Source organism: Lutjanus erythropterus, chromosome 5 (assembly GCF_056507025.1).
Source record: "Lutjanus erythropterus isolate fLutEry1 chromosome 5, fLutEry1.hap2, whole genome shotgun sequence".
Lineage (NCBI taxonomy): Eukaryota > Metazoa > Chordata > Actinopteri > Lutjaniformes > Lutjanidae > Lutjanus > Lutjanus erythropterus.
The window spans coordinates 26,483,662-26,592,247 of record NC_139321.1 but is presented as its reverse complement, the minus strand read 5'-3'; the positions used below and the strand labels follow the sequence as shown (position 1 = coordinate 26,592,247).

The window sequence follows — 108,586 nt, the reverse complement described above, 5'->3', positions numbered from 1 at the left end:
GGGTTTTAGAAGATGTGTGATTGCTCATGGTGACCACAAAGATTCTATCTATCTTCTATCTAAAGTGATGCAAACCCAGGTTCTACGATGGTCAGTTAAAATGGCTATGATCTACAGTGTCAAAGGCTGCACTTTGGTCTAAAAGAATTAAAAATGTGCTCTCTCCCTTGTCGGCTGCTAAAAGATGTCATTGGTTACCTTGAGGAGGGCTGTTTCTGTACTGTGTAAAGCTCTAAATCCTGACTGAAATTTCTCAAACAGATTGTTATGACATAAGCTGTAAAAGCTGAGTTGAACAGCAGACTTTTTCTGAAACTTTTAATAAAAACTTAAGTTTAGAAATTGGCCTAAAATTGTTAAAAACAGATGGATCAAGGTTTGGTTTCTTTAAAAGAGGCTGGACCACCGCATGTTTAAAAGAAGAGGGAAAAATGACTTTTGCTAAAGAGTTGTTAATAATCAATAAAATACTGGGATCAAGTGAGTATAAAACCTCTATCTAATTTGATGGGAATGAGATCAAGATGCAGTTGGTTTGATATGGGAGAAAATTGTAAATTTCAATTTACAAAATTGGTAAAATAACTACAAATGTAACTACTGGCATGTAAAACATGGTCTGGGGGGTTGATTTTTTGCCTTATGTCCTTGGCTCTGTAAGTAAATTTAAAATCTCTTCACACGTCTTGCGAGGCATCAGTAAAATGACAGGGGGAAGGGGTGGTGATCGAGTCTACAGCCTTAAATGAAATTCTGTGATTGTACTGATTTGCTAAAATTAGGTTTAAGAAAAAGGATGCTCTTGCTTCTTTAATTGCTTTTTGATAATTCTTCATTGCATCTTTCCATATTTTGTAAAATACATATTAACCTGTTTTCTTCTTTTTTCTTTCTTTTTTCCTACAGTCTTTTTTTCAGTTCAAAGATGGATTCTTTGAACCAGGGCTGTGGTGAACTCTTGTTAAGGGCAACAGAGTCCAGAGCAGTGTGGCAGGTTTGATTAAAAAGGGAGACCGGCTCCTCTGTGTTCAAATTTGGATTAAAAGCAGTTAAAGAAGCAGTATTAAAAAGCTCAGAAACTGACCGGCAGACATCGAGTTAAAAACATGACAGTGGTAAATTGTGATTAAAAAGAAGTTTGGATGAAATTACATTATATAAAATTGCTTTATGGTCCCACACACAGATATCCTTAACCTCAAAGCTGTCAGGACTGAGACTGTGATGAATAACTAAATCAAGCATGTGACCTTTTGAGTATGTGGGTTCTTGCACAGTCTGAATGAGATTAAATGACTCAAGAATGTCCATAAAATCAGTGACAAATGACTGAGAAGGGCAGCATACATGTATGTTAAAATCACCTAAAATAAGAATTTTGTCAAACTTTGATATAGATAGAAACTTGGAAAACTCTTGAATAAAAAGATTGTTTGCCCTGGGCGGTCTGTATATTATTGAAACTAGCACTATTGAAAAATCAAGGTGTTTAAAAACCTTTCTGTAGATAACGGAGTCTCAAAGTGATAAAATCATGACATAAATATGATTTACTGTTTAAAGATCTAATGTTTAAAAGGCCAAAATGTACAGGATTAAAATTAGGGGTTGAAGGGTTGCTGAGGAACTAGAATTAAGTTGTTTGTATCGGCAGCAGAAGAATGTGATGGTGGGTATAAGGGTAGGAATGGCTGTCCTGTTTGTGGGAGCTGAGTGAGGTGCAGAGGTGAGGATAGATGTTGGTGTTGACATGTTCTGCTTGGTGAGAGTGTGATAAGGGGAGGGTCTGGAGGGGGCGCTGTGATGAGTAGCACAGTGTTGATTTGTAGGGGAGAGTTCCGGTGTAAACACGGGAGGTTCTGCACAGCATGCTGTAGGTTAGCCGACAACATTCGGCCTCCCCGACTGTCGGGGTGGATCCCATCTCTGTGAAAAAGTGAGAAGCCGTCTCAGAACAAAATAATATTGTCAATAAAACCCATGTTGTGCTTCCTGCTGCCATCCTGGAGCCAGTGTGAAGGCTGAGAAGTCGGCTAAAACGACTGGCTCCGCGGCCAAGAGTCGATATTGGCCCTGAAGTAACAACAGTCTTTCCAGTCTTTTAAGGCTTTGAAGGGGAGGTTAAAGTTGTTTTTGGTGCACTCTGACTCCCGGCAGGCTGTGTCGATTGTCCTCACACACACCACAACTCTGTTTATAGAGTTCGGCAGAGTGTTGTGTCCAGAGTGGTCTGTGTGGGCAGACAGGTGTGCACAGATGAGGAGGCCCGGGGAAGGGTGGCCGCAGAGTGCAACACTACCTGGGGCACCAAGGAGGTGGATGATCGGGCCACTGGGACAGCAAGAGCGGACAACTGCATATATGAAATCTGCTTTGACTGGGCAGTAGCTAAGAAAACAAATTCTTCAATCATCTCATCCCTTTTTCGGAGCTCAGACCTCAACCTCTGAATATCGTCCTTTGACTGTAAGTAGGCCAGTTTTCTGTCCACACACAACCATAATGGCTTCCTGTTAGACCAAACAAATGTTAGCCATAAACTCGTAGATATGTCAAGGTTTAGGATTTTTCTGCCCTCCTCTGGCTACTTATCACTATTGAAGGTGTAATCTTCAGCTAATATTATATAAAGAGCCAGATGTTTTTCTCAGAAGTTGGTGGAGCCCAAACAGAGCTAACAGCTGCATCATATTGGATTTACATTCTTCTGGTGACCTGCTGATGGTGCTTTTCCAGTGTAAACAAAAAACTTCTAACTTTTGTTTGCCATACTTCATGTAGGGGCAACTAAAGCTGACTGTTTGGGTATTTCTATCTGTTCTAACAAAAATCAGAAAATACAGTTATACTATTTCTGACTCTTACACTGACATGTGTTATTTCTTTTTTTTTACTTAAATTTCTATAAAGGTAAGGAAAAGTTTTGAGTAAGTATAAAGCAACCCATTCAAATAATGTAAATGTAATTTTAAATAATTTAAAAAATAATGTTTATATTTCCCACTAAGGTTTGTTCTGAGAAGTCTGACCAAGTCAAGCCATGGGACAACGGGACGCCCTCTGGGGAAATAAAAGTAATTTACACTAACTGGATGCTTGCAGTGATCACTGATGGTGTGACCAGATTTTCTGACAGTTTAAGTATCTGTCAAGAGTCTGTTGATGTCAACTTTTCCAAAAGACCATAATGGTTTGTTGAGTTATGTAAAATTTATACCCACAGCTCTTAGTAAAGTTGTTCTTTAAACACACAAGCCGACTTGTGCAACTATTTCTCACACAGCCGCAGGACTTCTGTAAACCAAAACACCAAAGTTAACACAAGGCTCATTCACACGGACTGACAGGCATGAACATTTTCTTGGTCATGAAACTGAATACATAGAGTGCTTTTGTCGAGAGTTTAGTTAAATGTTATCGTTTTAAGAAAGCATTGTAATTCCTTGTATGCAGGTAGGTATAATTAATGAAGTGACAAGTCAAACAGAAAAAGGCAAACAAAAAAAGCCTGTTTTTTGGGAATGGTACAGCATCTTTCTGAGAACTTAACATGCTCCCTATTTTAGTAGAAACAACTTCATTTTAAGTGTTTTGTGATCCACTAAACCACTGGTTTATAGAACTCTTATACACAGAGTGAATAAATCAAAACTCGCCATACTGTCCGTCACAATCACTTTTTATTCAGCCTGTACAGAAGCTTTTATTCTCTGCTTTCTTGGTCCTGCAGTAATGAGGCGCCAGGCGGAGCAAAGTGTGGCCTCTGTTTCAGGATATTGAATTTCCTCTTCCATCAGCAGGGACCTTTTCCCTCATAGTTTTTCGTCCCTTCTTTGTAGAATGAATGAGACTGTAACATAACACAATATGAGCCGACATTTGCTACTGAAACACATTTCAGACCACATATGAAAGTGTCATTAAACTATATTTGGCTTTAAAAGTTTGCAATGATAGCTCATGCTTTGACAAGATTTGCTGCACATGTGTACTGACGTATTTCAATACGTATGTGTGTGTATTTACAAAAAACAAAAATAAAACAAAACATGTTAGGCCCATTAATAATTTAAACATGAAAACAAATGCTTTGTCATTGAATATCTTACCTCATGCCAGCAGAAGAGTCAGATCCACTCACCAAACTGTGAAAAAAACAAAAGCCTGTATTATTTATGTGCTGAGTTTTTAGCATTCTAAATAAAAAATGTTATTGTACTTCAGTGTTACCTTCACTGGTGAGGCTTGACAACCAGTTTGGGTCCTGAGTTTCACCTACCTCTTTATGTATACTTTATTTTCCTGAGAGAGCTGCACCTCATAGTTGAGTTACATAAAACTGAGCTTTTCAGTGTCAGTCTCTCAAATCATGCAGGGTGTCTGTAATATATCTCAGTATGGAGGTTTGACTACATGGTAAATATTCTGAGTCACTGTTTTGTTTATATTGGCAGGTATGGATTAAGACAGAGGTTTTTAAAGTGGGGGTCAGGCCTCCCCGGGGGGGAGAGAGACAAAGGAGACTCGGAGACGTGTAACCTCACAAAATACAGTTTTGGCCATATCTCAAGAATTCATGCACTGACACAAATACTAGATAGGATACTTAAAGCGTTACTTACATTTGACTAGATTACATTTGACTTACATGTAGCTGAATTACAAAATAAATGTAACTGTAATCCTTTACAGTCACTGCAAAAAAATATGTAATTAAATTACAGTTACTAATCAAAATGTTACTCGAAAAGGGGTTACATCAAAATATTCTTATGGAGTTGCCTGGCAGAGATCTGCAGTCTGCAGTTGTGACCTCTTTTAGTTTGATTTGTTTTGATAACGATGGGTTACTCATGGCTAAATGCATAATGCACTACAAACCACAATGAAATATTTTAGTGGTAGCCTATATGTAGCCTATAACTTGAATTGATATCTAAGCCTTTCATCTGCATATTTGTAGCCAATAAGAATGTCTGATTGCAAACAGGGCTGTGAAAACCACGGCATACAGCTGAAAAGAAACTCTATAGTAGTGAAAACTGATCAGAGCAGAGTTGAGAGTAATTTAGACTGAAGATTTGAAGAAACCGAAACCCCATTCGACTGAATGATACTGCATAAAACATCAACAGCTAAAAAGTAACTTTAACACTTCACTCCAAAATAAAAAAAAACTCCTCTTACCTGTAGTGCTATCTATATATCTAGATAGTTTTGGTGTGAGTTGCAGAGTTTTGGAGATATTGAAGATATTAGATGTTGACTTTTTCAATATACTGATACTAAATGGGACTACCTGGTTAATCCAATAGATACCACTGCAGAGAGAAAATGGTTCCTACATGAAACTGCTCACAACAAGGAATCTTGTGGATTATTCTGAGTAACCGGATCATGATTTCTGAATGAATTCTGCTAAGAGGCCCTCCTAGCTGACCCATGAACCATGTAAACCATTTGCCACACAATCACACCTGACAGCCCAGTGCTCCCACCACAATCCTCCCTCCTTTAAAACTGTTTGCCCCATCTGTCGCTCTAAAAGTACGTTGATCTTATTCTTAGATGTCTGTAAAATCATGTGATCATGTCAAAAACCCGGGTGTCATTTTAGACGCTGATCTTAACTTCCAGCACACCTCTAATATCTTTAAGACTGACCTGTATCACCTGAGAAATATATCAAAAGTTAGATGCTTTTTGTCTCATTCAGACTCTGAAAAGCTGGTTCATGCTCATTTACTGGCAAAGCAGATATTAAATCAACTCCAGCTAATTCAGAATGCAGCAGCCAGAGTTTTAACAAAAACTAAAAGGTCTGACTACATAACTCCTATTTTATCTTCTCTTCACTGGCTTCCAGTAAAACAAAGATATTAAAGTACTTCTTGTTGTTTTTAAACTTTTTAATGGTTTAGCTCCTTCCTATGTTGTTGACATGCTCACTGAGTACACACCAAATAAAATAAAGGTCTCCTCACTGTACCTAAAATCAGCTCTAAATCAGCTTATGGTGCTTTCAGTCATTCTGGTCCTACTCTGTAATTCTCTTCCACATGAACTACGGTCTGATACAACAGTCTTCTCTTTTAAAAGCAAACTAAAAACAAATCTTTTTTGCAAACTTTTAGTTAGGTTTTTAAGTGTAATTTTACTTGTTTAAGAATTAGTATTATTATTGTTATCTTCCCTTTTAAGAATAATGATAATAATAATACCTTCTTATTTTGTTGTTTTTATCATGTTTTGCTTGTTTTTATATATGTAATACTTTGTTATCTGATATGTTATTTTATGTTTGTCATGTATGATGTATCTTGAAGCACTTTGAGTTTACGCTTGTCGTATGAAATGTGCTATATAACTAAAGTTGACTTGACTTAGATCTTATTCTTTAACCGACAAACGGGGGAGGGAGGACTGTAGTGGAAGCACTTGGGTGTGACTGTGTGGCAAGACAGCTGTGATTTCCCTCTCTATTTCCCCCATGACATTTTTCATACAGTGCAGGTAATACCACTTTGGAGAAATAATTGCACGAAGGGATCATATATTTCTTGTCCAGTGTTTTGACCATGTTTCTGAAGCCTTTGTTGCCCATAGTATTTATTGGACACATGTCTTTGGCCAAATAAAATGCTATTACATCTGTTCTTTCAGTGTGTCTGTGGGAGGTGGATGGATACGGGGTCGCCCAGTGTAGGGTTGTTGTTTTGGTTGTCTGGGTTGGTGCTGGACCCGGATGGGGATCTAATGGAGTAGCGTTAGCTTTGGCCTTCATGCATTCATCGTATTTGTGTTTGTGGTGTTTTTTTCAAGTGGCTGAATAAGTTAGTTGTGCTGCCCTGCGGCGCAGACACAACTCTGTGGCACTCTTTGCAAATGATTTCTTTTTGGTCAAAATCCAAAACACCTCCAGACAACGGATGTTGATCCCTTTCAAGGCACTAGCTCCTCACCTCCAGATGCTGCTATACTGTCACCTTCTGCTCCCGACATTACGTTTCACTCTCACATCAGTCCACTGTTGAATAACTTGAGGCTGCTGCTGCAGGGTGCGCTCGCGCAGCTTAATGAAGCCCTAACCTTTCGTTCGCCCCCTGGTGGTTGGCTGACTATTGGTTGAGAAAGAGCTTGATTTGATATGCAGCAGAGCCCACATTTTAAATGTTAATATCACTGACGATCATGTTAATTTAATCGTGGCAGCTAAAATCGTGATCGTGATTAAAATTCAATTAATTGTGCAGCCCTACCCAGATCTGCAAAAAATCTCAAACCTTAAAAGGATCAAAAAATGAAATTTCAGTCATTATCTAGACACCCTCAAGGTCAGGTTTCATTTTTTTTGTCCACAAAACACTGCGTTGCAGAATCTCCCAAACAATGGATGTGACAAGTGTTTTGTTGACTAACAAAATAAACTGGACTCTCAGTCAGCATGAGGGTGAGTAGGTAATGGCTGAATTTTCATTTTGGGTGAACTATCCCTTTACTAATGATCACCGCAACGGGTTTTGGGAGGGTGTGACCATGGTGTCGCATGCATTTTTGATGCCTCGCCATGAAGCATGAGATGGCTCAGCCAGCTCCTCCTGTGTCCGGCTCACGTCTGACGGGCGCCCGACTTCACCACGATGGTTGCGGCTTGGCCGGCAACTCCTGTATTCGGCTGACACCTTGCCGCAGCAGGTTTTTTGGAGGGTGTGGCCATGGCGTGGTGTGCATTTTTTTATGACTTGCCATGAAGCGTGAGATTGCTTGGCCAGCGCCTCCTGTGTCCCGGCTGGCGTCTGACAGGCGCCTGACCTCAAGGTTTTTGGGAGGGCGTGGCCATGGCTTGGTGTGCATTTTTTATGCCTCGCCATGAAACACGAAATGGCTATAACTTTAGTATAAATGATCCGATCTGCACCAACCTTAACATGTTTAATTACAGTCCCATCCTGAACACATCTATGGGACAATATTCCGCAATAGTAATAGCGCCACCTACTGGCAACAGGAGTGTTATATTTTGGACTTTGACGTGTTCCTCCAACCAGGTTGACCATACCCAACTCAGATCTGGTCAGAAAGGTTTTTAAGACCATGATAATGATGTATTGTGAAAATCTTGACGTATTGTCAAATGGTGCTGCCATGACAGCACGGCAAAGGTTCATGTTTCGCCAAAACACAGGAAGTTGCATTAACATCAGTTTACTTGGTCGAATCTGCCTGAAAGTTTACATGTTAAATAGTAGTCCAGGTCTGAACATATGATATGAGTCACTGTGGCCATCGCGGCTCGGCCGACGCCTCCTGCATCTGGCTGGAGTCTGACAGGTGCCTAACCTCACCGCAAAGGTTGTGGCTCCTGTGTATGGCTGGCATCTGCTGGGTGCCCGACCTCATATCGACATGAAATTTTGATGTTTCGCTGTGACAAATGAAATTGTTATAACTTTAACATAAATGGTGCAATCTGTACCAAACTTCAGATAACAGTCCCGCCCTGAACGCATCTACATGAAGAATTTCCGCAACAGTGATAGCGCCACTTACTAGCAACAGGAAATGTTATGTTTGGGATATTGTCATAGCGCCACCTAGTGGAGACAGGCAGCAATATTAAAATCCTTCCTGCAGTGTCCAGAGTGTATGAAAATTCAGCACCTCATAGACCAGTTAGTGTCTGGTGACATGGTCAGGGTTGCTGCAGACCCTGATGGGTACGGGGGTGCGAGGGCCCGTACAATGCTGCTTGCAGCTTTAATCTTATTTTTTTAATTAAAAAAAAAAAAAAAAAAAAGAATTCAATGAACCGAATAACTAACACCTCATCGAATAATGAAAGAATAATTATATTATATTATATTTATTCATTTATTTATTCACACTTTAAATAATTATTCATTGTTTCCCTATAAATTACTTTTTTACTGCATATTTTGTAATTAATTTATTTTTATATAATGTAATTTATTTATTTATTTATTTATTTTTTTTTTTTCCATATTTTTTCTCCATTGCTTTTGCTTGAATAAACGCAGGACACGTGTGTGCAGGAACTGACGATATTCAGTCAGTCTGGGCAGGAAGGCTTACCCACCTCATATTATTTCATTATTTGACAGATTTTTTTTCTATAGCACTTCTGTGACACCTTAATGCACACCGGTGATGCACAATATAAAATAAATCATGACATAATGTAAAATATTAACCACTTATTTTTGTTTTTCACTGTTTGCAAGAGTCTCTTTTAGACACATGAAGGCGCCATTTCCAAACACACGGAGGGAGAGGCTCGGTGTTTTGATGGAGATCAGTACAGAAACCTGACAAGTTGTTAATGGCTGCTGTTGTAAACCTCTCACTTAAAGTAAGATACAACACTCCAGGGACGACTCTCTAACATTAACTCCACATTCTGTCGGGTGTTTGTGGTTTTATTTAGTGAGGCAGGTACAGGAAGGAGGGCCAGGACGCAAAACTAGATTTATAGCTCTTAATCAGCTCGCAATCTTAACTGACATTTCTAATAGACGCGTCAGTCTTCCTGCCGACAGAGAAATCTTAACACAGATCTAGTCTTTGTGAATTCCCTTAAAAGCCGACATGGGACTAGTATTTGAGCTTCGCATCCTCACATTTCCATTACGCACAGGAGAGCGCTCACATGCCTCCTGAACGAGCCCTCCTGACAGAATGGAGCAGCGCGCAGGAAGAGCCGCGGTGACTCATGAGGACCACACAGAGGACGGCGGCCAAACACGAGCTCCTGGCATCTTCATCACCTCACAAATTAACTTCTTCAGTTTCCCTGCGTGGGTCAAGCCTGTTACTACTTAAATAAGGATCATGTCGTGGTTCGCGTCTTGCTCCTGCTGTTCCACCACAGTCGGTGGAGGAGTGTGGCTTCGTCCCTCAAAAAGTTCAGGACTCCCTCCGGTGAAATCCTTTTGAATTTTCTGGTCTATGAATAATTTTTTGGAGTGGTCCCACCATGGAAACCACTGCACCCTGAGGGGACATGGATCTAGAGGTGAAGGATGCGAACGGGTCGAACTGTTTGTCCCGGAATGAAAGCAACCGCGGGGGACTGAGCGCGTCTTCTTCCTCTGGAGTGTCCACTGCGCTGGCCAGCGTGCTGATCTTCACCATCGTGGTGGACGTCCTGGGCAATGTCCTCGTCATCCTGTCCGTGTACAGGAACAAAAAGCTCAGGAATGCAGGTGAGAGAAAAGGTGTTGATTTTAGAGTAAACGCAAAGATATAATCAGGGGCGTATCGAGAGGAATATTCATGGGGTAGCAAGAGGGGGCATGGACACTTTAATGCTTGTCAAGATTATATAAATGCAGATTTAATTTCACTTCACATATCAGTATTTGATTGGGAAAGCCCCCAAAAGAGAAATATGTAATACATTTACTGCAAAAATCATAAATGATCATGATCTGTCATCTTCTCCTCTAACAACAGCATTACAGCCTGGATGTTCTCCTTTGAAATTTCTATTCCTGCTAACTTGTGTTTTCATTTTCCCATTTATGTTAATTAGAGTTGATTAATTAATGCCAAATGTTCATCAAATGACTAAGTGTGTGTTTCTGAGTGGTAAGAAACCTTTAATAATTTTTTAGGAGTGGATTTTTATATCAGTTATGGGAGACAGATACTGACCTCCAACTCCAGAGAGAATATTTTAAGAGCAGTGGGCTTTTGTTTTCAGGATAATGGCTTTACATTGACGGTCAACTGACAGTTATAACAACTGATCAGCTTACAGTGTAGTGTGGTCTAATTATGGTTTTATACTCTTCTTGCCCTCCTGCAGCCTGCCTGAGCTTCCTCGACTCTCAGAGGAGGTTGTGGGGGGAAACAACTTGCTGCAACCGTAGATTAAATAGAATTTCAACCTGTTTATTATACAGCATGTGGCTCCAACTCACTATTTGGACTATAGCGCTTATTTTAGAAACTTTTACTTTAGAAATATCTAAAGGTAGTGTCAGAAATTAATGAATTGTTTGTTTGTATAAGGCATGATATGCAACACTTTCCATAAGAAAGGTATAGAGTCATAAACATAATCCCTTTCAATCATCATTTATGACCCACTAGAAGTGTGTGATCATGTCTGTGTCTGCAGAGACCCTGCCCTCTGCCTGTAGTTCCTTTTTTTTCTCTTTATTTTGCTGTGCAACCTAAAACGATGGCATTTGACGTCCTGGTGTCTTTCTGGTACGTTCACGAATAGCTTGGACAAAACCTACTGATTCTACTTTTAAATTATGTGAAGTATGTCTAAATTAGGAACAATTAAAAACTCAAAATGGAGCTGGGATTTTTTTTATTTCATCAAAATTAATGTGAAAAAAATTGTTTCATTATCAGTCTGTTTAAAATGCCTCTAAATCCACAGGAAAAGTGTTTGTCAATGACCCTCAGTATGTGGGACGCCCTGCTCTCTTCATTCATGGCTCTAATTATGTAATATCGCATGTAGCGTGTGACCTCTGTGTTGTGACAATCAGGCTGCTATCTAAAGTGAGCCTCCAGTCCCACTGTGATGGAGCCTCCACAGCCTTGCCTGTCTGCCTTCATATCTCTTCATAAATAATAACACCCTCCATCCTTCCCTCCATCTGACTCTATCCTTGGTTCACCATCCCAGATAAATCACATCCCTCCGTACATCAGGCGGGATCTGTAGTGTCCCATGAGCAGCCAAGGTGAGACACGCTGCTGGTGTATAGCTCCTGTGTCCTTTTGTACAGAGTTTAATGTTGAGCACAACCTCATATTTTGGTGTCTTACATTTCAAGTGTCCTGGCAGCAGCAGTGTGAAGGTGAAGAAGGTGGTCAGTTTAATACCATTTTTCTTTGTGGGCAAATATGCCATCATCATTCAGTTGTCCCTTTTACTTTCTAGTTTGTAATTGTCTTAAGTGGCCCTATGTCAGCTCCTGTCATAACCAGTACTTTGTACTATTTTTGAAAAAATAGTCTGTCACTTCAATTCTCTCAATGAACTAAGGGACTGTAGGAAAACTATTACAAGTGGAGGGCGGTGAGAAAAGTGTGAGGGTATTGTCATTTTTCTTTTTATTAAGGACAGGCTGGTCTGACTTATAGGGGAGACCAGGGAAGGGTATTTTATTATTTTTTCCAACCCCAGATGTATAATTTATTTTAGTCATCCACTGCTATATAGTTAGTTACATAAATAGTTACGTCAAAACAGTTATATCAAAAAGAAGTGAGCTTTTATGTGCATAACCATATTTTTCCCATCACAATCAATAAGTGTGACTAATGTAATGAAAAAACTACATTGTTTGTGGTGGTGAAGGTTCATAGAACATCTGATGTGGTCCACATTTAAACACAAGAATCAGGAAGCGGTTCCAACAATTTATTGCATACAAGGCAAGTTAAATGGTAAACGTTTGGATGGATGATGATGGATGATTTTTTCTATACAAAGAAATATAATTGATCTGAACAATAATTATAATAATAATAATAATAATAATAATAATAATAATAATAATAATAATAGTAATAATAATGACATATTTTTTACTTACTGCATTACTCCCTAGACTAATATTAAAATGAACATAGAATTCTAGTATAATAAAACAAAAGAATTACTTTCAGACATGCCATATCAATAAACCAAATTAAGTGTTATAAAGGTTAAATGTCCATAATAAACTCTTCAGCAGAGTGGTCTACTCAGGATTCGCAAGATGATGATGCGGGTGTAATGACTTGTTATTTACGAGTAAAGCAAATAATATCAGGTTTAAGAAACACAGAAAACATCTTTTTAGAGCTGCAATGATAAGTGAAATAATTGGTTAGCCCATTGAAGGAAAATTAGTTGCCAACTATTTTGATAATCAATAAATCATTTCAGTCATTTCTCAAGCAAAAGTGTCAAACATTTGCTGATTCCAGCTTCTTAAATGTGAGAATCTGTGGCTTTCTTTACCATTCATGACAATAAATGAAGAGTTTTGGACAAAATAAGCAATTTAGAGACATCACTGTGGGCTTTGTGAAATTGTGATCAGCATTTTTCTGATTTTCTTCACATCATAGATTAAACAATTAATCGTGAAATTAATCAGAAAGACTAATCGGAAATTGAAAATATTTGTTAGTTTCATCTCTACACTTTTTGATTATTAGTGATTGATTCCATGCAGAGAATCATTTTTAAAAGCTCCTTTTAACTTCTAATGTGCACATCAGTGGATATTATAAAAATAGTCCAGTTATGTATCGAAGCATTGTAGGTGAGCTCAGTACAGGAACATCAGACAATATCACAGTAGACACTACAGTGCAACAGACAGTATTCACAGATTACCACAGACATCAGAAGCATTTGCTGTCTACTGTTAGCAGGGGCAGGACCAGACAGACAGACAGGGTTCAGATTTGACTTTGAGTGGCAAAGTTGCAGCCTCAGCTAATACCAAAGAAGCCTGTGTGGCGTTCACCTCGGCAGGCGATGATCACCCCCCTGCATCAAGCATGTGCGACTGTGCCCTTATGCATACACGTTTTTGTTTTTGTAAATAGCATACATGAAATATAAGTAACATCTCATTATCAATCCTGTGCTGTAAAATGGTGAATAAATTAAATTAACTTGAAACAGAAAACAATGCACCTTCAAAAATACCCATCAAACAAGTTTGAACTAAGGCCCCGCCTCTGACTGGACAGCTAGCCAGTCCTGCTTTAGGATAACGGGGTGGTGGCGCTTACACTCTTAACTGTTATTGTTACTTTCAATGCTAACTGCGTCAGCTGAGAAATTTATGTCTTGTTAACTTGTGGTGTACCACAGATAAACCTTTAAATGGTTTCAAAGTAAAATAAGCAGTTAACACACACAGTTGCCTCTTGTATCAATCTAACACTGTTATATTATGTTGAGACACCAGGGGGGAGGGGTGTTGCTCTTCTTTCCAGCAGCGTGTCCAAAGTAAATATTGATGATGCTGGGGAGGAGCTTGTTTTTTTAAGAAGTAAAACATAAGGTTCCACCCCCAACTCCAGCCCTCCCCTTCCCACGAGTAATTTTCGTACGATCCCTGAACAAATGCAATTATCAGTCATATCTTGGGTTGTAAATTGTGCGTGTTGGTGTCCATTTCCGTCTATAAAAACTGATAATATCTGAATAGTTAGAGTCTGTTTCTTGTCTGGCATGGAAAAACTAGAGAAGTGACAAAAAAATAGAAAAAAACATCAAAGAACCAGTCACAGGACCGTCTGAGCAGTAAATATACATTGGCGCCCTACAGTGTCTATGAAAGAGGAAGCAGTCCTGGAAAACAGAATGCATATTTTATTCTCCAGCCACAAGAACAATAAAACATATTTTGCTTTACTTACATGATCAAACCTCGTGATTCGTTTTTTCAGAAAGAACTGAACACAACACTGAGATGTGTTAGGCTGAAAACGTAAAAAAAGAGCCACAAAACTGTAAGTATGATGTTGTGGTGCTTTGAGCTGGAGATGATGGATTTTGCACCTTTATACCGAGCAGGTCTATGGTTAAAAGAAAAGTCAGGGAAGCCTTCTGCTGATGCAAAAGACTAAACTCAGTGATCACAACATGATGCTAATGAGAACATTCAAATCAAGCAGGGGGATTAGGTCAGCGAGCGTTTGGAATAATGAGCTTTTAATTACAATTTCAAATATATTGCGTAACACACTCAATGTATTTGTGCGTACGACCGCCAAATGCAGTTTGGCTTGAAGTTTAGGAGCCCGAATAATAATTTGATTATCCAGTCTGAAAAAATGCCACACTCGACTGGTCCCAAACAAGAGTGCAGGAGTAAATGGCCTGTTCAGAAGTCTTCTCCATGCTGCCCGACCACAGACACTGCACTGATTACAGACCTCGTGTCACTGTTCTCCGACTCTAATTGGACTGACTGACAGGTCCAGTCACACGAGAGTCTTCATTCACCAGCGTCATGGTGTCCCGTCAGGCAGCATGTGTCAGTAGAAACCTGAAACTCCAGCAGAAGCTGTAGCTATCTTCTTTTTTTTTCAAGTGTCCTTAAGTGACTGAAACTTACTGCTGTTAGCCTATCATCAATCTCCTCTCTGTTCTTAACAAGCTATTTATAGTTTCAGCTCACTTCGTATGAATGTTTAATTGAACAGAGTTTCCAAAAGGAAAAGCATGGACACAGCTGAAGAACAGCAAACAGCTGTGGAGGATCTGTCTGCCAGAAAGACCAGTTTCTGTGATAGATGGCTGCTTTGTGAAGGGGTGATAGGTGCTGTATAATATAATAACATCCCTTGGGTTCACAAACTGACTGGTGAGTGATATACTCAGGTATGATTTATAATCTATTGTGGGTAAAGACTACCCTCAGCACACTAATAAAATATAACAAGCTGCACTTGTTAGAAATAATATGCTCTTTACTGGACAGTATTACCCCCTTATTACTTTATTAGAAGGTAATTGGAAACAAATTACAATAGAACTGTATTGTAAACTTAAGTGTATTATTTCCTACTGTTAGATCCTTATTAGACTTTATAATACTGAAAAAAGAGAATTGTTGGACCGTCCCCAAATTAATAAAACATATTCAAATCAAGTTAACACAATTGCTTTAAGTCAGATGTACATAATAATCTGATTGTTTCCAATTTTCCAGCTCAGTTATTTGCTTTACCCAAAAGTAAAATAATACACCTCAACAACCTAACAACTTTCAAGTATTTTTTAATAATATCCTTAATGTGTTATTTCATTTTGTTAAATATAGTGAATACAAGTGCTAACGCCTGACTTAACAACAACTTGTCATGTTCAGTGAGTTTGTGGAAACTTAAAAGACACAGTTTAACCAATTCAGTTTGACATTTTATATCTGACTAAATATAATTTGTCTTGCATGAGGCTAATCTTCTTTCTGAGTCATTAAGAGAAAATGGTGGCTCAGCTGCGGGGGGAAAATCTGGGGAAAAAAAGTAGATGTCATGATGTCAGACGCATAGAGACAGAGAAACCTAACTGACGCTTTTACTGAAATATGAATAGCAGGTTAAGGGAATGGGATGTAATTTCAAGTTGTTAAATAATAATATAAAACAGACTATCATCAGTAAAGCAGAAAACTGAATGAGTCTCATTCAAAACATTACATTACTTCATCCATAACTGAAATACACTTTTACAGTATCAACAGTGATTGGGACACATTACAACAGAAGTGTATTGTAAACTAACGCGTATTATTTCCCATTGTTGTACCCTTAATAGACTTCATTAGATGACAATTAGGGACCAATTACAACAGAAGTGTAACTGTACTGAGATACACCTTCTGTGTCTGGTCCCAGAGAAGTACTTTTGTTGTTCTAAAGTACCCTTTAAAAAAGTCTAATGAGGGTCTAACAGTGGGAAGTAATACATTTTAGTTCACAGTACATTTCTGTTGTAATGTGGCCATAATGACCTTCTAATACAGTCTAATGAGGGTTTAATACTGTCTAACAAAGAACATATCTTTTCCAGTGTTTGTCTAATTTGATATAAAGTATGGCTTGTTATGTCTTATCAGTGTGCGGTAAAATAAAATGCGACCTATATTTTTGTGGAATCCAGGCAGAAAACATCGTCTCCTCTCCCTGTTACACACTATTCAGACTGCTGGTTCGCTTCCTCACACACACACACACAGCAGTAGGACCTTTCCGCTCTGCTTCACTTCAAAACACTCGCCTTGCACGCTGCCTCCATATATCTCTCTGCTACACCCCCCCAAAAGAAAAAAAAAACATGCATGTGGCCACATTTGGTAGATGCTGGTACACCTTGTGAGTGATACATATCTTCACATATCTGAATAGAATTGGTACCATATGTTCCATTTTCACGGTTCTCTCAAGTGTGCAGATGTAATAGTATCTAACCAGTGAATGTTCAAAGGGTGCAGAATGGCACTATAGGACTGCCATTGGGGTGTTAACACTAGAGTTTCCCACTGGGGTTAACCACACTAAAAATACACGCACAAAACGCACTCATGAGAGAGAGACAGGGACAGAGAACGATGAAGGGGAGCAGATGGAGAAAATAACGAAAGAATGAGCTTGACTCTGTGTATGTGTGTGTGTACGTGTGTGTGTGTGTGCAGCTTGCACCTCCATGTCAGGCGCTGTGTGTGGGTCACAGGGTGTGTGAGGTTGAGGATGGACTTTGAATTTATTGTTAAATCATGCACGGCATCCCCTCAGTCACTCCGCAGTCATGAATAAAACCTAAAAACCGGAGTGTCCAGAGGGGGTTAATTGAGTCAGAGGACACAGTGAGTCAAACCAGAGACCTATTTAAATTGACAGCACAGATCCACAGGGAATAACACTTAGCACACTACATTAAACATATCTCCCATTCCTGACAACAAAATTGCAGATGACATTTAGTTTTTTTAGTGCGGGCGGCGTGTGGAGGTAGGATGTTATCAGATTAGGATTATTGGAATAAACCGTGCTTAGATAAGGTAAAAGCACTGCTGTTTACACTCAGGGTGCGATGTATGTGAAAAAATCTGAATGGGTGAAGTTTTTGAAACGCTTTTATTCATAAAAATAAGCCATGAAACACAGTGCACCTATATGAAGCCCAAGTAACATTCATAGAATTATGAATAATTGTTATTATTTAATTCATCAAGTAGTACAATGTTTTCACTCTCATGCTTTGTCCTTTCCTCATGCTGAACCATAGGCCAAGGCAGAGGTTCCCAAACTTTTTCATGTCATGTCTTCAACATCTGCTGGGTTTTTGTTTCAAGTGGCGCTGACGTTTGTATGGTTTTAAACACTTATTTAGGCAAAGAGCTCACTCATAGCCATTCTTACATTCAGCAGTAAAACCATACTTTATATGTGCTGCAGTATAGTCTGAGTTTTACTTTGCATCAGGACAGAGGGTCTGCTCATCAGGTATTTTCCTTTTCAAAACGAGTCCATTTTTGGAGTTAGCATGAAATTCAAGGAGCAGAGCAGATTTGTGGCATGCACAGATCGGTCCAGGTCATCACTGACTGCTTATGTGAGGAATGATGTTAGACAAGATAAGGCCACCGAATAATATTTTGATATGTTATATATCATTTTAAATTATATTCTATAATAATTCACAGAATAATAATGATACTGTTTTTTTTAAACCATTTTGCTGCCACTGAAATATCCGAGATAGCACACGCACATCTTGCCGATGTTGGCACGATGAATAAAGTTGCATCGGCGAGACATCATATGGAGAGCGTTTGCTTATTGGGAAGATGTCACTGAGACGTCGGCTTTTGGTCAAAAATACCTGGAGGGACATGACAGAAACAACTGGAGTCTCATGTGTTTTCCAGAGACGCTGCACTAAACTCAGACACACCTACGTGAAGTGGATATTAACTTCACTTACAGTGCAAACACACCAACAATGGCCCATAACCAGTACCGAACTATGGAAAATTGTTACACCGAGCCATTTTTTCAAATAGAGCAGAGCAGAGCTTCCCTTCGTTAGCTGCCAGTTAACCGCTCATGTTAGTTCTGCAGCTGTAAAAACACAGAAGCCCTCCAGCTACTAACAGCTAACGCTAACTAACATTACCGGACCCTTTCCCAAATTCAACACTCATTTGTTGTCCAGATGGAGACTGTTCATGTGCTGGAAAGAAATATGGCTACCTAGCAATGGTTAAATTAAGTTAATTGATACATTCGCTGGTCAGGTCTGTGACTTATAAGCAACTAATGTTTGCTAAGATAGCTAGCTAGCTAGCCTGTTAGGAGTCGGCATCTGGGCTCTTCACCTGTGCTAGCATACCCAGTCAGGGCTTAACAACTTATGTTGCTAAATTCCGACTTATGTTGCTAACCCTGCATGTCATATTTATAAAAGCTATTTTTTATATATTTGCTTAAAGTGAGCTTACCTGAAGACCAGTCATGGCTGACATGAAGTAGCCTCTCTGTCGCCAACACCTGCTCTCAGTTACGTTGGGACCAGTTGGATGACGTGCAATGTTTCGATCCATAGCCGACCTATCACCGACTTTGAAATGGAGCACATAAACCGGCCCTCTGGCAAACCATGTCCCTGCTATGGGCCGATGCTTCTCAGATGCATTTACAGACTTTAGGAGTAAAACGCAGACGCATGATCTGTGGCCGACGTCGGCCGGATGTATGCGTGCTGTCTGGGATGTGGCACTTTGCGATGTGTATTATGTCCTTTGCACATTGTCCTACAAAACATGACAGCAACAACTCAGTGAATATGATATCTTTTCAGACTGAGCAAGATCACAGCATCTGCAGACAGACGATGCCATATGTTAGCTGCCACAGAGTGTAGCTAACATTAGCAGAGCTACCACCAGCAGCAGCCTGCTCTCCTTGCAGATTAACGGCCACATGCCTGTGCTGAATGTGGGTATGCATTGCTCTAATCGAGTTGTTGTATGTCAAGTTTATTTTGGCACAGACAACATACAGCCTTATTTTGATTTTCTAGATCAAAAAAATAACAAACAAGCTGTCATCTGCCCCACTTCCACCTCACTGGTTTACGTCCGGGTATTAGTGCAGGGAGACGGGGACAATCTTGGCTCTCCGGCTAGTGCTGGGCACATGCGTAACATTTTAGAGTCAAGTGTTAACTGGTGTTGTACGTTAATAAAATATTATTATATAGTTTAACTGACTATTATTGTTGGTGACGACTAGTGATCACATCCCTGGAAATCCTCGCATACCCACCAGTAAATCACACCCAGTTTACATTACATGAGGTTTTTTTTAAAAAAAAAACTTTTTAAATTTAAGGCCCACTTCTTATTGTAAAAAAAATCCAAATACCACCTTCTGAAATAAATGAGAAAAAACAGGTTTTCACCACATTCAAACACACTATGCTTTCAGCTCAGCATCACTTCTGCCACTATGAATCCAAACTTAATGTATTCAGGGAGCTTTTACTGTCGCAGGGTTGTCTCCCTCATCACTTTTTTGCATCAGAAAAACTAATCAATTTTGTGTCACTGCATTTAGGGAAATGCTAGTTAGTGTTAGTGTCTCTACCTGATGATGTGTCTTGATTGGTGCGATGATATTAAAGCGTAATTGATCATCAAAGTTATGCATTTTTATTGGACTTTAATTTCTGTGAATTCTTGAGCACAATTTCATATTTTTGGCATAACCATTTGGCAGTGCCACTGCCTCCACCGGCCAGTGGTTGAGAAAGGCTTCACTAGATCCAATCATTCATTCTAATAGAGGTGCACAGAGACATCATCATTTGTATCTGTATCTGGTCACACAACAAAATGATCTGTCTCTGTATCCGTATACACGTCCCCATCAGTTGAACGGAATAATTATAATCAGTGACTGATTAAGATAAATGCAACCTTTTTAAACTATGCCAAGGTAATCATGGAGGTGACATTTTCAGATTGGTAATGAGCAATTTCGGTTGGAAGAAATATCTGTTTCCAGTCATTCCCTACTTTCTACTGTAGGAGGCTGTTTTGTTTAAATTTGCATAATTCACCAACGTCCTCACGTTTCCGGGATTTCGCCTAACGAATTAAACACTATTGGTCCAGACGCTGCTTGTGTCCTGGTGGTCTGAATTCTCTCGGGGCCAGTGAGTCTTATTTTCTGGCCTTTGATGATGACGATGATTTTTTTTGGCCGGGCTCATAGCAGGCTGCATCACCAAAAGGCAGCTTGTGTCAGTTTAATGTTAAACTTCTTAGAAAAAAATTCTCTGGCCCCTTACACATGAGTTCATGAAGTAGTCACTCCTAATTCATCAGTGCTGATGCCCTTGCCGAAAGGTTATTCTTGCTTATTTATGATAACATGCTGAGTAAATCGAATGTAATCTAATTTGGGCTATGCACTTGTAGTAATAAGCCCTGCTGACATTCAGCTGGATTCAAGCAATGCCAGCCCTCCTCCTACATGTTTTTATGAATTCATCTTTCCTTCAAAGGTGTATAAATATAGCCGGGTGAATCAAAGCGTAGTATATCACTTTTCTTGTACGAGCCGTGAGAATGATGGGATACAGACGGTGGGTTTGACAGAGCAACATAAGCCCTTGAGATTCACACTTGCACACAACCATGCAAGTCGGCAGATTGAAAATCAGCCGGCAGGCTTTTGTTTTGTCTTTTTGGTTTGTTTATCTCCTGCACTTTCATCTTCATTATTTAGACATTCTTGCTCTGGCGTAACTCCCTTTTTGTTTCCTACATTGTTCTTTTTACTATTCAGAACTACTCAGCTGGAATGAAGCAATCTGCCATAAATATGCCCACGTTGTATACACAGCCTATTTTAATACATATGTGGGTTTAGATGCTGGGAGGGAGGGTGTGAGGCACTTTCTGTCTAATATATTTTTGAATAGCTGCAGCCTGGTGTGCACCGGGTGATTCTCATGACAAATATCTTGTTTCACTCACGCATAGCTGAATACCTCTCAGCTGCACTGTTTTGATTTATGTTTCATTTGCCAAAAAATGTGACAGACAAATAGAGTGTGATGCACCAGGGGGAATTCAGGGGGTGGTCTTGCTTTAAAAGCAAAGAATCAGTTGATTTGATGCAACATTTTACGTGGTTGACAGTTTTTTGTGAGAGTATCTGTAGATAATTACAGAGCCAATGGTGTCAGGGAACTGAGAGGCCGCAAGTTGGTCGTCCCCGATGGCCTGTAACCAATCAGCATTCAGGTTAAGCTCCATCCAACTCACACTCGTTGATAATAATAGCTCCCAAAGATGTCAGTGGGCACAACTCTATTCTGGTCTCCAGGAGTGAAAGTATCTTTGTTAGACGTCTGTTTTACTCTAAAAACAACAAATCATTTTTGAGTACTGTGGGTTTGGGTATGATAAGTATCAGGCTGGCCAAGTCGGTTAATTAAACAGCAAGAGGTGATGGCTTGTCCAGTGTTTTAATAATGAATGCCAACAAAACAAAGACAATCATCTGGCTGCTTCACAGCAATCCTCTCAGCGGAGTTTTAGCACTTACCTCATCCTCTTGACGATAAGGGGGGACAGAGGGTTCAGCCAGAGAGAGCTATAAGGCCATGTAGCATGCCCCTGTCCAGCCGGCGCACACGATAACACTGAGCTGCATGATGTCAGCGAGGAATCAAACCTCTGCAAAATGACAAATGCGCACAGCGAGGACTGTGAGCGTCACAAATACAATCTGACAGATTTGCCCACTGAGCTGACTCGAGGATGAAGAACAAATGCTTTTATTTTTATCTCAGTGGGCTTGAGAGACAGGGCTTGTGCTGTTTTACTAAATTGAAATAAACTGTCTTTGAATACCTGAGCCGGGTCTGTGGAAAAACTGAAACCAACATCAGATCTTCTTAAAAAAATTAAAAATTACCAGAAAAGAGCGTGAATTAGAAATACATTTGCACATATTTTTCTTATGTTTTATAATCAGTGTTGGGAGGGCTACCTTGCCATTTACGTTACGTTTTTCCAAACTCCACCTTTCCAAAGTGTGTGTGCAGTGGCAGCGCTCCCTGCAAAACACTTGACTTGTCTAATCTGCTTTGCCCAAAGACACTCTGGCAGCGAAGGCCCAAAGAGCTGGAGAGGTTGGCGCGTTTACTGGGGAGACTACACCAAACAATCTGCTGTATCAGAAGTGTGGCTGGCTGTTTGTTTAAACCAACCACAGAGGAACAAGCTTCCAGCCCAGCATAGCTGTCACTGGCTGTCATGCAGCCTACCGCTGAAGCTTTCGTCTTAGGGAAGAGGGCGCAAAATTGGGTTGGAAAAACAGTAGACACTGTGTAGCTAACGTTAGCGGTTCCTCAGACGTGTAAATGTTTCTTTAAATTAGATGCCAGGTCCTTGGATGATGACAGAAGTTTCACAGCTGAAGGCACAGCTGCCACTCTACTGTCATGTTGTTTCTCTTTTCTGATTTTCTTTATCTTTTCCAACAAAATAATGTTGAAACTTCCACACAGAGAACCATTTTTTCACTACAGGCCATGATAATGAATTGACTAGTTTCACTGAGACCAGTGTGGTGGTGTGAGACTGTAGTGAAATGTTGTAATGTGTACACACTGTACATGGCAGTGTACTGTTTTTTTTTTTATGTTACATGAATTATAAAAGTGTAATCCAGCTAATAATCCCTGTTTTTACTAAACGTATCAGTAATCTGATAACTGAACACAACTTTTTTGTATTTCCCATTACATGCAATCTGTTACTCCCTAACTCTGTTTATAATTTTGTATGTTCTTTGTTATTTTCTTTATTAGCACATTCGATGCATCAAGTTCAGATGAATAAATTAAAATTAGACTGGTTGCTAAACAACAGACTGTAATAGTGTTGTTCCCGTGGTGCAGGGATTATAACCAGCTTTGAATGTAGAGGATTAATGGCCAACATGTGTTTTAAATCCACTCCCATCATATCTGCCAATCAACGCTGTTGTTTCAGCTGTTGTCTGAGTGAGAGCGAGAGCCTTGTGCCTTCATGTTTCAACTTCAGAAGGTGGTTTATGTTATATCAACCTTGGAATCACCCCAACGTCTGACACAAAATGTTGTTAAAATGAGGCACATTATATATAATCCTTTACAGATTATTTGCAGAAAACATAAATGTTTATATTCAAACTAGTGATGTAATGGTGCATGAGAAACTGTCTGAACGTTGGTATGTAATCATAGTTTTGGACAGGTTTTGCTTTGTTATGCAGTTTCTATCAGTTAATTACTAATTATATGATAGTGTTTTATCTCTAAAAAGATGGGTAAACTGTATTTAATAGTGGCAAACACTGGGTTTACTTGAGCAAAATCTCCATCACAAATAATCTACTTTATATTTACAGGAAGTGAAGACTTCTTCTGCAAAATTGAATTGTATTGTGAGGCCACTTTATGTTCTTGTTATCTGTCTTCTTATCTGACACAACATTGCAGTTTGATTAATTGCTTTATTGTCCCCACCCAGAACAGCTGCGCTGTAACAATATCAGGCATCATTTTCTATGATTCATGTCTTCTGAGGAGATCCAGTGTCACGCTGCCATCGGCTCAGACCCCTGGAGGACAGGAACTTGTTTGGATGTAACATGACGCTAAGATCACCCATCTCCTGGTTTTATCTACTTAAACCCAGTGTCTGACTGTCTGTTCCCAGAGGCAAAGAAGCTTTAAAGCAAATGCAGCCTGATTTGAGCATTTTATTGGAATGTACTTGCCAAATGAAACATTGCCATATGTCTATGTCTACGGCTAGTGGCTCTGCCAGGCTGCGGTTAGACACTGTGGAACTTTTAGCTAACTCCTAATATCAGTACACTTACAATGACACTAACATGTTGATGTTTAAGGAGTAACTTTGAAATTTTTCAACCTGCACCCTATTTTTCCTTATTTTTGTAAGCAATTAATGGGAACAATAATTTTCAAAGTTGGTCCGGTATTTAGGGAGAGCACTGTAGAGAAGTGAAACTAAGCTACAGCAAAATCAGCAACTGCTCAGAATCAAACTAAGTGCTTGTTTTTGCCGCTGACAGGCCCAGGTTGTTATTTTAAGTGCCTGACAACATAATGGAAAGTATCACGACAGAGAAAGATTTTTTTAAAGAGTAAAATATGTTTTGTTTAACCAGAAGCAGCTGTTTAATTCATTAAAGTAGATGGGAAAATATCGGGAGAGGAGTGAGAGGGAGTTAAGACAAGCAGCGGGGAGAAACAGCATGTTTAGCCAAATGACAGTAAATAAAGATGGACAATGCTTCTCCAATTCCTCCTACTGTTCAAAAATGAAGGCAATATATCCTGGAAAGAGCGCTGCCATCTTTCGCTGGTGATGTCATTTAGAGCCAGAGCCTGCGCAGCACTGACCAGTGTTGGAGTCTTGGTATTGAGTTCCGACCCACATAGCCGGCTAACTCGATCGCGATCAGGGCTCAGCTGCCAGGCCTGGCACAAAACCCCATTCTTATACAATCAAATAACTAATAAAAATCAAAGTGATCAGAAAAACAAACATTTGAACAAACATCAGCAGGTTAAGAATCACCTACAATGACAGAAACCATCTTTGGGAAAAATTTGTTTGACCTATTATATTGGAAGGCAGGATTTATGACTTGTACTTCAGCAGCTTTGGCTTCACTTTTGGGGAGCTGTGATCCTGTCTACCTCTACTATATGCCATTGGTATCACCAGAATATTTTCACACCTAATGCAAAGAATAAAGGGTTTACTATGACCAAATCAGAGTTTCTGGTTAATGAAACAGTGGATTGGCTATTTTTCTTTTGTTTCTGTAAAGTTGTTTCTGTTTCTGTAATGCAGATGATGATGATGTCAAAATTACAGTTTTGCAAAGGGAGTGTGGTGAGTTTGGTTTTCTGGTTCAACAAAATGTATCTTACCCTGTTTCTGCAGGGATCCTTTGCATAAAGTTGTCAGACACTTAGAATAACAATCTGATTGTGCCAGAGCACTTTGATGGACTTACTTTAACAGTGTTGTAGCTTAGTTTTGCTTCTGTTGGCTTCAGCGCTCTCCGTCAATATTTGACCAATTTCAAAAACTGTTTTGCCCAGTAGTCACGTGGAGACAAAAATAATAATAATAATAATATTTACAATGTGCACCATCTTAGTTTAGCATGCTAGCATGCTAACATTTGTTAATCAGCACTAAACACAGAATACAGCTGAAACAGATGGGAATGTCATTAGTTTTGCAGGTAGTACGACAGAAACCAAAGTATTGGACAAATTAAAATTCTGATCTGATGATGGTATGAGATGATAAGTCAAAGAATCATTTTATATTATCATATAGTCTTTAATAATTTAGCTCTGGGGATTGTTTAATACTGTGAAGTCCCTAAAAGTCCCTGTGTACACCGTGCTTGTAAATAATTTTCCCAGATTGCACATCTACTTTTAGGGTAAATGTGAGTAAATATTTGCACTGTTGAGTAATGGATAAATCTGTACTTTTTTACCCTCTTCAGTTGTGGTAAATCATGATCCCTACTTTAGAATTTACAGCAGGCTAAAAAGTGTGTAATTTTTATGCCTCTCTGCTTTGTTGAAGTTAAGTTAGTCAGACGTTCTGTTTAGATTGGAACAAAGGCCCTGTAACTACATTTTCTCAGAGGACACGTTGATATATTATTTGTCAGTAAACAAAGCCAAGTGCAGGTGCCTGTAAAACATTTTAATGGCCATTAATGGGATTCTGAGAGGTACAAGAGATGAAGCCACCACTGAAGTCAAATACAGTATATATGATCAGGGCTTACTCTTTGGTTTCAGAGGGGTTCTTAAGCTTGCCATCACAGTGTGATGTATGAGTGGAATTTAGTCTTTATTTTCTAGTCATGTTTAACTGCGTGAATCAGTTAAACAAAAGTCTCATGTTCAAATCAGCAGACTGAGGGAAGTTGATCATTTTTATTCAGCATTGTGGGACAGGTCCAAATCCCATTAATGTGTAAACATAATGGGGTGCTTTTTTATACGGTGCTATGAAGACCCTCTCCTAAGAGCCAAGGACATTTTGAAGGTTTTTCATATCAAAATAATTAAAACCCTACTAATATTTTTATTCATTTGCAGAGATGATTGTCAAAATCATCCATATGCTTCATTTTGCAAGCAGAAACTTAAAAGGAAAGACACATTTCTCAGAGAAAGTGCATGAGAAAAAAAATAAAAGCATGAGCTTGACAAATGCTATGGCCAAAGGCCAAAACAAAGGGAGCACAGGCCAGCAGTCCCCTGCACTGGGCAGCTCTGACCTTAAAGGACAGGGTAACACTTCTTCAAGTCCGTCTTGAAACAGTACTCACGTTTCAACAGTAAAAGAGTTACTGGTCATTGTAAGTGTTCTTCTTGACTGTGAAAAAAATCCTTTTCTTAAGTGATTTTAAAATAGAGATGAAGGATGAAAATCAAAGAATCATCAATTATTACAATCTATCCAGCAAAGTGCATGGATGTATGTACAATAAATCATGGTAATCTATTCAAGAGATACTGAGTTTCGCGCTTGGCTTAAGTGTGCACGCATGTCTCCACAATCAAAAAACAGCTTTCATTAAAACAGTGTGTGTGTGTAAAAATATTCTCACAAATAATGAATCAGGAATTATTATTAGAATTATAAAGCCCAGTATATTTCAACAGACCTGCAAAGTGCACACAGGGTGGGATCACATCTGTCAGATCATCTTTAACAGATCAGTCACATGACAGCTGGAGCAGCTGGAGTGTTTCTGTCTGCGTGTTTATTGGGATCCAGAAAAAACAAGGATTTAACAATTATGATCTTATATGGTTATATCTGACCACAAGACCAGAGAAAACTGTGTACCTCTGTCAGAGTCTGATGCTGGGTTGATAATCTGTGTATAATTCACAGGTCGAGGCTGCACCTCAATCCGGCTCAGTTGGGTGTTCACCTTCATGGCTTGTCTCTCCTCTCCCCGACTCCTCACTCATCTCTCCTGCTCCTGCCCACCAGCTACTTCTTCAGGAGTTTCAGCCAGCAGAGCTGCATAATAATGATGATGATAATAATGCCTTATAAAATATAACATAATTTCAAGGTGTTTCAGTGTAAAACATAAGCAGTTACATATCTGCATGACTGAGTGAGCATGATAAGTTTTTGCAGGTGTTAATGTAAAATAAACTTACACATGAAGCTGCTTTGGAGACGTCCTGCTGTCTCCTTATATCACACACTCTCATGCAGACCTGTTTCTTAAAGGTGATGAGACCCGACTTTCTGATTGGTTTATTGCATGCTTGGCCTAAACTCGCCTGTGAATTAATGAAGGTACTTTGGTGCAGCTGATAGGTGTAACCTGCTGTGCGCTGCTGGCGCAAGGGACAACCCAGGCGCAAGCCGGCAAAGGTGGATTTGGACACAACTTGAATAAATTAAGTTTCAGTGTAAGATGGGGCCTAGAGAGGGAGGTTCGACCGTAGAGAAAAGGTGAGGTTCAGTTAGCTTTGCCCAGAAACAGCTGGTATAAATGTCTTTCAGAGGACAACTTTTTACTTTTATACTCTGAACAGATGTCAGACCCTGTAGTTTTTCAACTCTACTTGAGCAAGGAATCTAAATCAGAACGCCTATTTTTACCAGAGTCTTTTTACACAGACATCTGTACTTCTACTTGAGTAGAGAATGTGTGTACCTTTGCCAACTCTCATCAAAAAATGGCACTCAAGTCAGGGGAACAGAAGTCAGTGAGATTCATCCTCTGGTTACCATAGATATCTGTACCAAATTTCAGTCCATCCAGTCGCTATTGAGATATTTCTGTTTGGACCAAAGCAGTGAACTAACAGACCATCACTGCCATCCCTAGATGCCAGTGCAGCATGGCAAAAATGTGGCAAAGAAAGAGGTTGCAACAGAGAGAGCTCTGACAAAAAAGCATGTGCCTGGATCCACATCAGTGCAATGGAGAGTACATCATAAAACCATCATCAGAATGAAGCTCATAGTGCACAATGATGCTGCTCTTTTACCATGGAAAGACACAGTTCACTTCCAGTGACTGGGTTTATTTTAAGGACTTTGACCCGGAGCAGAAAGCAAAAAAAGGAGCGCTGTATGCTTTAATTATACACCAGTTTGGGTCATGTTTTGTCTGTTATCTAAACCTCCTGTTTCCCCCAGGCAACATCTTCGTTGTGAGCCTGTCTGTGGCAGACCTGGTGGTGGCATTGTACCCTTACCCTCTGGTGCTGACAGCGATCTTCCATAATGACTGGACCATGGGCGACCTCCACTGCCAGGCCAGCGGTTTCATCATGGGCTTGAGCGTCATCGGCTCCATCTTCAACATCACGGCCATCGCCATCAACCGCTACTGCTACATCTGTCACAGCCTCCACTACGACCGCCTGTACAGCCTGAGGAACACCTGCTGCTACCTGCTCCTCACCTGGCTGCTCACCGCCATCGCCACAGTGCCCAACTTCTTCGTCGGCTCGCTGCAGTACGATCCCCGCATCTACTCCTGCACCTTTGCCCAGACGGTCAGCTCGTACTACACCATTTCGGTGGTGGTTATCCACTTTCTGATCCCGCTGCTGGTGGTGTCCTACTGTTACATGAGGATATGGGTGCTGGTGATTCAGGTGAAACATCGGGTTAAACCGGAGCAAAGGACCAAACTGAAACCGAGTGACGTGAGGAACTTCCTGACAATGTTTATGGTGTTTGTGTTGTTTGCAGTGTGCTGGGCTCCTCTGAACCTCATCGGCCTGGCTGTAGCCATAAACCCTGTAAAAGTTGCGCCTAACATACCTGAGTGGCTATTTGTCACAAGCTACTTTATGGCGTACTTCAACAGCTGCCTCAACGCCATCATATATGGATTACTAAACCAAAACTTCCGTAAAGAGTACAAGACTATCCTTCTTGCTCTTTGCATCCCACGTTTGCTCCTCATGGAAACCTCCAGGTGTGCCACAGAGGGACTGAAGAGTAAACCTTCACCGGCTGCAACGAACAATAATGTAGCAGAGATAAATGTCTAAAACCAATGTTTTACTGGGAAACTGGGATTAAGTTTCTCTAGAGCCTCATTGTGGATGTGCAACACGATTCACCCTGTGCCTTGTCACGAGATGTGTATCTTTTTTTTTTTTGTAAAGATGTCATCATGTTTGGAGAGGACACTTCTGCCATCACACTCCTTTCAGCCATGTCAGATGCTGTTCCCTTATGTCAGGAAGAAGAAGAAAAAAAAACAATTGTATCACTGGCACATCGTGTTCTTTTGTAATAGCATCTTGGCAAACTGGTTAACAAGTTCAGAAAAAAGATTCAGGTAACATATCGGTATTCACCAAAAATGGAGGCAGCATTGAGAATTACTTTAATAAAATCTTCAAAGGTCCAGTGTGGAAGATTTACAGGGTTTATTGGCAAAATACAGCAGAAATGGAATATAATATTTATAAGTATGTTGTCTTAGTGTATAATCACCTGAAAATAAGAGTTGTATTTTTGTTACCTTAACCTGGGCTCAGACTATAGGAGTTTTAGGCCAATTTACCTCAGATTCACCCTTCCTGAGAATCAGATAATCAGCAAAGATTATCTGGTACTGTGATGGGTTTATAGATCCAGTCTTAAACCTTGCAAACAAGTTACAAGTTTAAATCTGGCTGATGGTCAGTACTTTATGAGCAGGACCGCAGCAGTCAATTACAGAGACAGTTCTACAAGGAGACGCAGCAGCTGAGCAGCAGATGGTGTTGCAAAGCAATGGTCAACTCTAACCCTTGAGGCTAATGCTAGATTTGTCTCAATACCAAAATTTTAAACTTCGATACAATACTGGTATAAAAAAACAATTCTCAGTACCTTTTTCCACACCATACTAAACTCCTCTGTCACTTAACACGGCCAGGCTTTGCTGCTGCAATCCAAATTTCAAGCAAGACAGTACAAGACTGAACTGAGATCTTGTCTTTTTTTCAAAGCTTCAGTACTGTACTATAATACTATGAAATGTGTTTTATTGTTTGTATGCACGTCGCATTGAAAAAGTATCAATACTTTTTCAGATTTTGACAACATTATCAGCTTGTATGCCACTGTTTTTCCTTTCTCTTTCAAGGGTTTACAGGACTGGAGGTGTCAGCTTGTACAGATTGTAAAACCTCCTGAGGCAAAGTGTCATTTGTGATATTGGGTTATATAAACTATACAAACAACTTGACTACTGTTGACAGACATTAACACTGACAGTTAAAATCTCACCTCCAGTTCTCACTGAAAAATAAACAAGGTGTCTCCCCAACATTTGCTCACCCAGACTCTTCAGTCCATCTGCTTTTGTTTTTTCTCACTGCAAAGCATTACTCCAGCAAGGTGTTGAACCATGTCAATCTCCACTTTGTTTACATCTGCTTTGCACTGAGATCGTATGAAATCATGTTCCTCATGAGATCATGTGAAATCACGTTTACCCAGTGAGTTCATGTGAAATCACGTTCACATGAGATCGTGCTCCCTCTGCCACAATAATCATAATAATATCCTGTCGTGTGTGACGTAACTTTTATTTTCAAATGTGTGTGTGAAGTTTCTCCTGATGTGTGATGCAACCAGATTTCAAAATCTGTTTGTAAAACGCCTGTAGTTTGAGCCCATCATTAAAATGAGCCCTTTACATCGACAGGAGGGTGTGGGTCCGCTTCCACAGAGGCCGCCATGTTGAATCACCAAACTTCTACAGTAGCCCAGGACAACCCAAAAACTGGCTTTAGATGGGGCTTTTTGCAGTTTTACAGCCACCGCAGGTTCTCCTACTCCTGGAAAGGGAGTGTGAGATGAGGTATTTGCAATCTGCAAACTCACCACTAGATGCCACTGAATCCTACACACTGGTCCATTGATGCAGTGAGTCACCACATGCCGTATAGCCTATTGTTTGGATTGGAGACTTCACTTTTCAAGCCACATCCCTGCATGTGTACATGTACACAAGAATGACTCACTGCCTATTGGCACAGCTTCATTATAAGTATGTCTGCAACATAGTGAAGAGAAAATAAATGTATTTTCTATTCCCACTGTGTCTCTGTGCTCTTAAATGCGGCATTAATGATGAAAAAATCTAAAGGTTTGTTTTTTTTCCTTCACTGTGCTCAGCTGAAGGCTTTTTATTCAAAGCTAAGCTCAGTTATCAAGGATTTAATGCTATTATTTGGATTTTAGGGGCAGACAATATTAAAATTGCCAGTCTGGAAAAAAACATTTTAGCGTCTATAAAAGTGCTATGCTTAAGTTTGCATCCATATTTCATCCTTAATGCGTATGAAGATCTCAGCCTCCTTCTCACTGGGAATGCAGGCTGTATTAATTCGCCATGATGCTGTTTCACCCTCAGGCTTGTCTTCTGAGCACCGATGCCCTTACAAAACACACTGGGAAGACTGTGGTAGCTTTTACAACATCTCTTATTCAAGAAAGAAAGTACTATGCAGTAAAGGAATAATACATGTTTTGTTGTTTGTGAAATTCCCTCACAATCTTTAGTCAATTCTTGTGAACAAACTTTCTTTCAACTGTTTTGACTATCTCATGTATTTAAAAAGTTTAAAGCCAAAACATCCCCTTTCACACCTTGAATGATTTAGGAATTGCAGAAATCCTGAAAAGGGGGAGAGCAGATGATAAACAAAGCTAGTTTTTGTTTATTAAATGCCTGCGGGACATGATACGCATCAGGAGCCAGAGATGTAATTTCGTGATAGTGCAAGTGTGCCCGAGCACATGTCACACTAGCCGAGATGAGCTCTGACAGCCTCCCAGCATAACTTCCATCCAGCAAACAAACCATGAGCGGTTCACCTCACAGGGAGGCTCCAAGATGTCAGTGTGACACATTCTTGATATGATGCACTGTTACTGGAATATTGAAGAGGTTACACATTCCCAATGTCTAATTTAAAGGATTTATAAATACTCCCCGCATATTTCACATTTACATTCAGGTCCATTTTCAGATTTTTGTGTTCTCTGTGTGTGTTTTGCTGCAGTTAAGCTTGGATAGGCTGCCTGGTGTCTAGTTAAATCCTCAGTGGATGATAATAGATGCAAGAACGGGAATCTGAATCCATGGTGGATCTTGGATCAGTACCAGGAGCTGTTTTAATAGAGCCAGGTGTTGTCAAGTTGCAGAGCAGCAAAATGGCAACAAAGCTGTTCAATTCTGCTCGCAATCTTACAAGACAGTGTCTGTGATGTGGAAGAAAAAAGCAGCCCACATGCCAGCGCAAGGTCAGCCACAGATGAGTGGCTAAAGGGGCTCGAGGGAGGATGACAGTGTCGACTCTACCACACCAAAGAGTCACAGAGTGATGGTCAGTCATTTTCCTCCTCCTCTCACCTTCCACTCTTTATTCTCCTCTTTTCTTGATCTTTTTTCTAGCATTTATTTATCCTGATCTCTCCTAAAGTATCTGACAACAGTTTGACATATATGAAGATCAATACCACTCCCATATCTGTTCATCAATCTTCAGCTAGGAGATGGTTGGCTTAAAGCTGCTACAAGGACTTTTTTAACTATTTATTTAACAGTCTCACTTAATACTGATGCCTTTAAATGACCTACATGAGCAAACAAGACCATCCACAAGAAGACTGACTACTTCTATATAGTTGCTCTTAATCGCTGCTGCCAGGTTGGATGAAAAAAGCCTGTATTTGCTTTTTCCCACAGCGAGTGGAACGTTGGCTGGTTAAAAAGAGGCAGAAAGAGATTTTTATTCAGATAATTTTATTTTTTATGTGATATTTTGTGATTGATTTGGGTGAAACACAACTAATTTTGTCCACATTCAACAAAATATGAAAGTTCCAGCTTTAACTTAGCATAGCTTAGCTTAGCCTAGCTTGGATTAACGCAAAGACCAGTGAGCGTTTTTTAGTCTAGTCCCGTACTACTGTGCTGTGATTGGCTAATACTTGTTGCCTTGACGATCTTGACTGATCTTTGCGATTGTGTTAACTAAGTCTAAAATAAGTTGACAGTGACATTTAGCTTCACACTGAGACACCAACCCCAGACAACTGTCCATATCTGCACTCACACTCACAGCCAATCACAGTACAGCAGGATGAGACTAGTCAGGTAGAAACAGCAAGCTTGGCTCTATCCGAAGGTTTACAAAAAACCCTGTCCACCAGCACTCACTAATTAACAGGCCATATTTCACTTGTGTAAGCCATGAAAAAAAAACTTATGGTACGGTAAAATGAAGAAAAAGTCCCAGAAATAGCCTGGAGCATATGGTGACCCCTCATAAAACCACAACATGTTGTTTTTTTACACTTCAGTTAATCAGTGTTAATTATATTAGAGGTGCCGGGAAGAGCTCGGCTTCTGCTTCTGTGGTGCGTTCAAGTTGAACTGGGAAGTAGGAATTTCAAAGTTTCCAGCTGGAAATTTTCACTGAATGCCCTTTGAGGTTGGATTTCCTAATCGGAAAGTCATAGTAACCTGACCAAATCCAAGATGACTGCTCTGCATATAGTAAAAGTAGTAAAAGCTGCAGTAATATATTGTTTATTAGCACTTCTACTGTTTATGCCTCATTAAATCAGCTGCATCTGTGCTATCCAACTTCTGTCTCTGGATATCTTGCTAAGGTGCTGTTAGAAACAGAATACCATGTGATGCACTGTCATGAAGCACAAACAAGGTTTTTATGGAGGTGTTCATCTTTGTTTTCTGACTTGTTGTACTACAACGCAGTTAGCTCAGGTGTGACGTGGTTCCCAGCTCTGACGTATGTGCCTCGGAGGTAAATGGTACACATCACTGGTTTTTATGCTAAGCTCAGGCTAAGTGGCTGATGCTAACCACACAGCATACTCAGGAATCATATTGATCTTACGACATTATTGTAACTCAGTGAGAAAACAAAAGTCAAACTATTCCTTGTCCATGAACATGTGGTGTGTGTGTGAGTCGTGTCAGATAGATTTTCATCTGCAATAGTAGTTGTTTAAAAATGTATTGCTCTCAGGCTACTTCATGATTTCAGAAAATTACATCTTTTGTTAGTTTTAATGTGAAAAAAACCCAGAACTTACATATGATGTGTTTCAAGGGATAATTCTGCACTTTTATGTGGATGTTCAACCAGTGTAAATGGTAGATGTAGTCAAGAAATAAATGCCTCCACATGTTTTATATTGAGTGAGAAAACTAGGTTTTCCTGCTTGAGGAGCCATCCTGGCGGTGCCTACATGTACCAGGATGCATTGCGTGTGAGCTTCTGACACCCATGCCCATGTTTCCGTGTATCACGACCATGTAGCTTTTAAACATGGTGTTCGATGACCCCTAGTCTCAGCCCCTGGCAAGAGGCAGAGACTAGAAACCTAAGATGAAATACCCTGTAGTTCTTCCTTAACACCAATGACATCACTGTGACTTCACCGGATGCAGGAAGAACAACAGATTTTGCAGCAAGAGAACGTTCTCTGTTAGCATACCACACACTGAGAAATGTATTACCTTAACTGACTACATTTTCCATCAACACTGACATAGAAAGTGGTGAATCCCTTTAAAGGTCCATCTGTAATTTTTCATGTTACTGAAATTATCCATTATGACAAACAAATTAATATTTGAATTACACAGGCTTGGTTTAGCATTGAAATTTGATTTAGCAAAAATTCTGCCAATGTTGGATAACTTGTGACACTGGATTTCCAAAATATATAGTAACTTTGTAAAATAATAGTGGGCATTTGTAAACATATATGGATAGAAAATACAGTTATACAACTCATATTGCTCAGTAGATAAATCTAAAATACAACCCAAAATCCAGGATGAACAGCTGAAATGACTCGTCTATCCACCCACACTGTCTGTCATTTTGCCTGTGATTGAATATGAAGGGCAATAGCTTGTGGAGACATTTCTCTTTGGGTATGTTCAAGGACAGCATGATCTATCCACGCTGCCCCGCGCTATAAGATCCGTCATAACTCATGACTGTATTTTGCCAATTTCACATACATGTATGTAGCTCTGTCTCTCTCTTTCTCCGAGTTGTTTATAGTCTCCCCCTGGTTTCTCTGTAACATCAGCTGTTTTCTTTTGCTTTTTGTGTCTCAGGTAACCTGCCAAGTCATACCATAAATCCTTATGTCAGAATGTAAAATCATAAGTTATATGCCATATATCAAATACAAAGCAAGAATCCTTTTCTTTTCTTTTTTGTTTTTTTGGAAACAATGAAAAGATCTTATTTGCAGCATCCACTTCAGGGCACTGAGAATTTATTGCCCAAACTGGATCGAGCATGAAGGGGAGCAAGGCATAAACTTGAATTTGTCTGAGGACATGATACTCTGCTACTCCCTCCACAGCTATGTTTTTACATGCTTATTTTCTCCTCCTCCTCAGTGGTATGTGAGCAGGAGAGGCCTTGAAGAAACAAATTCCCATTTGTGGGAGATGAAGATTATTTCCACAACAGCAGAAGAACACTGCCACTAATGTGGTTAACACAGAATGCAGGGGGAATGAGGCATTATATGGCCTAACGATAGCATGACATGATGGTTTTTTGCCCGCTGGATGAAGTCAGACGTAACTCCCCTCTTTGCACAGTGGAATTTCTACAGCTCTTGCACATCATCGCGTTTTATAGCGGTGGGGTCTCACGGTGGGCCAGCTGCCCCAATAGCAAGTCTCATAATGGATTTGCGCATTGGGTTCAGCACTGCCTGTGTTCTCATGCATATGATGTGTTCCTACATGTCCCAACGGGCTGTGGGTCACAATACTACCAGGAGGTTTTAGGTGTCGAAGGTCCAAGGATGCCAATGACAGCAGGAAATGGAGAAAATGGTTATTATTTGCGTTATATTTTTTGCTTTTGTTCTTAGACTGAATCATGTAGAGCAGAGAGGATTATAGATCAAGTAACTTGTAAAAGTTAATTAATTTTTCTTGACAATGTGTTAGCATGCTCCCTGTATGTTGACAATAACCTGCCTTAAATATGCATCAAAGTAATATTAGCTATATATACTTGAAGTACCAAAAATTAGCACTGGAGCCACAGGAAAACTGGTGAATAAGATTTTCATTACATATATCATCCTATCAATTTGTTAATACTGACATAACAATGTGTGCAGTAGGTAGAATTTGACAGTTGCAGCTGCTCAAGCTGGAGCTAACATTTACTACTTTATATCCCAGTCCCAGAGCTTCCCAACCTCAGGGTCAGGCCTCCTCCAAAGGGTTACAAGATTAATCTGGGGGTCATAAGAAGATTAACAGTGCTGGAAAGAAGAAGAAGAAGAAGGGGGGAAAAAAACAATGTTCTGCCACACACATTTGCATGATTTTTTTTATTTTTTACTTTTCTCTAATCTTTGCTTTAATTATGGAATATTAGATAAATCTAATACATTTTTGTGCCTCTAATATTTATTTAAATGAAGCCATCTGAGAAGTTTAGAGGGGAACACTTGGTATTAAAATATGTCTCCAGATAAGGAAAAACACATAAATGCTATATGATCGGATCTGCCGGACCACATCTGGAGGTAGTCTGGCTTACATTGTGTTTGGATCTTAGGTAAATGTAAACCCAATCCATGCAACAATCTGGATAACATATCTAGCAGAGCATGTGAGCGGAGTGGAGCGGTGAGAATTTCCGCTCCTTGTTCCTTGTTGAGCTGCCCAACCCCCCTACTCTGCCGCTCAAGTCTCATTATCACTCCATGCACAACTCATATTTCATCCCGCTGCGCCCAGATCACTCACTCCAAAAATGAAAAATCTGCACCGTAATTCAGCTTTAGTTTAAACCATAGTCTATAGGCCAAAACACACTAAAAGCTTAAATGTAAATGTATGCACACCAATTGAAGCTTGTGTGGAGCTCTGCAGGCTTCAGATTTAAAATTCCAACACCACAGAACTTGCATTATTTTAGGAAAAGGTCACCATTCATATGTTTCTAATTATTTCTTCAGTTTCACCTGTTTTCAGCTCAATCCAGACCACAGCAGAGAGCAAAGTGAACACTGACACACACTGATGACATGAAGTGGCAGAGACAGCGTCTGGACAGTTCATCAACAGGACAGTTCAAAATAGTGTGGGTGTCTGTGCAATGGACACACGTCAGGTTCACGGTGCGAGCGAAATTGTGTGAGTGGGATGGAGTGGGAGATAAAGCAACACCACATCTTTTTAAAAAAGTCGCTCCATGCTCCATCCAGCTCTCCCCTGCTCGCACTCCCCGCTTGCTCCCGCTCCGCTCACATGCTCTGATATCCGGATATCGTACACATTTTAATACCTGGTGTAAATGGGATATTATGTTTTCATGGCAGTTACTGTCATAATCCAGAACATGTGCAGTTACTATGATTACGCTTCACTCAGATCATTCTTTAAGGTAACTAGACAGCAATATTGTCAGTTGTTAGCTAGCTTGCTAAAACACACATACATAGTTAGCCTGTGTTAGCTAGCTTCTGCAAAATGGACAACAAGGAGAAAACGCACAGGCAGAAGATGTGTCAAGAAGCAACTGACAAAATTCAGTCACTAACTTACGTTCCACAGATTATTTCACTTGTAAGGGACTGTTATCTGTCCCATACAAATTTCTGCTGAAAATGGTTAATTAGGATTTTCTAGTGACTTATAAGGGAGCACTTAAGTAGCTAATGGCAAACACATACAGATTAAAGGGTTTTGCCTTAATATATGATTATTTCATGCAACTCATTTTTTCCAAAGGAATCCTTGGGTGAAGAGACAAGGGAAACCTCAGCCAAAGTGATTTTATGCAACCATGCACTGGCTCTGTCCAAACTAAAGCACACTTACCAGCACCTCTAAAGCTCACACGTTGCATCTAGTTTGTTAAATGTGCACAAAAGCTCACAAATTCACATCTTATGAAAGATTATGGTGGACTACATCTCAGGTGGGACCAGTAACCTTCTGAAGTCTCTGCTGGTCTGGCGCGTAACCCCTCAGAAACAAGATCTGACATAATAATTAGTGTACTCAAGAGGTGTTGGTTGGTGGATTTTGTTACCTTTGGAGAGAGCCAGGCAAGCGGTTTCCTCCTATTTCCAGTTGTTGTGACAAGCTAAGTTAGCTATATTTAGCATACAGACAAGAGGGCGGTATCTTCTCATCTAACTCTGAGCAACTTTAAGTAAAACAAATAAATAGTACCAAAAATAACACCACTGAAATGTTGTGTCTAAATACAAAGTAGCATAACATGGACATGCTCAAGTCAAGTGCAAGCACCTTAAAGGGATAGTTTGGATTATTTAAAGTAGGGTTGTATGAGGTAATACACTGGCCATCCAGAAGTGCCTCATACAACCCCACTTCAAATTTCCTTATTGTTCTTTTATAATATCCCTTGCAGCTCTTCAATGAATGGACTTGCACCACTGCAAAGTACAAGAGGAAAATACCGGCAGATAAAACTTGCTGACATGAACACTGATGCTAGTAGGAATCGCGTCTCATCATTACCACAAAGCTATGAATAGCACAGAGCTATTTTTAAAGTGTTTTTTTTTTTATGCGTCGTCTCATTTCAAATGGAAACTTCATTAGCAGTAATATTTTCCTCGTTACAATGCTTCTAATATTTCCTGAAGGACACTGTGTCGCTTGGTCAAAACAACAGGTGTGCAGTGTGGGGTGCCTCGTGTTTGACATGGAGTGCTGGTGACACATGGAATGCAACAGGCATAGCTTGGGGAGTCCAGACAGAGAGAGCCATGGGAAATACTTCCAGAAGGTCAGAGGTCGAGATCCATGAGGAAAGAGAATTTAATATTGAACTTGTCATTGACGACCCCTTGAGCATATCTGCGTACAGACTGTTATTCCATTGAGAACATGACTTTTGTCAAGGTTCAATTTCAGAGACGTTTGTTTTATTAAAATTCACAATCCCACCATAACGGGGCGAACTTGTGCAGCCAGTTACCATCCTCTGTGGTTTATCGTCTATTCCCAAAGCTCACTGCAATAAAGCATTTAATTAATTTTTAGTTTTGCATCTGTTTCCAGAGAAAATAAAGCACAGTGTATATTCCAGTGTATTGGGAGGATGTAATTTAGATGTGGAATAATTACTGATGACCTGTTTATGAAAAAGAGGTCATTGTTTATTTTATGTTAATGGTAATGACTAGCCTGAGATATTTTAGGTAGAAAAAAAAGGCTATAATTATGGGATCATGGTTAGATTTTAAAAGCTAACATGGCTTAATTGGCTGAAATACAGAAATGTGATTTTAATCAATAATCATGTTTTAAATACACCGTAAAAATGTAAATATACAAGTTTTATTTATTCAAGTTAATTAAACTTAGAGCTAAATTCTGCATTTATTTCCTAAGAAATAATGTTTAGACTCAAATAAATATAACCCCTTTATGACCCACTAGAAGTGTGTGGTGGTGTCTGTATCTATGTATTTACTTATTTTTCTCATTGTTCTATTGTGCTTGGGATATTTTACCAGCCCAAACCTTGGTATTTGATGTTCAGATGTGTTTTTTTTTTAACCTGACATCTCAAACTTGAGATGGTTTGTTACACAGAACCATCTGGGAAAGTCGTCCTTCGAAACTGTGTGGAAAAGGGCACATACTTTCAAAAAAACACTCAGCAGATGATTGAATAAATCATCTGTGTATCATGTCTAACGTGGGCGAACTTCAGCCAATCAGATCAAACTCTTGCCGAAGCTGATGAAATGTCCCGAGCACAACAAAATAATGAGACAAAATAAGGGAACACAGGCAGAGACCCTGCTTTCTGCAGATACAAACACCACCACATGCCACAGTTTTGTTTTTTCAGGAAAATGTTGCATATTATACCTGTTAGATAAATTATGTTTGCTTGTTTTACTGTCCCATCTTAAAATGTAATAAATTATAATATAGTTTATAGTATTAAATGTTAAAATGGAACCCACGATCCTGCTTACACACATTGTTCCTGCACAGTTCCTTGAAAGTCTTTATTTGGTAACCCTCCCTCTGTGTGCAATACAACATTCCCAAAGCATTGTACTAACTAGATGATGTAATATCTTTTGAGGGTAAGTTTTGCTAAAGTCTCATCTTTAGAGTAGAAGGCTACATGTTGTAACTTATAAGAAATATTATGGGAGCTGTCATTGAATCTTTCCAGGACATTCTGGGAATGTAACCACAGTGTTTCTTTTACGTAGGAAAAACGCTCATATAAACGTACAGGCAACATTCAGGCAATCTTTCCTTAACATTCAACAAACCTGCCCAGGATGCTCAGGAAACGTTACCAAAACATTGGTTTTACAGGAGACAAAGTTAACAATTTTAACTTCCAAGGAACGTTAAGGGGAACCGTTCACATAAGTGTCTTGGAAATTCAGCTAACATTCCCAGAATGTTCTAGTAATGTAACAGTAACAGTGGTTTTACATCAGAAAAACTGTTATAAAATCTTGGGAGCATTAAGGGAAAATGTTCAAGTACATTCCTGGAACATTCAACCAACCTGCTCAGAACGTTCTGGAAAGGTATCAATAATGTTTTCAAGTCGGAAAAATTGTGGGGAAATGTTTAAGTAACCTTCCTGGAATATTCAACTAACCTTCCCAGAATGCATCAAGAAAATACAATAAATAAATAAATAAATAAAAACAATAATGTTGTTGTTTTTTTAAAAAAAAAAAAAAAAAAAAAGAAAAAGAAAAAACTTACTATTTTAACATCCAGGGAACGTTATGCAGTCTGTGTGTAGGTGAAGGAGGGTTTTATAGATGCTGTGCTGAAACCTCTCTCCCATACTTCCTATCTGTCTCCAAAACGCAACATCTAACAAAACAAAAAAGGCAGAAAATAATTTTTACAATTGCTCTCGGTGGTTCATCCAGCAACAGATTTGAGAATAATACGATTCAGCACGACAATCCTCTGGCTCTAGAGTCTGTGTCGTTGTGGGCTTTTTGTCCGGGTAACTACTCGGGAGTGAAATTGCGAGAGAAAGCAAAGTGATTATTTTGAACACACATCACTGGATTGTTCTTAGTGGTTCTGGCTGGTCCCTTCTGAGAGTCTTTTCAAATGAAATGTGTTTTGGGGGAACCTGCTGAGCGTGGAACCGGTGAGAACGAAGCCAACTGGAGCAGAAAGTGCCACTCCTTGACACTCAGCCAGGGAGACTTCAACCAGAAACACAGTCAGTGCACGACACTAAATGTATAGTCGGCACGGCATGGACTAAATGGCTCTCTGTTACAACTGCAATTAAACAAGAAACGGTGTACTGTGTTACATTATTCAGGAACAGACGGCCCTCAAGCGTATACTGTACATGTGATTTGTGCACGTACAGCCACTGGGGCCACAGAGGTTATGTCATGTCATGTTCTTTCATCAAAGATGCTATTTAAGACTGCAATAAATGATCCTTTAATAATGACCTCACACATTTAAATCCACCCTATCCTTGACTCACCTGGTTATGGGAATGGGGAACAATGGGCAGTGATGTCAGGATGTAATTTAGCAATTGTAAACATTTGTATTTGATGTGAGGAAAAATGTGTTTTAACTGTTGAAAAAGTTTGACTTCTGACCAAATATGGTACAATGTATCCATATTTTCTTAAGAAGTTTCAAAAATGGAAGAGAAATCCTTCCATGAATCAAAACTGATTTTTAAAAACCTACTTTCCTGGACAGAATGGGCTCGTGTTTACAGCTATTTTACCAGCCTACAATAGATCATTTATAGATGAAAGAAATGCAGTGATGATCAATCCCTGAAGTGTTTGTAAGAACAGATGTTCTGAATTAAAGGTCCAAACAATATTCAAATTGTATTTCTCTTATCTCCCAAGGCCAAAAAAAAAAAAACTTAAAACAAAAAACACTTATGATCCTGAGCCAGACACTTAGATTATACAGCAGGTCACAAAAAAGTCTGTTAAACCTTATGTGACGTCAAACAGCTAAAGAAATATATTAAAGCTAAATAAACAAACATTGGTAAGTTTATACAATGTTTCTCCAAAATTGTATTGAATTACAATCTCACTAAATTTATAGAAAATATGCAACTAGCTATTTAAAGGCACTGTGATTTACCCACACAGGCATTTTCACTTATTTTGCCAAATTAGATCTCTTCTCGGTTCTGTGTGGGCATGTACAGACACTGCTTGGCTGGCATCTTTTAATTGGCATGTATTTCATTTTATTTTTTAAAGGTGACATTTGAATTCATGACAAGAATGTGATTTCTGCATTTCACAACCTGATATTGTTGGAAAAACATAAAATGTGAGTTCTTACAAATGTTCACCTCATTTTAAACGCTTTATTTACTTGAATCATCCTACATCATAGTATAAATTTTTTTAAATGAATGCAAAATAATATCAAGACACTGTTGTAATGCAAATGAAGAGTGAAAAAATCAGAAGTGAAGAAAAAAAAATCAGGAAATGGAGAAGGAGGTTCAGAGTTGCTTTATGTATGTTAAATTGGAGTGAGAGGCCTTAAAAATAAAAGTTATAAGGACTTTGAACCATCTTGGGCCATTGTAGTTGTGCAACTCATGCTTGAATGTGGTTGTGTGTAAAAAAAAGGGGCCCAGTCCAGGTTGTAATGCAGTACGATTTTGAGGTCCTTGTACTTTACTTGATTATTTCCATTTTCCCTCACTTTATACTCTATTCAACCACATTTGAGAGCCAAATATTGTTGCCGACCTTTACTCAAATTCCATACTTGACAATTATTTTAGTTACTTTGCGAATTTGCGGATTTTACTTACACAAAACGTGACAAGGATTATTATAAATAAAACTAGCAATATATAAAGCAGTACAAATTACCTCATCTTAACCATTCATTCATTCAGTACTTTTACTCAGCTAAGAGATCTATGGAAGCCTGTTTCCACCAAAAAAGATTATGTTAGTCATTATAATGAGAAACTTTCTCAAGATAATGAGTATCTCTAAATAATGAGTAATTAATGAGTTAATATCTTGAAATTGATGTTTCTCAAAATAATGAGAAAGTATCTTTAAAAAATGAGAAACATAAAATAATGATATAGTATCTCAGAATAATGAGGTAATATCTAAAGATTTAAAGTAATGAGAAAGTTTCTAAAAATAAAGACAATCTTTCCAAGTCATTACGAGTTTCCCATCATAATGATTTATAGGATCTTTTTTCCCATCACACAGATTTTTAATGTAGGACTTTTATTTGTAATGGAATATTTTGAAATTGTTATATTGTTCCTTAAGACTCTGAACACTTTCTTTAGCGTACCGCTGGTTATAACATTTGTAAATTACAGGCAGTTTAACTGGAAACACTAAAAAAAAAAGAAAAAGAAAAAAAAAAAGAAGGTACACATTTATCCCAAATTTTACTAAAAAATTTAGAAATCATATTTCAATTAAAAACAAAACAAACAAACAATCAAACCTTTTATTTCAGCAGGACATGAACCAACTAGTCAGTCCTCGCGAGACTAATCGGCGTCACACCTCGTCATGTGACGGTCCCGTGATCTAATGCGGAACAAGAAGGGATTTCTGCAGTGACAACACAACACAGACAGGAGGGAAAACACTAACATATCTTCCCTTTCTATCTCAGTTTCGCCGCCTGTCATCAGCACAGTAATGGACGGGTCTATCAGAGCATCTTCAGACGGAGCAGCCGGACCGCCGCCATATTTCCGAGGGTGAGAAATAAGTCAGTTACTTAAGTGAACAGCTAGCACTAGCTAGCTAACGTTAGCTTCTTAGCTTAATTCAGTAGCTTCTCTGTGCGTGGAGGGAAGCCTAGCCTGAAACCCACCGTCCCCCCCGTGCCGTTTGATGTTTAACATGTGCAGAAGTTTACAAAAGACTTTTATTTAATGTGGCGCACAACATTAATCATCGCCAAGGGACATCCCCACATCAGTAGTCAGCATGTTGGAGTCCCGTCGCTCCTGAACAGTGAGGTCGCTGTCTACTTGTGTCTCTGCTGACTCATGAACTTTTGTCCTCCTCTGCAGAAATGAGAGCTCCCTGGTTTCAGCCCTCAAGACACTGCTGTTCTTTACGATCCTGATGGTCACGCTGCCCATCGGACTGTACTTCGCATCAAAGGCCTACATCTTTGAGGGTATGATGTGTAACACTACCTTGTTTGTGTTTGCAGGGCAGTGACAGACCCACAAATATTCATGGTTGGTTTCACTGATTTTAAGAAGTGCCCCCTTAGATAATTTTCAGGACTTATGTTAGTTCCAGATAAAAGCTCAGAAACCAGAGCCTGACTGATGATGGATTTGTTTGTCTTTTATTGTTATTGCAGTAAGTCTGTAGGTAGATACTTATTTTAACTGTATGTAGGATGAATCTGACAGTATTTGTGGTGTAATGGCATTACGGTTAGTGGAAATTATCACAAACAATTCTCCAGCTCTCTCTGTACTACACTGCTGTCAAATATCTTTTGTTTTTCCTCAAATGGGGGAGTAAATGCTCTTAAAATACTCAAAGCTTCTTGAAGGAACTTTCATATTTTTTTAGTTTGGAGGCCCCTGTGGACAAAAGCAGTGCTTCCACCATAATAACTACAAAATATATCATAATAAATAAAATGATCTCAATTTAAAAAAAAAAGTCAAAATAGGCAATCTTCTCGTTTATGGTCTCATTAACTTATATAGGTCACATAGTGGCATCAGAAATAAACCAGGACTGTTTCATAACAAGTTAAAAAAAATTATTTAAGATGGATTTGTTAAGATAGAACTAAATTTATCCCAGTTTGGGGTGGGGTAAAGTTGAATCACAATTCTCTTGTAAGGCTATGAATTGTTGCAAAAAGGTCAATTATCAGAAATTTAGAAACCCAGTTCTCAACACTTAAGTCGACTGTAAAGGTTTTGTGAGACTAGGCTGTATATTCCTTAAAGCTGAACCAGTTGGATAGTGAAAGGAGATGCACATAAACATGTACCTTGTATTTACGTTCTTGATTTGGCTCCTTCTTGAGTTTTTGTGAGGATGTCTGAATGTGAGCAACTGAAGATGGATAAAATCTGATTAGCAGCCCCTGGCTGAGAAGATAGCATATGGAAGCATTTGGCAACACTGTATGCAAGTTGTGTCTAACTAAACAAATTATATATCAATGTGAATACACTATGTTTTAAAAGTAATAACTAGTTACACAGTGACAAAAAATACCATATATAGAAATGAAAAATGTTGATGCATTGATAATTTATATTGTAGGCCTCTGAATGGGAATAGAGTCGTGAGGTGCCAAGAGATTCCCGGCCTAATCCCGGTGGAAATTGTGCATCAGTTGTAGTGCAAAGTAGGATAAACTTCAGATACAAAACATCAATAAACATTTGCAAGATCCAACCAAAGACCATGTTGTGATGGGATCACACCAGCTGCGACACCCATCAACATGTTGATGTTCCAACACATGAGTACTCGGTCGTTATTTCTACATTACTGCATTGTTGTCTTTGAATTTGTCTTTCATTTTGATCTCAACTGCACACCTGTAAAGTTCGGTGACTGCATCTTGCACAGTTGTGACACTTTCACATTGACAAACTCTGCCCACACACAGACATAAAAACTCCTAGCAAAGAGCTCCAAGCCACGTCTGTGGTAGTTCCCACTGCAGCAGGTGTCTCCAAGACCACATTTTGCCATGATGTCACACAAACTCACAAAACAGTACTAGCCACGCTATTGTGATTGGTAAATATACACAATGCCAAAAATATAAACAAAGTCAGCAGTAAGGTTGTTTCTTGGTACGTTGTACATAAATACACATGAAAAGTGATGTATAACAATGCAATTGTTGATGCAAACTGTCTTCGGAACATTAATGATGTCACTATTCTTATTTACTGGTATATTAAAATCCTCTAAATCATTAAGCAGTCATGCCCACAGTGATCTAATACAACCACAGATATAGATTGACAATCATAAAGTAGCAGCCTACAATATAAGAGCAGCAGGATGCCAAAAGGAACCACATGAATAAAGTAGGAAGTACATTCCTAGGTCTAAGAATTATGACAGATCACAAGCCTCAACTTTTATGCTTGCTTTGAGGGCATCTGCGGCCAACAAGCAAAAACACACAAACAGCTGAGGCAGAGATGAATGAATGAATAGGTGGGTGCACCTTTCACACCTTTCTGAGCATGATATCAGAAGGACTGTCAAGTGTGAGACCATCAAGAAAGCAGCAGGACCAGACAGTATCAGTGGGCTGGTCCTCAAACTATGTTCTGACCAGCTAGCGCTGGTGTTCACAGTGTTATTCAGCCTGTCCCTGACCATGTCTGTCACGTTCACATGCTTGAAGAAAACAAGACCAGCCTGCCTAAATGACCACTGCCCAGTGGCACTCACCTCTGAAGTGATGAAGTGCTTTGAATGGTCAAGGATCTGTTCCTCACTACCTGGCAGGATTACATTACACTGTGATTCTACCTTATATGACTACTAATGACAAACTTGATTGATAAGGGTTAGGTGGCACATTATAAATGACAGAGAAAACTCTGCTAACAATTTTTTATCATCTCAAGTTAATCATCCTAATGCCCAGCTTGATTGATATTTTTCTAATGGACATTTAGGCAAGTTTAAAATTGAAGGGAATGAAAGTTGTCTGCATCCTGATTGGAATTCACATGAAAAATGATCCAGACAACCCTGAACTTTGGACATCATCACCGCTGACTCTTCTCCTCCTCCTCTCTGCAGGTTCGATGAAGATGTCCAGCTCTGACAGCTACTTCTATGCAGCCATTGTTGCAGTGCTCGCTGTGCACGTGGTTCTGGCTTTGTTTGTTTATGTGGCCTGGAATGAAGGCACGCCTAAAGGGAAGGGCAAAGACGATTAAGGCACGTCCTTATCTGTTCGGAAGACCGCAGGAGACGGACAGACTCGGGCATGGTTCCACAGCCCCCGCCACCATGGGCTCCAGCACTAAAACACAGCACCATCTACCAACCAGACTGTTAGGGGATCTGGTTTGCGCTTAGGCTTTAACCCGAGGTTAAAGCAGGAAACTGTTTTATTATTCCCTGGCATTGGGGGTAGAGGCTGTCGGGTGTGTTTTTTCACCAGCCTCAGCAGGCCTGCTTTTTGACTTTTTGTTCTCTGAAAATATTACTTTTGTTGACTGAGGACGGCCCCTTGTTTTTAAGAGGCTTTGTTATAAGCTGCCATTTGGCTAAATGCTATAAGTCCCTTCACTGTAAAGAGTCATTTAGGAAAACATGGGTTTGGATACTGTGTATAATGTTTATGTGTGAAGGATTTGATCCAAAAATGCTCTTCGTCCCTTCTGTGAGAGTATGTGTGTTACTGAATCGATCATTCTGTCCCCAAATTTCCATTTGTATCTCCACAAACTTAAAGATGACTCTTAATGTCAATATGAACCCATAATGAGCTTAACTTTCATGCTGTATATTGGATCAAAAATCTTTATGATGTCTTGTCCTTCATATAATCAAATTCATCTGTTTGTCCTTGTGACAAGTGTTTTTCTTTCTGATTTTAAGTGTTTGTGAACTGTAGTTCAGTGATGGTATGAAACTTTGAATTAGGAAACTATTGCAAGTTCAGATTGTACTTAAAGGAAAAATATGTAACACCCTAGCGTTCAAAAATGATTACTGCAGTCCAAGTAGCAAGTTAGAGACGGTTTATTAAATAGGTTGAAGAGACTTGTTTCTCCCCGCCCCCTTGTCCCCAGACTCAGAGCTCAAGCTGTTTGCCTGAAGGCTGCAGGAACGCAGAAGCACACAAACGGAAGACGAGTTTGACAAAAACAGGCATCGTCAAGTCCTGCAGTGTAAGTTGATCAGCTGTTTATAACTGCCAGTTGTCTGTTGATGTAAAGCTAAGCTTGTTATCCTGAAAACAAAAGCCCACTGCTTCCTTTGGAGCTGGAGTTTAGTGACTCCCTGCCAGACTTTTTTCCTAAGACTCAGATATTCAGAATTAATTTTAACCCCATTAAACATGAAACTGACAAACAAAGACAAACGTTCCAAACCAGAAAGGAATTTCCAAAGGAGAATATACTCGCTGTAGCCTTTCTGTCAGAGAGGCCAGTATTTCAACTTAGCATGTTTCCTTTATCTCTGATGACATATCATGGTCATTTTATGATTTGGTACAATAAATATATTACATATTTCTCCTTTAAAGGAATGTTTTGTATTGAAGATGTTTTGATTTGAGGATGTAGATGTGATGTGAAGTCTTATGTGATGCAGATGAGAATGTTGACTTGCTCAAATAAACTTGAAAAATTGTTTCACATATTTTCAAAGGTGTTATTTGTGCTGCTTCATTAAATCACAGTGGATTTTTATTAAGGAAGACAGAACTCTAAGCATATTAGATATGTTAAAAAATCTCTCCATGGAGAAAGTTTTCTTCAGATATTTTGTATGCTCTTCACTGTATTTAAAGAAAAAAACTAATATAAAAGATCAAACTTTATATAGTACCTTTCACATAGCTTAAAGTGCTTTGCATTTTTGCAGCGAAACACTAAAACACAAGTTTCAAACCATACACATACACAAGGAAGGAGAGAGAAAATGTGTATTACTATTAATTGAATTAACAGTTTCTCCAGAACAATAAAAACAAGCGCTGGTAGTTATATACAGGTTATTAATCCAAGTCTAATCAGTCATACTGAAATGGTTTGAGGTTAAATATCAGGGGCTTGAGCCTCTCACATGCAAACTGCTTAATAAAATGAGAGATTTTTATCTTTGAGAAGATGAAATCTAGGATGAAACCTATTTTCAAATGAGGACTGTGCGCGTGATGAACGAGCTGCATCACACAAGAGGCCATGACTTCCCCTGCCATCTGTTGTGAGTGAGCTGCACCAAACCAAAACGTGTGCAGTACGTGCATTTATTTACTCAGACACTGAGTTTCTGAGGAGTATGAGAGGAGTTTATTAATGCTAAGTCAAAAGCAGAGCCCCCATTAAAAACAAATGGTCTTTGTGGGCCCATCTTTGTCACAGATCAGTTTGTCTAGTGTTTATCCCAGAAGCAAACTCAGCTACCAATTGATTCTGTTTCCAAACAGAATGCACCTGAAGGCATACATTGATAAATCTTGTACATAATGTGTACATAAAAAAAATCACTATCTCATTTGATTACTCTGATTTTTCCCAGACCTGATAGAGATTATAGCAAGAAAAAATCAATCATGAAGCCATAAACAAATCAACGTTTCTCTCAAGTCTGCTGTTGAGACAACAGTTCATGAGACACAGTGCCTTATTGACGTCTGCAGAGTGTCTCAGCTGTCACATGGTGGCAGCAAACAGTCAGCCTTTTTTCACACACAACACAACGTGAAAGCCGAGACAAGAAGTGACAGATGCCAACCCATAATGACATTTTCTGCCTCAGAAACCGTGTCAGCGGCTGATTTCTCTTCATTTCCCTCCTCTGTCCTGTGTGAGTCTGTCTTTCCAGCAGCACCTCACGCTGCATTCTGCAGAGCTGTTGGTGCTGGAGCTGCGCGTCCCGCCTTCAGTTTAACAGGGCTGGTGGTGTTGGTGATGGGGTGACAGGCCTGCAAGCAATCAGACTGATTCAGTCAGCAAACATCAGAAGCCTCGTCCTCCTTTTATATTTCATAAGCATACCGGCCTCGCGGCAACACAAAGTTGGTGCAAGGGCAGGCTTTGCTTCTGGCTCTTTGTCATTTATCACACATTAGCAGGTTGGGTGAATAGTGTCAGTGTGATGAAACACAGGCCAGAGAGCACACAACACTTCACTGAGTCAGGGATTAAATAAACACTACAATAAGACTGTGATTATTTTATTTTGTGTCCTGCCTGCCCTAAAATGCAAACCACATACTGACTCTTTGTGCACATATGTCCTGATTTAACAGAACAGACAGATATATAGGAATACATCTGCTCACTGTTTTATCTACAAGCAAGATTTAAACGAAAACAAATCGCTTTATAAAATAAAAGGTGTCTGTGACTTGAGTTTCCTTTGCCCAGCAGATGGCATGCCTCAGATATGAGCAGCATGTCAGTGTTTAAGTAGAAGTAAAGAGAGAGGGCAGTAGAGCACTGTGCTACAGCTGGTGGACAATAATATGCAAACACACTGCAGGGAACAAACAGTATAAAGTGATAGAATAACTCATCTGGACATCTAAAATGATTCCAACCATTAAACATAACCGAGGCAGCGTTTTATTGTGATAGTCTGTGTTGTTATTTCCCATGAGAGGATAATTACTGGATTCAGCACTTTACCTTATTTATTACATACTTATCCCAATCATGTAAAGTATTTTCAAAGGTATAAACATACAGAATATAATTGTTATTAGTTTTTGCGAAGGTCTGCAGAAATTGAAAGTGCTCCCAGTCTTGACTCTTCTGATGAGGTTGATGCCCTATACAATTAAAAATTGTTTAGTTTTCATTGTGTTTTGTTTCTGTAGTTCAGTACATATAATGTAAGATTTTCACTACACAATTATTCTTGTAATATATGGAGAAAGTTTGGGAAAATAATAATAATAATGCTATCAGTCAAATTCTTAAACTTTATATTCATTGTGTGTTTTGTTTCTTTTTTGGAAAATGAATTACACTCAGAACAAGTGTAGTGAGATGGACAGGGAGTCTGTAACCATAAATTTAACTGATTTAAGAGCATAAAGTGTGTTTAAGAGAAGTGGATTCTTTACATGTATTTTTAACACAAGTAAGTAAATAAATAAATGATAACGACGATATTCAGGAAAAAAGATGCATCAGTTTCATTATATTTTCCACAGTTTTGCTAAGTTCTGAATCAGGGTACATCATCTTAAAATCATTGCATGCTTTTATTTATTATTGGCAAAATTAATTTGACTAATTCAGTTGTATCACTTTCCTGAGTACTGTGGAGAGAGAGAGAGAGTGTCCTCTTAAACAAGGGGGTGATCTACAGAAAATATTGATAACACTGGCGAGGGCCTGGCTCTCTTTAAAAACTGAAACATAATGTTCAGCCTGTCTCCCCACCCAAGTAATTTTTGCACCGTCCCTCAGCTGAACTGCACTGATGTCACTGTGTAGTCAATTATGTGATCATGCTGCTATTAGTTTTACTTGCAGAGCTAGAAACATACAAAGGCCACCATTGATCAAACTTTCAAACTAGAAACCTTTATATTACCGTGTTCTGTGTGGTGTGCCGGTCTGATATTTATGCTTCCATAATAAACTGAACTTACAACATTTATTGAAACATGTTCCATTTCTCAAAAAAGGTGCGACACCGTACATCTTTTATAAATGTCCAAGTTTGACATGTTGGCCTCACACTAAAAAGGATTTCATTTCAAAGTGCTGGATGTCCATCTAGAACCATAACTCATATCTATTCATCTGTCAGCATTTCAAAAACACATAAGCCTTTTCTCAAAGATGGTCGCTTTATTATATTTTAAGATGATATATGTCTCAGCTTCATATTTTCACTTGTAAGAGTAGATGTGACAGGTTTTAGAACCAGAGACTATTTTGGTTCAGTTATTGATTTATGGAGGAATACGTTACAAATAACACCCCTGACTGTTTTGTCTGGAATATCTGAAACATGTTTCTGGCACCACAACACACTAAAGGACACCCAGACTACACTCAATCATATCTAAACACATCAAGAAACTACTCTTTCAGAAATGGTCTCTTTTGTTTTTAATATATTTAAGTAAAAAGCCTATTTTTTTTCTTCCCCTGACACATTTAGCACTGACAGAAAGCCATGACCGGTCCAGAGGTATGAAGGAGCTGCCTCGTCATGAACATGCTATGCCGTTAATTTCAAGGTTTCCATGCCGGGGCTGCCTGCGTGCTCTGCTTTACAGGCACTGATGAGTGTAAGATGTATGTGTGTAGGGATACGCAGACAGTGAAGACTTTACACATGACATGTTAATTCCTGCTTGAGCACATCAGTTTTTAGCAGGTGATTTTTGTAGATACTAATGACCCAAATTATACCTAATTCTTATTTCAGAGATTTGGGCTGGCTTGCACCAACAAGTTTAATTTGTTCAATCAGTGTTTAGCAAAACTACTTGCTCTGAAATTGTTGTGATCCTGTCAGAATTCTGAAGTTGATGTCGATTCTGACGTATTGTATATGCATCAACCAGACATTTTGATGATTTTGGTGCTGGTAAAACATTTAATTCAACATATGCAGAATGGGGAGCTTTTCAATGACATCGGCAAATTGAGATATCAAACTGAGCAGAGCTCTGTTACAACTTTATCTCAAGTTAGTAAATCAAGTGTAGTGATTTTAAGTGAAATTAAAGAGTAATCAATATGAAAATGCCTGCTTACCCAAATGAAAATAAATACATTAATTAACTAAGTCAACAAAGTTAACTTGGGCTGCTCTGTTTTCCTTAACAAAACTGTGCACTGTTCACTGGCTTGCTGAAAAGATAACAAAACATTATTATTTGCTAAGTTAACAAAATGTTACGTAATTAGCTTGCTAGCTAAAAAGTAAACAACAAACAAACATATTGTTTGCAAGATATCTAAAAGGTCACTTAGCCTCGTTAGCTTACTTACAATGGCTCGTCAGAGAAGCTCTAATTTCTCCTTTGAGAAAAACTTGTTGGCCAACTGGAGCTGATCACAAAACTTAACTGGTTTGAGGAACTTGACTATTTTTTCAATCCATCTAAAAATATTTACGTTAAACCTCCTCATGTGTAAATTTTAGGTTGATACTGAATCACATTTTAAATTGGAGTTTAAAGATTTGGTTGAACAGAATCAAATTTAATCTAGGTTAAGAATACAAACTAAACAGAGGGTTAAAGAAATGATTAAGTTCAATCTTTCTTCATTTTAATAATTGTATAAACATAATGTGAAATTTAACCATGATTTAATCAGGTTTAAAGATTAAATGTTGCCTCGTTGTTTCAAAGGTGTTTCTGTTGACTGCAGAGTTACACTGTGTATCAGAGCTACTGTGCATATCACCAATATTATCATTTCATTTCCGCAGCTGATCTTGATTTATTTGTTTCAGGAATATGAAATAACAATTGCAACACATGCTCCAGTGAAATAGTTCCCCTCTTCCCTAATAAAGACTTGAGATCACAAATGCACTGCTAACATTTTGCAAATTTAAGACAGATTTATTTTGAGCAGTCTTACAAATATGGTTGTCACCAAGTGCTTTACAGACACAAACACAGATATAAACAAGGATAAACAAAACAATGTGCTTACAATTATGTACTTGCTGGCTGTCACAATAAAAAGAGAGAGTACAAATGTGGGAACTCCTGAGACCAGTGCAATTTCTTTTTGAGGCGCGTCCTGGAATTATATGTACAGTATTTCCAGAGTCCAATGTGTTGTCAGGTATTGCACAACTCTTCACTTCAAGTCTAAGCAAGTGAACTATGCTACATGGTGACCTCAAAACGGTTAAAGGAAGTTAAATTTAACTATTCGCCCTATCTGATTTCCTCAAACGAGGTCAGACCGGTGCTGAACAAGTTTCTGTCCTGGATTCTGTTGCCAGAGTTTGGGCAACTTTATACGAGAGTTTTTTGAGTTCATTCACATTCATCACACATGGAAAAAAACACCTGAGCAGACAGTACTTTTTGTTGATTTTGTTAAATTCTCAGTGACAATAGTGAATAGTGGAAAGATTCATACCATACACAAATCAGTTAAAAAACAAACAAACTAATACTAATCAACGTTGACTGAAAATATGGTCTTGCCACAAATGATGTATCATATACCATTAAAGGCATACTATGCAGGATTTTTATCAAATTTATTTGCAGGGACCATAGACAGTAGAATAAGTGGACGGAGCGAGCCTTAAACCTGCATTTTTTTTCTAATGGCCAGCTGGGAGTGACTCCGTTGGTTGCAAAAACAACTCCAATTGTATGAAGTCTTATGAGAAAATGACTCCTCTTCTCACTTGATTCAGTAAACAGTTTCCTAATAAATTTATGGTGTCAATCACTAGTTTCAAGTCTTTTTCTAAAGAGCTATGTTCATTTTGTAAATAATGGTCCCATTTAGCCTTGATAAAGCAGGGTATGCTTTAGGGTGGGGCTACTATGTGATTGACAGGTGATTCTCAGTTATTTTATCACGTGTAACATGCAGGGCTCATGAAACTCAGATCAAACTGTCAAACTAAACAGTATTGATCAAATATGGATCACCTATATATGGATCATTAACTTTCGGCTGTTCTGAATTCCTTAAAAAATGTTGCGTTGTTTGCTAGCTGGCTAAAAAGCAAAAAAAAAAAGTCCAATTGTTTGCTAGCTAAAAAGCTAACAAAACATTACATTGACAGCATTGGTCAAATATAGATCAAGATTATGTTGCTATGTTGCCTATTTCTTGCATAAAATATTTTCAGAACCATAATTTAGTGTACTGTTTAGTATGAGAAAGGTCGTGACCAGGCGGCCACCGTAGAATAGAATAGAAAAATACTTTATTGTCTACTGTTTGTGTGCAAATGGCAGAAATTTGTCTTTGCTTACAAGTGCAGAAAAAGCTGAACGGACGAGCCAAAATCAGCAATACAGAAGTCACCGCAAGTCACCGATCAGCTACATGCTCTCATCAGTACTGCACATGCTGTTTGCAAGCTTGAGGTTTCAAAACAGCAGTCCAAAAACTAATGGGTTATGTTATGGTGGCTACATCCACTTATTCTACTGCCTATTGCAGAGACCCTGGATCCTGCTGTCTGTCTGTAGTTTCTTAATTTCCTCAGTAATTTGCTGTGTTCGTTTCTGGGACGACCTGGGAATTAGAGTTCTGTTCTAGTGTGTTTTGAGACAGCAATTGACAAATCCCACATATTCTACCTTTAATGCTACAGTCTAATGTGAAATCCAATCAGGTTTTTCAAAATAAAAGAAATACCCAGCCATGGCACACCGTGATGAGGTGTAAGTTCATTAGAAATGTGATTATTGAACCACATAAGTCTTTACGCATTTCTGTACAACTGCAGCTTCTCTGTGTGCCCTATAAATGTCACTCCCTTCTGAGCTGGAATGAGTCAAACCTGTGCCATCTTCAAGAGGGCGGTCTGTTCAGCATGTTTGAATGCTTCCAAACAACATCTGATCCCTTCACAGCAATTTAAGACCCCTCAGAGAAACATAAACCTCATATCTTCAGATCGTCTATTCTAGTCTTGTTGTTGCTGTGTTTGGCACTGCGACCGGGCCTGGCCTGCGTAGGTGACCCAGGGGCCGATCCTGCTCCCTTCTTTCCTTTCAGGTCACATTCCTCTGGCTTGCTGCTGCTCCTCTCCACTGCCAAGTTGTCCTTATTTTGTTTGTAGGCTGCCTTGCTGTGGAAGGGGTGGAAGGAAGAGTCTGTGCCGTCGGAGAGAGGGGAGAGGTTGTAACTGGGTACGGGCGGGTAGGCCGGCTGGACCTGGTGGTGCCCGTGGAAGTAGTCCTCGTAACTCGGTGCAAACGGTACTGAGACCTCGCTGGGCTCCTTGGGGACACCCACAGGGGACTGATTGCCTCTCCTGAAGGTGATGCCCTGGCGACACTTGGTGAAGCCCAGGTGGTAGATCTCTATGAGGTTGAGGAACAGAGACACGCTGGCCACTCCCAGCATGAAGATGATAAAGATGGTTTTCTCTGTGGGGCGGGATATGTAGCAGTTTACTACATTGGGACAGGGCGGTCTGTCGCATGTGTACATGGGCTTCAGCTCAAAGCCATACAAGAGGTACTGAGCCACAATGAAGCCCACCTCAAACAGGGTTTTAAAGATCACGTTAAAAACATAAGTACGCAGCAGCTCCCCCTGCAGGCGCACTCGACCCTTATCATCCCTCACCAGAGCCTTTTTGTGCTTAGCATCCCCAATAAGGGCCTGCTTGTCTGAATGCTGCGCTTGCACCTTCTCCTTCTCTTTCTGCTTGTCCTCCATCCGCACCAGATGGAGGATGTGTCCCAGGTAGATCAGCGTCGGCGTGGACACAAAAATGATCTGCAGCACCCAAAAGCGGACGTGAGAGATGGGGAAAGTTATGTCGTAGCAGACGTTCTCGCAACCGGGCTGCTTGGTGTCACAGGTGAAGCCCGACTGCTCGTCGCCCCACACCTTCTCTGTGGCAGCACTCAGGATTAGGATACGGAAGATGAACAGGACAGTGAGCCACACTTTTCCCACCACGGTGGAGTGCTCCTGGGCTTTTTCTAGAAGCTTTCCTAGCAGGTTCCAGTCCCCCATGGCTGTGCAAGTTCAGATCTGGGACTGGACTCACAAACACAGACAAAAACAGTTTAATGATTGACTCATTTATAGACTTGTCTACAAAGCAAATACATTAAAAGACCAAAAAAGAAAAAAAAATAGAGCAGGACTAAGTGATAGCTAGTATAAAGGAGTAAAGAAAGCAGAAAATAACCACATTTGGGAGGCTGAAATCAGATATTTTTGACGTCTTTCTATTAAAAATAACGGAAACCTCTGAGTCGATTATCAAAGCACTGTTGCAGCTCTATAATACTGATACTGCACCAATATTACAGGGATGACTACTGGCACTCAAAAATGAACACAATTAGATTTTTGACAAATAATTATCAGTAATGTGGCTATTATGACTACAGTAAGTGGGTAAAGGTAAAAGTATATTATAATGCAGCCTTTAAAACCAGGAAAAGACAACACTTATCATGTGATATCCAAAATCTGACACAATAACATCTATATATTATAGACATTCAATTACAAATAAATAAATAAAATAAAATAAACATAAATAATATAGAAAGATTAAAGTAAGGGTCAGTGTTCCTGAAGACTACAGATTGTCTTACCAAGTTCAGCAGACCAAATGAGTCTCTAGGGAGCCAAGTTGCTAACTGAGTGTACAAACCGGGGTGCTCTGCTGCCAAGCAGGCAGTGGCCTTTTACACATGGACGCAGACAGGATTATATTTACTTTAGGAGGGTATATATTTGGCAAGTGCGGACAGGAAGGAAGGCCAGTTCCAGTCATGGTTGTGTGGCTCTTGGCCTTCATGGCCCGAGTCACAGTGACACGATCTACACGAGGTGAAATCAAACACCAGGAGAAGCTGGTGGAAGTGCGAATTAGAAGCAGTTGAGTAATGTTGTTACTGTCAGCTCCAGTAACACATTATGTTATAAATATATTCCGCTTATGATGGATGGACTGTACTGTACAGTAGCAGACAGGGTAAGGTGACGTTGAATGACTTCTGGTAACTGCTGAAATGTGGCAGGTGAAACGATGTTTAGGAAGCCGCCATGAATTAAATCTGATGTTTTAACAACTCTAGTTTGGGTTGTAATTTTAAATGAAAGATAACAACGTGACAAACATTATATGAAAAAAAATGAAGTGGTCTTCTCAAGCGTGTGGACACCTGCAACTCCTTTTCCCTCAAGAAAGTCTATAAACACACCACAGCCTTTGATCACGTCCCCAAAGTAACCTCTCTAAAGTTTGTCTCTGACTTAAAGTCCTGAAAGTACTTCAATCTACAAAAGTTTAAATTCACAAATAATTACACAGAAGTCAAATTTACTGGATAAACCCACCTTGTCAGCTTATACATCCCCTGTGGTGAAGCCTTGCACGTCTTCCCTGAGGGTCCATGAGGCCGCCTGCTTCTCTGACAGGCCTCAGTGCTGAGCTGATCTTCGGGCCCCCAGCAATGCCCTTGAATGGACAGGAAAAGTGGACTTCTGATCGCCACAACCTCTGTTCCACACCGACAAACCTACCGGCTCTCTCTTCTGTTGTCAAATACAACTCAGGCCGGAGTCAAGATCCAGGGCCCCGGGGTCTTCACTGACCAACACAACACACACATACATACACACACACGTAACCTGCTGGACACACTCTGTCCAGCCTGTCTGCCCTCCCTCCCCCCCTGTGTGTGGTTAAATTTGGCACAGGGTACACTCTCTAATGTAAACTATTACTCGCTTGTTAGAGTGAGTGACACGGCAGCTGGCCAATGAAGTTGTCTGCTAAGTCTGTCTGGACACGAGTGCCTCTGAGGGCTAAATATAGTACGAGGGTCTCTCCTATCATGGGGGGCATGATTTGGAGATGAGTAGCCATTTGCATCCTCAAGTTTCAAGTGACAGGAAGGAAGAAAAAGTTCAGTTTCAACATCCGTGTAAAAAGATAAGTCACAATCTTAAGTATTAAAGTTGAAAATAGTTTATATAATTACTAAGGTTACTCTTCATTGAAATATTCCATTATTTTACCCATTTGTTTCAACTTTGTGAAAGAAACCCAATGGAACAAACAAGATCAAATGACGTCAATTTATCAGGCAGTTTATTTCTTTATATTACATAATGTACACATATAGTTTCAACCCATATTATATACAGTATTAACTGGATTGTTTACCTGGATGTAAATCAACATATATGTACAGTTGGGCATAAATGTCAACACCAGGGTTTCCGTATGCACTACAATGTGAATAACTTTATAATAGAACAGACGTATAAACAGATACCAGCGTGTGGGACATTAAATTTTCAGGACCAGAGAGACGCTGAATAATCTACTACACACAGCGATATTAAAGAAAGCAAGTGCAACTGTCAGACAGTGTTGGGTCTGTGTTAAAAAGTAGGTCAACCTCAGACATTTTTCTAAAACAAACAAAAGAAATCACCTAAAACAGAAGCTTCAGTGCAGTCAGTAGGCAGTATTCACAATTGAATTCAAAGATATACAAATCCAAAGATATATTTACAGTACTGGGATTTGTAATATTCAAATGTGACCCAGCAGACAAGTGAAGGAGGAGTAAGACTGAATTATTGCAATTTTGCCATTTTATCTGTTGAAAATCACGTGGCATCTTCATCAGGTTTTTATTAAAATGTTACAGACCAATGATTTACCTCACTGGACAGTTTTAAAATTTTCTTTGGTTTTCTAGCACCAAGTGTTGTTGTTGTTTCCTCAGCAGTTTGCCAAGTTACATAATAGTTAGAACTGTCTGCACAATGTTTAGCTAAATCAAATGACCAAAACTGCCTAATAAAATCCAAGTATGTCATGATTGGCTTAATGGGCTGTTACTGACATTAAATGGGTTTTACTCAAATAAATACCCCTTTCTTCCGTTGCTTTGACTCAGAATGGAATCAAATATGGTACATATTAACAATATGTAAATAAAAGTTCACTGTCTATCCAGCATTTTAATCTCTACTGTAATTGTTGCATCTTTAAAGGACCATACTGGTGTTTTTGCACATTTTGGACAATGTACCAGAAATTCATACATACGTTATATTACTACTAAACATACTGCAAAGCTTCTAATTTTTGCTTTTGAAGTTTGTGTCGGATCACTGCTCATTTCCTTTAATTAAAGTATGGTATGAAAATCGAAGTGTATTTTCATGTAAAGTTCTTAAATAGGTGAACCATTCATTTTTGTGTCAAAGTAACATTACTGTTGAGTGATAAAGATGAATCACTTACCATACAGAAACCCTCCTATTCCTAAATCATAAGTGTTCATGTTATCTTTTTAAAATCAACGTGTGCTTAATGGTTTTCATGCATCATATGGTCTGAAAATACAAATGTGTGGAAGCTATTGATGGTTTCAAACTGGTACCCCAACCTGCCACACCTGCAAGATTTAAATAAAAATCTCTAATGTGAACTGTATTTTCAAACAAACAAAAAAATTAAGGTTTGATGCTCACAGGTATAGTTTTGCAGGGATGTTAATTGTCGTTTAGAATTTAACTGATTAGAAATGTATTAACCCACAATGTATGTTTTGTGTACCATTTCTCTGGAGCCCACTGTTTTGTCATGGTTAGGTCTGCTTTGTTTGCCTGGAACTGGCAGTAATTTCACCCAAATTTGACATTATTTGTTTGGTCGAGCTGTTTGTTGTATAAGGACAGGTGGACAAGAGCAGTAGTTTTGAGTGAGGGCCTTATGGTTTTATTATTCTGTTCATTTAAATTGTTTGTGTTTCATAAATAAGTATTTCATATAACTCAGGGGTTGGCAACCTTTTCTGTCAAAAGGCCAAAAGCCTTTGGATTTTTGTCCAAAAATGAAAAAACAATCTGTCTGAAACTGCAACCATTAAATTCTCATTTTTCCTCCTTTTTTGGTTCAGCATCCACAGCTCATCTAAGAAGACTGAAGACACGCCACCAGCGAAATTTAAAGGAAAATACATTGAGCTGTAGACATAGGCATAGGCTGTTTGTTGTACAATTGAAGAACATAAGAATCACTTCAGACCTACAACAAAACAGAGAACTGTTCCTTGTAATTTTTTGGCAAAACCACAGGAAGCCACTGAAGAGGGGCAAAAAGAGCCGCAGGTCGCTGAACCCTAACATAACTAATGTGCCCCTAAAACTGTTAAAATAAAATTTAAACTGAGAAAATGCAATTTTTTGTGCGTTATTAGTTATTAATTATTAATCGACAATTGACTAACATGTTCAACTGTGTTCAGGAAAATGCACAAAATTTGCGGTGCTACTTCTCATAATGTATGCTAAAGACCCCCCAAATCTAACAAATGAATGTGAGCTTTGACAAACTGTTGACACCGACATGAAGTATGCCTGAGTTGCAATAAATGGGTTACAACATGCGAAAACATCGGTATGGTCCTTTAACCTTCACTACTGCACCAAACGGTTTAGACGAGTTCTGACAGCAACTCATGTCAGTAAAACTGATAAATGAAAAAACAGATGAATCAATAAGCAATTGACTGAATGATACATAAATAAATGGTCTACATGTGTTGGCTGACAATGATCATATATACAGTATACAGATGTATATATGTGACATTAATGCAGAGCAACATGCTCCCTGGATGTGACTGTGTGATTACTGCTGATTAGTTTAAAGGGAACAGGAGAGTCTCAGAAAGCAGAACACCTTTCACCCTTCTCAGTCGGGCTCTTTTTGGTCACAGTGAACTTAGATTTGAGAGAGTGGTCTGCAATCAGCTGATTGATTTCATTTTGCCTGTAAGAAGACAATCTTTGACTAATCCAAGCTCCTTTGGACTCGTCGTCAGAGCCTCGTAAGCACCGTTTGCAGGCCCTGCCAATGAGGTATATCACCTCGGCCAGGTTAAGCAGCACACACACCCCAGACACCGCCAGCATGAACACGGTGAATATGGTCTTTTCTGTCGGTCTGGACACAAAACAGTCCACCGTGTTGGGGCACGGGTACGAGTCACACTTCACCAAACGCACCATCTTAAAGTCCGGATAGATCAAGTAGAAGATGTAGAGAAACGCCACCTCGAAGATGATTCTAAAGACGATGCTGATCATGTAAGTCCACCACAGAGCTCCGGTGATCTGAAACTTCTGGTTCTTGATGTGTTCCAGCTCCTTGGGGCTGCTGCGGCCCGCCCTCTTCATGATCTTCTTGTCGATGTGGCGTCGGTGGGCCACATGCATAGCCACCAGCAGCGCGGGGGTGGAGACCAGGATGAGCTGGAGCGCCCACAGGCGGATGTGCGAGATGGGGAAGAACTGGTCGTAGCAGACGCTGTTGCAGCCGGGCTGCTGGGTGTTGCAGGTGAAGCCAGACTTCTCATCCCCCCAAACGCTCTCAGCAGCGACCACCAGGACCAGGATACGGAAGATGAAGATGACGGACAACCAAACGCGTCCAATGCCGGTAGAGTGCCTGTTTACGCCGCTGATCACGGCATAAAAGGTTCCCCAGTTCATTTTCGACTCCAGGTCTGCAAAAAGTAAAAATTACATTCTCAGTCAAGGTTGCATGAATGTAAGCTGAGCTATATTTCTAGCTTGAGGTCTATTTTAACTATATTATGTATAACAATACAAAGTTAGAGAATTTTAGAGAAACTTAATTAAAATAGCCAAAATGTTTTAAAAAACATGCACCGTTTAGTCCTTTGTATTGAACAAAAATCACATTTTTAACAATGGATTATCAGTCTAAATAGTTATTGCTGTCGTCCACAACTTGATAATGTAGTAAAAGTCTAACTGTTGTAACAGTAGTTGTTAGAGGTTTACCAGGCTCAGCCAGCGGTGCAAGCGGCGTAAGCAGCGCCGGGTCCAAAGATGACCATCTTGAGGTGTGGCCTGAGCATCAAGCTGGATTTGGCAGAGCAAGGAACAACAGAAAAGAATTGCCAAGTAGCTCGCTAGCCGTATAAAAAGCAGGGGTGATGGCCTGCCACCGTGCACCGTCACAAGACGCAACAGGACGAAGCCAATTGCGAAACATTCGGCAAGCCACGTGATTGGCTCACCCCGTATTAATACTGTGCTCCCAAACTGACCTACAGCCCAGTCGCAGACAGACAGACAGACTGAAAGACTGCCAGCACATTTCTCTAAGGAACCAGCGAGACATCCATCTCATTATGAGATTTTTTTCTAAGACGACTGAGAGACCTCTATTGTTTATAAGAAATGCTACAGACTTGACCAGAGTTACTTAATAAAATCTTAAAAATTAAAATGATCACCTTCTTTAAAAGCTAAATTCATTCAAACATTACTATTATAAAGACTAATGAGAATTTAAACATTATGACAAAGTATTTGTCAAGTCAATGGGACATGCCAGCCATCAGTCATAATAAGTCTGGTGTCACTGCACACTGAGTGTTAGTATCAAACAGAATTAAATGATAGAACATGTATTTTACCTTCAGCTGTGGTGGTACACAAAAATGTGTACAAAACAGGAAGAAATGAATTAAAATATTGTGTTTTTTAGCGAGCCAAAAGGCTGGATTGAGAACACCATGCGTTTGGAAAATGCTAATCATTCCTCCGCCACTAGCCACTGCCCTGCACCGTAGCAGTCATATGCTCTTATATAAACTATTTACATACAATGGCGGCCTTTATTGGGCTGCAACAAGACTCTTTAGAATTCAGATCAAACGCCTCGATTTCCGCCTACCCCGGGCAAAAGAAGGAATCTGTGTGGACACAAAAGGCCTCAGCCTGCCACATTATTTATTGTGCTTGGCAGGGCAGGGAAGTGAAGGAAGCTTTTGACCTGAGCCACTGTCATCGAGAGCACAGTCACTTTTGCAGATTCATCCACAAAATACTTTAGCTGTTCGACTAATGTAAACACTAAAGAAGTGGAAAATGAAAGTAAAATTTAACTTCATGCACAAGATTTAATTAAGAACAGTCCTGTCATGCTGATTTTTCTAACAGCCATGTCTTGTTATAAAGTAAATTAGACAAATATATTGTCACAAACATGAAATTATGTTTTGTGCAGGTACTGTTCTTATTGATGTTTTTACAGGGGCACTAATTATCTACCAAACTACCTCTGCATACATTTTGCTTCCACTGTTGTGATAACATCCATTAATGAGCACATGGTATCTTTAATCACACTGCACTCAGACTATGATTTTGCTTCAAGCTTATTTCACAGTTATACAGCACAAGTGTGCTTATGACTGAGCAAAGTACATCATGTGAACAAACTAATAAATATTGAGGGATGGTGGATAAGGGACGATAATGGATCATCTAAATGAAAACGACACATACTTAAAAACAAATATGCTGCATTTAAAAAGATCTGGCAGCCATCTATTCAATATAGTGAAACATTACCTCTATAATCTGTGGAGTTGCTTGTAGGCTAATAATAACGTCCAGGTACAATGGTTGATGTACCTCAGTGATGTGTTTTAGAATTATTATTGGTATTATTATTATCTTACATTATTTTCATTCCTTGTTTTTGTTTACCATGTATTGGTCTCTCCAGTAAGTTGCCATGTTGCAATCACGACAATTCATCCAAATTCAACCAATCTGCATGATTTCTGTACGGCCTTGCAATTTTGTCCAATCACTGCAACCTTTCCACAAATTTGCCCAATAAACACAGCTTCCCCTTAGTTCAATCCTTGTGTATACATCATACATGTACACCTTAATAAATCAACTCAATGTTTTATTTATTCATTTTTTTGTTTTATTTTATTTATTTTTTTTGTCACAAGTATTGCAAAGAATACAAGGTTTGTCATTGTTATCGTCACTGAAAACACATATATGTATGCAGTTTTATAAAGTCGTGCTTACTGTTTTGACTGAGTTTGAGCTCCAAAAAGATTTTGCTTCCTTGTGAAATAGCCTCCAGGTGCACTTCAACATTTACAAATAACAAATATTTTGTTAGAGTTTTTGTAGTCCTGAGCCTTTTTCGTAAGGTTACTTAGATGACTCGAAGCAGAATGTGGTTTTATTCTCCCTGGAACAAGTTGTCTTTGATTTTTGATTAATTACAAAAATATACAAATATTTTCACAAAGTTTCACTGAAGCATGCATCACAATTTTTAGAAAAGCTGCTATGAAAGCAGGCATTTTAGATTAAAAATCTAAAAAAACCCCCAAAACATCAAAATCCTGAAGGGGCTGATTGAATGTTTAGAGGGAAAAACTTGAAATGTTGACAACTGAATCCACATGTTCTTAGATCCTCATAATTTCAAATCAGAGGAGCATTTATAATTCCTTCCATCATTATTAGCAACTGACATTTCACAGTTTGTTCTGGTCAAACTCCTCCCTGTGACAGTAGAAACAATAATTTACAGTAGCAACAAACTGAAGCAAGTACAAACACAATGTGGTCATTTGTCACGTACTATCAGATGACCTACAGAAGTTCACTGTGGCATAAGCATTTCTGCGTCACTCACGACAGATGTAGTGGGAGGGTTTGGGTGGCCTGGTAATTCTTTGAATGAACTCAACCTCATTTATATTCTCTCTATAGAAGATACTCTACAATACACAGACATGGGCCATCCAACTTTATGTAACAGTTTTATTACCAAAGCAGAGATATATGTACTACACATTCAAAATAATAGATCTGCCTGATTTCTATAAGAACTCAATATTAACCAAGTGAACATGGCAATGATTATTAAAGGAAAGTGATGCATAAAACAAAACAAAACAAAAACTACTGTATGTGGCATGCAGACAAATTAAGTATCACTTAATAGAGGGCAGATAATGTGACTGAACTGGCACCATCTAATGCCTAGAATAACTAGGATTTGTGCACATAAATAAAGTACAAAGTACAGAATGCACACATACAAAACTATGTCTATGAAGTATCTTCAAAAAAAAAAAAAAAACATGCTCCACAATTAGGTATAAATGTTCTCATGCGTACATAAAAAGCTATTAAAAATATTCTTTTAATTCACTCTTTTTTTAATCACTGCTTTAAAGACTTAAAGGCTTTAGTGACACTTTGTTGAACACTAAAGGGGAAATTTATGATTTTGAAAAAATGAAAGCGAAATTTGTTGAGAACATTAGCTTTACACTCACATTCACTAGACATAGCTTTGGCTGTATGAACTGCAATGGCAAACACAGAAATACACAAGAAAGCTGATTTACTTAATGTGTACTAATCCAGTCAGTGCCTTTGTTTTTAATACAAAACTTTCATTTATAATTACATTTTATTTCCTTATTTACATATGCTTGATTTATCCCTGTACTGCAAAGTGCCAATCACAGCAGTTTGTCAATGTTTAACCTTTATTCTCCACTGTATGTACACAGATTGTCAATCAAAATGGGACAATTTATCTCTCATTTAAGAATTATTAAACGTCTGAGTGGTGTCAGACAAGGCAGACAAAACTGACACCAACAAATGTGCACACATTCCTGCTTTCTGACCTAATTCTTGTTCTGAGTGTAGCATGAGATGAGATATTTCTCCCACTCGGAGTCCTGGTTTTTCATTTTAACTTGAATAGTACCTAAAGAGCAAAACAAACACAACATTTGGGGTGAAAATGAGAGTGGTGGCAAAGAAGCTTTTGAATAGAAATGAGAGCTGCTCTGGTCATACACAGGCTACACTGCCACCTACTGTAGATGCACAGTTTGAGGTAAACAATTTCCAAACTGCAACTCTACTTACTTGTTTTCGTGAGACCAACATTCCTGTGTTTGCTGTGTTTTGCGTGTCCATTCTGGGCCAGTCTCAGGGACAGTGATGCACCTCTCCTGAAATGAAAATAACACCACCGTACAGTCATGATACTGGGCAGTTACTGACCTTGAAACAGTACCACAGGCCTATTCAAGAACAAGAAAGTAAAGTGTCAGGGGCTGCTTAAAACAAATATGAGGAACTTTCATATCATGTTGATTTTGGACGTCCCTGTGGACAAAAAAACATAAGGTTTCCATCACCACAAACACAAAATGTAATGTCAAAAATAAAATTTTCGTCCTTTTAAGTGGCTAACATAGGACTGATTGTAACTTTGACAGGGCAAATGTAAACACAGGCTAGTTTCATGTGATTTCCAGGAGATTTTGACCTGTAGCAGACAATGACAACTACTACATAAAAACATCCAATCCTAGAAAAGAATAAAAAATACTTCATTGTCTACCCTTTGCATGCAAAAGGCAGAAATTTGTCTCTATGTGTGCAGCACATTTAAAACACAACATGTCACATCCAAAACAGGAAACATTAAAACACATTTAAATGAAAAAATAGTAGAAGCTATATTTAAAAAAGCAGCAGTTGCTCGAAGGTGAGGACTGAGTCAGGGTAAGGACAAAATAGTTATGTACTGTGTGTTGAAGTAGTAGACTAGCTTCAAGATGTGGCTGCCATTACTGAAGAACTCTGTACCATTGCCCTGAAGGCTGTAGCTAAAAGAGGTGATTTGAGGGATGGCTGTGGTCATCTAAGATTTTGCCGCTTGAGGGCTGGACTGCTTTGTCATATTCATAGGACAGTTCAGTTGTTCAGTCAGCTTGTACTGCCCAGTTAACTGCTTTGGAAAGCTTTGCATTTCTCTCAACACTGCTCAAACCAGGACGCAATATTAAAAATTAGTATAGTTTCAATTAGGGATTGGTATACTCTGTTACCTGAAACAAGGTTCCTACATATTTACCTGTTTCCCCGGGAAACATAAACAACCTCCAGGAAAGCAACTTACTAGCTGAAAATGACAAAGTAGTACCTGGGATGTTAATGATACAAACATAAACAAGCTTACTTTCTTTTTTCCTTTTTAGAAATTCAGTTTATATTTTAAAAAACAGAATAGGGCTGAACAGTCTGGAAACGCAAATACAATTCTATTTTTTTTTTCTTTTTTTTGTCTGTTTTCATACTTATCTAGACCTGGCAATTACTAAATTCAAATTCCATACTTAACACCCTTAGTTTATGCAGAAGGAAGAGTCTTTGGCCTGACAGTCTTGTTTGCTGATGTAGGTCATATAGAGGCATCATTATTAAATTGAAATAGATTTATATCCTGTTAAAACTCTGTGTAGGAGCTTTACCATCTCATTCAGTTTGACTCTCCTGAATTCTGTCAGCTTAAACAGCCTGAGTTGAGACTTTTTTAAAATAATAGTGGCAGAGAGAATGAATGGGCTCATTAGCCTACCAATAAAATCTTGATCTTAATGATGTAACACCCATAAACTTAGAAGTGACGTGTTGTTTTGATAAAAGTAATGCTGCATTTACTACATTTTAATATTCATAAATGAACAAAGGGAAGGATTAAGGTCGTTAAAGGACCAGATCTGGTCCAAAGGCAGATAATTGAATAAGTCTGCTGTACAATATAAACACATTATAAGGTCAGCATAAGCATATATTCAGTCACTGTTTTACTTTCAACAAAGTACATAATTTGTACAATGACAGTTGGCAAAATAAAAGAAAAAGAACACTTGTTGGCAGAAACATTAGATGAGTCAATAAATCTTAGTGATTTTATCAGCTCTTCCAATTCTGCTCATTCTAATTTTAAAGACACAATTAACTGCCTTGTGTTTAATACTCAGTACCTCATAGCTCCAAGCTTTCCCTTTTCCAAGAACAGCTCGACTGTAACTTTTGGTCCCTGCGGGTAAAGTCTGGCATAGAGCATCCTGTTGCGCACTATTGCTTGGAACCAGCCCACCGCCTCTTCAGACCAATCACTCCCATTCACGGGCGTCACCTGAGGGGAGAGGAAATGGACAAAAAATACCATGAACTGAGATAATTCATTTCCTTTATCACTGAGCAATAGATAAGGCTGTGACTAATCATGTGGACAAATGCCAATACTGAAACGGGGTCTACACTCTCACAGCAAAGCACAGTGCATTAACCATTTCCATACATGCAAATCCTGGGAGGGATAATCTGCACATCTGTCACTAAAAAAAAAACAAAGCGTGTTCATCAGTCATAAAATCATAAGGCAAACATTATCACTAGGAAATCACTCACGTTTGCAAGTGAGACACATATAGCCTGAAGTGGCAGGGTGGCCATTTCTGGGGTCAGCTCCTTGATGTTGTACAGTGACAGGCAGGTAGTGTCACCATAGTCCAGTCTTTTCACCTCCACCTTGATCGACGTCTCACCCCCAACACCATCAGTGTCATTATTATCTGACATCCACAGGAAAGGAGAGCATAGCAGGTTATTCCCTAGTGGCTTCATGCAAACAAAGTTACACTGCTACCATCTAGAGGTATGCATTTGTAAAACCATCTCAATGTTTATGCCTAAGGTCTGGACATGATTTTAAGATTTTGTCTTTTTCCTTGCCATGTATTATAATATATTTTTGAATGTAGGTCATGTACATTTTCATACAACCCCAATTCAAAAAGAGTTGGACATCATGTACATAATATAAATAAACCATAAATAAAAACAGAATGCAATCAATTGCAACCCCTTTCAACCTGTATTCAAATGAGTATCGTACATTAATAGACAATATAATTAATGTTCAAACTGATAAACTTTTTGGGTTTTTTTTTGTAAATATACACTCATTGTGAATCTGATACCTGCAGCATGTTCCCAAAAAGTTGAGACAGGTACAAGAAAAGACTGGGAAAGTTAAGGAATGTTTGGGACATTTCACAGGTAAGCAGGGTAATTGGTAACAGGTGACAGTATCATGATGAGTATAAATAGAAAAAAGGCTCAGCTGTTCACAAGAATGGATGGGATTAGGTTCACCACTTTGTGAAAATTTAGGGATTTCACCATCTACAATCCATAATATCCTGAAAAGAGTCATAATCTAAAGAAATCTTGTCATGCTGGGGACAAGACTGAAAACCAATATTAAAGGCCAGTCACCTTTGACGCCCTAGGTGGCACTGCATTAAAAATCCACAGAATTGTATAAAGGATAGTATATGGGCTTAAGAGGACTTAAAAATGGAAAATGCCACCTGCAAACACAGATTGTCGCTGCATCTAAATACACAAGTTAAGACTCTACAATGCAAAGTGAAAATCATATATCAACAATATCCAGGAACGCTGCGGACTGACAGAAAATGGAAAAGTGTGCTGTGGCCTGACAAGTTCACATTTCAGACTGTTTTTTATAAATTATGGATGTGACCTCAAGGCTGTGATGGTGTGGGAGTGTGTTAATGCCCATGGCATCATGGGTAACTGTCACATCTGTGAAGGCCCGATGACATTATATAGGTTTTGGAGCAACATATGCTGCCATCCAGATGCCATCTTTTTCAAAGATGTCCCTGCTTATTTCAGCAAGACAATGCCAAACACATTCTGTACAGATTAAAACAGTGTGGCTTCATAGTAGAAGAGTTCAGGCACTGTACTGACCTGCCTGCAGTCCAGACCGGTCTCCCACTGAAAATGTGTGGTGCATTATGAAGCACAAAATACAACAACAGAGACCCCAGACTGTTGAGCACCTGAAGTTGTATATCAAGCACGACTGAAAAAAAATTTTACTTTAAAAACTTCAACAATTAGTGTCCTCAGTACCCTAACACGTCCATGTGATAAACATGCCTGTCTCAACATTTTTAGAACAAAAACACTACAGTGAATGATTCTGAACATTAAACATCTTGTCTTTATGATATATTTAACTGAATATAGGTTGAAAAGTTTTTTGCAAACCACTGCAATTTGTTTTTATTTTCATTTTACACAACGTCCCAACTTTTTTGGAACTGGGGTTGTACAGTTTATATTTTGAAGTATGGCTTTTGTATTACTATTTTTCTCTGAATTTTGTTTATGTATTTTTTTCTATGCATTTAATGACTTGTTAATGGTTTTTGAATGTTTATCACCCCGTGCAGTTTGAATGGTAAACCACACCTGCTGCCACAGAGCTTGTCAGCCTATTGCGGTGAATGTATGTAATAGGGGTGTGGTTTCCACTGTTCAAACATTTTGACCTGATGAAGATCCCAGGGGAATTGAGACATGGTTATTATTAAACTTTTGTGGCATTGAGTAAGTGTACAGCCATGACCTTTTTTCTTTAAGACTGTTTCTGATAGCCATGCACCTATGCGATATGTGTACAATTACTCTCCCAAAATCAACCCAATGCACAAAACTGGACCCACCTCCACTTACTCCACATATTTTTGTCACCTGAGCCCTGCACCATTGTTCTTGCTTAGGGAACCAAGCCATTACTTGGGTTCCAATGTCTGGAATGCAGTTCTGCTCAGCATATGAACTACTGGCTTTCCAGCTGCTGCAAATGAGAAAAAAAATATTGACAACCAGAAACATGTGGATTATTAAAAGAGGGAGAAAAAAATCTACAAAGAAAGCAGTATTGAACAAAAAGGATTTTTAAGTTCTGTTAATATGATCAGGGAATCAGTGAGGGTTAAGAAAAGCTGAGAAAAAGCAGACAAGAGATTAGAAACCAGGCTGAACAACTTACTCTGTGACAAGGGCCTGCAGGTTCAGGGTGTAGTCTGTGTGTTGGACATAGAAGTGGCCTGGGCTAACAACATAAGACACCACAACTTCAGTCTCTTCAAACCTCTGGATCTGGAACTCAGGAATGGTGATACTGTTGATCGCTGACAATTTTTCCCCAGCAGATTTGCCCTCATCTTCAGGTTCTGTGCACAGCAGAGTTGGGGTTTTCTGCTCGATGTTCTCCACCTGAGCAGTTGTATTTTGGCAGTTATCTTCCAAGGGGATGGCTTTTCCCACCTCTGTAAAGATGTCTCCAATATCCCACAATTCAGTCTTTGTTGCAATCACACAAGTGTAGGTCAGAGAGCCACTTGATTCCACTTTTTTCACTCTGAAGACTGGGGTCTGATTTTCAATGTCTGCACTCAAGTTTTTCGGAGCTTGTGCATCAATCACACCATCTGTACCAACATGTCTGAGTTGGTAACTTTGTGCCTTGATGGTAGGAGACACTGACTGTGGCGAACTAGAAATGTGCGTATTGTTACTTGACTCCATGACAGTGACCTCTATTGCACCCATGTTTTTAGCTTTGGCTCTGAGGAAGTGAAGCAGCTGAGAGGATGTTTGTTTTTGGTGTTGCACCTGGATGTCCTCCACACATCCCCAGCTAATTAGTGGTGTTATATTCACTGGTTTAGGGTTACTGATCTCTGGGAATATAGCCGGTATTGGAGGTAGTAGTAGTGGAGGCCTCTCTGCACTAATCTTGGGTCTCTGACTGATGGCAGGTGGAAGAATCACAGCATCTGGAGGGTGTTCCTCGTCATAAACAACAGCATGTTCTTTTTCTTCAGCCTTTAAGTGAGACGATGAACTTGTAGTTGGAACGGCACTGTTGTAGCTGGAAGTGATGCATATCATGTCATCCTGCTGGACCGCTGCTGCAGGCTGGGAGATGAAGACATGTTGAAGGGACAGCGTGGATCCAAGCACCTGGAGTGCTTTGGCCATGGAGCTCGACATAAGCGAGTTCTGCAACATGGGCCCAAATTTGACAACATCTGTCATCAGGGTACCTTTGTTAGCAAGTGACTGAAGTTGATTTGTTCTCACTCCATTTTTGACACAAATGTGTGGCTCTGTAAATACAAGAAAAACAGAATATGAAAGAGGAAAAGATTTTACTAAATCACATACTGGATACTTGCATACTGCTGGTGGCAGATCAGGCATCTGCCAGTGTCCACAGTGGTGGTATGCCACTTGTTTTCCACTGGCATATGCTGTTTCCTAAAAGCAGGTGCCGCTTGAAAGTCAGACCACTATCAAAATGATGCATGTGCAAATTAATTTTATATATCCTGGGCAATGTACCAAAAGGTAATATTGGAGCTAATCTTCACTAACACGGATAAAAGTTTAGCCTAGCCACAGTTGCCAGGCTGAGTAGTCAAAAACAGAAATTAAGAGCCAACTAACTAAATAATATTGGGATTATATTTGGCATGTTTTATTTATTAGTAGAAAACAATCACAGATTACATCAAATTATATTCCATCTTGTGGAACAACCAGCCATACCTTGTATGGCATATTATTTATTATTCACCATAAATACACTGTGGCATACAACAAGTGGCATACTATTCTACAGATTGACATATGCCACTGCAGCACTAGTGGCATACCATCAGCAACTTTTTGATCTGGGCATCACTCAAATTTGATCAAAATTGCAGTATGGCTTACTGAAATTTTCAGATTTTAGGAGGAGCAATATTTGTTAAAGGTGAATTGTGTGTCATAGTACCATTTTAAATCAAATATTGTGGTGCAGCAGAGACGTCCTGGCCTACACATCTTATTCTAGAGATTTAAGGAAACATCTTTATTTGGTACAGGTCTCCATAAAAATCACACAATTAAAAAAAATGAGAATGATGTAAAGATTATCATTCCCTCTAATACTGCAAATAATATTGCATTAGCAATATTAGTCAAAATAATTGATTATTAGATTCTTTTTTAGTCCTAAGGACCAGTAGTTTCTTTTTCTAAAAATGTTTATCATATCCTATTCAGTCCGTTATATATGGGAGTTAGTTATCTAATAAAAAATTATATTGAATTGTGTTTGAATTGTGTAGTTTTTGTAATATTATTATATTTGTGCAATATTACTATGCCATATTTTTGATAAAAGTTCACCTTTGAAAAAACACATGAAAAAAATGAATTGATAATTAGTCATCTGACACAGACACATTTATCACACCTTTGACTGCTCATGTAATTTTGCTGAGCGAAACTGAAGAAGTTCTCTCTTAACTAAGTCACAGTGATGTCATTTAAATGTACGGTTGTTAATTTTAAGATGTTTCTGTGAACAACCAGCACCTGACTGCAAATACTGGCTATGCAGGGGGAGTCCTGTTCATTGCATTTATCGTAATCGAGAAATGTGACACATTTGTCTTACATATCTGTACTGTCACATTAGCAATGAAAACTGCATGAATAATTCTTGACTTACCAACTGTGAGGTCCTTTAATAAAGCTGAGAGCTTCTCGACAGCTTGACATTTTGAATCCAAAAGCTTTACAAGACCACTGAACATACTCGAGGGAAAAGATAAATTGAAGAAATCTTGAACCTCTTCATAAGCCTGAGGGAAAAGTGAAAGCAATGTTGAAAGCAGAGATCTATCCAATAATAAGGGTAACACTTAGTGCTGTGCTTATTGGAAAACCAGTAATTGTTGTGATCAATAGTCAATTAAGTAATTTACCAGAAAACCAAATCAAATATTCACTGGTTTAATGCTTCTAAAATGTGATGATTTTTGTGTTTTATTTTTATTTATTTATTTTAAATAATTGTACATTGAATATCTTGGGGGTTTAGAGTCTTGGTTAACCAGTAAAAATTTGTTTTGTAGACCCTGGGAAACTGTGGTAACCATTTTTTCCTTATTTTCATTTAATTTAAAGCAGAGCTGCAACAACTTATCAATTAGTTGATCATAAGAAAATTACTTTCCAAGTATTTTCATAATGGATTTATCGTTTCAGTCATATTTCAAGAAAAATCGTCAAAGGTTTGCTTGTTCTAGCTTCTTAAATCTAAGAATTTGCTCCTTTTCCTTGTTAGTATGATACTAGTCTTTGGGTGTTGGTCGGTTGGCTGGACAAAAGAAGCTCAGACTAGACTACAAATAATCAATTAGACTAGTCATGAAAATAATAGTAAGTTCAACCTATCATGAAAATAACTGTTACTTGCAGCCAGGCCACAAAATTAGCACCACCAACAAGTCACATTTAGGTAAAATGTGCAATTGGCTGGCTGACTTTCTTCACCCACCAGCAAAAAAAGAAAAAGAAAAAAGAAAAAAAGCAGACTACTGAGTGACTGGTAAAATTCATTTACAGACTATACAAATAATCATTTAACACTGTAAAATTGTTAAGCAATGATTAAATATACGCTGACTGGAGCTCTGGTAGCAATTATGTGATATTTTCAATCAAAAGTGCTGTGTTTCATTAAAATTTAGCGATCCCAGCGAACTAACGCTAAATCAACTTTGCTAGCCAGGTCATAGGATTCGAACATGTGGTCTTTTTGCTAGCTAGCTTAAATGAATTAACAGATAAAGACAGTCTGATATGTATAGTTAAGTGAATGTAAAACAGGTATTTATACGTACCTTTTTGGTGAAGCTGAGAAGTTCTTGTTCAAGTGTATTCCGGGCATTTTCCAGCAGAAACAGTTTGTAAGTTAACTGGACTTTCTGGGTGATGATGGAGGGGAACGGCTGGAGCTGGACAACCTGCTGCTCAGGAGTCATGATCGGACTGATGTCACCGCTGCTGCCGTTGGTGGAGCACCGCGCTCTGACTCACTGCACGGCTGCTGGCTAACGGTAGCTAGCTAGCCGAATAAGCGTACATGAAAGTGTTGGCTAACTAGTAATGTTACCAGTTTTGGCGGCGCTCTTGGTTTATGGCTTTGTCATTCTGAAGGGTCGCCAAAGTGCTGCAGTTCTGCTTCTCCGTGTCCTTTATGATTTCTTCTTCTTCTTCTAACGGTCGTAATTGGTGTGTCCTGCTCTTTCTTCAGCCGAGAGACAACGAGGAGCCGCCGGTGTCCGCCATGTTGATAACACTAGGCTTACTTTTCGCGGCCGATTTTGAAGGAAAGGTGTGGTGTAACCTTCATGTTTGTGGGTGCCCTGCCATTTCTTCAGCTTATCTGTCACCAGAGCCAACTTTTTAAAAATAATTTTTCAAAGCAGCCAACTGCTTCAATGACTGTGTGAACTAAAATCATCCCAAATACTTTACCACGACTTTTAACAGGTGGCCTCTTCTTCATGCTGCTGGACTGCCTGAACTGTAAACCGCAAATCATTAAAATCGAAAAAAAGTTATTTCTAGGTCTGCACAATTAATCAAAATATTAGCAAAACTGCAGTATGGCCAATATTTAAATTGCAGAAGCATTGAAAAAAGGTATTACATTCTGATTCTGCTCATGTCTTATTTCTTCAGAACAGGTCGTTGCTATGGAAGCAGTTCTAATCATAGACTGGAGGAGCAATAAGATGTTTTTAAATCCATAAATCATTTTAAAATTAATATATTGTGCCAATCATTGATTTTTGCTAGGAAACTGTGTAATAAGCAGGATATTGTACAGTAAGCAAGTCATTATTGTGAAATAAATCCCTTCAGGGTGACTCATTACCCCTCTGTTTGCATTGGGATCCTGCATAACCCATTTGGGGTTTATTTTGCAATAATTACCTGCTCATTGTAGAGTATCCCTCATGTATTGTAGTGCTGCAGAGATGCCCTGGCCTACAAATCATGTTCTGCAGATGTAAGAAAACATGTTTGTTTTGTAAAGACACTGATAAATGTGACATTAGCAGGATTTTATTTTTTTCCAGTGAAAATGATACTTGTGATGCAAAAATTAGCAATGTGATTTTTTTTGTGCCACACTGAGTAGTTCTAATAATCACCTACGACCTCCGGATGGGGATACAGTTCAGTGCTACTGGGGTGTGATCATTATCATTCATTTATTATCAACCATCATCACAGAGGACCTGTCCTGGACTTCACACACCTCCACAAAATTCCTGTGCTAAGTTCTTGTGCTTTTATAGAAGAGAAATAGAAAGCACCTTGACTGGAAACATCACATACTGGCATCATGGGATGTGCACAGTCCAGAACAGGAGAACTCTGCAGTAAGTGATTAAAACAGCTCAGAACATCATTGGTACTGGTACAGAGCATCACGGATATCAGGGAGGTGCCTGCTCAGAGCCCAGAGGACACTAAAAGACATCACCAACCCCAGCCTCAGCCTGTTCACCCTGCTGCTGTCTGGCGACAGATACAGAAGTATCTGCTGCCAAAACAACAGACTACAGAGCAGCCTCTTTCCTAGGCTGTGAGACTGCTTAATTCATCCTCAGCACTCCATGAAAAAGTCAATGTTATAATTTATTATTTATTTCCCAATTTATACTGTAAAATGATAAACAAATGCACCTTATCAACTGCAACTCTAACTCTAGCAAAGGACTGCAATTAGGACTGCTTACTACAGCGATGGATTCTGGGGAGCACGTTTTTTCAGGCACCTCTGTGGTCATGCTTGGATTGCTGAACAGGCCTGCTGGGTACAGACACAGGGTCCCATAGGGACAAGGGCCGCTAAACCAGAAGACTCTGTGAGTTGGCCTATTTCTTGGTGGAAAGTTTAAGAGCTCTGCTGCAGTATGCATGTGCTGATCATATTTTGCACTCTTGGTCTCTTGGCCCATGCATGTTTTCTGCCCACATAGAATGGGCTACAATGGTATATTTATTTTATGTAATTTTTGTTTCCTACATAATACAAAGCTAAGTCAGACCCTGATGTGTCATGTCTTGAATCTGTTTCCACTGAAGAGAAAGAGAATTAGAAGGAACTCCCTACTGAAAATGATATGGTCAGGACTATTTCTGTATTTTCTTGAGTGCTGTTTGTACCAAGATTGTGTTGGGAGAAGCAGCAAAATGCATTTGTTTGGAAAACTGCGATTCCAGGTCAGCATTTTTCAAAATAGAACATAGCGGAAAGAGAATTGAAAATGAGAGCAAAACAAACATCTGGATTCTGGGATATTAACTTTGTCTAGGACTGATAAGACTTAACTATGATATACTGTATGTACAACATTAATGGTAATACCAGTGACTAGTGTTACACTTGAGGAAGCGGATATCACTAATGCAAGAGAAAATGATCCTTAAAAGAGATTTCCAGTCTCAGCTTTAATCTTTAACTTGGGTTTACTGGAAATAAAGGTAGCCTAGGGGGAGAAGCTGACAGTGATACTACTTTCTAATGCTTGCTCTAATGTAGTAACAAACAAGCTGTTGCTAACGTCTAAATGCCAGCCACCATTAATCACCAAGCAGAAGAATGAATACAATTTGCTACTTGCATTCCTATGGTTTTACACCTAATACTATCCACACAGTGTTCTTTTCTTCGAGTGCTCTTTGCTTGAACTTGTCAAGCTGCTACTTGATCTAGTACCTAAATCTTGTGGGTGGGGCAACATTTCCTACAGTTAATATTGCTCAAGAGCCAGATTGATAGGCATACTGACGCTTCTGCCGCTTATGTTGGCATAATAGCTTGGGCTCTACCCAGTGGATGAAGTGGTAATGGACGCGAGAATTGCAAAATGCCACTTTGCATCAGTTTAAAGGAGAGGGATGTGTCAATAAGACGGCAGTGAGAGGATTGCTCAACAGGATATCCTCCTGAAACAGCAGTTTCTCCCCAGTGTACTCTCAGATACATGCTGATTAGAATAAAATGCTTTGGAAGTTTTGATATCATTTCATTTTAGATGCATGTTACACTGGAGCATGTCACCAGCCAATCAACTTACCTATTAAGTGTGCCTACACACACAGTAGTATCCTGGTTATGATTGGGTTTTTGGAGCATTCTGGTTATGCTTTGGGAATGTAAGCAGCTTATCATGTTTTCAGAAGCTTGGATAAGACCTTGAGAAAACCTGGATATACTGCCTTGGGTACTTTGATAGAAACCAGATACTGCAGCTTGTAGATACCTTATCCAGGACTCTGAACCATCTCATAGTGGCTGAAATGGTTAGAAATCAAAACACAGAAACCTGCACGCTGTTATGATTATCAAATTCTATCAGCGTGTTCTTAAGATAATGTGATCATGAGAATGGGACAAATGGATGGACAGATGTACGTACAGACAACCTGAATATATAATCCCTCCAGACATGGCTGTCACTGGCACAGAGGAGTAAAAAAAAGGATAAAGCTCAATAATAATGAACATGCAAACTCACTCATGTCTATAGATCAGCTGTCTGGGATAAAAGTTTGTTCATGTGTTGTTTGTTTAAACTATGATTTCACTGATTATGTGCTTATTTTCAGATTTGTAGTGGATCCACGTTCAGACAGATTTATTGAGTGATAGCTCTTTCAGTCAATTATTTTGTGATTCAGTGGAATTCAAGTTGCTCAAACAAAAAATAAATTCAGAGAAACTGAAATTCTTTCCTTTCAACCTTAGTGATTTATTTTGTAGGTATAGATGAGAGATTCATATTGCAAAATGAAGACTGCCAACATCTGGTTATTAGTATGAGCATATGTTTATTAAGAACTGTTTCCATATTTACCAGTGTATTTGATAACAGTCTCCCAGTTATACATGACAAAACATAAGCATATGCATTTAGTGATAGTAAAATAGATCTAATATACACATTGTCAAATAAGATATTTCTAGTTAGTATACATTTATACAGAAAGTCGCACAAGGTCTCTTATTGGCGTTGTGTTGGCTTGTTGAGGCATTCAGTTCAGATTCTGGACATGTTGTGTAAGGCTTCACAGACGTCATAAAAATTTGAGCCAAGGTTAAACTTTTAGTCGCAAACAAACATTTCACAATGAAGGATGGGCGAAAATTCTCCGCCTGATTAGTGAATTTGGCATGCACTGTAACCCAACAGCCTGGGAGTCGATAAAGCCAATTTCAGTTACAACATTTTGGCTGAACAGTGTGACGCATGTCCTGCAGACTAATGTGCAGGGCAGTCATAAGAGACAGCCTCAATAGGGATGAAAATAGAGCCAGTTGATGAAGATTTTACTGCCTTTTACTAATTAAAAATCTGTTTTTACAGTCGAAGCAGCCACTAAACCCCACTTCTGTTTATAGTAAACTGGGTCATGCAAATTTGAACTGAAACAGGACTTATGCTTCAGTTACTGCACTTTGCTCTCCAGTGTATTTGCTTTGCTTACCTTATGTAACCCATATGCAGAACAAAACAATGTACAAAATAATAACTTTATATTTTAGATATCACACTATCTATGACGTCTGTCCACAGCACATCTTCCTGGTGAATATGAACAACACTGTTAACATTACAGCTACAAATAAAACAATTATGATCATTTGTCCAAAGTGAATTTCCTGGGCTTTTGGATAAACCAAACAATTCACTGAAGGGTTTTCCAGATACCCTGCCATCGCCATATTTCTGTCACTTGTAAAGCACACAGTATCACTGATATCAGGTAGTTTTATCTTTAACTGGTGTAGGATTGTCAGCCATTTATTGTCACAGCAGTTAAAATAATTTCCACTGATATACATTAGAGTGAGGTTAACAGATAAATCAAGGATCAAAGAATGGTTTAAAGACACAAAATGATTATTCCTTATGTCGATTTCTCTCAGAGGAGAGCAGCTTAAACTGCTGGGTATCATATCTAGATGGTTGTTAGATATGTCCAGCTGAGTTAACATTGACATGCAGGGTAAAGACAGAAGATCAGAGCTGGTCATGTTTATTTCACTGATAATCAAGGACTGTAGGTTGTTTTGCACACCTTCTAATGCGCCAAGTTGCATTACCATATCTGAATTTCTTGCCAGGTTCAGAGAAACCAAAGAGGTCCCTTGAAACGTGTTTGGGTGAAGCATTTCTATGTTGTTTCCTTTAAGATTGAGATGTTTAAGAGTCCTTAACTGCCCAAACACAACACAAGATGTGTTTAGAGTCATTAACTGAGAGCTTTGCAAATGGTCCATAGAGGAACAAGGTTGCACAGAATTGTCTTGCAGATTTAATGTTTCTATGTGCGTGAGCGCACTGAGAAATAGTGGGGAAATGTATACAAGTCTGTTGCTTTGCATGTCAAGGTGCGTTAAGGAGGGAAAGAAAAGCTGCCGATGGTACCCTGATGTGTTATCATTTCTAACAGTCCAGATGATCTTTTGCAGACAGTTGTAGCTGAAATAAAGAGTTTCTAAAGATGAGAGAAGGCTCAGAGTCTCCAGAGGAAAAGACCTGAAGTGGTTATAGCTCAGGTCAATATGAACCAGTGGCATCAGTCTCCAGTTTGCATGTAGGTTGTTTTTTCTAACTTTTCTTTCCTTTATAATCTCATTATAAAGTGCATTGGCCTCTGAAACCATTGTAGCCTCTGAATTCAAGGCTCCAATCATGTTATTCTGTAAATATAGATACTTCAAATGGCTCATGTTTGGAACAATTGGGAAATAAAGGAGTTTGTTGTAACTCAGATCAAGAATTTCAAGCCTGTAGAACTGGTTATCCTCATGTGTGACAAAGAACTCAACTGAATTCCAACTGAGGTTCAGGTATTTAACTTGAGGTAATTTAAAATCACAGATATGTGCAAGGTTATTTTTGGCCAAGTTTAGCATCTCTAACTGTCTCAACGGTTCGAATGTCCCCTGTTCTATCACTGATATCAGATTGTCGTCAATAATAATGGACCTCAAACTTTTACTCTCCTTGAACAAGTTGTGTGAAAGTCTTGTTAAAACATTACCCGTCATCTTTAGTTGATCAAGAGAAGGCTTGTTTTGAAGGTACTGTTCCACTGCATCATCGCTCAAACCGTTCATTGATATGTCCAAAGTCCTCAGTCTGCTGATGGATTGGAGGGCTTTGCTGTTGCTGCCAAGGTTGTTGTTCAGCGCATTTCTGGACAAATTCAACTCTTCAAGTCGAGCCAGGTTTTCTAAAGCCCCTTCGGAGATGAGATCCAGCTGGTTGGAGCTCAGGTCCAGCTGCTCCAAGTATGGCAAAGCAAGTGTGTGCAACTGTCTGATGAAGTTATTGGACAGGTCTAGTCTTCTAAGCCTTGCATCCAAATCCAGAGGGACAGAGCGGAGACTCTGGTTGTTCCAGGACTGCTCCTTGAAATGAAAGGAACATTAATCATAGTCAAAGAGTGAACCATGGAAACCAAAAGTCAAACAACCTCAGCAGTTTTAAGATTTCAAAGCCGATGAATGTGCAACTTTAAGAACAAAGAAATCTGTAATATTAGCATTTAAATTATTTAACATGAGTATACCTTCAACTTATGATCTGTCAGTCCGCTTTTGTAGAGACCATGGCTGAGTGACCAGAGTAGCAGGAGATGAGAGAACATGTGTCTGACCATTATCCCTCTGCTGCTGCTTCTGCTGCTGTACCACTACTGTTGTCAGAGCTCATATACACACTCACACACACCCTCTTATAGCCATGCTTCATAAAAAAAAAGCCAGACTGAAAACAGCTGCGGACACCAGATAGGCATTGTGGATACTATATTTAGACAATAAAGGCTTGGCCACTGATAAATCACTTTCTATTATGAAAATGTCAGAGTAAGGACCCTTTAATTTAGATAAAAACTAATCTTTAGACAAACATAATCATATCTGTGTTAAATGTAACCAATTATACAGCTGCATGAATCCCAAACTAATTCTGAACAGAAATACCCATTGAAAATTAATTTATACCAAGGCACGTTATCCCATTCATATCAACATTAATTTTATTTATCATGCTCTATAAAAGTATTTACAGCGTTCCGGAGTTTGTGTCAACCAGGAAAACACCTGTGGAGCGATATAAAATTATACCTTTGTTTGTTCCTGACATAGTCTCAGGAAAACGGAAACCGTTCTAAAATAGACAAGAGGAACAAATAAACAGACAGCGCGGAGGTGGAGCTGGAGGGAAGCCCCCAGCAAGAGACATGCTAAAATAAACTGATGAAAGGAGGAGGCAGCACACGTAAACAATGCTAGAGGACAGGCCCAGGTGGACTACCTGAAAGACGGTTTACAGCTACAGGGTTTTAAATTCTTCAAAAACCTGACAGATGAGATGGACAGTTAATTTAAAAATTCCCCATGTATTTTCCTGGGATTAATAACAAGTCCCAGCAGTTTTTCCTGCTGCTGTCAGTCTGTCCTTTATCAGCATCCTCTCACACAGCTCAGTGTCAGTTTTCTACATCCTGCGACAGTGAGCTGCATAGTTATCATCTTCATACTGTCTTGTTTCAGTTCAGCCGTATGACACCAAAAAAGGTTGACTCTGCGTCCATAGTGACGAGGGCTTGGGGTTTGGATGATATCACCAATTCTAGCTCATCATCCTGATGCAGCTGCACTATGCCTGTGAGAGAGGATACACAGAAGAAGGCATCAGAGGAGATTCAGGATGGCCAGCAAATTAAAGTAAAAGCTGACAAACTGTCTCCTAGTAGGGCCACAAAAAGCAGCTTTAGTTCTTCTCGGCATGGACTCTGTAAATCTCTGGAACTGTACTGAACACCTCCGCTTCCAAGTATGGCCACCAAACTCGCAAAAAACGTGAAAGGCCATTACTAGAGCCTGTATTTGGTTTGTCAGTTCTAAGCTAGAGAAACATGTAATGTTCAACATTCACCATATTCACACGGCAGCCAATGCTCAAATGTCATATTGCTGTGCTCCAAGTTGCAAGTCATACAAACGTGGTGAACCTGACAAATCATTATCATTTCACTGCTACTAGATTAGCTACTGAAAAGACACTGGATAATGAAAATCTGGATGGACATATCTGAAGCTCAAACAACATATTTGATAACCCACTAACTACCGTGAGACGACAGCTAATGTTAGAATTCAGCCACTTCCTTGCTAACGTTACATGCATCATGCCTGCCACAGAACATACACACTGCTAAACTGTTTTTGTGTTTTTTTGTTGGATGAATACTGTATGGACATTACACAGAAATATATGTTCCAGTGAGCATTATATCACATAACATTATGGACTTTTCTGAGGTCAGGTATAGAGCAAAACAGTTAGCTAAGCAAGCTTGATTATGGCCACTGTGACTTATTTCCAGTAAATGTGTCCAAGATGTGCTTTGATATTTTAGAATTAATTTACACCTGACCTATTGTATGGTGTAACACTGTTAAATGGTAATATTAGCTAGGAAGTGACTGAATGCTAATGTTAGCTTAAGTAACTCATGGGCAATCAGATATATTATTTTACCATCAAATTTGGTCTGGTGTCCCTCTAGATTTTCACTGTCCATTGTCTCTTTGTTGCTAACCAACCGGGAAGTGGTGAAATGATAATGATGGTGAACTCGATGGAAGAGGAACAGCACCTTTTGTAAAAAGGGCTCATTCTACATAACAGAAATACTCTTATTTTCTGGTGATTATACACTAAACATGAATATTAATTCCATTTTTCTGCTATATTCTGCCAAAAAACTGCCAAAATTTTACACATTTCAGGAAATATGCACAAATAGACTGTCTTTTCCAGGCTAGATACCATTGTCACGCCTGTATGGTAAATATGAAACCACCACCAGAAGCTGGTTAGCTTATCACAAGGAGTGGAAACAAAGGGAAACAGCTTTACTGGCTCTGTCACTTCCAATTTCATTTGTTTAATCTGTACAAAAACAACTGTGTAAAAATGATATGTTGTGGTCTGGGGGGCCCGTTTCTTCCTCAGAGGCAGTCTAAAAACCTCAGTGACAATGAGAGTCCAGGAAGTCATGACTGCTGACCAAGAAACATATAACCACCAGTGCAGACACAGTTTGTTGTTTTTGTACAAATTAAACAAACAAGATATATAGGTGCTGGGAAGCAAGTCTTGTTTAAACTTTGGAAAGAGCCAGGCTTGCTAGTCCATGTGCTAAACTAAGCTAAGCTAAGCTAAGCTACCATCTGCTGGCAATAGCTTCATATTTACCCTGCAGACATGAAAGTGGCATCAATCTTCTCATGTAACTCTTGGCAAGAAAGCGAGCACATTTCTCAAAATGCATTGAACTATGTCTTTAGGCGGCCACACAGTAGTGCCTCACTGACCTGCAGTGTAGCATGTATTGGCAGGATTTTCTTCATCGGGCATTGCTTTTAGGCAACGCAAGAGCTCTGTTCCTGTTTTCATAGAATCCCAACTTCGAATGATATGACCCATGACTGCGTTTGGGCATTCGAACAAAACCTGTAAATTAGGCATAACATTAGCTGAATAGTTGGAACAAATCAGACGTAATATCAATTTAGTTATGCTTGAATTACAGTGACACAATACTTGTCCAAACACCAAGTAATAACCATCTTCTTGGACAACAATTCTGTTTTCCCTTTGTGAAATTGCATTTCCTTGCTGCACAGAAACAGTCCAAGGGATCACTGTTATATTTCCTGTGGGAGAAGGCAAGATACACTTACTCAAAATAATGGCATACGATGTGATACTAAAGCCAAAGACTTGAATTTAGTTTTACCTCTTATGTCTGGCTGTTTGTTAGTGTTAGCTGTTAACTGCAGGAATGATGTTGGAGCTGGCAAGAGAGAAATAAACATAATACTTTAATTTTATTAACTTAGCACACACTGTTTATGGTCTCACTACCAGATTAAACTGTAACTAATGGACACATTTTCAGTTCTCAGCTCCAACCCACCTCTGCAGCTGCCCTGTTCCCGTTTTACTCTCCTAGAAGAGATCTTCAGAGAACTCTGAGCTTTTTGCAAAGTACTTGGCTTTATGTCCTAAGAGAAAACAAAGCATTAGGAGAAAATTTATTATTGCAGCGCTATCAGAACACTCACTAATGGCATAAATCTCAGTAGTACATTGTCCAAGATGACTCCATCCTGTATAATCAGTGACATACCTCCCTTGTTTTAGACATCTTGGCCACCTTCCCATTGACTCCCTCAGAACGTGGCTGATTTAATTGTAGAATTATGTCCCCTTGGAGTTTGCGAAAATCATTCTCTAAAACACTGGCTCTGTGCAGCAGGAAAAGACTAAGACAAAACATGAATGCTGTTAGTGATAATAAAGCATTGTAAAGCATTTTGAGACTAGTGCAGTCTGCATGTCCTCAAGTTACTCAAATGGGTGAGGTCACACATCAGTTAACCCCCGGAAACCTAAATGTTCAGTTTCAAAATTAGTTTCTAAATGAGGAACTATCTTCTCTCTCTGCCTCTCAAGATGGAACTCATTTAGATCGCATGAAGATTACAGCAAAATCTGCAGTGCGTTGTGAAACTTGCAGTCGAAGTTAAAAGCCACATTTTAATAAAGACAAAGGCCTTGCTCAGAGAGCATCATTTGTTCTTGTCAGTACTCGTGCCAGCAGGGTCCGATCTGAAAGAGAAGTTTTAACCTTTTAAATCAATACCACCCGCTACACAAACACAAAAGACAGACAAATGGGTTTAGACAGAAAATGAAACATTTTAATCCATCAATCAACTCCATTTACAAAAGTATATCCCATTTTATATACAATATATACATAGACGTATAAACAACTATCATTTTTCCACATGGATTCATTCATACGGTAACTAAACAATAGCACTGTAACAAAACATATCACTGATATTCTGCAGGGATGCTGTAGTGCAAATGTGCGCAAAATATATAGTGCTGTTGCTCTGCGAACACCTTATAACTCCAGTTTTAATGGATTTTTCTCAGCTTGGCATAGAAACCTTTGAACATTTATATGGTCTTTTAATCATTTTTATAACCCAGGGGCATATGGAGATTTAAACCACTTGTTAAACCACGTTTTTTTTTTATACCTGTTAATGTAATTAAATTAAAGCTACTACAAGGAACTTTCATATTGTGTTGATTTTGGATGTACTTGTGGACAAAAGCAGGAGTGTTTCCACCATCATAACTACAAAATGTAACGGTAAAAATAAAATTATCTAAACAAAAATCTCATCCTGCTTCTTTTTAACTGGCTAACAGACTTCTCACTGTAACTTTGTCTAGGAAAATGTAAACACAGGCTTGTTTAGTCTGATTTCAAGGAGAATCCGGCCCAGTAGGAGGTATTAATAACAACTGTACAGTAGCAGCCATTCCCAAACTTAAGATGCCACAGCCCAATTTGAAATCTGAAAATCTTCATACCAATGATGAGATATAAGATACGTTTCAGTGTTAATGTGACCAGTAACCAAATATGAAGCAACACCTGCTAAACTAGGTCAGATAAATGAATAATAACACGTAATTTAAATCCCATGGCAGGGCTCACAATAGGGATTGCCCACTTGCCCGGGGCAAGTAAAATGCCATGTCGGACAGGTGGTTAAAAAAAATAGGAAATTAAAACTATTAAACTATTTTAAAAGCAATTTTTGTGCAAAATGGAGATTTCCTGCTTTTTTCATTGACTATCATTTTAAACTGAGTATCTTTGGGTTTTAGACAAAATGAGACGTGAAGACACCAGCAGCCCCAGATTGATCATGACAATCAACTTTAGTTGTTGTAGCTGTTCAATAACTGCTAATAAATAAAAGACCTGTATAGGGGCAAGTAAAAATTGGCTTTAGGCAAGCAAATTTCTGACCCACGTGTCCAATCAGGCAAGTGAAAACAAAAATCATTAACATTGAAGCCTGCATGGGTTTGTTTTATTAATTCTGATTACTTAAAAAAATCATAAATATTTTTAGGTAATTTCAAACTTACAAAATTGTAACTTAAAAATATTTTAATTAATTTACTTTTAATGACCCCTCAAGACCCACCTGTAGTACTTCCATGGCCCACAAGTGAGCTGCAGGCCACACATTTGGAGTCACTGCTATATAGAAATCGCTTATAGTCTCGTTCGACTGAGACTGTTTCATAACCAGTTAAAAACTCCTTGTAGCTGCTTTAATTAAAAAGGCAAACCATAAAATATTTTGAATAGCTGGTGTGTTTTTGAAGGTACAAGATTATCATTCAACAGCACTTCAAAAATATGTAAATATTAAGTATATGTCAGCGCAGTGTCCTTCCTTGCTATAAAGAGAGATGCCGTCTGTGTCGACACAAAATGGTGACTATAAATAGAAGCTTTTGTTTGATGAGGACATTTGACTCATCATAGTTGATCTCTGTGCACAGAATCAATGTGGGGGGAGAGCACAACAGTCTATTTGTCCATTTGTCATACAGAGCTGTGAAAGTGAACAAAAGTCACCCGGGGCTCCCTCAGCTTTAATAATACGAAGTGTTCTTCCTCTTAACAGGGGCAAGACTTGGGCTAGAAGTCGTTTGCTACCGATTCGACCGTTGTGAGCAACTTCTCCTTTCTGCAGAGGGCTGCTGGTGTGTGGTGCAGTTATCAGTTCTGTCCAGCAGATGGAGCCTCTCCAAGTCTGACACTTCCCAGGAAGGTGGTGTGGTTGGTCATACTGATGAGTGTGTCCTCATACACTATGCGTATGGAGATCCTCTGGCCAGCGCGGAGCAGGCTCACCCCAGCCGTGTAGCAGGTGTTGAACTTGCGCTGGCCCGTCTCGATGCTGCAGGTGCAGCGCAGGAACGGGTTGGAGTCCACCATCACCTCATAGCTGGCAATGTCGGTGAAGTTGAGGTAGTACACCTGGTGGAGAGGGGGAGACATAAAAATTCACAAAAGACTGAGAGGGGTAGTCAAAACAAGTCCACATGATATTTAAGGGTGTATTTTAGCAGAAACAGCTGGAGTATTAGAGTAGCCAACAGAGGTTTGAGTTATTGATGTTCACATTTAGCCACATCTAGAGGAAAAAGAAATATGACCTATAATATAACTCAAACATTTATGGATAAGCACAGCAAGCAGGTTTTAACGAAAAGCTACAGAACTGCCAGTTCTTTTGACACTGAACTGTAAATTTTAAGAGTTACGTCAAGGACCGTACTCACTTCTACCTGACTATATATGAAGTAGACACCGTCCAGCAGCACCTCCAGCTCTCCAGAGCGAGAGTGCATTTTAAACACGCGGTGATGGATGGACACCATCTTCCAGTTCCTAAGAATGCCTTCAGACAGATCTAAACATGCCACAACAAACAAACACAGAGGCAAACAGTCAATATAAACAGCTATCAGCAGTGTTTAACTACAACCAGAGCTCTGTGCTGACAGAGAGTATAAACCTGCTAATGATGCTTACATTGCTTTTACATTGACAAAGTGATCTGCTAGCATGCGAGGGTTCTGAGTTAACAAGGGTCTGACTTACAATATAATCCTATAATAGCTGTGGGATTAGTTTAGGGTTATTATAATCTTGTAGTAAATATTAGTAGCAACATTCAACTCATGGCCCGTGGACCAAACCTGGCCATTTAACAACCTCAGTCCAGCCCTTTTATTTATAATAACTTTTTTTTCTAAATAATAAAAAAATACAGAATTGTGCTTTAACCTGCTATCATTGTACATACATGCATGCTTACATTGTTTATTAGAACTATGGTTTTCAACCTGGGGTCTAGGGACCAACAGAGGTCCTTGGGTGGGTTGTAGGGGGTCTCCAGCAAAAGGATCACATTATTTGGAAGTTTAAACAACAAAGGAAGAAATTGTGTTGGCCATTTTGATTGACTGCAGTTTATAGTGATCCTAGTTTGATCATAATATCTTCAAACCTACAAATAAAAAAATACCCAAGGGGGGATTCCTTAAGACAAATATCCTCTAAGACTGCAGGTCCATGGTCTAATGTGCATCTGTTGTGGGGGTACTTGTCATGAAAATTTTGGGAACCCCTGTAACGGAGGATCATCATTTTGTTTGGAGGCCAATTAGCCCATTGGTTATATCTGTTGTTAAGCACAGAGACATTAAATTATTTAACTCAGGCTGTTTAAGCAGAAGGAATATAGGAGTCAAATTGAATGAAAAAATACATGAAATGCAACACTGTGTTTATTAACAACGAGCCAGTTCTAATCTAGGATTACAATGGTGCTATGTTTTCCTGTACTTTTGTACGCAATGTTTCTTTTCCAATTGTGAAAACTAATTAAGTGAAGAAAAACTAAGAAGGTACATTGTGTTACACAAAAAGGGACAGTTCACCCCCAAATCAAAAAACTATTTTTTCTCTGGTCTGTAGTGTCATTTATCGATCTAGATTGTTTTGGTATGAGTTGCTGAGTTTTGGAGATATTGGCCATAGAGATGTCTGCCTTTTCTCCAATATAATGAGACTAAATGGACTCAAAAGGGCAAAAAATACATTTGAAACTCAACAGCAATGTCTCTTTCCAGAAATCATGACCCATTTATTTGAGATATTACACAGACCTTGTTGTGAGCATTTTCATGTAGAAACAACTTTCTTTCTGTGGTAGAAGCTACAAAACAATCTAGATGGATAAACAGCAGTACAGGTTAGAGGACAGGGTATACTTTTGGTTTTGGGGTGAACTGTCCCTTTAAATTACTAACTTAACGGGTCAAACAGAGGAAATGTAAATGTAAACTGGCTTCTTGGCACTTTACTTTTTTTTTTTTTTAATCTGTCCCTCTGACAAAGTAGTTGTATAGCCTCTGCTCAAAACCATAAAATCTTATGTTCTGTAGTTGATTGTGTTGACTTTCTATAAGGTGATTAAATGAAGAAAAAAAGAAAAAAAAAGACAAAATCTGGCATGTTGACTCTCTTGTTTAAACATTATTAATCAACCAAATGTTGACAGTTTACAGTGTTCCTATTTACTCTGGTGTAAGCCTGTGGCTTGGCAGGGATGCGTTTCGTAGAACAGTTGCAGACTCCTGTCTTTGACAAAGGACACTGACAGCGATTAAGCGTGTTTATTGTACTGTGTCAAACACACTGGTGAAACTACAAGTAACAGTGGACAGAAGACCCACCTTCTCTCACTTGGATAGTTGTCTCCTGCCCTTGCAAATGAACCACTGCAGGCTGAAAAAGAAAAAGGATCTCTGGTGACTAATCTGGACACACAGTAAAACAAGGGGAAAGCTGTTTCATCAGGGATTCTGTGTGGGATAAAATTTAATTTTCAATAGGTGACATAGTCTACCTGGAATTCCTTTGATTTCGTCTTATCTGGAACCCCTGCAACAATAAGAGAGACAGACATGATAAAATGGCCTTCAGCACCACCGAGGAGCAAAGAAGAGACGATGATTCAAAGAAAACAAACACCGACATAGTTTAAAGATAGATCACCGCTATCCCACACTATGTTTGACATCCATCAGAAACTCTCACTGTGAAGGCAATGAGTTCATCAATTTTTTTTGTCAACTTGAGCCCCCTGCTAGTGTGGGAACGGGTCTCCATGCAGGAAAGTACTGTAATCTAAGAACAAATCTCTCAACTCGTGGGTGTTTCCAAGTCCTCTGGCCTCCCGAGTCTTGGCTATCTCAGCGTGTTATCGTGTCATTTCTATTTTCAGTTTTATACCTGCTGGACCTTGAGTGCCCGGAGGTCCCTGCGGCCCGGGAGGTCCAGGAGGTCCTGCGGGCCCTACGGCGTTGCTTCCTGGAATACCAGGGATTCCTGGGATGCCCGGTGGCCCCTGTGGGCCCGGGGGACCTGGGGGACCAGGGGGGCCTGGCACAGGCCTTTTTTTTCCTGTAAAAGAGAAAGATAAATGGTTGGAAAACTAGACCACTGAGCGTGTTAAAGGGACAATTCACAACATTTTCTTACCTGTATTGTTATTTATCCATCTTGTCTGAGTTGCTGAGTTTTGGTAATATCACCTGTAGCAATATCTGCCTTCTCTTCAATACAATGGAACTAGATGGCACTCGGCCTGTGGTGCTAAAAGTTCCAAAAAATACATTTGAAAAACTCAACAGCAATGTTTCTATCTACAAATCATGACATGTTTACTCAAGATATTCAAGAGACTTTGTTGTGAACAATTTCACGTAAGAACTATTCTCTTTCTACGGTAAAATCTACCAGAACTACTTCCTGCAGCATATTCTGCTGGAACTACTGTCTTTCTATGGTAGAATCTATTGGAACTACTTTCTTCCTGCAGTAGAAGCTACTGGAACTACTTTCTTTTTATTCAAATAAAAATAGTTACTACATGAAACTCCTCACAACAAGATCTTTGGATCATCTTAAGGTCATGACTCCTGAAAACAGACACTGGTGTTTTTTCAAATGTGTTTTTGGCGCTTTGAGCACCACAAGCCGAGTGTCATCTAGCTCCATTACATTTGAGAGAAGGCAGACATCTCTACACCCAAAACTCAGCAACTCACACCAAAACTATAAAATAGTATTACAGGTGAGAGGAAAAATATGTACTTTTGATTTGGGGTGAACTGTTCCTTTAATCTTTTGGCAGATATATCAGTTTTATTTAATTAGCTTTAAATCACACATTTGCTGCCAAGTATTTTACATTCTGTATTTCAAAGCCTTAAGGCAGGAATAATGTTCCTGACCGACAGAATCGAACATCGAAAGCTTGTCAGTCACTTTGAGCCAACATGGTTATTGGATTCTGGATGACCTCTCAAGGATACTTCCACAAAGTAGGCAGCAGGTAGCAGTTTAATCAATGAGCAGGATAACTGAAATTCAGGCTGAATTATGTATTACCTTTTTTCTTCTCTTTCCTTTTTTCCCTTCCAGTCGATTCTGTAAGAAACAAAAACAGTGTGATTAAGCTTGAAATGGTCTCCTGAACAATTATCATCTCAGATAACATCTCGAGTATCCCACTCATTCCATGTAGGTATCCTTGAACGGGCTAAAATAACAGATTCAGATGTTCAGGCACTGAACGCTGGAGTGGAGGTATGTCAGTCTGTGGTATCTTCTAGTGTAGTAATTTGTAAGTGTGGTTTCACCTCCTCTGTATGAACAAGTGCCTTAAGCATTCACAGGCAGTGGAACTGGAGAAGATCATTAGAGAGATACTTTATCCTGCCAAAATCCTTTTCTTTGAATTAAGCCCAGATGGAGAATGCAGATGAAAGTGTGTTACATGTGGGTGTGTGCACGCATGTGTTTGTGTGAGTGTGTCTCCCCTGTACAACCGTGTGTGTGTGTGTGTGTGTGTGTGTGTGTGTGTGTGTGCGTGCGCGTGCATGCATGTTGGTGGGGCATCTATGTCAGCGCTTGCTTGAAAGACAAAATGCACTTAGCGTACATCTGTGTGTGCGTGTGCAGCTGAAGAATCCTTTTCAAAAAGCCGTCTCGCTGCTCTTGTGTTTACCATGTCATTACAACTACAAAGGCCATTTAACCTTAAAACCTCACAGTTTGAGTCCCCCTCAAACATATGGCCAGTGTTTCTCCTCTGGCTAAATGACTGGATGCATCCGCATAGATTTCTCTTAACGAGCAGCCCTATCTGGAATCTGGTGCCCGTTAGGAGTGCCCAGAATGCACACATACGCACACACGTGCAAACACGGGACACACACACACTCACACACGCGCTCGCACACAAACACACACACATCTAAGGCTGAGATTACAAAAGCCTTTGTCTGTGTGCTGAGAGCAGAAGAGAGACCTGGGAATGATTAGTGTTTAGAGGCTCGGGACTTTACTGATTTATGTAGAAAGTCTCAAAGGTGAGTTTTTTCTTCTAATTTAAACACAATCACTAAACTTCCCCCCAAGTATTCGGTGTCACGCCACAGACGCTGGAATGCCTTGTGATCATGCTGCACTTGTTGCTCTCAGACATGAAACTTCAAAGGCTTTGCTTTTTTATTTGCATAGCTCAGATTCTAAACAAAAACTACAAAAGCAAATTCAGACATATCGCACATATGGTTGTCTGCGGAGCTATCGATTACGATAAATCAATTTGGGTGGAATTAATGAAAGCCATCAAAGTCTCAGATGATTCAGAAGTGGCCACCTGGTTCCTTAAAATGTTCTACACAGTACATTTTTTAATCTTCAGACCTTGCCGATAACACAGTTGGGTTCCAACGTCCAGATCTGATACAAGAGATATTTTGGGGGACCTGATATTATTTCGAGACGGGGGAAATCAATGCAGGCTTGCTTCACTGTCTGTTTCAAATTGGTGAAACCCTCCCAAACTCCTTGTTGTCCTTGTTTGCTGTCCAAGTAATAATCAATCCCATTCCGTTTAATCTCTTGCTCTATAAACTCAGCAACATTATGCGGTGAAGCTGCTTTGTTAAGTAAGCACAAAGCAGTAAAAAATCAATTCCACAAAAAAGTGAGAAACCATTAACAAACTGTTTTCAAAATTTAAGAGGCTTAATCCCACCAAAAGCCTGTTATTTACACTGTACTGAATCCCCTCCAAACAAACAAAGAGTTACAGAAACCATTGCTCAACAGTCGACCGGGCTGGTGCCAAGTACATATCCAGAAAATAGACTGATGCAGGTGCACCACAGAGCAATTGTTTGTGGGGGGTTTCTTGACATGAAACGCAATGACTGTGGAGACAATAAAGCTACAAAGGGTTAGCAGACAACTTCTGTTTGAAAGCATAGGGACAAAAGACACAGAAGTAGTAAATTATGATAAATTTTAAACTAACGTGCCTGTTTCTGGCTGCTTCCCGGGACTCCTTTTCGCTCGCTGAGTTATGCCCCTGTGATCCTCTGTGGCGTGGAAGTCGCTATTTCTGTGCAGCAGCTTCTCCTGGTGAAAAAAACAAAAGAAAATATTATTAATGAGCTTGGAAAATTCATATAACAGAAAATTCAAGAGGGCCACTGGCTTCATACACAGAGCCTCTCCTCAGAATATTAATACCAGCAAAGATCGCCTCATATTAATTCCGCGAAGCAAACAAAAGGGATGACTGTGACAAGGTTTTTGAGAGCGAAACCCATGTTGCGAGTGGCCTTTCTATTCTTGCAGATATAATGTTTGCACAAAGACAACTTGGGGCATTTGAAAAGATGTGAGACACTGTCAGCCAGCGCATTCATTTGTGGCCAAGTCATTGTCTGTCCCATTGGGGCTGTAACCTATCCTGTAACCCAAGTCACTTTTGTCTGTGTCTCTGCCGTTTGAGACAGTCACCTGGACACGGCTGCTCTAAAATTCACCTTTTTATACAAAAGGAGGACATGGATTGCGGTTAATCTGAGAGCAATACCTATTCATGTGGCACCTGGTCCCAGCCCTATTCAGAGGTGGCATGAATAAGCTAAAAAAAGCTAAAGAAAAGGATCTGATGGATTTGCTGTGAGCTCATCCCTACAAACAGGAAACACTATGGTACGGCGGCATTGGGGTGTTCCCATGGGCAAGTGAGTGGCGGGACAAACCGCATGCCTGTGTTCATATGCGACCTACATTCACATGAACTCTGTAGGACGTCCTGACCTGACTGTAACACACTCGAGATGTGACCGACTCTGACAACAATAAAAAAAAAAAGATTCGTGCTAAGGATTCGGGATTTTAAAACGCAGATTGTTCAAAGTCGCCTTCAGTTAGAACAGCCAGTTTGTGATCACATCTTTGGAGGATTCCCAGAATCCGATAGACAAAGAAACTTCGGCACTGGAAGGACAACAAGACCACCCAAAGCCTCGCCTTTTGTCAAGCCCTGAAATATAAGAGAGCACTTTTGGTCACACTTTGGAGTGTCAGCATAAATAATGCTAAGAGTGCAAGATAAAGCCTGAGAACACATGACCAGACAACTTGTACTTGTGCTGGACATCTGCTTGGAGTTTGAATAAAGCAGTGACACATGCAGCACCTTAGCATGGATCAAAAGATAATAAATAATGATGTATCACTTCTTCGTACTGCTGGGAATGTATCAGACAAGCTCACTGACAGACACTTTGACCTCTCTTTTTCCCCAGTTGGGTACAAGATGACATGCTCCCTCTGTGACGCTCAAGTAAACATAGTTGTTAAACCCCCCCCCCCCCCCCCCCCCGTGATGCTGAGAAATCTCTTTCGCCTGAACTCCTGGTGCCTCTTTGTGTGGTTTTCAAGCAGAGCCACCGAAAGAACATATGGAGACAGACAAGAAAAGTTATGTTTTGCGTTTCTTCTATACCTCGTCTCAGATGTGGGAACCCCCTCCCGTGGTGAGGGATGAGCTGTATCATGTCGAACACCCCCCGCCGGCTGTGTTGGGCAAGCTCAAAGTAGTTAAAGTCTACATCCCTGACCAGCTGCCAGCCATGTCTGACCTTATAAGCACGGGAATTCCAGCCTGATGGAGGAGTTGGTGTTGGAATGGTTTATCGACACACAGACCTCCAGATGTTCCCGCGAGCAGCGACGTTTGCTGTTCATTTGGTGCGCAGGTGTCTCCACATCTCCTCTCCAGCTGTTGGCATATAGCAGGCTTTTACCTCTCAAAGGATTCTGGGTGTATGTTCAGGCATATGGCATTACACTTTCGTCTGTTCTGACAGCCAAACATGATTCAACAGCCAATTTCTGGCCCGAGATTAAGCTCCAGAAGAACGACAAAAAACAAACAAGCAATCTGCAAGGCTACTACCAGACTGGTGCAGCTTGTGTTGTTGATGAAGGCAACAAAGTGATTGAAGAAATAAAAAAAATTACCCCATTATATGACTCTGAGAAATGGTTTTGCTCCCTTGTTTGCTTCATTTCACTTCATTACAACATTTACGGCCTTCATACCCTTCAAAGGCACGCAGAGTTACAGTAAATCAGGAGGATGACAACGTGTTGGTATGTATGCCAAGTGCCAACTATTGAGTAAACCATTCTTTTTCAGCACAAGGGGAAAAATGCTATTAATTAGAGGGCTTTCAAATCTTCAAAGCGTGGGGGGTGCTGTTGTGCGCCTAGGACGCGATTCCCCGTTGCTCTGTGAGGATATGACTAAAATTCAGTCACCCCAGGGATGTGTAATTTTGGGATCACAAGAGTTCTTTTTGCCCTATTAACACTTACTATTACAACAGCTAGTATTTATACCCATTTCTGCACTTACACTACCGAAACTCCCTCGTATTAAGAGCTTTTCAAGCTGTTCATGAAAATACGATGCAACAGCTTGATTGTCTCTTGATAAAATAGTGTTCCCTAGCTCACATTTCTCCACAAATAGAGACATTCTGGCTGCAGTAAATCTTGGACTAGCACTGACAATTAGTCACTAAATTGCGGTTGAGAATGTGAGGTTGAGGAGGTGAAACTCTGGCGGTCGTGGGTGCCAGATGCCGACTGGGTGCTCATCACTGCTGTACAGGCATTACTGATTTTAACAGCAGGCGAACTGCAGAGAACTGAAGCTTCATAATACTTCTGTGATTCACACTTCTGGATGGAACGACGACAGCGTGTTTTCTTCTTAAATATCACACAAAAAAGGAGTGTCCTTAACTCAGCCAAATCAGACAGTGTTCTCTGGAAGGCCATGTGTTTTAAACCATAACTTGGGTAATTTAATAACAGCATCCATAGATTGTGATCTAAAAAAGCTGTGGAGCTCAACCTAAGGGAAATGTTGCCTGTCAGCAGCCAATCACATCTGAGATTGTTGCAACACTGCTGGCAAAGTGACTTCTAGCTGAATGCTGTGAATGCCTTGAGAATTTATTATTTTGGTAGATGTTTGCGACTCTGGACTTAATCGTTACTGGGCGTTTACGCCATCAGTCTGTCAAGACAATTCATTCTTATATGGAAAAGCTTGAAGCCTCATATCTCTGATGTTTCAGCCTCCTCTGCCTTGTGCTTTTATGACACTTGTGTCGACAGTGATTAATTCCTGATATGGAGGCTATCTCCTTACACATGATACTGCTGTTTTAGCTAATCACGCACTGGCCACGATTAAAGTAGATGTGGGTGACAGCCCACCCTGGAGCCCCCAGAACTTGTATGCTGCTGAGAACTTTGTGTCCCATCAAACTGACTTTTTTAATAGCCGTTAACTAGACTCCAGATGTTTCAGCATCTGTTCTCTGTGAGACTTTGAAGGCACACATCAGAGGAGAAAATTATTTCATATAATGGTTATAAGAAAAATGTTAGGCAAGAATAAAACGCTAGTTGAGCTAACACAATTAAATATTCCATGGGCTGACTTTTATTATGTTTTGCACACTGGGGTCAGGTGAATCAGGGTCAGGCTGACTGCGAGCGACACTTGCTCTTACTCAGTAATGCCCTGCATCACACTCCTGGTGCACACACACACACACACACCTGGGAGGGGCTTTTTACTGTTGGGAACTGTGCAGATCTGCTGGACAGCTGGGATTTACTGCCTTGCTCAAGGGCATACCGACTGTGACTGTTGAAGGGAAGACTGTTAGTTCACTTCCAAGGCGCGGATCATAAATGACCAGATCATCTGCTCTCATTAAAAAGCAACTAGATGGATCTGGAAAATAGAGCCAGACAGCTACATTGGTCAGCCAATATTATGCCGATAACACACACAAAAAAAAATTCTGACGCTGTTGCTGATGCCTTAGCATCAATACCAGTTCCAGAACGATTTTTTCCTATACCAAATCCATGTTAACGAAAAGAAAATTACCTTATAGTACAGTTACTCACTTTAAAGAAACTGTTTCAAAGAACTGGGATTAAAAAAAAAACAGAACAATGATCGCTATCTCAGGGTATGAAATGTTTTTTTCTGCATGCCTTTATAATGTGTAACATTAGAAAACCAATCACCCGCAGTGTTAGATCTTGGTACAAGCATGCTGCTCGCTCATTGTGTCACTAATGCTGATGACATTTACTTCTTAGATATCAAGATTTGGTATTAAAGCTCAAGGCATTTTTTGATACTTGAAAGTATTGAAGCAATTCAGGTGGTGCCGTAAAAGTACCAAAGTTTAGTACCCTGCCCTGGATCCCTAGATATTATCTGCCTGATACTTGTCTAGTGCAGCTATATCTGCCTACATCAGTATCGGTATATACTGTCCATTTTTTTTTCAGACTACCAGGCTATTTTACACCACAATAATGCAGCAATATGCATGCAGCACATCTGATGCAGCACGTCAGGCTGCATGTCATTTTATGTTGATTCGGCTCGGAACCAACAGAACCGACAGTTTGTGTTTTGATGTTAGTTTGAAAAATGTTCAGTGAAATACGTAACATAAGCTCCAACAGCGACAGCAACAGCACACCAAATGGCATCTTTTTTTTATTGCTTATAAAGCTAGTTCTGCAGGCTGTTTATTTAAGTTTTTCCACCTCAACAATCTGCCTTTTCTCTTCCATTAGTGAATAATATCACACACCCAGTTTGAACATGTGTTAGGGTTGGGTGATTGGACGAACAATTGTCTTTCGACGATGGGCTGAATCCATCACCGACTGCTATTTCCGACTGTTCTGCACCGCGCTTTCATCCAGTGACCCAGTACACACCCACTCGGCCGACCATGAGTGCGCTGAGCTGGGTGACGAGTGGGAGGAAAACAGCCTGCAGAGTCAGACTCTTTGTGCTCTTTTCACGCTGTAAATTAAGTTTTTTTTGACCAAACCAGAGTTGATAATTGTTGGAAGAGTGGACAGACTAACAAAGACGGTTCTGATGAGTTTTAAGAGTTTTTCTGTTGAGTTTAAATGAAGTGTGTTTTCCGAGGCATGAATGAGCTAATTAAGCTCGCCTTAGTTCGGTAAAAGAGAGAAACTTGAATTCAGAAGGTATATGGTCGTATTTCTCAGTTTAAAATGGAAAATAAGTGTTGGAACATGTCATTTCTAGACACTTGGTGAGTTTATTTTATCCACTGGACATAGTGAATGCACACAGCATGCGTAACATAGTGAATTTGCCGTTTGCACACATCTCCCAGCTGATACTGGAGAGGACGGGAGGAGGTCGGAGTGTAAATTTTATGTTTAAACACCATTTTGAATTAGAACATTATTTTATATTTGCTGCATGATGCAAACCTGCTGCAGCAGCAACATGTTTCATTCATATCTACTGTAAATACATGCAGTCTGGTAGCATTTTAATTAATGTATTTTGGCTGCTGCGGATGCTATGCAACCAACATACAAAAGCTGTGCTGCATACGGTGGAAACAGTTTGATATTTATTAGAAATACAAAATGCAATCTTATCGTTGAAACGCTTTAATGTGATTTTGCATTTTATATGTGTCATATCAGTCAAGCTCTACTGGAAAAATTGTCAGAGGTTAATTTTTGAGTGGATGACATAAATGGTTTTATTTTTCCTGATGCATTTATTGCATATTTTCCTAATGGTATGAGTATTATTGCTGGGAAAATCTCTGAAGATTTAAAATCCTTACAAGTGCCAGGTTAGACTGCAAAACAAGATAGTCTCTATCATGATACTTGCATCTGAGGGAAAAGATCAAATGAAATTTTACAGAAATTCTGTCAGATAGATAGGCTCAGACTGCATTATATGTTGTAAAACATTTGGGTTGATAGCAGTCTCTCCTCCGTTCACAAAAAAGGAGATTCTGAAAACTGATCAGAGACTTGTAGTGTTACAGCTTACACAGCCCTGATCCTTATCTGGGAGTTAGAACACCAAACACTTCTGTCAAATCAGGTGGGAATCTATCAATTCTGCCAATTTTCAGCACAAAATAGCTGGACTTAACAGGTCCACTTGAGTATTTTTTTTTTTAACCTGCAGTGAAAAAACGTGACATGTGGTGGCTGAAGTAGGACAATACAGAAATGTGATAAAATGTGACCAAACTTAAAACTGGATGAACGAAAACATTTAAGATTACTAGGCTGCTGCCAGAATAAACAGAGGACTGCATTTTCCTTTCATAATCAAACTGAAGCATTATAGCACTTAAAATGTGTGATATGCTTCTTTCCACAATCTCTTACTGTAAAGTCATTATTATATTATCAATATTTTAGAATCGTTTTCTAGGGAAAGATTAACTCTGAAATGCCACTTAAAAATACCAGAGAATACCATAAAAATACGAAACGACTTTTTTGGGCCAGATACTGACGTATAGGTGACGTATAATGCAATACATATGTGATAAAAACACTTAAACATTGATTTTGACTCCATGGGAATTTTAAAACTCACGTCCATGCCGTTTTCCAGTGTTTTCCCACTAATTATCCTCCTTAATACCATGATCTCAACTGAGCAAAAGTTCTCTTTCCATTCGGTTTGACTGAAGAAGCCGCTAAACGAGTGCCAAAAAGTGCCTGGATTTCCACTGTGTGCGCTGTTTACCAAGGTTGACTTATGTTCTACGACACTGATCAGCCCAGTCAAAAACTGATCTGAGTCATTATCACATGGTGTGTGATGAGTCCACCTGAACAGAGGTTATACACACTGCCACTACATGATGACAATGCCCAGATGTAGGTCTATGTGGTATGTATGTTTGATCCTATACCTGACTGTTCTTGCTTTTCTTTGTTATGTTACACTTGTCTGTGCAAATCACATCAAATTTCACTGATGCTGCTGAAGTGCCTTTGATGATGGCTTGTGTGATAAATCCAATAAACAATTTTTAGCTCTACAAAAAAAGCCTCTTCAAAGGAAATGCTTGAAAAGCTAACAAGCGCGGCCGCTGCGTCCAAATGCCACATGCTCCCGTTTCTCCAACTATGTAAACTGTGGGATGTGTAATCAGAGTTGTTTAATGCAGACATCTGGCAAAGACAGCATCACAGCGCTGTTAAATATTTACAGCTGGGCCACAGTCTTTCACCTCATGAAGCGTCACCATCTGGGTTGAATACCAGGGCCCATCTCGCTCGGCTCTAACCAGGGAAACCAAACTAAAATAAGCTTAGCGGAGGACTAAATGAATAGGCTGAGCTTCCCACTTGTGAAAGGAAAATGTTACAGATCAAACACCCATAGCAGCAGCCACTGAGCTCGATAATCTTTCCTACAGAGAAATACATCCCTCCATCCTGGATAGCATGAATTCCTTGGGGTCACTGTCAAGTTGTTCAGCCAATGTCCCACATAGAGGATCATTTTCTGAGTATAAAGGTTACACAACTGGTGACATATGAGCTAATTGAGCCTGCAAAACAATGTTGAGACCTACACTTGGTCCCTTTGTACTGATGAAATTAGGGAGTGTGCAGAGGTGGTGGAGGTGGTGGTGGTGGGGTGAGGTGGGGGTGGCTGTTGCCAAAGCCACAGACAACACAATGAACATTCAATCAGCCCGCTGCCAGAAAAGAAAACACATGTGAGACGAGGCTGGCTCTGCTCCAAGTACCAACTGCCCCATCTAAGTCCTGATGAATTTACATCAGCCCTTGGGCTTTGCACCTGCTGGTGATCCAGTTAATTTTCCGTCCACCTGCTCCAGCACATTGACTGACCCCCAGTCTCTCTGCGAATATCCAGCTGGGCAGACTGCCTAAAGTTCTGAGCATCCACCTCTGTCTGTTTAGCTTTGGAAGCGAGACAAATTAGGTTAAATTAAATGCTGTTTGATTAAGGAAACATGAAAAGCTATTTCTAAGGAGTTAATTTTCATAAGCTGTGTTTTGTTTTCTGAACATCTGCACCATACCTCTGTAGTGAGGCTATAACAATGCTTATTTTCATTATCAATTAATCTGTTGATCATTTCCACAATTAATCAATTTGTTGTTTGTCAGGGTGTAAGAAATAGATATGCATCACATTATGTTGTGTGATACTGCATCAATTCTGAAAATACAGTATGTGATATATGATGTATGCAATGATTTGTGGCAGTGGTTCATTTTGACAGCTAGACAGCAGTGTTGTTATCTATCTTCATTGTTCTGATTGCATAAAAAAGTAACCTTTTTTTTAAACTAAGATTTTATACATATGATGTTGTGTTCTTTATGACAGGCCAGTTTTCCTAAAAATTGAGAAAACAATAGCAATAATAGCGATAGCGATGAATTACAATATCACAATATATTGAACCATAATCTCTGTGTCGTGACACATATCAGATTCTTCAGCCCCAGTTCAATCTATAAAATGTCTGAAAAGCTAACAATATGATACATAACATGATACAGGGGTTACAATTCAGTATAGAGCAATAATGTAAGTGAGGCGATATAGCTATTATTTTAATCTAATTTCAGGAAAAAACACACCATGTGCATAAAATCTAAATTTACTTTTTTATGCAGTCAGAACAGTTAAGATAGATGCGATTTCTATGTTGTGTTTGAGGGTTTAAACAACACAAATTAAACCACTGCCACACATCTTTGCATGTATCACAATGCCACAATACAATGTCTTTGAGAATTCCTACAATCACAAAACATAATATCACAATACTCAAGTGTACTGATATTTTCTTACACCTCTATTCAGTTTAAAGTCATAGAGGGCCAGAAAATATTCAAATTTAAGAGGCTGAAATGAGAGATACTGGACAGTTTTCTTCAAGAATATTACCCAAAACAATTAATTGAATATCACAAGTGTTGGTTGACAACTAATCGATTAATTGTCCCAGCTCTACTCTCTACTCTAAGCTCCTTGCTATGCCTCCTTCCCTGGGTCTGGATCTGGATGGATGTGTTTACCTGAACAGGAGACTTTGGCCGGGTGACAGACTTGAAGCTTTATACCTGTGTGCATCTCTCTCCAAGAGCCTGAATCACGCACACGGGAGCGCTGATTCAAAACATATTTGTGTGGAAACTGAGCTGACAATAACGTCGTGACAGGCAGGCTACTGTAAAATAAGTTGCCCAGAAACATGCCATGACAGAGCGCAGGCACAGAACCTGACACCGTGATACGGGAACAGGAGGACCGAGCGGAGGTGAATGAACACGAACAGCCTCCGTGTGAGGAATGAAAACAATGCTGCTGTGGCTCTTCGTTTAGATTTTTTTTTCTCTTTTTTTTCTTTATGTGATGTTTTTACCTCATGGTGACCCTCTCCTCCTCCGCGGCTGCTGCTGCTGCCGCTGCCGCTGCTGCCAGAGTCCAGTCTTGGGTGGCCGCCGGGCGAGGAGAGCACCTCCGCCGGGTCAGCCAGGTCACTCCCAGCTATTGTCAACATGGAGTCCCGCTTCTGGTGGATAATTTCCCGTTTGACTTCGGAGCGCAGGTCCAGATAGCAGACGAGGGTGACAGCGTGTAGACCCAGAGACAGCAGGAATAATCCCAGGAAGACGACACTGCCGCTCCGACCGCTCCTGCACTTCTTACTGCACGTGCAGGGAGGGAAATCCTCGCGTGCCATTCTCGGACAGAGCGCGAGGCAGATGCTCCTTATCTCGGCATAATCGGGCTCGAGAGTCTCGCGCGGGCCGCGGCTATTCATTAACTTGGAGATTCATTAGGTGACGCTCAGCAGCAGGTCGGTGCTGCAAACTTCTTACAGTATCTGTAGTAACAATGGAGACCCGCCCACCTCCTCTCTGATTGGTCCAGAACAATTACGAACCCACACAATCCGGGCCAGAGGTTGGAAGGGGGCGCTGGAGGCACCAGGTGTAGTGGTGGAGCGACACCTACAGGACAAAGTGAGCAGCTGCAAAAACGCCTGGGAGATTGTGAGATGATGGTAATGAGATGATGATGAGAGAATAATAGACTGTTTTCTGTGGGATAACATTTTAGTCAATATTACATAAATGACTGAATGAATAAATAAACAAATTAAGACGGCTATGAAAAAATATCCTGAAATTAATAAATGAAGCAACAAATATGTAAATACATGTAAATATAAATGAAAGAGTCTAAATAGATTTTTATTATTATCTTTTTATTTTATCTCCACATTTATTTATTTTAGCGAACTTCTATTTTTATTTCCGCCCAGTCTGGCAACACTAACATCAGAATCTTTGAGGTAACCACACCCCATTTATATATTTTTTAATTAATTAAATATTGGCTAAAATGGTATTCCATACATTTCACCTCTTTTTGGATATATTTACTTTGATATTCTTTTAAATTCATTTATTTATTTTATATTTTATATCTTCTTTCACTATTTCCATCATCTTGTATTTGTCATTGTATCACATGTGCTATTATTCCATACCTGATTGTTTGTATGTTTTCATGTTGTTGTTTTAAAAAAAAGCAGTTAACAATGATGCTAATTATAATGCTAACAGTACAGAACTTTCTTTTTGCAGTAATTCAACTGTACAATACAATGCAATATGCTACCAGTTTACACTGTCATCACCTGTGCATGTATTAGTTTATACTGTACATTTCAATCAATCAGTAGTCTTATTTATAATAATTTTGCATACACTTATTTGGAGAGTCTGTTGTTCATCTGTTGTTTATGTACACTGTTGTACATATTATTGTTTACATATTTTAACAGATTTCTATTTATATGTATATGTATATGTATATGTATATGTATATGTATACTGGATGTATGAGTGACTGTCACAGAACCCAATCTCCCTGCAGGGGTCAATAAAGTATCTGATTCTGACTCAGAATTTAAGTCCTGTTTCCTTTAGTGTAGCAGAGCAGTAAGCCAACTTACACAATAGCAGCACCTGACAGTGTTTGACCTGCATGAAACAGAGCCTCAGTATCATTGGTCACACCTGTGTTTATCCTACTATTTCATGTCAGAATGGCTGCTGTGAAAAATATTCCCCTCTTTATATCTGTTTGTTGTTTGATTATTACTCAGCACTTTGAGGCAGGAAAACACCTCTCACAACCCTCCTCAGTGATTTATTTCCTGTTATATGAGCGTGAATGGGAAGGGGTGGTCACCAATGTAATGTATATTGTTTATGTGTGTGTTTTATGTGTTTTAGGCTGTGGACAAGCTATTTTTCATGGGTGTACTTTGTTTGGCACTTTGTTTTGTTATGTGGGTGGCACATGGAGTGGTGGTCCTGTGTGAAGAATTGATTCAAAACCCTGGTAAATATTGCCCAGTGTTGTTATTGAAAAAGGACAAGCGGTTGATGATTTCATCATCTCATCAAAGAGTGGAAAAGTATTGCAAATTATATCCTTAAACAGACTACACATTATACAATTATATTTAATTACATCTGGACCCTGTCAGGCTGAGCAGGATGATAGTAGGCCGGTGTCACCATGAGGTCAGCACCACTCTGTGTACAACACCATCAAATAGTCTAAACACGCGTCACTCAGCTGGACTCAGGGAATAATATGACATTTATGTTACCGAAAAAGCCAGCTGAGGACAATGCTTTAACAAGATTGAATGTGGCACCGCGGTTTCTACATGCTCGACATCCAAAGCAGACCTTACTTTTGTTCTTTTTCAGATGTCGGCACTTTGATCTCTGAAGCAAGGAACCAGAGGTAGCCTGTGGATCAGTCCGTCCTTGAGCCTCGACATGATGAAACCGGTGCACTGAGCGGGCCTGAAACTTGGGGGCTTGATGGATCACCAGCTTAGATTAGTTTTCAGGCAAGTGCCACAAAACATCTGTCTTGATTTCTTTGCGACAAAACCTGACATTTGAGCGCACTTGACCTACAGAGAGGTGCACTCTTTCATAATCTGAGCTCACCCTGACAGACACTGAATAATCGCTGGTTTTCGCTTGGTATTGTGGAAGAAACTAATGGAGAAGAATGACTTTTGGAGATCAGAATATGGGTATTTCATCACTGTGAAATGTTTCCTGCCTGAAGTTGATTACTGTAAGAATTTCTACATTTTCACTGGTTGGATTCTGCTCTTATTGCCATTTCTCCTCACTAAAATCTGCTTCATTCCTACAACTCATCTGGAGAAAAAAGTGATTCTAGTCAGCTGCCACTGAAGGGCAGCATTGCCAAGCCATAAATCAATAACCCTGCATGTCAGCGCCCTGATGAACTTGAACTTAAAACATAAAACGTCCTCATTATTGGCTGAATAATAAAATTTAAATATTCCGTATGCATATCTTTATATAGCTCCTCCGCGGACTATTGATCACATATTATGCGTCCTCCTTCTTTTTCTCCCGGGAAGTCATTTCTCTATTGTTAAAATATAAGATAGTGAAATCGAAGAGGGAAAGACATTCAAAGTAACCCTCATAGGGCCTGTGACTGAGGGCTAAGCCTAAGCATGTTTGCCACGCTTTTCATCCGAGCAGCAGGCACAATGACTTTGAGAAGCAGATAATTCAGGACTGGAATAGTTAGGCACATGCATCTCTTATGATTTCAACCCATTTTTAATTTTCTTTTTTTAGGTTTGTGTATTAATGAGGAGTTGCTTTAGGGTATTTACTCCATCAAATGTTATTTTAGATAATTTGTCACTGTTTTGTGGAAAGAGGAGGTCAGACGGCCCTGCAGTGAAGGTCACTGTCTGCGTCACCTCTGGTCTGCCGCTGCTGACTTGTTTCAGATGACACAACTTTAAAGCCGGTGACAATTAAAACCAGTTTTGTCGTGATTGTGTTTTTTTGGCCTCGAAAAGGGGAGGAATAATTCTTATAACATCCCCGGGCATCAATGCAGCGTTCATAAATGGTGTGCCACTCTATCCTCTCTGAGCTTATAACAAGATTTAGAGGCTTTCCCTGCCAGATGATGGAGTTTTGCAGGAGGAATAGGCACCCTTATATTTTACCATGGGGGAGCTGAGCGGTGGGCTCAGGCTCATGACTTCAACAAACTATTAGAAATAAGGGCTCCCAGAGGGTTCTTCCTGATGGAGTGAGGTTCTACCGAGAACCATCTGCTTCTGGAGAGCCATTTTTTGAAGAAATGGTTCTTCAAGAGTTCTTTCTAAGACTGAGATTTCCATTAAGATCCCTTTTCATCCAAAGAACCCTTTTTGTAAGAAACAGTTCTTCAGGGATTGTTTAAAGTGTGGGTGTTAAAGATCGTTTCTGTTTACTGTTAGAAATAAGGGTTCCACTAGGGTTCATCCTGGAGGACTGAGGTTCTACTTAGAGCTATTTGCTTCTAAAGGTGGAGCCTTTCCAAAAGGAACTGGAAAGGGTCCTAGTACTGGGACAAGCCAAAGAACTCTATATATTTCTAACTGAGACAATATAAAAGGTCTCTTGGTAGAACCCCCTGGGCAGACTCTAGATTAAACTCTTGAGGTATAGGGTTATATATATAGATATAGGGTTCTTGTTAGAACTCTTAGTGGGTTCTTGTTCTCTCTCAGAAGTTGTAAAGGTTCTGGATAGAACTCACAGAGAGGGTTCTGGGTGGAACCATTACTCCATAGAAAGTTTTGCTGTGGAACCTCTTATAGGGAGTTCTAGAAACCTTTCACAGATGGTTCTAGGTATAACCTTTTATGCTGGGTTCTCGGTAGAAGCATGAGTAAGGGCTCCAGCTGGAATCTTTATCAAGCGACCTATATGGTTCTAATTGAGGCAATATAAAAGGGTTCTCAGTAGTGCCCCCCAGGTGTTCAAGATGAAACCCTTGACAGAGATGAAACGCTTGATGGTTCTTGGTTAGATTCCTGTTAGCACCCTTAGAAGGTGGAAAGGTTTGGGACACACCCCACAGAGAGTTTTCTGGCTGGAACCATTACATCATGAAAGGTTTCTCTATAGAACTGTTTAGGTTTCTGGGTGGAACCTTTCACAGACGGTTCTTTAAGCTGGGTTCTTGTTAGAACTACGAGTAAGTGTTGCAGGTGGAACCTTTATCAAAGATTCTAAAAGGAACCAAAACGGGTTCTCCTATGGGGACAATCTGAAGAACCTCAATATGGTTCTAACTGAGACAATATAAAATGGTTCTCAGTAGAACCCCTTGGTGGGCTCCAG

At 39.4% G+C, this 108,586-nt stretch overlaps 8 protein-coding genes across 11 annotated transcripts; 2 read left to right on the top strand and 6 right to left on the bottom strand.

Annotated features, from left to right (window-relative positions):
* The first annotated feature begins 9,354 nt into the window (after window positions 1-9,354).
* Window positions 9,355-30,211, top strand: mtnr1c (melatonin receptor 1C). Its single transcript, XM_084719435.1, has 2 exons — window positions 9,355-10,223; window positions 28,809-30,211. The coding sequence occupies exons 1-2, from the start codon at window positions 10,022-10,024 to the stop codon at window positions 29,672-29,674; spliced, it is 1,068 nt and encodes a 355-aa protein (XP_084575561.1). The 5' UTR covers window positions 9,355-10,021; the 3' UTR covers window positions 29,675-30,211.
* Window positions 30,212-44,260: 14,049 nt separating this feature from the next.
* vma21 (vacuolar ATPase assembly factor VMA21) lies at window positions 44,261-49,085 on the top strand. Its single transcript, XM_084719434.1, has 3 exons — window positions 44,261-44,449; window positions 44,768-44,877; window positions 47,511-49,085. Exons 1-3 carry the CDS (start codon window positions 44,388-44,390, stop codon window positions 47,648-47,650), a joined length of 312 nt encoding a protein of 103 aa, XP_084575560.1. The 5' UTR covers window positions 44,261-44,387; the 3' UTR covers window positions 47,651-49,085.
* A 6,601-nt stretch (window positions 49,086-55,686) lies between these two features.
* On the bottom strand, window positions 55,687-58,772 carry LOC146327041 (gap junction alpha-3 protein-like). Its single transcript, XM_084719433.1, has 2 exons — window positions 58,445-58,772; window positions 55,687-57,127 (listed from the first exon to the last, which is right to left on the bottom strand). Exon 2 carries the CDS (start codon window positions 57,101-57,103, stop codon window positions 56,018-56,020), a length of 1,086 nt encoding a protein of 361 aa, XP_084575559.1. The 5' UTR covers window positions 57,104-57,127; window positions 58,445-58,772; the 3' UTR covers window positions 55,687-56,017.
* Window positions 58,773-61,454: 2,682 nt separating this feature from the next.
* On the bottom strand, window positions 61,455-64,155 carry LOC146327040 (gap junction beta-1 protein-like). The gene is made up of 2 exons (XM_084719432.1): window positions 62,942-64,155; window positions 61,455-62,640 (listed from the first exon to the last, which is right to left on the bottom strand). The coding sequence occupies exon 2, from the start codon at window positions 62,624-62,626 to the stop codon at window positions 61,799-61,801; it is 828 nt and encodes a 275-aa protein (XP_084575558.1). The 5' UTR covers window positions 62,627-62,640; window positions 62,942-64,155; the 3' UTR covers window positions 61,455-61,798.
* A 2,027-nt stretch (window positions 64,156-66,182) lies between these two features.
* Window positions 66,183-76,048, bottom strand: LOC146327039 (uncharacterized). Of its 2 annotated transcripts, none has more exons than XM_084719430.1 (8): window positions 75,376-76,048; window positions 74,199-74,331; window positions 71,682-72,804; window positions 71,353-71,483; window positions 69,218-69,381; window positions 68,788-68,942; window positions 66,878-66,963; window positions 66,183-66,713 (listed from the first exon to the last, which is right to left on the bottom strand). In XM_084719430.1, the coding sequence occupies exons 1-8, from the start codon at window positions 75,514-75,516 to the stop codon at window positions 66,631-66,633; spliced, it is 2,016 nt and encodes a 671-aa protein (XP_084575556.1). In that variant the 5' UTR covers window positions 75,517-76,048; the 3' UTR covers window positions 66,183-66,630. The 2 variants fall into 2 exon arrangements, with proteins under 2 accessions (XP_084575556.1, XP_084575555.1); XM_084719429.1 differs by having other exon boundaries at window positions 71,353-71,486; window positions 75,376-76,046.
* Window positions 76,049-79,364: 3,316 nt separating this feature from the next.
* On the bottom strand, window positions 79,365-82,270 carry LOC146327038 (transforming growth factor beta activator LRRC33-like). The gene is made up of 2 exons (XM_084719425.1): window positions 82,136-82,270; window positions 79,365-81,974 (listed from the first exon to the last, which is right to left on the bottom strand). Exons 1-2 carry the CDS (start codon window positions 82,223-82,225, stop codon window positions 80,112-80,114), a joined length of 1,953 nt encoding a protein of 650 aa, XP_084575551.1. The 5' UTR covers window positions 82,226-82,270; the 3' UTR covers window positions 79,365-80,111.
* Window positions 82,271-83,098: 828 nt separating this feature from the next.
* On the bottom strand, window positions 83,099-86,030 carry LOC146327037 (tumor necrosis factor ligand superfamily member 13B-like). Of its 2 annotated transcripts, XM_084719428.1 has the most exons (6): window positions 85,772-86,030; window positions 85,559-85,646; window positions 85,379-85,435; window positions 85,183-85,295; window positions 84,954-85,092; window positions 83,099-83,235 (listed from the first exon to the last, which is right to left on the bottom strand). In XM_084719428.1, exons 1-6 carry the CDS (start codon window positions 85,955-85,957, stop codon window positions 83,120-83,122), a joined length of 699 nt encoding a protein of 232 aa, XP_084575554.1. In that variant the 5' UTR covers window positions 85,958-86,030; the 3' UTR covers window positions 83,099-83,119. The 2 variants fall into 2 exon arrangements, with proteins under 2 accessions (XP_084575554.1, XP_084575553.1); XM_084719427.1 differs by having other exon boundaries at window positions 84,954-85,295.
* Window positions 86,031-87,767: 1,737 nt separating this feature from the next.
* eda (ectodysplasin A) lies at window positions 87,768-104,289 on the bottom strand. Of its 2 annotated transcripts, none has more exons than XM_084719424.1 (8): window positions 103,744-104,289; window positions 94,435-94,534; window positions 92,495-92,533; window positions 91,334-91,504; window positions 90,948-90,982; window positions 90,775-90,826; window positions 88,819-88,943; window positions 87,768-88,507 (listed from the first exon to the last, which is right to left on the bottom strand). In XM_084719424.1, exons 1-8 carry the CDS (start codon window positions 104,143-104,145, stop codon window positions 88,247-88,249), a joined length of 1,185 nt encoding a protein of 394 aa, XP_084575550.1. In that variant the 5' UTR covers window positions 104,146-104,289; the 3' UTR covers window positions 87,768-88,246. The 2 variants fall into 2 exon arrangements, with proteins under 2 accessions (XP_084575550.1, XP_084575549.1); XM_084719423.1 differs by having other exon boundaries at window positions 88,813-88,943; window positions 103,744-104,286.
* Between the last annotated feature and the right edge of the window lie 4,297 nt (window positions 104,290-108,586).

Excerpts from the sequence above, each read along its gene's own strand:
- LOC146327038 (XM_084719425.1), bottom strand. The coding sequence starts at position 82,225 with ATGGTCAGACACATGTTCTCTCATCTCCTGCTACTCTGGTCACTCAGC. Across the intron at positions 81,975-82,135 it reads TGACAGATCATAAGTTGAAG|GAGCAGTCCTGGAACAACCA; the intron begins GTATACTCATGT and ends TTTCATTTCAAG.
- mtnr1c (XM_084719435.1), top strand. The coding sequence starts at position 10,022 with ATGGATCTAGAGGTGAAGGATGCGAACGGGTCGAACTGTTTGTCCCGG. Across the intron at positions 10,224-28,808 it reads CAAAAAGCTCAGGAATGCAG|GCAACATCTTCGTTGTGAGC; the intron begins GTGAGAGAAAAG and ends TGTTTCCCCCAG.
- LOC146327039 (XM_084719429.1), bottom strand. The coding sequence starts at position 75,516 with ATGACTCCTGAGCAGCAGGTTGTCCAGCTCCAGCCGTTCCCCTCCATC. Across the intron at positions 69,382-71,352 it reads AATATGTGGAGTAAGTGGAG|ATAATAATGACACTGATGGT; the intron begins GTGGGTCCAGTT and ends TGTGGATGTCAG. Across the intron at positions 66,714-66,877 it reads TGTTGGTCTCACGAAAACAA|GTACTATTCAAGTTAAAATG; the intron begins GTAAGTAGAGTT and ends TTTGCTCTTTAG.
- LOC146327040 (XM_084719432.1), bottom strand. The coding sequence starts at position 62,626 with ATGAACTGGGGAACCTTTTATGCCGTGATCAGCGGCGTAAACAGGCAC.
- eda (XM_084719423.1), bottom strand. The coding sequence starts at position 104,145 with ATGAATAGCCGCGGCCCGCGCGAGACTCTCGAGCCCGATTATGCCGAG. Across the intron at positions 94,535-103,743 it reads GAGGAGAGGGTCACCATGAG|GAGAAGCTGCTGCACAGAAA; the intron begins GTAAAAACATCA and ends TTTTTTCACCAG. Across the intron at positions 88,508-88,812 it reads TCATATATAGTCAGGTAGAA|GTGTACTACCTCAACTTCAC; the intron begins GTGAGTACGGTC and ends CCTCTCCACCAG.
- LOC146327037 (XM_084719427.1), bottom strand. The coding sequence starts at position 85,957 with ATGCTTTACAATGCTTTATTATCACTAACAGCATTCATGTTTTGTCTT. Across the intron at positions 85,647-85,771 it reads AGATGTCTAAAACAAGGGAG|GACATAAAGCCAAGTACTTT; the intron begins GTATGTCACTGA and ends GTTTTCTCTTAG. Across the intron at positions 85,296-85,378 it reads CAAACAGCCAGACATAAGAG|GAAATATAACAGTGATCCCT; the intron begins GTAAAACTAAAT and ends CTTCTCCCACAG.
- LOC146327041 (XM_084719433.1), bottom strand. The coding sequence starts at position 57,103 with ATGGGGGACTGGAACCTGCTAGGAAAGCTTCTAGAAAAAGCCCAGGAG.
- vma21 (XM_084719434.1), top strand. The coding sequence starts at position 44,388 with ATGGACGGGTCTATCAGAGCATCTTCAGACGGAGCAGCCGGACCGCCG. Across the intron at positions 44,450-44,767 it reads CCGCCGCCATATTTCCGAGG|AAATGAGAGCTCCCTGGTTT; the intron begins GTGAGAAATAAG and ends CCTCCTCTGCAG. Across the intron at positions 44,878-47,510 it reads AAAGGCCTACATCTTTGAGG|GTTCGATGAAGATGTCCAGC; the intron begins GTATGATGTGTA and ends TCCTCTCTGCAG.